The following is a 137,853-nucleotide window of genomic DNA, read 5'->3' as shown; positions in this document are numbered from 1 at the left end:
TGGCAATTGGGGTATTTTTAGCTGTGTATACCTACCACTGGGGGTATTTCTGGGAAATGTATGGCTGGCAATTGGGGTATTTCTGTGCAGTGTATGGCTGGCTCCCAAAGTTCAAGTCACAGCCTCATTTTCTGAGCTACAAATAGTGCCCAGCATATTTCTTCCGGAAAGTCTACTTGAGCCACTGTGTGGGAGTCACCATTTTTATTTATCTGAAATTGCAGACAGCTTTTTCTTTCAAAGTCCTGGCCAAAACCCCCACCTTCTGACCTTCAGTGAGGTTTCTCTATATAGTCAATTCACAATCATCTAATATATATAAGCTTAGCGGCGTATGTTAGTCTGTGTGTGGAAAAAAACAAACAAACTGCAGCGCCACCTGCTGGGCGGAGTTATACACTGACCTACTAAATTCTTAGCATTATCTAATATATAAAAATAAAAGCCTAGCGGCGTGTGTTAGTGTGTGTGTGTGGAAAAAACTGTTTTCTCAGAAAGGGCTCATCCAATTGACCTGAAATTTGGTATACTGACATTATTTGACAAAAAAATTAAAATAGTGAAGTCAGTTAACTTCCATCATCCCACCTTCCCCCCGTGGGAGGGGTAGTAAAGGCTAAATTTACGAGTTGAGGGCTCAAACTCATTTTCGTGAGGTAATTTTACTTCATGAACACACATTAAAAAGGGTGCTTGCGTCGGGAAGTAACGCTCTTCCCCTGAGGAGGCCTGGGCTAGGCCCAAATGCATGACAAAAACTTTTTTAAGACCTTAAGTAGCTTAATTTGACTAGAATGCATGAGTATCATGCACGGGTTAACTTGTTATATTATATAATGCAATCCAGGTTGTGTAAGTAATCAGCTAGATTGGCTATGTAAATCTAGAACTACACTGTATGTCTGTAGAATTACACATGATGTATGTCTGCAGTGCAATTACTTCACATACTTGCTGCATGGTAGAAATCACAGGCATGCAACAAGTGAACTAATTTTAGTACAGCTTTCTCACAGCAATGAGAAAACAAGCATTGGGAGTGCAGATAAGCACCATTGTATAAAATCAAGCACCTAGCCAGCCAGTCTCCATTTGCAAACATTTGTGATATAAAATGGATCGTTCTGAAGAGCTCACTGGCTTCAAGCTGGTACTGTGATAGGATGCCACCTTTGCGAAAAGACAGTTCGTGAAATTCCATCCCTGCTGGATATTTCACAGTCAGCTCTAAGTGATATTATTAGAAAGTGGAAGCGTTTAGAAACAACAGCAACTCAGCTACGAAGCGGAAGACCACATAAAATCACAGAGCGGGGTCAACGACTGCTAAAGCACATGGTACGTAAAAGATACCAATGCTCTGCTGATTTCATAGCTAAAGAGTTCCAAACTTCCACTGGCATTAATGTAAGCACAAAAACTGTGTGGCGGGAGCTTGATGGACATCACATCACCAAGACCAATAGCAAGTGTCGGATGGAGTGGTGTAAAGCACACCAACACTGGACTGTGGAGCAGTGGAAACGTGTTATGTGGAGTGACGAATCACGCTTCTCTGTTTGGCAGTCAGATGGGCAAGTCTGTGTTTGGCAGATGCTGGGAGAACGTTACCTGCCTGACTGCAGTATGCCAACTCTGGAGTTTGGTGGAGGGGAGATAATGTTATTGGTCTGTTTTTCAGGGTTTTAGGCCCCTTATCTCCAGTGAAGAGCAATCTTAATGCTTCAGCATACCAAGTCATTTTGGACAATGCTATGCTTCCAACTTTGTGGCAACAGTGTGGGGAAGGCCCTTTTCTATTCCAATATGACTGTGCCCCAGTGCACAAAGCAAGGGCTACAAAGACATGGTTTGATGATTTTGGTGTGGAAGAACTTGCATGGTTTGCAGAGCCCTGACCTCAACCCCATGGAACACTTTTGGGATGAACTGGAATTGAGATTGCGAGGCAGGACTTCTTGAACAACATCAGTGTCTAACCTCATAAATGCTCTAACAGAATGAATTGGCACATATTCCCATCGAAACACTCCAACATCTTGTGGAAAGCCTTCCAAGAACAATGGAAGCTGTTATCGCTGCAAAAGGGGGACCAACTCCATATTAAAGTATATGTATTTGAATACAATGTCATTACAGTTCCTGTTGGTGTAATGTCAAGTGTCCGAATACTTTTGTCCATATAATGTATATAGCACTCATGGTGGAGAACAAAAGAAAGATTTTATTATTGCACAGGTAACCCATCTGTTACACTCAATCAATGTAGGTCCTGGTGTACTCAAGAAGCATACATTCATGGCCAAAAGTTTTGAGAATGACAAGTATTGGTTTACACATACTATGCTGCTTCAATGTTTTTGGACCTTTTTGTCAGATGTTGCTATAGTATACTGAAATAAAATTACAAGCATTTCGTAAGTGTCAAAGGCTTTTATTGACAATTACATTAAGTTTATGTGAGTCAATATTTGCAGTGTTGACCCTTCTTTTTGAAGACCTCTGCATTTCACCACATACTGACTGATGGCCGCCGATTCTTGCCAAACAATGCTTGGAGTTTGCCAGAATTTGTTGGTTTTTGTTTGTCCACCCGCCTCTTGAGGATTGTCCACAAGTTCTCGATGGGAGTTTCCTGGCCATGGACCCAAAATTTCGATGTTTTGATCCCCAAGCCACTTCGTTATCACTTTTGACTTATGGCAAGGTGCTCTATCATGCTGGAAAAGGCATGGTTAGTCACCAAACTGTTCTTGGATGATTGGGAGAAATAGCTCTTGGAGAACGTTTTGGTACCATTCTTTATTCATGGCTGTGTTCTCAGGCAAAATTGTGAATGAGCCCACTCATTTGGCTGAGAAGCAACCCCACACATGAATGGTCTCATGATGCTTTACTGTTGGCATGACACAGGACTGATGGTAGCGCTCATCTTTCCTTCTCTGGACAAGCATTTTTTCCAGATGTCCCAAACAATCTAAAAGGGGATTCATCAGAGAAAATGACTTTACCCCAGTCCTCTCCCCTGTACCTGTTGCAGAATATCAGTCTGTACCTGATGTTTTTTCTGGAGTGAAGTTTTTCGTGCTGGCTTTCTTGACACCAGACTATCCTTCAAAAGTCTTTGCATCACTGTGCATGCAGATGCACTCACAGCTGCCTGCTGCCATTCTTGAGCAAGCTCTGCACTGGTGGTGCCCCGATCCCACAGCTGAATCAACTTTAGGAGATGGTCCTGGCGCTAGCTGGATGTTCTTGGGTGCCCTGAATCCTTCTTCACTATTGAACCTCTCTCCTTGAAGTTCTTAATGACCCGATAAATGGTTGATTTAGGTGCAATCTTACTAGCAGCAATATCCTTGCCTGTGAAGCCCTTTTTGTGCAAAGCAATGATGACTGCACATTTCCTTGCAGATAACCATGGTTAACAGAGGAAGAACAATTATTTCAAGCACCACCTCTTCCTTTTAAAGCTTCCAGTCTGTTATTCGAACATGACCGAGTGATCTCCAGCCTTGTCCTCGTCAACACTCACCTGTGTAAATGAGATAATCACTGACTTGATGTCAGCTGGTCCCTTTGTGGCAGGGCTGAAATGCAGTGGAAATATTGTTTTTGGGATAAAGTTCATTGTAAAGAGGGACTTTGAAATTAATTGCAATTCATCTGATCACTCTTCAGGACATTCTGGAGTATATGCAAATTGCCATCATAAAAGGTGAGGCAGCAGACTTTGTGAAAAATAATATTTGTGTCATTCTCAAACCTTTTGGCCACGACTGTACTGCTAGTTTCTGGTATAGTCTTTTCCATTGGAAAGGTTAGGCAAACAGTTCTCTTTTAACAGGATTGACCTTAAAAATAATTGAATGAATTTACATGCAAAGCAATGCTCTTAACTAAAAGAAAGTGGACATTGTGTATTAAGCAAAACTTCTCCTTTATTAGTGGCTCAGCAGGCTGTAAGATTCATTGAAATGAGTTCTCCACAGGTAATTACAAGTTCCTGCATCATGCAGAATGGGAAATACAAAAATTGCACAGCACCATATATCAACAGCATGATGTCTTCTGCCAGTTTAATCTATTGTGCCACATGAATGGAATATCATCTGGAGAGCTCTAGAACAGCTCTTTGGCTACACCACAGGAACAAGCGTAAAGATCAGCACTGGAATAATCCTGTATGTTTCTTAACTTAAAATAAACTACAATCATGGATGTCTATTAGTGATTCAGATGAAAATCATATTAGCATCTTATGTACTAATCCTAAAAGGCACAACTTTTACTGGCAATTCTCTTTGTTTAAAGGTACACTATAATTGAAAAAACAATGGGCTTCATTTAGATTGCAGCAAACACAAATGTGCCCCTTGACTTATGTATTTTGAGATGCAAGGGGTGCAGTTGACTTTTGCATGCAGGGAATATACGGCCTGCTCTTAAAAGCAGAACGCAAGTACTGGGCAGCGTTATTTTAATATTGCCCTCACCCCACCACAATGCAACATGGTCTTGCCAAGGTGCAGAATCGCACATTATAACTGGATTTACTCATAATTCAAAATTTGGCTCAATGGTTTTTGTGTTGCTTCTTAAAATCGATAGTAGATGGTAGAAATACTGACGGAAATATGACAGACACGAAAATGTCGACAGGCAAAATAGAGTCATGTAAATTTCACTGTCACGAATAAAATACCAATATTGTGATTGCCGACGGTCACAATTCCGGCATTAAAACAACAATGTGAGTAGGTCCGGAGGATATACAGGGTGATTCAAAAGTACAGTACACCCTTTTATTTCAAAAACTCTACAGGAATTGGGCCGATTGGCCGATTTCAATATGGCGCCCATGTTTGGTACATACCGTAAAAGATAGACCACGTCACCAATACCTTACTGGAGTATTCAGGTTTCCCAATTTCCTGTGGAGTTTTTGAAATAAAAGGGTGTACTGCGACTTTTGAATCACCCTGTACATCCTCTGGACCCGCCAGCAGTAAAGATAACAATAAATAGTTGTTTTTTGTTTTAAAAAGCTTGATCCCCCCCTCGTCATATTAATCCTAGTGCCGGTCAAAGGAAAATCAGGGGGACAAACAGCATAGGTTCCTCCTGATTGTCATCTAACCAGCCCTCGGCTTAGCCAGCTGGAGCTGGTGGTGCCATAGCAGGGGAACCCGCTGCACAGGGTCCCCATGCCATGATGCCAACCAGCCCCAGGCTGGTCAGCACGGAGCTGTTTTCCCTAGGGAGTTGGGGTCCGCAAAAAAAAAAAAAAAGTAGACCCCCTCTCCTACGGTTCAGGGGGACAAACAGCGTGGGGACCCTCCTATTTTCCTCCAAATAGCCCTAGGTGTAGGGGTGCGAAGAAAAATGATCGTCAATTTCTACTATAATTGCCGGCAATGTGCGTGCAATTGAATCCCCCCCCTCCTTAGTTTTGGAAAGCACAGGAATCATTACTAGTAATGTAGTAAGAGCCTTCTTATAAACCGTACATATTGAGGAAAACATTAATAATGAGGTACATTTGCTTAAGTCTAAACCTAGATGTATAAACCTGGGAAATATTAGCTAACTATTTGCATTTAGTTGACATTGGGAATGGAATCTTTAATGTGTTTCAAAGCATTTCTCTTGTCACCTCTAAACTACTTGCGACACATCATGCCTGGTACAGTAAGAACTGTGTGTCTAGACACACCCCCCTACATCTATTTAAAATACCTCTTTCAATAATAATAAAAAAATATTTTTTGCTACACATTAAAATACCTCTTAGGATACAGGTACCAAAGTTTTAAAACCAATTTGGTGAGAAAAGTAAGAACATTTCCAATGAACTAGTAACAGAAAATGAGCAGGTATTTGTGGCTGTCTTGAAACCGCTATTTATCAGTATGTTTCACTGTCACTAATAATTTACTGCACATTACTATGTAGAGATTGTAGATTTTTTTAAACCTAACCATCAGTAGTCACTAATGTGAATTAAAAATAAAAATAAATAAATCACTAACTGCAGCGGTTTTTCTCCTGTGAGGAAGGAAACCACAGAATATAATAATAATAAATGCGATTGACAGTTTCTCTGTAAATGGATTTAATTTACTATGACTGGATGGAAATGAAAGTACATTTAATGTATCACCTGCACACAGTGGAAGAAGTCATCTTGTAATATATCTGACATCGTTGAGAATTCAGCCTATCAATTCCACAGAACCAGTGACATCACTGAGAATTCAGCCTATCATTTCCTCAGAAACCAGTGACATCACTGAGAATTCAGCCTATCAATTCCACAGAACCAGTGACATCACTGAGGATACAGCCTATCATTTCCTCAGAAACCAGTGACATCATTGAGGATACAGCCTATCATTTCCTCAGAAACCAGTGACATCACTGAGGTACAGAACTAATAGGCTGCGTTTATCATGAATAATGGTTCAGACCACAAAATAGCTGTGTAGGTGACAGGTGCTGTTTAAAAAGAATGCTATGCTTTTAGTGCAAATAATGTTTATTACAAACATTTCCTCATGTGAATATGTACATGGTAAAATAAGATATGGTTATAATTTATAAACACAATTTGTAAAAAAATATCATTATAGATACTTGAGAACTCTTCAGTGAGTTGCAGGTTACCTAAGCTACCAAAACACCTATAAACAGATGCAACTCAAAAATCTGTGCAATTGTTTTTGCAAGACATTATCTTCACCTAATACGGAAGAGAGTTACAAATCTTGCTCAATATCGCTTAAAGCCCTGGTAAGACGTTTTATCTTTTCCTCCGTGGCTTTTTTGCTGTTAGCCGTTTCTTGCAAGAGTTGTCGCATCTCCTCTTCTACTTGGTAAACCTGTAATGTAAAGAGAGATAGAAATGAGGTTGTTGCCTTTCTATGCACTTTACTACACATAGGGGCAGATTCAATTTGGTGCAAGGTGCCGCAATGTATCTCCGGAACAGTCAGTGGAGACACATTACCTCAATGTTTTTACTTAAATCCCCGCTCATTGTCCCTCACGTCCCATACAGATAAGAGGAGAAAATGAGCAAAAATTCCTTACCGTATTGGCCGGCAATCATCCTCATCTATTTATATAGCGCCAATAATTCCGCAGCGCTGTACAGAGAACTCACTCACATCAGTCCCTGCCCCATTGGAGCTTACAGTCTAAATTCCCGAACATATATACACACACTAGGGTCAAGTTTCATAAAAGTCAATTAACCTACTAGTATGTTTTTGGTGTGTGGGAGGAAACCGAAGCACCAGGAGGAAACCCACGGGGAGAACATACAAACTTCACACTAATAAGGCCTTGTTCGGGAATCAAACTCATGACCCCAATGTGCACAGCCAGACATTGAGTTGGTGGCCAGAGCAATTAAATCTTCCCCTTCGTGGGTTCTTTGGTTGGTTTATTATGTGCAAAAATATGTACATATCTTTGGCCAAATATTTTGTTGTGCCTGGTCCACTGAAGTGATTGCTCTAAGTTGAAAATCAGGCCGCTGACCCCCAATCATGGCATGTGGGAGATTATAAGCTGACTTGGATGTCCCTTTGACCTTGCAATCTGGTTGTTTGGGCAGATACATGAATGGCCTTTTATATGCAATCTGACACAGCAAGTGCAGCACAAAAACATAGCTATAGACACCATCACTAACAACCAATATATACAACTTTACTTGGGACAAGACAGTAGCACTGACAATCATGCAATCCTTCTGCTTTAAGTGTGGTAAGTGTAATATGCTTTGACCAACTTTAATAAATGTGTGCATCTTTCCAATACTCTTAAAATTGTCGCCTTCATGTGCATGCAGTGAGGCAAGAATGTTGTCTCCGGTGATACCAATCCAAGGCAGGCGGACAGTAAGTTCTCTCTTTCCCTTCAAGCCTGGACCCCAGTCTGCTTTGCCAACCAGCACTCCCCAGTGCCAAAAATAGGTGAGGACAGTGTGACTTCAACCACCTGCAGTCACTGCATACGTGTTGGCCGTCAGCAGATTAGGTACATAAGGGGGGGGATTCTTGCTTTCTTTTAGGATACCTCTACTCTCTCTTCCAGTCATCCCTCTGCTTCCTCCTGCAGTCAAGGACTGCAGAAGGAAGCACATGCGATTAGTGTCCCACTGCACTTTTATTGTGGTTTTCTTTATCTACACACCAACCCCCCACATGCCTTGTTCAGCATCTTGTCTTCAAGGACCCTTGTTTATTATCTAAAATTTCAAGGACTTGCTGTCTTCTTGGGAAAGAGGAGACTGAAGGTTTGTCGCTGTAACTTGATGGTACATACAATTAAATATAAAAATACCCAAACTCCTATACATTCATTGTTTTATTTATGTTTTTAAATATTAATTATGCATTAAAATGTCCAGTAATATGTAACTTTTACCTTACAGAGGTTAACGTCTTTCCACTTAAAGATTCAGTGAATTGTACTTTTGTCTAACAGTGCCACATTTTGCATACAAGTTTATAAACAAACTTTATGGCTAAGGGCACATTGACTGGTACCAGAGGCAGGCTAGGCTGGGGGACGGACGGACATATGAGCCTGTCCCATAGTGGGCTATGTTGGGCTGGATAACTGGGCCACCTGCATTTTTTTTCATTGAAAACAGGCTGTTGAGTCGAGTCTTGTCACCCGGGCTAAAATTTGCCAGCCCTCCCCTGACTGGTACACCACTGCTGTCCTGGGGATGAGCACGGTGTTCTCCCATAAATGAAGTTAAGAGATAAGTAATCAGAGTATAAAGGCAAATTTGAGCTCTGTTTTATACGTCCATGTTCAGCAAAACAATGTAATTTCCTATTCATTAAGAAAGCAAATGTACAGTGAGCGAACACAATTCACGTTTCCAGGACACAGATAAGTAAACACTTACTTTTTCATTGGCTGCTTCTATTTCCTTTTGCTTCTCCGTTGCCACCTTAATGATCTCAGCCTGGTGAGCAGCAAGAATAGATTCCAACTGTCTTCTAAATGCGTCATCCACAGAATGAAGTTTTTCCATTATAACTCTGAGAAGCGAGACATTTGCAGAAATGAAAGGTTAATTGTCTCCACTCACATTCCAAGCCCCCAGAAAGTCAAGTTGGATCTGGTTTCTGTATTGTTTAGTATATTAACCTACACTATTCCCAATAAAGGAAATATATTTTTTATTAAATGTATGTATGAATACAAAGCTTGTGGGTATCAACTTCACAGTCACTTACTGATTAATTACTACCTTGTCACTACCTGACTTTCCTCCCATTCTTTTTCTTTCACATGGCCCTTCCACAATCCCAGTCCACTCTCACATCCACGCCCTGCCCTCCCCTCTATTCTCCCTCCTCTCCCAGTCTTTCACCATGCCTCCTCGCTCCAGTCCTATACCCATCCTCAACCCTTTCCCCGACCCAACCTCAACCCTCCCTCACACTCTAGCAACCCTGCTAATCTCATCCATCTCTCCCCTCCCTCCCCTTTCCTGTGCCCTTTGGAACTCCAGATCCGTCCATAATAACCTGCCCGCTGTCCATGATCTCTTCATCTCCAAATCTCTTAACCTCCCTGCCATCACCGAAACTTGGCTCTCTTCCACTGATTCCACTTCTCCCTCAGCTCTCTCCCATGGGGCCTCTCCTTCACCCACGCCACCAGACCGGATGAACGTCCAGGAGGTGGAGTGGGCATCCTCCTTTCCCCTAACTGTACTTTTCGGGTCATTCCCATTGTGCCGTCCTTCCCTCTCTTTTCCTTTGACGTCCAGTCTAATCAGTCTCTTCTCCTCCATCCACCTCCGGGTATCAGTAATTTACTGCCCCCCTGGCCCCACTTCCAAACCTGGTTTTCCCTCTACCCTTCCCTCCATCAAACTTCTCATCCTTTCTTCCTCCTTTGGCCACACTCAATGGAACTCTTGCTGCCTGCCTTCCTTCATTTCACATTTATCATCTCGTCCTACAGCTCTGCCCTCTCCCTCACTAAACAATCCTTCTTTAAGTCCCTCTTTTCATCTCAGTCCTCCAATCCTTGCCACTTTTAATCTCTCCTCTCTCCCCCCTCCTCCTATCACACTCTCCCTCTCTGCTGCCGACTTTGCCTCCTTTATCTCCTCCAAAATAAGGCCATCAGGCTCGACATCATTTTCCTGCCACCCTCATCACTCCACCATCCTCCAACAACCTCAATAGAAACAATAGTAAATGGTTATGGTTCTAGCAGCAGAGAATACCGGAGTAAAGGATGTGAAATTATACTTTAATTCACACATAAACCATAGCTATATATAGTTCTGGCCAGAACAAACCTAAATACAGTAAATGCATATATAGAACAGTTCAAAATACATAAATGAACACTACTGCCCTATATACCAACAGGCTCACTTCATGTATCAGTTGCTGTTCAGTTTGATGGATAAGTTCCTAATGTTGTACAGTAAATTGCTTGCAAGTAATAACCATAGTAGTTACGAATTAAAGTATCATTTCACATCCTTTACTCCGGTATTCTCTGCTGCTAGAATCTCACCCCCATCTACCTGCCATCTGGATCCCATCCCCTCTCACCTCCTTCGCTCCCTCTCCCCACTGCCTGCTCCGACTTCGCACACCTTTTCAACTTGTCACTCTTCTCTGGTATCGTCTCCTCCTCCTTTAAACAAGCCCTTATTTCTCCCATTCTCAAAAAACCCAATCTTTACCCCACCTCACTAACCAACTACTCCCATCTTACTTCTCCTCTATGCCTCTAAACTACCTGAGCAGCTTGTCTGCAACTGCCTCACCAGACACCCCAGGACAACTCCCTCCTTGACCCTCTCCAATCCGGCTTCCGCCCCCTCCACTCAACTAACACCGCCCTGGACAAAGTTACTAATGATCTTCTCTTGGCTAAATCCAGGGGTCACTTCTCCCTGTTCATCCTCCTTGATCTGTCTGTGGGCCTTTGACACCATGGACCACCCCCTCATGCTGCAGACCCTTCCTTCTCTATGGCTCTGTCCTCACATGGTTTACTTCATACCTCGCCAACCACTCCATCTCTGTATCCACCTCTGGCTTATTCCTCCTCCCCTGCCCTCCCTGTAGGTGTCCCCTTCTCTTTTCACTGTACACTACCTCTCTGGGTGATCTCATCACTTCCTTTGGTCTCCAATATGACGTTTATGCCAATGACATTCAACCATACATCTCTTCCCTTGATCTTCCCACCAAATTCTCTTGTGTATCTGACTGTCTTTCCGTCATCTCCTCTTGGGTGTTCTCATGTTTTCTCAAAATTAATATTTCCAAAACTGAACGCATCGTCTTCCCTCCTTCTAGATCTTCATCCCACATTGACCTCCCCATCACTGTTAACAACATCACCATCTCATCTGTTCCCCAATTCCACTGACTTGGTGTCAATCTCTACTCCTCCCTTTCTTTTGCCCCCACATTCAATCTCTTGCCTAATCCTGACGCTTCCAATTACACAACATCGCTGCATCCGGCGCTTCTTATCCCAGGACGCCACCAAAACTATTATCTATGCACTCATCATTTCCAGTCTTGAATACTGTAACCTCACTGGTATCCCCTGCTCTCACCTTGCCTCCCATTGTTCTATACTCAATGCGGCTGTGAGACTTCTCTTCTTTTCACACTGCTCTTCTTCTCACACTGCTCTTCTTCGGCCTCCCCTCTATTTGGCCTTACACTGGTTCCCTTTCCCCTTCAGAATCCTCTTCAAACTCCTCACCCTCACCTATAAGGCCTTCTCCCACTCCACTGCCCCATACATCTCCATTCACACTCCATCCCATTCCCTGTGATCGGCCAATGACCGTCGCCTCACTTCCTCTCTGATCACCTCATCCCACTCCAGAATTCAAGATTTCTCCGGGGCTACCCCCTTTACTGGAATGACATTCCACCTTCTATCCGACTGTCCCTTTATCTGTGCACCTTCAAACGGGCACTTAACACTCATCTGTTCCTCAAAGCCTACCAGCCATCCACCTACCCATCTCTCCACCTCTCTCTTACCCCATCTCCTTACTAGCGCCACTTGCACTTGATACTCTCCACTGACTACCCATTGTGCCTCCTGTCTGTTTGCCCTCCCTTAAGAATGTAAGCTCTTACGAGCAGGGCCCTCTTCCCTCCTGTCTCTATACCTATTCTTCTGCTCCATCTTCTCTATACTAGCTATGCTTGGAGCATTTAGAGTCTTTGTATTTGTTTATTGTTCTGTACTGTTTCACCCTGTATGGTCTACTGCTTGTACTTGTACAGCTCTGCAGAAATCTTGTGGCGCCTTAAAACTAAAAGATAATAATAATAATAATGTTTTGTGAAGCATTTCATTCCCTTCTACTCATGTCTGTATATCTTGCAATATTGTTGCAGAGTTTAAGTTCTATAGAACAGTCCTTAATTTACGTACATATTTTGATCATTAGTTCTTATTATAAGTTTAATTAATGGCTTATATTGGCACAGTGGTTAGCATCGCTGCCTCATAGTGCTTCCGAACACAGTTTGGAGTATGGGAGGAAACCCAATCAATCAAATACTGGGAGAACATGCAAAGACATACTGGCAGGTTAACTAGCTGCTGATGAAGTGTTAGAGATTGTGTGTGAGAGTGACCCCACTGGGGCAGGGACTCATGTGAATGATTAAATATTCTCTGTATAATACAGTGTAATATGTATGCACTATATAAATAACTGTAAATAAATAATATGCTTTTATTTATATATGTATAATTGAATATAACTAATTCTGAAGGCATCAAGCAGTTCCATTTTGCTGCACTTGTTGAGTGGCAATCATATGTGTGAGACAGCTATTATCCATGAAAAGGGTTACTAAGCATTAAGATTTAAAAAAAAAAAAAAAGATATGATTCAAATTCCTTATAACCAAAATAGTTTTCCACTCACTTCTGGGTTTGAAGGCTTTTGTCTTTCTCATCAATCAGCTTCTTCTCCTTGGCATCAAAATTCTCTTTCATCTGCCTGACTTGTGTTTCAAGCTGGTTTAGTAATTCCGCTTTATCCCGCCACTTCGTATTCATTGCACTATGAATAGAACAAGCAAATGCCTGATATGAGCCCAGATTCAACATCAAACAGCAAAAAGCTACATTTAGTAAAACCTCTGCACTAGAGGCTGCTTAATTACTTGTAAGCTTTCTTCACATCTTCCAACTCAGTGTCTCTCTCTTCTAGCTGTAGCTTGATTTCCTCCTTCCTCTCTGTCTGCCTTTCCAACTTCTCTTTTAGTTCCTGCAGTTGTATCCCTCTTTCATCGTTCTGTTCTCTAACTGCCTTCTCAAGCTCCAGATTTTCTGCACGCAGTTTTCTGATGCGTTCATCTCTGTCCTGCAGTCCCTGACAACACAAAGTGTAAAGACATTAGCAGTCCATGCTTAACTTAATCAGCTTATCAATCCTTTCCTATTATTGTGGGCTAGCAATGAGTTACAGAAAGGAGTATTAATGGTTATCTGTCTATTCCTGAATTTACCTGTATCCCTTCCCTACTACTGATCCTAGTGGGGGGAGGAGGCAGATTTAGCAAGTAATAAAAGGAGTTTCAAAATATTAAGTGCAACCTTTATTTCTATCACATGACACATTTGCAAAATAAGTTCAGGACCTCTAAAAATTGAACATAAAAGAACAAGTAAAGCCATCTTGGGGCATTTCTACATCAGAACGTGTGCATTACTGAAATACATAATGTTAATGACATAACTGATGTGCCGATATCTCATATTTAGCCAGATATGTGCAGAGATGAGAGCAGACATTAAAAACTGCTTAAAGGACAGTGCTTCTAATTTACCATGTATCAATCTTAGGTATTGGTAACCAGAGCCTGTGTGATTTGCTAACCTCCAAAGTAACAAAATAGTCTGTAGATTAGTTGATTCATACACATGGGCTGCCCAGGATATCACAGCAAGCAAAAGGTACATGCTATGCATTTGTATGATTTGTCTGATCTGAACGATATGTTTAGTGTTTGTGATAGAGGATGGATGAACTATCTGCTTTATAACACATCTGCAATTGAGACTTGGGGATAGATTTACTAAAGTATGAAAACGTGGAGATGTTGCCTATAGCAACCAATCAGATTCTAGCTGTCATTTTGTAGAAAGTACTAAATAAATGAAAGCTAAAATCTGATTAGTTGCTATAGGCAACATCTTCACTTTTTCAAACCCGCAGTTTAGCAAATATACTCCTTGGGGTAAGATTGATATAATCTACTTCAGTACATGGACATTTCAATTCTTTGGGTTTAGTTGACCTGTAAACTAGCAAAATAGAAAGGTAATATATCCTGACAGTTTCCTAAAACAAATATCATTAAAATATGTATGTAGTTAAAGGAATTTAACAATCTTCATAAATCCAATCTCTTCCAAACAGCAGCACTTTGGTTGAGGTCAATCCCTTGGTACACAGCGGCTCTATCTGAAAGCCTTATAGCCGCCTTGTGAGATGTTACTTATTATCACTGAAGGCCGTACCAAAGTACTATTATTGGGAATGGTGGGAATTTACTAAACTTATTAAATAAAGTGGAAAAAAACCCCCTTTAGGATGCCACTTACAAAATACAAAATCATTAGAGATTCATAAGTGCTTGAGAAATACTACGTACTTCTTTCAATTTCCTGATGGTTTCAGTCTGATCATCGACCATTTTAGTTTTAATTCTTAGTGCATCGTTGTCTCGTTCATTTTGCTTTTTCAACGTTTCGATCTCTGTGGAAAGTACTTCAATTTTGGCATCAAGCCTTCCTCTGTCCTGGGCTAGAGAGATGCCTACAAAATATGACATTACTTATGTGAGATATTTTTGCTTAAAAAGAGTGATCTAATATTCATAATACTACAGCCAGGGCCTCACTGTGTTACAGGTTTCTAGAGAAATGAAAGCTGTATATTCTCATGGTACAGCCCACAAGATGGCTGCTTTGATAGTACATAATTGACACTTTAAATGTGGGGATTGGCTGTTTAATCAAGGAGTTCATATTTTCTCATATTGCAGAGTTTTCCCCCACAATTATTATAAATAATCAATTTTCCTAATGTAAGGTGTGAGGTGTCCAATATATATTTTTTTTTGTCAATTAGCATTTTCCCAACCGATTTTTATTATAAACGCACTCCTCTCTATTGTCCTGGAATTGTGCAGCTGCAATTCACTTTGTTTGCATATCTCTGAAGGTGTTTTAAAGGTTATGACACACAACGATGGTCAGTCATCAAATTACTGTAATATATACAGAGACCTCAAAGCAAAAATCTGCCGTCTGAATGCAAAAAGAAAACCTAGGTTGTGGGGGGGTAGGACAGGTGTAGTCGATTTTAATAAATACATTTATATTACATATTTAGGTTTAAGTGAAGTCTAAGTGGATCTATGTATCAAGCCAAATATGTAGTAGAGAGCAGATCATTGACACTGTTTCCTCCACAACTGTCACCTTGCACTTCCATCTGTCAGGGGCCTGTCTGAATGAAGTGTCGGGCGGATGTTGGGGGGGGGGGGGGAGTTGTGCAATCATAGAGTTGATATTAATCATCATTATGGTGAAGCCTGTTGCTGCCCCTTCTCTCCCCACTGCCCTAAAATCCTTAATCACCTCTGAGGTGTCAGCTCTCCGTTTTCTGCACTGTGCTACATTATAATGAATACATTCATATTACACATTTCACTACTCTGTGCCAACAACGGAACACTGGGGCTCTTGTATTATTATTATTAATTTTTATTTATAGGGCGCCACTAGGTGTCCGTAGCGCCGTACAGAGACAAACAAAGCTACAATACAAGGTGAGAAAGCACAGTACAGTAAACAATAAGCACAATAACTCGGTGAGCTCAAAGCACAGCTAGAGGGGCGGTGGAGGGGAGAGGGGAAGGTCCTGCATACGGCTGTGCCCGAGAGGGAGGGCCCGGATGACAGGGAAACCCCTAGAGGGGAGAGGAAGGAGTGAGGGGGGGGGGGGGGGGGAAAGAGGGTCCTCGAGGAGGAGGGCTAGGTAGCTGGAGAGCCGAGTTAAGAGTGGTGAGGACAGGAGGAGAGATGACCCTGCTCAGAGGAGCGTACAATCTAAGGGGTGGGGTAGACAGACAGAGAGACAAGGGGGAGAGAGGGAGAGATAAGGATAAGGGAAGGGGAATGAAGGGGAAGAGGTAGAAAAAAAGGTAGGAAATTAAGTGGGAGACTGGAAGGCTTTAAGAAAAAGGTGGGTTATATCAGAACAAAGAGTCCTAAATGTAATTTGAATCCTTCCCCTTAAATGCCGTTGCTTCCTACAATGCACTTGCGATTTGAACCAGTTTGTGTGAATATATGTGAACTCCTTGAACCAATTAGAAACTTGCATAGAAAAGTAAAGAAAGGGATATGAAATAAACTTAAGACAATATAAAAAGAATGCTTCTAGTGCGATGTTTTCACATATCTGTTTAGTTTTTATACGACGGTTCCACTTTAATCACCATACAAAGCAAAGTGACCAATAGCATTGTAGTGCCAGGTTTATCCAGAAGCCAATTACTGATCTATATCATAATTAGAGAGATAATATACCCCGGTTATTAAAAAAAAAAAAATGATTATCTTCACTTACAGAAAACCCCCCCAGTAACCATACAGTGAGCTACTTTATATGGGTCTGCAAACATGTGGAATATTTGAGAATTCGTGAATTGAAACAAATCAAGGGACAAAGCACCGAGCCTTCCACTTTGGAATAGTTCAAAAATCTGTGAAACAGATCAAACCAATGTAATCATCTCACCTTGCTGAGTTAACTCTTGTCCCCAGATTTTCCTCTCGGCTCTTAATCCATCTATCAGTGACTCCTGGGCAGTGAGCTGTGAAATAAGTTTGGATTTTTCTTGCTTCAGAAGTTCAATTTTAACAGTTTTACGTTTTTCTTCTTCGCCCACCATTTCCAGGTTTCGTATTTTGTTCTACAGACAGAGCAAACATAGTATTACAAATTGTTCAAAGTAAAACAGCAAGAATGGCGAGTTATTTTATTGGTGCTGTATAAATAAAGTATACACCAATTTTGTTTTATGTGTGGAGTGTGTGTGTGTGTGTGTGTGTGTTCTCCCCGTGTTTGTGTGGGTTTTCTCTGGGTGCTCCAATATACTGGTTGGAAATTGACCCTAGTCTGTGTGTGTGTGTGTGTGTGTGTGTGAATTTAGACTGTAAGCTCCAATGGGGCAGGGACTGATGTGAGTTAGTTCTCTGTTCAGCGCTGCGGAATTAGTGGCGCTATGTAAAAAAATAAATGATGATGATTTCAAAACTACTGTCAAATGATGGGGTCCTTCTATTACTGCAGTTTCCGAGCAGGATACACTTGTGCTGCCACAAAAAGGAAGAGGGTGGAGCAGTGGCGGATCCAGGGGGGAAGGGGGGGCGATTGGGGCAATCGCCCCCCCTAGCAGACACTTGCTGCACATTATGTGCAGGTCCGTCCAGCCGTGACAGGCAGGGACAGTGTGCTGCCCGGCTGCTCTGATTGTGTTTAAAACACAATCAGAGCAGCTGGGCAGCACACTGTCCCTGCCTGACACGGCTGGACGGACCTGCACATACTGTGCAGCCTAAGATGTTAGAAAGGGGGCAGGGCCTAAATCGCCCCGGGTACAACAGTTTTCTAGATCCGCCCCTGGGGTGGAGGCATCTACAAGATTACTAGTGTAACTGGCACACACCCAGTTATCCAATACAGAACTACAGCTACTGCAAAATTCTCAGGCAGCTCTCTCCTGAGGCAGGGAATTAAGAAATGGCCCCCACATATTCCCTAACAAGAGGGAGGCTCACATAAAAACCTTATTTCCCAAATATTAAGCGATTCTTTGATCAGTTAACATTTCATACAAATGTAAATAAACATTTTGATCATCAATTTACCCAGAAACCTAAACCTACTTTTAGATGACTTGTAGTGTCTTGTTTTCCTTTGGTGAGGTCTGCTATCCTTGACTTTTGTTCCTTCACCATGGTAGTGAGCTCTTGAATTAAACTTGCCGACTGCTTTTCTTTCAGTCGGCTGCGAGAGAGGGCTTCCTTATGCTCTGCTAGCTCTGCTGTGACATTATCAAAGCCATCTTTAACCTGTTACGATGAAAATGCGATTACAAACACCCCTTTACACAATGGGGGGCATGAAACCAGCTGAGCCTGCATAGAAAAGGCAGTGTGGCACCTAATTAGATATTTGCTTTTATTTTTTTAAGCTGTATTAGAAAAATAACATTCAGAAATTGATTGGTTGCTATGGGCAACACTTACTACAGTGTTCCCTGTAGAACAGCTTTCATAAAGATGTCCATAACATTACCAAACTGCTATGTTGTTGTGAAACAGAACTACAACAACAGCAACCTTTCATATTGTGTTTCATAACAAACTGGTAAGACTAAAAAGGGAGTAAGCGTATAAGCTGAAGATGGCTTAGTGGGCAGCACGGTGGCTTAGTGGTTAGCACTTCTGCCTCACAGTGCTGTGGTCATAAGTTCCCGACGATGGTCTTATCTGTGTGGAGTTTGAATGTTATCCCTGTGTTTGGGTGGGTTTCTCCGGGGTGACCTGGTTTCCTCCCACACTCCAAAATCACATTGGTAGGTAAATTGGCTGCTGACAAAAAAAAAAATGTGTGTGTGTGTGTGTGTGATAAATAAATGATGTTGAGCCAAGTATCTGTAAACCACTTTCCTAAGCCACAGGTAGTAGATACTTAAAAAAAGTCTTCATGTATCAGAGAGCAGTGCTTTTATAATATTATATTGTGCAGCTACTTGTTTTATATGGTTTCTAATTATCATTAAAGAACCACAATTAATACCATAGTACCTCTTTAAATATTTCAATATCAATAAAAACTGCAAAATGCCCCAGAGAATTTCTATCCGGTGAAAGTGATTTTCACTGCCACTGCTTAGCTGCATTTAAGATCTATACATACATTTATGTGAATAATGCTTCTGAGTAGTTGACATAATGTCTACGTTAATGAAAAAGCAGAACGGTTATTACCATAGACAGACGCTGGCGTGAATTACACTTGCTATGTGATCGAATACACAAATCAGTTTCACGTTCCACTATTCTGCCTCAGGAATCCGCAGCATTCATGCCAAGTCCTGCTCCTTACACTGATACTGAAATGCTTCATAGCCTTCACTCATACAGACAACTGTAATCTATTTCTAGCAGGATGCCATCTCTTGCACTCACGTGTCCCTGAAATAATTTAACTAAGTTATTGTGTTCTCTGCAATTATAATTAAGTGTACTTAAATTTATCTGGATGACTGTAGCAGAAATGCGCAACTGTATTAATAATAAACAACAATAATAATAATAAAAATAATAATAAGCCTCCAGCATCGGGAATGGGTTAACCAATCTTTTCATGTTGCAGTACACTGACCGCCTTAGAGTAATGGCTTGCACTGTAAGTAAATGAGACACGCACTTTACATTTTCTAGGCGTTATTATGTTGGGTGGGGTACGAGAACGCAGATAAGAAAATCCCGACAAGAAACCCCAACAGGCCAATTGCGAAGGCTCTCACTGCTGACATACTGCAAAGACAGACTGCTTGAAAAAGTGACAACAAACAATTGCAAGAGAAGAACATCCTGGAACATGACGTACATCTGTGTGCCGGGATGTTCTTCTTTTGCAATTGTTGGCTGTCACTTTTTCAAGCAGTCTGTCTTTGCAGTATGTCGACATTGAGAGCCTTCGCAATTAGCATGTCCGGGTAAGTCTTGTCAGTATTTTCTTATTCACTGTAATGACTACCACCGAATATGTTAGCTGTCGGTGGCTATAAAATGTAGACGTACCTACTCTTGTGTATTCTGCGTCCACATGAAAATGGTAAAGTCACTTCAAATTCCAGATTTTCACTTCAGGACCACTGAGAATTATTTATGTCCTTTGCAGTGACACGTGGGTTCTGCTTTGCATGGCTTCCTATTAGTCTACCAGATCTTGCCTTGATGTCAACAGCTCCCTTAAATTTCCATTACCTCATGATGTTTCTGACAGTGGAAATGTCAAGATGGAAGTGTTTAGATATCTTTTTATAGTTTTCCTCTACTTTCTAACAGTCCATTATCTTTTATATTCAATCCTCAATCAGCTGCTTACAGGAGCTCCTGGTTGTTCAGAGTTGGGTCTGAGTACTTATTCAACTCTGAAATGGTTTGTGCCTGGTTTAATTTAAGGCCTAACAAAGTTAATCAAGTAGTAATGAACAACTAGAACTTTTTCACATGCTACATTCGCCATTTTACTTTTTTGCTCTGGTAAATTCAGCAAATAAACAGTAATATTACATTAAAATGTGTAGAAATATTCCATTTAATTTTGTACCCCGCAGAAGTGGTGTTAAAATAGTTTCACCTAAGAAGATTCAGTGAAGAATGCAATTTGCCCAAATGTTTGCATTGTAACTTGTGCTCTAGCAAACCAAACATGGCACCAGGAAGTCTAGTGTACATAGTACAGGTGGTATTTCAGGGATAGGGGTCATGTAAGGAAAACCAAATGAATGCAAAAAAATGAATACAGCCCTGAATAACAAACATAGATGAGTTATCCTAAATTTGCCGATACCATTAAAGCTCATCTTCCTAGTGAGTAAAATAAGATCCAATAAACAGGTAGCACAACCTCCACAAAGAGAGAGACTCCATTCAGAGTGATGTGGTCATCACCGTTATGTCCAGCTGCGCACATTACCGCCTATTATGTTAAGGAACCTCCGCTCATTTACCAACACACCACTATGGTGTACAAGGAAAATGAGTGAACATTTCAGGCCGGACATCGGCTCGGACTGTCTCCGATGACTGAACCGGAGGCACATCACACCAAGTTGGATCTTCCCGCAAATGATACCCATAATGGTAACAATCCAGTTATACTCCCCAAATGTCCAGACACAACAGTAAGTGGGGAACGACATTCTTCCTGGTCAGCAACTGATTCCACCTTCCACCTGGTCAGATTTTCTATTCTGATTATGTGAGGCGCCACAAAAGCTTTGGCCAGTTTAATTAAATCACCCGGATAAAACAACTATATAAACACTTCTTTCATATTCACCACATAGCAGTACCTCTTTAAACCTCCCTGCTTCGATAATGAGAGCAGCACGAAACTCATCTTCCAGATCGACATACTGTTGCGTCACTGCATTTATTTTCTCTTGGAATTCTTTTATCTGCTGATTATGGTGACGCTCTTCCTTGGTCACTTCCTTAGCCACAGCTTCTTGGAATTCAGGCCCATTTAACGACACTCTTGTATCAAGTTCCTTTCTAACAATGATAAAGACACATTTTCACATTGTTGCAATTACCGTTCAGTAAGACGTAGTGTAGTGATGGGCAGGATGGTGCACTTCACGGGCTGCATGGGTGGCCCTCTAACCTTCGAAAAGGCCACACATTCAATAATAAGTTAGAGCAATTACATTTAATCAAAGAAAGAGACATCTAACTATAATAATGTATCAGCAGGCATTTTAAATGTTACAAGCTATAATAATCTAATCTGACAATAAAAAGGAAGGAGCTGGGGGAATGTTCGGAGGGGCGCCTGTTGCACATCACTGATCTAGTGTATCCAAGACTTTGTAATCTTTAAAAACAGAGACAGCTGTGGAGGATTTTTAATGAGAATGTAAAGGGAAGGAAAAGGCAACACCTGACTGCAAATCTTAAACCATGGTCAATCCTTGCCCAGAATCATGCCTGTACCAATTGTTTAAAGATGCACTACCACGTAGGTGGTGGCGCAGGGATTATAGCACCAGAGGTCGGGGGACTGCAGCTGTATTTCCTCGGTTCCCAGGTCAGCCTCATAGTCCAGATGAAAACCGGGACTGCATGATGTTATGGAGGGGAGTGTGAGGACCGATGAGAAGCCTCAGTCATGGACATAGAGGATTGGTTATTCCACTCACACTCCCGTTCTGCAGCCATCTTAAAGTGATGGCAAAAATGTTCACCACTAGGTGACAGCGCTGCTTTAATAGCAAACTTATCCCTTACCTGAACTTGTTAGAGCAGCCCTTTGAAAGTATTTAGCTCTGCAAGAGGCACTTCTTCCATTTGAATGAATGGGCTGTAGTTAGAACTGGCATCATGGTGCAGTACAGATCATGAACAAAAGACTATTCTATTTGTACAAGTGAAAAAAAAGGAGTTCACACGCGCTATCATAAATAACTGGGTGACAAACAGCACTTAACAACTGTATTGCAAATTTGCTGAGGACAAGCCCTGTTCCTCCTTAGCGTTTAAGTGTCTCAGAGCTGTATATACCAACATAATATAGATCATATCTGCATAAGTGTCTGCAAGGATTAGCACAACTGTTAGGCCTCAATGATAGTTTGTGATTAACCTTATACACCACGTTATTTTGTACATGGTGCAGCTCTCTCTGAATTCACTACTGCTCTGCCGAATGTGGTCACAAAAGTGTAACACTAACCAATACTAATTCTATTTGAATATTAACCAAAACAGGTTAAGTTACAAAAGTAAATAGTATGATGAATGTCATGACATGATGTAAGCCACTGCAACCAACCAAATGTCAGCTTTCTTTAGTCTGACTAAACTAGGAAATCTAATTGGTTGCTATGGGTTACAGTACATCATTGCTCTTTGCACAATGGTATCAAAAAGCCCCTTTGTCTCTTTCGGAGCCAAAGAAGAACATGAAGGCATTACCATAGAAAGTCATCTAAATCTCATTTATAAAAAGGATCAAATATAGAATCAGTAACTGTAATACAATTATTAAGCCCTGTCCAAAGCGTTCACTTACTTATGGATATGAGCACCAATTTTGAAGCTACATGCAGACAAAAATCTTGTTTTTACATATCCACCACAGTACTTCTGTCTTCAAAAACAAATGAACACGACAATATCACAAGCCCCGGGAAGGTTATGGCAGTTCACATACTGTCTTTGAACAAGATTTCCACAGCAGGAGATGGCCCCGATGAGAGCAGATGTGACTTAGAAACCTGGAAACACACGCACATGATATACAAGTACCTGTGTGCCTGCTCCCTGGAAGTAAGCAGTTCATGGAGCTGTTGGACTTTGTCTTTGTGCTGACGTACAGATGCCCGAAGCAAATCGATTTCTCTTTGGGAAGCAGATGCTTTGCGGTCAGCCTCCTGCATGTGTTTCATCTGTGCTCAACAGAAATACCATTATTTTTATTAAGACAATGCTTTAAAAAAAAACAAAAAAGGAACAAACACACTGCCACGTCATTAACAGCAAATGGACATGACTGCACTTCCTAAACTTGTGTACTGTACTTTTAAAGGGGCACCAATCACCTGTAAGGAGTGCAATTTTTGCTGAGCGGGTATTCAGAAGATCATGGTCTGCCCATTCACCATGCTCTGAGTAGGAGGCCAATCAATTCATGTTGGTTCCCCTCACTAATAGCTGCCTCCATTGTGCGTAGGCAGTGGGTGAAGTATACAGGGAGTGCACTATGAACAAGGCTACAAAAATAAAAAAAAATTATATAAATTTTCTCGCTGTCTGTACAGGTCCACTGTGGCTCTTTGTGAGCTGCCCTATTCACTCAAATAGCCTATTGCTTCTTGTACAGCACAGTGAAAGTACAAGCTTTTGAGATGGAGAGATAAAAGCTAAAGTGAGGACTGCAGACTCCAGCACTAAAACAATAAAAATCTAGATTTTTTGCTAAATGTACTGTATGTCACAAAATATATGTAAAAAATGCAGCCTATGTTTAAACAATTTATTTTCTTGACGCCATCTGTTTATGTCATTCCCAATAGCTGCAAAATTGATTTTTTTTTTTGCTATGATAACTGTATAAAACTGATTAACAGATTATGATATGGTTAATACTTTTCAAAGAAAAATAAATAAGACTTTATGAAGATAAATTTAAATGTAATGCACTATACCTACCCAACACAATTACAAACCATACAAACAAAACATATATCAACTAAGCTCAAATGGCTCACCCCCTTATTAATTTATATTCTTCTAATATATTGCGCATTTTAGCATTCATTAGGTCTTAACGTAATTGTGAGAGTGACAGGACAATGTGACTCTATAATGAGTACCTGTAAAATAAAAGTTCATTTGCGAACAGAAAAAATAAAATTTTATACTTACGTTAATCCTTTTTTTTTTTTTAAACATTGGTTTATCAAGTACAGTCAGGAGTGAGGGGACTTAAAATCTCAGCATTTGATCCCTAGCTCTTCCCCTTCCTATGCTCCTCTGTAAACCTTATGGATTATGGATGTAATCCATCTCACAATAGATATTTTAGATGCTGGTTAACCTTTCTTATAGGCCTCATACAGGACCAGAAGACTTTCTGTTTTCGAATATCACGAGTCCTTTGAATATAAAGTGAAATCTAGACACCATTGACTGAAAGGAAAGCCTGATCCAAAGGACCACCCTATCATCATGGAAAATAAGAAGAGGAGACTTGCAGGACAAAGCTGCCGGCTCTGAAACTCTTCTCGCAGTTAAAAAAAAAAAACATGACTAAAAAGGAATTTTAAGTCTATTTAATTCAAGGGTTCAAATGGTGAATGCTGCAAAGCATCAAACATCAAATTTAGATCCCATGGTGCCAGAGGAAAACATAAGGAAGATGTATATGTAGTAAACCCTGAAAAAATGTCTTAACATCTGGCAATAAAGCCAATGTTCTTTGAAAAAAGATAGAAAGGGCAGATACCTGAACCTTCAGGGATCCAGGGCTCAACCCAGCATCCAGTCCATCCTGTAAGAACATAAGGAACCTGGGCTCTTGAAAATAAGAAGTGGAAAACCTTTTCCTCTCACACCAGGCAATATAATGCCTCCACACCCTGTGGTCATTTTTGGCTGAAACCCTTTGCTCTCAGAATCAAGGCTTTAGCAGCCACAACATTAAAGCTAGATGCTGCAACCTTGGTGCAGAAACTGCCCTATACTTAACAAGACTTGTCTGAGAGGCAGACACCATGAATGACCCGCTGACATGGTGAGGACGTTTGTGTACCAGGATGTCCGTGGCTGGTCTGGAGCCACCAGAAATCTATTATTGTTAACATTAATACTTCTGCACTATTCTCACTCCTGGGAGAGTAGTGTGTCAGGTTGTGAACATGGTACGAACAAGACACACAACAATCACATACATTCTGTACTCAACCTCAGAACAGACAACAATTCATCTGTTCAAATCAGACCTACTCCAGGATCCCCACCCTCTCATCATGGTACCTGGCATCCCAATTCTCATCTCACCCCTCTTCACCACCCTCCAACAGCCTTGTGAAAATCTTCAATCCGCTTCCTGCTCAACTCCATTTGCAGGAGAACTGGCTGTGGATTTGCCCATCTCAGATTGATCTGGCATATGTGGATCAGAGGCCTCAGGAAATACATGATAAAAATGAAGCAAGGGACATGCACCAACTATTACACCTCTCTGTGACATTAGACCAAAGCGGTAGTCTGAATTAAAACTGGAAGCCCAGAAATTGTCACTCTGCCCAGAACCCCACATCACAAAGTAATCACCATACTAATTTACTCTTTCAACATCTGATAACATGGGAAGTGGATTAAAGGCCTTCTGGAGATGCGTGATTAGTAATGAATGAACCCTGTCTGCACGGGACACTAGGACAGAGCTGCAGTCTACGCCAACAGTGCCACTTTGGGTGCAGAACAACCTGCAGCCAGATTGTGGCTTAGGACTATCTACAATAAGCTCTGGCCCAGGTACCACAAAGTTTGGGCCATCATGATATGTGTGTGTGCCACATGGCAGGTGGTCCGTGCAATGGGGTCTATGGGTCTCTGCCATTAAGCCAGTGGAAAAGGGACATTGAACTGTGTGCAGTGAAGTCTTTAGGAATTGCCAAGTGATGTGTGAAATGGGGTCTGTGCTAACTGCCCTGCAGCCTGCGCACTGATGTCTCTGTGCCAAGTGACATTGGGTCTGTGTAATAAACTCTGTGCGAATTGTCAGGGGATTGGCATAATGAGTGTATCAGGTAACACAGAGCAGATGCAATGTCCTCTGTGGCAACTGCCAGGTGTCCTGTGCAATGGGGTCTGTGCCAGTTGCCATTGGATCTGTGCCAACTGCTATGGGTACGTGCAAATGGGTCTGAGCAAAGTACATGATGTAACTGTAGCTCTTTTATAAAAGCCAACTTGAATTTTAGGTTTCGCAAACCAGTGAAAATATCATGTTGTCATGTATTACATAGTATATCCTATACCTCCAATGCTTCTCGCTGTATCCTGTGTGTCTCTAGTTTGGACAGCTCGTCTTCCATTTTTTTAAAAGTTCGTTCATAATCGTCTTCTTTACTAGCAGATTTGTTTATCTCATTTGTAAGCCTCTTATTTTCTTCTTTCACTTGGTGTAAAAGTGCTTGTAGTGTACTCTTTTCATTTTTTTCTTTCAAAAATAATTCTTTAATCCTAGAAAAAAAAAGCAGAATCAGAATAAAAGTTCTGGTTACCGTTCGTGCTTCAGACTCATAAAGCCTCCGAAACCCCATTTATCATTTTCCCGTAAGACTTCTCTAATAACTAAGAGAATATGCACAGATAAGAGGCTTCACAGAAGACTGGAGCACTGGCACTTACTGTGTTACATTACATGAGAGGCTCTTATACCTGTTGTTGTTTGTAAAACTCCCTTTCATGTCCTCCCCCTTAGTCACAGCTTAATGCATATAGATGCTGGCAGAAAGCTGTACTGTGTAGGAGGGGAAGAAGTGGTGACAAGTAATATAGATGTCTGGCAGTATAGTTTACAGCTTACATAACCATACTATGCCTGTTGAATCTCTCTCTCTCTCATATATATAATATATATATACTGTATATATATATATATATATATATATATATATATATATATATATATATATATATATATATTATATTTTAAGGGGATCATACTAACATTTTAAGGTCCAAACAAGCTTGAAATCTAAGACAACTCATTTTGATATTTTAATTTACTTAATTTACTACAAAAAAATACTTAGTTTTCTTGTGTTACTTAAGTAGCACAAACACATCTAAATCACTGATAAAAAGACAAAGACAATCTGCTTTTTCTGGAAGTTACAAACAGAAAATACCTTCATATTGGCAGCATATACAGCATTTAGCTGCTTTAGACTACAGTGACTTGTAATAGTTTGGTGTGTGGAGCATCACAGACCAATATAGTAGACTGAGAATGAATGAAACCTCTTCGGATTTTAAAAGTTTCAGTAGACTGGTGACCACTTATTGGTGGTCATCAACCAACTACACTTAAGGGGGTATTATAGGATCTGGGTGTTTGGGCCAAATTGGAAACTGATCCATTGGTCAGCGAGCATGCCAAATGGTTGGATAACGTGTGTGCCAACTTTATTTTGCAACATATATCTAAATAAACAAAAAAGAAGAAGTAGTACAGTAAAACTGTCCATGACTACTGATGTCCACGCACACACAAAGATTATATTTGAGAAGCCACCATGTAAAATGGATCAATTATTACATTAATTACTCAATCTAAAGCAAATTATAATTAAAAAATATGATTAGACCAGTTAGATCATTTATAGGGCAAATTCAATTCCCTGCGTTGTTCTAAAGAACAACGCGAGCTGCGCACTATTACCGTTACTATGGTAATAGCTGTACATTATTACCGTTACTATGGTAATAGCTGTACATTATTACCGTTACTACGGTAATTTCAACGCTGATTTTTGCTCTAAATATCTGCGTTAGTAACGGTAATTATGCGTGCCTCGCGTTCTGAAGAACAACACAGGGAATTGCATCTGACCCTAAGTGTGTGTAATAATCCCTGCCAGTAGTTCGCTGCCCCCTACTGGACTGGAAGTCCAATAGACGTGAGAAACATTAAGATTTTCTTACCTGTCAGTAGTAAACACAGCCATACTGTTAATGTCTTTCTCTTCTTTTGCCTGGCATTGTAATTCTTTAATACTTTCTGTTAACTTCATCACAAGTTGTTCAGATTTCCACCTCCGCTCTCGCTCCTGATCCAATTCTGAAACAAGTGCCTGCAGAATCAACACAGGTATATAATAGATTATAGAGATAGATAGATAGATAGAGAGATAGAAATAAATAAAACTTTGAGCTCTTGGTACAATTTGCTGCATAAAATGTATGATGATGTATCTTACCCTGTATGTTGATTCCTCTACTGAATTGGATACAGACGCCTCAATTTTCCCTCTCTGAGTTCTTGGAGTTGCAGTCAGTTTGGCTCGAACCCATTCCGCACTGTCTGTGTCTACTCTCTCTGAAGAGACACTACTCGGACTCTCTGCTTTCCTCAGAGGGCTGGGACTTTTCTGCTTTCTTGCTGTATTTTGCTTTGGCACACTATAAAATAATAGTGGAAAAAGGAAACACACCTGAACGTGCTTTACTAGAACCATATAAATTTTTCTATAAAGGATAACAAGCCAAAATGGTTTTAGATATGAATCATGAAAGCAAAATATACTATTCAGTCTAAGGCCACGTACACACAGGCGGCGGCGCCTCGCGCACACACACAGGCGGCGGGGGCCTCACGCACCCACGCAGGCGGCGGGGGCCTCACGCACCCACGCAGGCGGCGGGGGCCTCACGCACCCACGCAGGCGGCGGGGGCCTCACGCACACACGCAGGCGGCGGGCGCCTCACGCACACACGCAGGCGGCGGGCGCCTCACGCACACACGCAGGCGGCGGGCGCCTCACGCACACAGGCCCTTTCTCTGTGCCTGTGGTATGTTCTGTCTGCATTCATCAGTCAACCAGCACTGCAGATAGGGTTCATTGCATTCTATGAGAAAAGGGACAACAGAACTGGAAGGACATAGATGCAGGCTGTCCATGTCCGTCCAGAATTGACTCTCAATGCTTTGTGGTTGGATGTAATTTTCTAATATGGTTCAATGGCAGTAGCTGACTATTTTAAGGTTTTATATTGACTGGTTCTTGTATTGTGTTTCCACCTTCTGCTATATCTCCATGTTTCACCACTGAAATACCATCCATCAAGAACTACTTTATTATTGGTGGCTGATAATGCTGCTGCCTTCTAATAACAACACACACTTTTCAGTCCAGCTGCTGCAATTGTTACTGTAACATCTGGACGGAATCAGGTGTTCCCCAAACCTCTTATATTGAAAGCTTATTTGCACAGGGCCATGTTACCTTTTGTTTCATCTCAGTGTATGTAATTTACTTAAATCATGATCCCCTCCCTGTACAAGCGCAGGGAAAGTGACTGCTCACTGCTGAACAGATCGGTTTTACATGCTTTTTTTATATAGCTCAAAGCGTTACCAAAGAACAAAAACTAAATTACAGACAGAAAGCATGAATGCTATATGCAACATATTATTACACATTACTAGAGCAAAAAAGATACACAGAAAAGTGACTATCCAAAAGGAACACAACTGTAAATTCATAAGTAATGCTTTACCCTATACAGCTTTAAGTGGGCCTGATTATTATGGTTTTCACCAGTTACAGGATCACTTGTATGGGCGTTTGTTATTCTTTTGAAATTATCAATCAACAAAACAGATAAAGGATAAATCTGGACGCATTTTATACAGATTGGTTGCTATAGGTTACACTATGTGTTTTACATCAACTATTTTATTACATAAACCCAAACATTATCAAATGACATACCTCCCAAAATGGAATCGGGACAACATAAACCCTGTCTGACCTGCCCAAACCCTCGCCCAGAAACACCCGCTTTGGAAGATATTATATTAACCAATAACAACGAGGTAATAGAGCATGTTGGCTAACCTGTGACACTCCAGGAGTTGTGAAACTACAAGCCCCAGCATCCTTTGCCAGTAGATAAGTAGCTGATAGCTGGCAAAGCATGCTGGCACTTGTAGTTTCACAACACATGGAGTGTCACAGGTTAGCCATCACTGTAATAGAGCAACTGGGATACCTGTTTACAGTTCTAGCCTTTGCTGGTTGAGGTTTCTGTATCTGGCTGTTCTTACGACAACTAGAGATTTTGCTCTTTTTAGTTAAAGTGGTCTTTACATTTTCTTTCCCACTGTCGCAGTCACTCTCTGTTGTCAGGTCCGTGTCTCTCTTTGGTTTCAAGATTTTTTCTGGCCTACCTGTTCTGGGATTAGAAGCCTATAAATGAAAAAAAAAAATAAAAAAAAAAATACATGAACAATTTTCAGTTTTTACACATTACAATCATGGGTCCTATATATAATAATATATTGTACTCTCAAACCTTCATGAGAAGTTCTGATATCTGGTCCTCTAATTTTTTAATCCTCATTTCACGGAGCGTGTTGTTTGTGTCTTGATGATTGGTAAACTGTTGCTCTGATGATGAAGAGAGAACATCTACACAACTAGTCTGGGAACCCGAACCAAGGGTAACAGGTTGTTTTCGATACTGAGATAAAACCTGATCAATTCGAGGTGTTACGCCAGGGACACTTGTAGAATCCTGATAATACAAAATACAAAGATATAAGGCACATGCTAGACAAAAACATTGAAATTATTCACACATTCATTCAAGTTCAATGATTGTACACTGACGATGAGGAAATAGGTGTACTTTGCTTCAGGCAGCAATTAAAGAGAGACGGCAAAACATTGCTTTGTGAGAACCACGTTGTAACGCTTACCTTGAATTAGTGACTTTGTATAGTGAAAAGCAGCTGTTCTATACAAACACTATCTGGCATTGTGAGCTGCTATGTGTATGGCAGAGAGTCAAAAGGTCACCACCCCTGAAGCCAACAGTGGATGTATGAAGATTGATGTAAAGTTCCACTGCAGGCAGCTAAGGGATTGATGTAACCTTTTAAAAAACAATTTGCGCATCTCACGTTCTTACACTTGATCTCAGTCCGGGCCTGATCATCCAATAGCTTGACTAGGCTGCAGCTTAGGGTGCAAGACATTTGAGGGTGGGCAAAAGTTTTGGCAACTGAAACTGAAAGTAATTTTCAAATATAAGAGAATATTTGTTCTCCAAAGTGAAAATAAACCAGGAAAGAAAAATGTAATAAGGTTTTAATCCTGATGTATTTCCACGGTGAAGGCTGAAGATAATGAGCCATCCTTGAGCGAGCACTTGAGGATATGCAAGCAGGAGAAACAAGGATGGTGACTGGCGCAGGTATGACAGCCCCCTCCACCTTCAACCTCAGTAGCATTATTCTGCTATACGGTTATGATTTAATGAAGGAAATGAGTGACAAAGATTGTAGTGACCTTTTTAAAAAGCCAAGTGGAGAGGAGTAACAAACATTCATGGGGGGCTTGCAGGAAGCCAGATTTTAAATTAAGGATGAGTTTGTTTCTTACCTACAGAGTAGGCGCGCTACGGGTGTAGTAGCCTACGGCTCTCTGAATCATTTATCAGCCTCTCATTTCAGTTTACTTAATAAAAAAACGTCAAAGTACAAACATGGTCAATGACTGTCAACTCAACCCATATGAATTCAGTCCATATGAAGTGTATCCTTCAAAGGGTATGAGCAGCGGTATCTCCACTTGTCTGAGATATAGGGTGTAAGAAGTACAGACATTTCAAAAAAAATTATGAAAATCACCTTAAAAATGGCTGGGGGGGGGGGGTACATAAGGAAGATAATACCCATGGTTGAGCACCTCTATCTTAATCATGTTTTGTACTTTGCTGGAAATAAATCTGAAGTTATTATCTGATATTTCCTGCACGTCAGGCGAATCTGAAAGTACAGCAGGACTGAGCTAGCCCAGTGGAGACCCTGATTTATATCCCAATGTCAGCTTCTAGTCTCCTGGGATCTGGGGCACCAACATGAATTGGAATTATTTCTGTCAACAGATCTAAATAAAATATTACATAATTAAAGCATAGAAAGCTAATACAAAGTCGGTTAATGGTGGAGAAATTCTTACCTTTAATTCTTTGCTCCCACTGTTAAGGTCACAAGAAATCAAATATTCCAGGAAGTCCAGATTGGGGAGATCTATTGAATCTATATCAAATCCAAGAACAGGTTCACCTGACCTATTTACACCATCAAGGACTTTCAACTGCGGCAAGTTTCCAAGAACCAGATCTCTGTATCCTAAAGGCAAAATAATAGGCTCCTTAATGGACTATGAAGACTTCTACATTAAGTGTAGAGGAATTAAAGATCGAACAGTGTGTTAAAAGCGTGGATTACAGAATAGGTAGCATTCTACAGTAAGGGCTCTTGCTGTGCCCAAAACCTAAACACAATAACCACACGGGTAGGTTGTGGTGTCTAGATTTAGGACACTGCAGAAGACAAAGAAAAAAAAATGATGAAAAGAACTTTTCTTATAAGGCCATAGAACTCCTCTGTAACATGTAATGATCCTATCATTTACAGCAGGGAGTACATTGTCCTATATTATCAATAAAACGTGATATATTTCCTTTTTTAAATGAAACGTGTGTATTTTGAGATAACATTCCTCTCCTGTATATTATTACAGATATTAAAAAGTCACCTTGAAGTTCCATGACCAATTCTTGGAACTCCTTTGTGACTTCTAATATATGTGATAATGTACATCCTACTGTAAATTCTAAATATATATTTATTCACACAGTTCTGAAAGATGAGTGGCAGATTACCACAAAGGATCCAACATAATCTTAATTAGTTTGTACACAAAAGCATTGTGCAATAATATGTGATGTTATGCATATAAAACTGAAGTCTGTACAACTTACACTTAAGGAACAAAAAAGTGAAAATATGTTTCATTCACCTTTGTTCAACATTTGGGCAATAAAATAGATTACTATATTAATATAGGTGTTTTGGCCTAGACATAGGTAGTCATTTCAATGCAAGTGCCAATTACCTGCGGTGTTACAAACAGGGTTGCCTTTCTCATCCTGCTTTAATGTAAGGTGAACTAAAGAGTGCAATCCCATCATGCCGTGCAGTACTTGGTCTATGCTATTAATGCAGTTGCTATGGAGATAAAGATGGCTGAGTTTGTGATTCCATCCATGTAGTGGAAATAATCCTGGAACACAAGGACAAGATGACACATACAAATCAGTGCCTACAAAGCAAATCACTTTTTCTAAACACATACATTTCTTATTCAACTGAATATAAAGGAGAAGTATGGTCTTTTTCCCACTGTTTCCTCTCACTCCAAAAACTTTTCATTAATTGTACTCATAGGGGGGAATTCAATTGGCTGCATTACTGTAAAAAGTAATGCGGGCTGTGCACTATTACTGTTATTACGGTAATAGTTCGCTTAAATACCTTTATTACGGTAGTGTCAACGACGGCTTTTTGCTTGCAGCTCAGAAAGCCGGGTTAAATTTACCGTATTAACAGCAATAGGTTTAGTGCGGCGATACTCTGAGGGGAATTGATTTCTCCCCATAGGCTGCAGAGCAATTTGTGTAGCTGATAAAACACTGCCAGTTGTTGGTGGACTGTATCTACTGGTTGGTTCAGCAGCTGTATCAGCTCAGAAACAGCTACATAGCTACAGCCACTCTCTGCAGTTCAGTGGTGATGTATAAATACAGCTTGAATCACTGCTGGGGTACTAGAAAGCTGTGTGTGGCCACTTGTACATGCAGCCTATGGAGCGGAGACATGATGTAGGGCTGGTTCTGAACAGGGGCGGATGTAGAATTTTTTTTTACCCTGGGCAATCAGAGCAGCCGGGCAGCACACTGCCCTAACCTGTTTCTGCCAAACGGACCTGCACAAAGTGTGCAGCCGTCGGCAGCAAGCCCCTGCTGGGGGGTGGGGGGGGGGCGATCGCCTGGATCCGCCACTGGTTCTGAATGTATTCAAGTTCAAATATTGGACAAAGTGTACCTACCAACAACAACAAATCAATCTGTGGAAAGGGTTCCTCCTCCCCTTGTTATAGTACTGAGAGTTGCTGAGTAGATGTGGGTATGGTCATCAAACAAAACTCATCCCTCACACCACTATCCTGGGGTCACTTCTTACGTATAAATGTACCTTCTGCACGTAGGATTCATACTTACCTACTAAAGGTAAAATGTAATAAACCCTGTGTTGCAATGGCCCTAAACAACCCACAGTCACACATCACTCACAGAAGACATCTATGTACCAAAACTAACAGGAGAACCAGAAATTATATATCACTAGTGTAGTCTATTACCTGACATCTACAGGTTACTATACTGTACCAAGAAAAAGAGTCTGTAAGGCATGAAAACATTTACCTTTCTACCCATCAGACTTTATGAACAAACAGAAACCTGTAGCAGAACATCTTAAAATGATTGTCCATAAGTGAACAACCTCTTCTCAGTAAAATATGCTCCCTTGTGCAGAAAACAAGCCAATTCCATTGGGAACACCCCTGTTACCTGAATCATACCCTCAGCTTCAAATAATGTAGGGATCCCCCATTTGCTGTACAGTGAGGGCATATTATATTAAGGAGCTGTCAACCTCTTTCACATGAACAATGATCCTATGATCCTAATCCAAACGTCCTTAAATGCTGTAACTGATGTAAGAACACAATAATTGATGCATACACTTTTATCTCAAGATGTCTCTGATTTGAAAGGGTAAAACTCTCATACCCCAACGTGGTAAACAATCTGAAAACACAAAGTAGTTCTGAAAGGTGTACAATGTGATAATATCATGAAGAGGATACGGTCACAAACCATTACACAAACAGTCATGATGAAGCATTCGATTGCATTACGATGTCTCCGTTTAAATGTCTTGTCATTAATAAAACCTCTTCACTGGCAATTCACAATCTAACAAAGGAAATGAGGAAACAGAGGTTACACATCCACTTACCGTTAAGGTCATGTATGCGATTATAAGATAAATTCAGTTTCTTGAGATCTAATAACTTCTGCAGACCTGAGCAAAACAAATCATAATAAAAATGTTTAATAACAGGAGACAGTTAACGATATGAAAATTAAAGCATACTACAAAAGGAGGAAAATTAGAATTATAAAGCGTAGGCAAAATATTGCAGTTTGATAAGTATATTCTTATTGTAAGATGACTTGGTACGTGTCAGAATTGTTGCTTCTTTCATCCGGTTAATATGAACATTAAGAGTCACAATTATGGACAAAAGTTATACATACAACTAAAATAATGTCAAATTTAGGTTTCTGCATTGCGCAATACTTAGTCTATAATTAAATACCACCAATTGTTGTGAAGCTTTCAAGTTCATTACGATCATGTGCAAGCACTGACAAATTCCGGGCGCTATGTCCTTTTATCACCCAAAAAGGTCTATTCTGGTGTATGATATATTTACATTTGATGGGCAACTGAGTGCAAATTATTGTTTTTGGCTATCAGCTATTTATTTGCAGAAGGAGGCTAAAAGAGGCTTGTCTGCACTCTGCTTTAGGCCTGGTGTTTATTACTTGCGTTTAAGTAGAATTTTTAACGCCTATAACCGTTATGTGACACTAATGGGTTTGACATACATTTCTACGAGCGTAATAAACAGTGTATAGTAAACTGGGCTCTGTGTTGTTATAATACGAGACAATGATATCTGGTATTTCAGACGTTTGAAAGATACTCAAACCGTCCTCCTCATCGCCTCACCAACAGCTGTTATTATTGCAGCTGATGTGTTAATAGGATTGGGTAGCTGAGTCTAATATATATATATATATATATATATATATATATATATATATATATATATATATATATATATATATATATATATATATATATATATATATATATCTCTACTATATAAAAGCCTAGTGGCGTGTGTCTGTGTGTGGGGAAAAAAAAACAAAAAAAACAAGCTGCAGCGCCACCTGCTGGGCGGAGTTATACACTGACCTACTAAATTGTTAGCATTATCTAACATATAAAAGTAAAAGCCTAGCGGCGTGTGTTAGTGTGTGTGTGTGTGTGTGTGTGTGGAAAAAACTATTTTCTCAGAAAGGGCTCATCCAATTGACCCGAAATTTGGTATACTGACATTATTTGACAAAAAAATTAAAATAGTGAAGTCAGTTAACTTCCATCATCCGGGTTAACTTGTGATACATATAGCCATCCAGGCAGGTGCTATTAACACAACAGTGGCAATTGCTGCTGTATAAATATACATACAGATGTGTTCGTTGGCAAATACATTGCAGTGTGCAAGGAACATATGTGGATTCTAGATTACTAGACTCTTATCATCAGCTTGTAGAATGTTATGCTCTAGATCAGGGATATACAACCCGATAAACTTCAGGGGCCACATGGTGCGGTCATCTAACCTTCAAAAGGGCCGCACATTACCCTTAATCTCAGTAATAAGATAAAACAATACATTTAATCAAACAAAAATATACCTACCTGTAATACCATATCCGCAGGCATGTGAAACAAGTGTTACAAGCTACAACAAACATCTGACAATTTAGCAGGAAGTAGCGGGGGGCTGCTGGTGAAGGTGGTATGCAGCCCTAAAAGCACCCGTTACCGTTCTACACCTTCCATAAAGCCATTATTGGAAACAAGTGTTTGATTATGTGCCTGTGAGAGCCAACATGTACAGTATACAGTATGTTCTATTGTACTGTAAAATATCCCTGCCAACAGCAAACTCCTTGAATTCAAAGGAATATGTCCAGGTATAATTATATGTGGTTTCCATCAGCAATATTATAGCTTTTAGGGGTTTTCTTCTCAAAAGGGATTAAAGAAAAATGGTTTTAAAAATCTAAAATACAAAAAAGTGACACTTTTTGTATCACAAAATTCTCAGCGATACAATCCAAGGTCTTCAGGATGGGTTATAATTTCTAAGGCAAAATGACAGTAAAAACATCACTTTCAAGAATCTTTCATTTGTTGGAAAAGGTTGTGAACATTTAGTGCTATAAGAAACTACACTGTATATTTAACTTCAATTGTTGCTTTTTATGCTGTTTTTTTCCTTTAGAGAGTTTAAAGATAAATTTCTGAAAATATAGATGTAACCTTTTACACAATACTTGTAGTCTGGTGGTCATGAAGTAAAAGAGAAAATAAATCATTGTAAATGCTCCAAAATCCCAGTGTATCTAGCTTTGGGGGCCTATAAACTCAACTTTAAGCTTTCAAGAAAATGGCCTACAGTTTCATTCATTGCATCTATCTGCATTTCATACATACAAAATAAAAACAGATAAAAGATATATATATAAAAAAAAAAAAAAAAACGACATGAAGAGAAGTTAGATCAGACAAAATAAAATATAATAAAATCAATAATACTGTAAAAACTATTTTACATGGAAAATACATAAGCAGGAATCAAACATAAGACCAGTTTGTCTAAAGTCCGAGCACCTAATTATTAGACCAAAGAGATCTTCTCTTAAGAAAGAATCACAAATATATGGGAGTATAAGCATCCCTCGGAAATAATTAAACATAGAAATGATGATCACTACTTAGTGATGTCATATTAATGATTTAGACTTAGGGGTATATTTACTAAATTGTAGGTTTGAAAAAGTGGAGATGTTGCCTATAGCAACCAATCAGATTCTAGCTGTCATTTTGTAGAATGTACTAAATAAATAACTAGAATCTGATTGGTTGCTATAGGCAACATCTCCACTTTTTCAAACCTACAGTTTAGTAAAAATACCCCTTGGTCTATTAAAGTGACTACAATTAAACTTAAGACCACATATACCTCATAATAAATATGTTTCTATCATCTAAAAAATGCAATGAAATATGCATTATACTTAAACATGATTCAACCCCTTCCTCACCTTCTGCCTGCAAATAATTATACTGTTAATGGAAAGCAGCCACAGAAGTGGATATAGAACTGTCAGTGCTGAACGGAACATGACCATTAAGTTCAAGCAAACATGGGTCATGTTCAATCAGGATCCATATTCACTAAGTATATACTAAGTTGGAGTTTCATTGTTAAGCCCAGTACCAGTGCTGACAGCTGTCACTCTTCTGCCAGCTGTCAAAACAAAGCAGGAGTCCAGTACTGGAGGTAGACCACTGTCCAAAGGTCAACACTCAAATTATAAACTTAATAACACAAACCTTCTATCCTTGTGAGTTTGTTACAAGACAGATTCAAGCTCTGAAGACATATCAAGGAGTCTAGTCCTTCAATCCTGGTTATAAGGTTGGATGATAAGTCCAAATGCTGTAAATTGTGAAGGTATGTAAGCCCTTCAATCCTGGAGATTTGATTACAATGCAAATTGATGGAAAGGAGGTACGAGTTCAAAGTAATATCCAGCAAGCTACAAAAACAAAAAATATTAAGATCAGAAAGTGCAGATCTGAAGTCTACTAAATCAAGTGTGCAAAATGCAAATACTGTACCAGGTAAACAGCATAGCAGGACCAAGTTATACATAGTCTAAGTGTACAGACAATTCTGTACATCTCAAGGTTTGTCATGGGGACCAAATATCAATGTGTGTAGCCGCCTTTCGTTATGAATGGATTACAAGCATTTCTGAAATATCTTCCTAAGCAAACGGCTACAGATATTTTTAAAAATAAAATGATGTGTACTGCACAGAATCATTGTTTTAGTTTACAGAAATGTTTATTTATTTTCAAACCCTGCAGATTTACAATGTTATAGAGCTTACCTTGTGACCTGTTTATCCATCAAACTCAGTTCCTTGCCATTAGGATCCCCACCTGCCATGTTATATTCAGACTGATGAGCAGCCCCTGGATCTGGTACAAGCATACACTGTTAGCACACATTTTACAACAACCACAACAAGTGTCACATAGTAGCATCAGGAAATCATTCAGTGACAGCAGTGGGCAGCATGACAGGACAGGGTAATGATGCATGATGTGTTATATGCAGGGAGTAGGACGTCATGTCAGTGTATTTGGTTATAATACAGAGGGAGTCAGCTCTCTGGCCATTGTGGAACTACAAATCCCAGCATACCCCGACAGGATACATCTGGGACTGGCAGAGAGAGGCCCGGGGTGTATAAGCCATAGTGTGATGAGATAACACAGACCTGTGCCGGTGTGTCAGCCGCTGCAGGGCGGGCTTATCCCGCTGTATAACGGCTGTACACAGTGTATCCGGAAGCTGCTCGGTGACATGGTAACAACACCCCGCCCACTACACCCGGCCACTCCCCCTGTCCCCTGCCCCCACTACACCCGGCCACTCCCCCTGTCCCCTGCCTGACAGCCAATCAGCGAGCTGTAGTGTCAGACACGGGCGGCAGCGCGCGGCTCATTGTAGTCTCTGGTCTGACTGTGTAACCCCTGATGGAGACTGGTGGTCGCCTGACGTGTTAGTGGGTGTGTGACAGTTGTGTGTTATATTAGGTATTACTGTACCTACCATCCTGACTGCTGCTCACAGCTCATGATATTCTTTATCTGCTTTTGACATTTGTTTTTTTTTAGAACTGCAATAATTTGGGCTAAATTTAGTGTCAGTGTTAAGCATACTTGCCAACTCTCCCGGAATGTCCGGGAGACTTCTGCATTTTGGGGGAGTCTCCCGGACTCCCGGAGGAGTATGGCAAAATCCCGCATTTACAGAAATAGGGCCACTATACCGCGATTCTCCGGGAAAATGACGCGATTTCGGATCCCCGCCCCCCGCACGCCCACCTCCTCCACTGAATCTCCCGGAAAGCAATGGGAGAAAGTCGGCAAGTATGGTGTTAAGCCATCTTTCCATTGTACCGCTGTTGGAAAATCTTACAGCACACTGCATTGCAGAGAGCCAAAGCAACATTGAATTCTCTTCTGCCTTTTGTTTCAATATGTAATTTAAATAAAAAAATGGTTATTTATAGGGGCATATTCAATTGTTGGCGTTACTGGCCAAAGTAACGCTGCGCGCGCACTATTACAGTCATTGCGGAAAACTGTTGGTGTTGCGGCGAGCCAATTGGGACTCGCGCTGCTGCTGAGTGACGTCGGCATGCCGGTGGCTATATACGCCGGTATCTTCAAGTCGTTAACCGGCGGAGAAGGAAGAGAACGTTGTGGGACGTCCAGCGGCAGAAACATTGGTGGAAGTGGCAGGGAGCCCTTGTAAGGGCTGGGAGCTACTCTGCCACAAAGGTACCAGGAAGCAGAGTGCCGAACCAGAGAAGTGGCGCCATCGGCTGGAGGATCTGGAACACCCGAAGACAACGCAGTAAGAGAGGAAGCCGGCAGGGAGCCCTTGTAAGGACTAAGCACCCCTGCCATGAAGGCACCGAGAAGCAGAGCTCTGAACCGGAGAAGAGGCACCGTCGGCTGGAGGGTCTGGAAGACCCGAAGACTGCGAGGCAAGCAGAGTTTTCTGCGCGGAGCAGGTGAGGATAAAAATACTCGGTCAGGTCGGGCATAAGGCCCGGTGGCACGTTCTGGGCACTAGGCCCCTGTTGTGCTAAGTGGGCATAAGACCCTGGGCAGTTAGGCGCTAGGTAGGTTTTGTTATCGGGCACAAGGCCCTTAGGCTAGTCTGGGCTTTAGGCCACAGTGAGGAAGGGCAGCAGGCCCTGGGGTTTATCTGGGCGCAAGGACCACAGCTAGAGTTAGCAGGGCGCAAGGCCCTTAAATGTAGAGAGGCGCAGGCCTCTAAGTGAGTGGGTCTTTGAGTAGTGAAGGGGACATTTGGTCCCTTGATAGTTGAGTGGTTAAGTTACTGAGAGTGGCTTACAAAGCCCCTCTATCCGTCAGGAAGGGCACCTAAAGTCCTGAGCGCCAGGACAAGGCGGGCTTCACAGCTGGTGCTCGGACCGCGGGTGGAGGCCTGTGGAGCGACAGAGTTCCAGTGGACCTGGATAGCCGAGGACTTGTGAGTGGGAGGATTCCATTTGAGGAGAAGAAAGGTACGGTGGTCCCTCATGATTTGGTGAATACCTGGGGTGTTGGGGAAGGGATTGTTCTGTTTGGCTTGGTCTCCCTTGTTTTACAGGCATTGGTCATCAGACAAGGTCTTCAGAAGACCCCTGCAAGTGGGAATCCCTGAAGCCACAGGGATAGAGGGAGTCGACGTCGTAGACCCACTTCCGTAAGTATAGCCCGACGAGGGCTGTTCCTGTGGTGCACTCACCTTGTGGAGCTGCCCCTCCCGTATTTTCCCCTTTCCCTTACAGTAAAACAAGTGCCCGCCACAAGAGAAAAGGGTCCCTTTTCCACTGCTGCGTTTTGGGCACCCTGACACCCCACCCCCCTCCCCACCGCACCTCACACCTGTTATCAAGCTAAAGTGTGCAGTCACCTGAAGTAATTGCAACACAGCTATTAGAAACTGCATATATTGCCTAATGTCTCAACAGGTGGGAGTTGGCATGAAGACTTCCAATTCATAATGCGGTATGGTTGTGTTAGGACTAGGAACGGACAAGGGGGGCATTGGCCCCCCGGGCTGGTCCATAGTGGCCTACCTTGGGCTGAGCCACCTGCATTTTTTTATTTAAAATATTCCTAATATGCTGCTGAGTAAAGTCTCGCTGCCCCCCCCCCTCCCCTTCCCCCCTTTTCGCTAAAACTTCCCAGCTCTCCCCTATCTGGGTTAGTTTAGGCTAAACTCCACCTGTCAAATATAAAAAAATGCTGCTGTCAAATGTGGATTGATGTAAATATTTTGTGGAACAGTGTAGAAAAGTATACTGCTCTCTACTTGTCCGTATATTATATGAATCACCTGCATATATCAATAATTTCTTGTGTTGACTCCTGTGATATTAGTTGTCATTCTATTATACCAGTCACACTATAGGGTTATAAAACCCTACACTTGTCCCTGTCAACAGAATATAACATAGTGATTAGCATTTAATGTCCATTGTAGCCATTAAATCGCTGCTTTCAACTGAAAAGCACAGAGCACAAAAATGCAGAGGAGGAAGTACACAAATACACACACACACATATATATATATATATATATATATATATTATATATATATATATATATCTAATATATAAATGCTTAGTGGCGTCTGTGTGTGGAAAAAAAAAACCAAGTTGCAGCGCCACCTGCTGGGCAGAGTTATACACTGACCTACTAAATTCTTAGTGTGTGTGGGGGAAAAAATTCAAAAAGGGCTGAAATTTGGTAGGGCTCAAACTCATTTTCGTGAGGTAATTTTACCTCATGAACACACATGTGTAGAGGCGTGCGTTAGTGTGTGTGTGTGTGGAAAAAACTATTTTCTCAGAAAGGGCTCATCCAATTGACCTGAAATTTGGTATACTGACATTATTTGACAAAAAAATTAGAATAGTCAAGTCAGTTAACTTCCATCATCCCCCCTTCCCCCCGTGGGAGGTGTAGTGAAGGCTAAATTTACGAGTTGAGGGGCCAAACTCATTTTCGTGAGGTAATTTTACCTCATGAACACACATTAAAAAGGGCGCTTGCGTCGGGAAGTAACGCTCTTCCCCTGAGGAGGCCTGGGCTAGGCCCAAATGCATGACAAGAACCTTTTTAAGACCTTAAGTATCTTGATTTGACTAGAATGCATGAGTATCATGCACAGGTTAACTTGTATATGTATATATATATATATATATTACACATAGATAAAATGCAGAGGAGGTAGTACACAAATACATATATACATACGTTACACATACATAAAATGCATATTCATGGTAGTATCTACTTTAATGTATGAGAGCCGGAAATTATAATATGCCTGGAGCACATTCTGTATAATACCTAGAAGCAAAGGATCATTATTTCAAATTTTCATAGAGCAGCAGAACACTTTCCATCTGATTTATGAATGACAATTAGTTACTTTGTTAAAAATTAAACAAATGATCTCTCCCCACATTTTCATATTAAGTTATGAATGTGTTTTGTGAAATTTATGATAACAGGTGTAAATAAGAATATGTTGGCATATTAATCACTGGATTTTAGCATATTTATCTGTATGGTTATTCTTGCACTCTACACATATAGCATTGGAGAAAATATATCATTATCAATACACTATAAAAAATATCTCTCCACACAGTAAGCTACTGCATGTTCATATGTACTCTTACCATTGTTTTAATGGTTAGTAAAGAACTTAACTTGAACATACTTTGTAGATTATGTAGAAGAGGGTAAACTGTACAGTCCTGCCTTCCATGGATGTCAGACTGGCTTTGTTGGTTTTAGAATGTGCTCACTGTACACTATCATATTTGTTTTGTAGGTACATTATGTCCCATATACCATAGACAGGACAAATATAAAGCAACAGCTTGTTAGCAATCAAGGGTTACCATCATATAAATATTTCCGATCTCAATATATACAGCACAGTATTACACTCGTAGGACCTGATTCATTACTGATCTTATCTGCTGTTTTTTGAGGATCTTAAGAAAATCTTCTCTGAGCATGCCCAGAGAAGGGAGATAAGAAAATCTTAAATTACACAGTGGATTTTCCTTCTTGATTTAAGATGAAAATCCTTATTAACTGCACTTAAAAAGTTCTCTGACCACTTAAGAAAAAAGGGGTGGGAATGGAAGGGGAATGGGCGGAGATCCGCACGAAGTTAAGAAGAGTAGGCATTATTTGTACTGACTTAAGAAGAGTAGGCGTTACCTCAGTATCTGTTGGATAGTTAAGAAGAAAAGCTGAGAGTTTTATCTTAACTTTTTGTTTAAACTTAAGGAAGCTCAGGGTCATGTTTAAATCCAAAGCAGCTAGAGCAGCAGCGCTGAATAACAACACTAAACTGTTCAAAAAGCATCGTTAGTTTAAAACACTCACAACTAAATATGCAAAACATACATTTTATGCATTGTGCACTTTTTTTTAAAAGCAACCTTTTTTTTTATTACAACCACAGTTGTATTACATTGCAATGTAAAGTGACTGATGTGTCAACAGTTAGTTGCTGATATTTATAAAAACGGCTAACAATACGCTACTAATAATATGAAGACAACGGCTTAATTTGTTCGGATAAATCGTGTGAACTTAAACCAAGTATATTCTTGCATAAGGGACGCATAGTAAATCCACACAAACATGGGAAGGATATATAAACTCCAGAGAGATAAGGGCATTGGTGAGGATTCAAACTCAGGTCTTCACTGTTGAAAGGTGGATTGTCTAACTACTGCGCCAACGTGCAAGCAGAAACAATATGTGAATGATATAGAGTAGAACGAAAAGCAGAGCATGAACTCTCATAACAGTCTTTTTTTTCTTTCAAAATTTTTATTAATGTCAATAATTATACATTGAAATATTATAGCCCTAAATCCTTGGTACATGCAGTTTATTTGGATATGAAAACTCATTCATGTATAATATAATAATAATAATTGGTCTTAAAATTGTACTGGTATAATAGAGAGTATTTACCAAATATCACACACGAAACTCACAAGAAGCAAAATATCATAACAACAGGCAGAACAAATAAATGCCTATAACTTTTGACTAATGTATTTGAAAACATCATAATGTGACAGACACCTTAACACAATGGACATATCAGGATGTAGACTTGGCACCAAAATGAGACACTGTTCTCTGACATGAAGATAGGATAACTTATGCAATATTAGCTAGTCTGAACTTATATATTGCACACATACAGTATGTGCCTACTAACAACCAATGTTTATTAATTAAAATATCCTGACAAAACTGGTAGAGGAGACTCGCACCATACATTCTATATCTTGGCACATTTCTTTTAACGTTTAAGATGAGCCTCTCGTATGTTAAAGCCATATTTATCATATATTTCCATACTAGAATAGGAGAGGCCTATAGCATCTCTCGTATGCTGTCTGTTACGATTCAGATACCTGTATTAATCCTGATTAGCACAGGCAGACCAGAGGCGCGGAGTCTAACGGATTCCCCGGTGTACACCAAGAACCGCCGCACGGCGGGATGGGCTTAGCTCCCAGGAATACGCAGGTCGCGGCCCTCAGGATTGCCCCAGAATGTAACACTAGATCTGAATACTTGAGAAAGTCACTAGAGAACAGCAGAACCGGAAGGATGCAGTGAAGGTATCAGAGTCTTCAGACATGGTACTGGTACACGGAGATCAGAGTAGTCAGACACGACAGGAACTGGTACACTGGAATCGGGTCAAGGCTTAACAGACTCGCCGGAAACTGGTACACTGGAATCAAGGCAAGAGTAGTCAGACACGGAGATCAGGTAGCGAGGTACACAAGGAAGTTCCACAGACCTGGTCAGACAGGCGATTACTGGTACACGGTTCAGGCAGTGAAGTACACAAGGATGTTCCACAGACTTGGTCAGACAGACGATACTGGTACACGGTTCAGGCAGTGAAGTACACAAGGATGTTCCACAGACTTGGTCAGACAGACGATACTGGTACACGGTTCAGGCAGTGAAGTACACAAGGATGTTCCACAGACTTGGTCAGACAGACGATACTGGTACACGGTTCAGGCAGTGAAGTACACAAGGATGTTCCACAGACTTGGTCAGACAGACGATACTGGTACACGGTTCAGGCAGTGAAGTACACAAGAAAGTTCCACAGACTTGGTCAGACAGGCGATACTGGTACACAGTGATCCGAGGGAATAGGTAGCGGCTGAGGAGAACTGGAAGTCAGAAGCACAGCAAACGAGTTGCACTGACACTGAGCAAGTGTCAGTGCAGGTTTAAATAGGAAGCAGGTCGAAACTCCTGCACCCGGAGACCCGATTATGTGATCGCATCGAGAGCCGATCACAGCACCACAGATGCTGGAACGAGTGACAGGTAAGTATCCAATCAGTGTGATTGGAGCCTGGCTGCAGAGAAGTGCCGAGAGAGGCACAGGGAGATCATATGGAGGCATAAACAGTGAGTTTTATTACACTGTCATTTTGGCCCTGCCCTCACGATACTGCAGTTGCGTTATTGCATTCTGAGGACGGGGACAAAATGTTGCGATGCGCTGTACGCAATGCACTTGTCCTTTAATATTTGCAGTAAATGCTTTATCCTCACTTTACATTAAGTAAAGTACAATGTAACCAACTTTCTCAGAGTTATTAAATCTGTTGGAATGTATCCACTGGAGAGATAATTCTCTATCTTGTCAGTACAATACTTGGAGTGTTTCCCATTGTAGATGTAGTTTAGTAGTCTTCCAGCATCCAGTTACAGGTACAATATGCTGGACATTATGTTACAAAACTGCTCTGTGTTATTTTCTTTGGTATTTGGAATCCATAGACTGAAATAATAAGCCATAATTTTAGCCTTGAGAGACAGAGTAGCTGCTGCTTAAGTAGATTTACGAGCCCCAGTGGGCCAAATCATGACAAATAAATACAGTTTGGTGAATCACATAAGAAATATGATCCCTCTGGCATTTATTAAATATACTGGAAAGTGATGCTCTTGCTACGCCAGGAATAAGGATTGCTACAAGGCTGCCTCTGTTACCTTGTTTATAACGGTTTTATTGTTAATTATTAAAATTCAGCTTTACTACTTACAGTGCAAAATAAGGGTGGATTATATTAAAACTATTATCAGAATCCAAACTTTCACTGGAAGAAAATGGCATAAAGTTTGTACCTCCGTGGGTCATTTTTCAAGATTTTGATATACATCAGTTCTAGCCTCATTCCGATGAGTAAGTTATTTTTAGGTTTAGAATTATTCTAGTACCTCACTTGACCTACATTGCTTATACTTTCTACAGTAATGGAGCTGCCAGAAAAAGTGTTCTTCAGATGTGAGACCAAAGACTGCCTCCTGCTCCAGCATTATTTCGGGAAAAACTCTATCATATTTTCCAAATGGACTGGGTAGAAGCCTCTATGACAAAAGAAAAGCACACTCAGGTGTGGGAAACTTTTATAGATACGTTGTCAGATCCGGTATAACATCCTCATTGCTTCAAAGACCCGATTTGGTTTCAGACCAGAATGTGTATTAACGACCTACCAATTATTTTCTCCTGACATTATTCTATGTTCATCATTACTGGGGTGGCTCCCAGATGGGATATATGCCTATTGTTTTTTCATACACTGTGTGAACTAGCTTAAATAATCCATACTTCTTCACAAGTCTGGTCTAGTGCTGTCCAATGAGGCTCCATCTCTGTTTTATACTGTTTATAAGGCGTTTTATTGTAAACCTGTAAGTCATCTTTGCATTCTGAGCGCATTCCGTGTTCACTATTATAGGCACGTATTTAGGATTTGCTCTTGCCTGAATTCAGGTGCAGCGCTGCTTTGTTCAGCCCTACTGCACAAGACGCTACAGGTATGTATGTAATTGTTAGCGCCTGCAGTAACCTGCGGGTCCAGTGGCATTACAGCCGCCAGACCCGCAACCTCTATACAGTATAAAAATAAAGTTGTTTTTTTTTAAAAAAAAAAAGCGTGTGATTTCCCACCCCTTCTAATGATATTAACCCTTAGTGCTGCCAACGTAGTGCTGGGAGTCGCAAAATCGGGGGGGGAAGGAGTGTGAGGTCCCCCCCAATTTTATGAAAACCAGCACTAGGCAAGCCAGCCAGGGCTGGTGGAACTATAGCAGGGGTTCATCCTCCATAGAGGATCATAGTTATTGTCCTTCTGTGTATGGGTTTTTTTTATTTTGCCAAGCTGGATCCTGTGGATCATTAGAGCTTCACGAAAGAAGAAAAGAATGTTTTTCAAGTACCCATGGAATACTTAAAAAGTGGGAGGCACATATAGAAACCGTTGCAATTCCTACACTGGTCACCTGATTTGGATGTAAATTCCCTCAAATTAAAGCTGAAAGTCTGCAGTTGAAGCACATCTTGTTAGTTTCATTTCAAATCCATTGTGGTGGTGTATAGAGCCCAAAATATGAGAATTGTGTCGATGTCCCAATATTTATGGACCTGACTGTATATATATACATAAATATATTTAAATACGTATCTAACTATCTATATATATATATATATATATATATATATATATATATATATATATAACCCTTTTCTGATAGTAGGATTGCTATACAACCAACCAAATAATACACACGTGACTATTGCTTTGCAAACTTCAATAGTCAATTCATTAAGACCTCATAAATTGCTTTTACAATTTTATAATTAATTTTGTGAATCTGAGGCACTTTCAACTCTGTCTGTTTTACTTATAGAAAAACCTAGACAAATTGAATATGGAATTAACACACTAGGTAAACGTATGGAGATTGTCTTAGAACCAATTAGAAGGATAGTTAATTGTGAAACCAACTTTTTCAACAGAATAATAAATGCTTCATTATGCTACAATGTAATTCTAGGTTATGTAACACTGCATCTATAGAAATAAATTGGCTTCCCATCAATTTAGTTTTACCACATAAAAGAACACTCGTTGGAAATATGTTGGGTCCTTTTAAATCGTGACACTTGCAATGTTTCGACAATGTATAAAAAACACGGAACAATCATTTTATGCCTTTCTGTTTTGGAACATCACGAATGAGGTTGAATTTTATTGTATTATGTATATATTGAAAATCTCCATTCCAAAAATGACACTATTGGCATGGAGGTCATCTGTGTGTTTCCATTGTGAACATCGGAAAAATGATGCTGATGACAATGAATCCCATTGGTCAATTGAACTATTTAAACATGCTGCATATTTAACGAAATATCCCCTGATGAAGTCAGCAATGACGAAATGCGTAGGGTGACACATGGCCAAACTCTAACAACGCATTGCGTCACGGAATTCCCTTGGTGGTGCACGGAAGTAAGAGGCTTAGCGATCACGATCAGTCTGTCAACCCATACATTATATTGACAATATTCTCATTTAATAAATAGGCCCATTTTCACCCATCCAGCCCTGACATTAAATTAACATTCACATTTAATAAATATGGTCCCACCTCAGCTTGTCACTAAATTAATAGGCCGCAATGCCCCCAACTCAGCCCCACATTTAATAGCCACTCAGTATTAAATAATAGTCCTGTCACCTCACTTTAAATTAGTAGGCACTAAATGAATATCCTCTACCATCACAACATCAAAAAATAGCCCCTACTCTCACCAGAAGTTTATATTAGAAGCCCCACCTTCACCCACTTATAAATTAATAACCCTCTTCCCACATTAAATTAAGAGAACCCACAACCTTCTGCTGTCCTGTGGTGCTCAGTGTAGGACTCCTGTGTCTGCTCCCTGATGTTAACAAATACATGTGTACAAAACTGCCTGCGACAATCTGCTGCCTCTGGCCTCAGATGTGGAGGAAGGAGGAAACAACCTATTAGGGAGGAGAGGAGGGACGAGGCAGCCATTGGGGAGAAGGGAAGAAACAGCCAACAAGAAGGAGGGAGGAGGCAGCCGATAGGGAGGAAAGGAGACAGCCAACAAGGAGGATGGAGGAGGCAGCCATTAGGGAGAAGGGAAGAAACAGCCAACAAGGAGGAGGGAGAGCAAGTAGCTGATAGGAACAAGAGGAGACAGCCAGCAATGAGGAGGGGGAGGCAGCCATTGGGGAGAAGGGAAGAAGTAGCCAACAAGGAGGAGGGAGGAGGCAGCCAACAGGTAGGAGAGGTGACAGCCAACAAGGAGGAGGGAGGATGTAGCCATTGGGGAGAAGGGAAGAAGCAGCCAACAAGGAGGAAGGAGGAGGCAGCCGAGAGGGAGGAGAGGAGACAGCCCACAAGGAGGAGGCAGCCATTTGAGGAAAGGAAAGAAGCAGCCAACAAAGAGGAGAGAGGAGGCAGCCATTGGGGAGAAGGGAAGAAGTAGCCAACAAGGAGGAGGCAGCCGAGAGGGAGGAGAGGAGACAGGCAACACGGAAGAGGGAGGAGGCAGCCATTGGGGAGAAGGGAAGAAGTAGCCAACAAGGAGGAGATAGAAGGCAGCCGAGAGGGAGGAGAGGAGACAGCCAACACGGAAGAGGGAGGAGGCAGCCATTGGGGAGAAGGGAAGAAGTAGCCAACAAGGAGGAGGGAGGAGGCAGCCGAGAGGGAGGAGAGGAGACAGCCAACACGGAAGAGGGAGGAGGCAGCCATTGGGGAGAAGGGAAGAAGTAGCCAACAAGGAGGAGGGAGGAGGCAGCCGAGAGGGAGGAGAGGAGACAGCCAACACGGAAGAGGGAGGAGGCAGCCATTGGGGAGAAGGGAAGAAGTAGCCAACAAGGAGGAGGAAGGAGGCAGCCGAGAGGGAGGAGAGGAGACAGCCAACACGGAAGAGGGAGGAGGCAGCCATTGGGGAGAAGGGAAGAAGTAGCCAACAAGGAGGAGGGAGGAGGCAGCCGAGAGGGAGGAGAGGAGACAGCCAACACGGAAGAGGGAGGAGGCAGCCATTGGGGAGAAGGGAAGAAATAGCCAACAAGGAGGAGGGAGGAGGCAGCCGAGAGGGAGGAGAGGAGACAGCCAACACGGAAGAGGGAGGAGGCAGCCATTGGGGAGAAGGGAAGAAGCAGCCAACAAGGAGGAGGGAGGAGGCAGCCGAGAGGGAGGAGAGGAGACAGCCAACACGGAAGAGGGAGGAGGCAGCCATTGGGGAGAAGGGAAGAAGTAGCCAACAAGGAGGAGGGAGGAGGCAGCCGAGAGGGAGGAGAGGAGACAGCCAACACGGAAGAGGGAGGAGGCAGCCATTGGGGAGAAGGGAAGAACCTGCCAACAATGAGGAGGCAGGTTACAGCCAAGTAAATTTGGGGAGGGGTCGAGCAACCACCATACCTGGACTAGATTTCTCTGTACCATGTGGTAGAGCTGGGGCAGTCAGGGAGTTGGGGTTGGCCTGTCACTGGCAGCAGTAAGTAAAATATTGATACTGAAAAAAGCTCCATAAGCTAAACAGCAACAAATATATGTAACAAATATTTTAGGCATTGATCTTTATGGGCCCATTTCAGTGTGGAGTCCAGGAGCTGCAGCTCCATCAGGCCTATTATTAATCCGGCCCTGTTTCTGGTATGGTTTAGGTTCCTTATGCAAAGTACCTGAAGATGTATTTGCTTTATACAGAGGTTCTATTACTTGCTATTTAAACAAGGTTCTATTATTTTAAAATATTTTTTCTGTGAAAAGTGATGTTTAACTATTAAAAGGTCCATTTTGTCCCTAGTATATATTTTCTGTTTCCTGTTCAATTTTTATTCAATTTGCATTCTATTTCTTCTGTCATAATTTGGTTCCCTACTAGTTCTACACCGTTAATCACTGTTTGAAGTGAATGTAATTTCTTCATCTAGTTTGACTAAATTGCTCCTACTTTCTTTTATAATTAATTTCTTAAGAGTCTAAGGGCCAGATTTACTAAGCTGCGGGTTTGAAAAAGTGGGGATGTTGCCTATAGCAACCAATCAGATTCTAGCTTTCATTTATTTAGTACCTTCTGCAAAATGACAGCTAGAATCTGATTGGTTGCTATAGGCAACAACCCCACTTTTTCAAACCAGCAGCTTAGTAAATCTAGCCCTAAGATGTTGAACCATTTGTTTTTAAATTAGTCTGAATATTCCATTTTGGTTGTAGCTGGTAATGATGCTGGAGCTGTCCTCTCACATGCAAATCTTTAGTGCAAATTGTAACCTCGTGTCTTCTTTTCCAGGAAGTTTTTCCCTCCAGAACAAAATTATGATATAGATAACAGGGAATGATGTAATCTTGAGAAATGGAGGCATTTACTTGAGGACTCCACTGTCCTGATAAGGATCATGACAGACCACAAAAAGTGGCCAAGAGAATTAACCAGAGGCGGAACTAGCGAGCTGTGGGCCCCGATGTAGGGAGGCAGGGAGAAGGGGACTGGGGCCCCCGACCCTCTGCGTCATAGGCCCTGGTGCATTGCCCCTGCCGCACCAGTGGTAGTTCTTCCACTGGACTTAACCCTAAACAAGCCTGCTGGACGTTCTTTTTTGCCAGGTTTATCTTTTCTTCCATTCAGGTGGAAAAATATAAAAGCAGATGTTATCTTAAAACATTTTTCTATGTCAGAATCTTTTTCCATTACTTACTGAACTCTCTTTGTGGCTTTTTATTCTTCTGGACTAATAGACCCAAAGTTCTCCACGTGCTCTTGAAAGGAAAATGTTTGTTCAACCAGACCTTTATTCCAAAATACAGCAGTTGGCCCAAATTCACAGTATACCTTAGACCTTATTCAGGTAACTTTATAGTTTAAAATTTAAACAACAATCTAATGAACTTTGTAACTTTTTACCAAAATACCTCATTACTTGCCCTGTAGTCTTTTACAGCCCTTGCCGTACCTACCAAATCATGATCACACATCGCTATGGATTTGTTTCAATTCAGAGAACCTGTATCAATCCTGATTAGGACTGGCAGACCAGAGGCGCGGAATCTAACGGATACTCCGGTGTTCACCAAGAACTGCCGCAAGGCTGGATGGACTTCGCTGATAGATGTGTCAATCAACAAAAAAGATTAAAAGTTTGGCTGACTGAGACTTTTCCTTCTTTCACTTGAGTTGATCTGATGCTAAAACTGCCAAACTTGAATGACGGAGATTAGCTATCCCTCTCTATAAATACAAGAGAGGACGAACAGCATGATTTAGTCTATTTGCGAAACATACGTTGAAGAGTGTGACGTCATAAGTGATGTCATTAGGGAGCGATCCTGGATATTCCTGGTCTAGAGAATTTTTCTCTGACCGATTCACAAATGTAATAGTAGCAATAATGGAAATATGAGACAAGAGCCCAAATGATATAATATTGAATTTAGGATAGAGACTTGGATGTCCTTAGTGGGTAATGAATTTACAGCTTTTAGTTGGCGATGCTAATTGAGTGATTTGTTTAGGGAATCTCAGAGGTAGTAATAAACAGCAATAACAATAGTTATAGAGATAAAATAAATCATAATGTTTTAGGGCTTGGTTATGTTCTGGTATCATGATTTATCATACAAAGCACTTAGTAATACCCTGCTACATTTAGGTGTCTAATCATATTAATTTGAACACTATTAGTGTGGTCATACAACTGGGAAAAGACAATACACTGGTGGGAATGTAGTATGCATGAAAATGAATGAATTTGACATACTTTTGTAATAATAGAACATTAGACAAAGATACTTTGTTTCAGTGATATTTTTCTAATAATACAGTAGAATATTGAAATGAATGACATTTTTCTGATATTAGAACACTGGAGCAAAAAATGGCAAGTATACCAGGATATAAAACACATGGGGGTAAATGTATTATGGTCTGGTTTTTTCAACTTTTTCAAACCTGCCTTTACAAGCCAGCGCCGCTTTAAATTTTAGCTGTCAACTCGCCGATTTCCGGCGAGTTGAAAAAAACGGACCATAATACATTTACCCCATGGTCTGCTGAAATGAGGAAATAGAGAACAAATATTCACCATTATTACACTTTATTTTGCTTTGCCCGAGCAGAATTGTGGCATAGGTAAACCGAGGGGGGATTTCCTAGTGCCTGGAAACCCCCTCCAAGCCTGGGGCACTGTATAATTGAGGTGGCTGGACCCTGCCCCCACTGCATACGGGTCTGTTTGAAAAGGGATTGCTGTGTACACCTAACAGTAGTGCACGCACCATTGCCCATGTATATTACGGGGGTAGAAAGAGTTGGAGAGCAGCCAAGCACTCTTTAAAATTATAGCCACACCCCCATACATGCTGGTCACGCCCACTGGCGGCGTGGTGTGGAAACCCCCCCTCTGCAAATCCTACGTTTGCCCCTGTGTGTGGTAATGATAAAGTAAATGAAGCAATTGCTGTTCCTCATTGGCGTGTGCGACATTTTCTGTGGACAAATACATGTATTAAGGAAATGACGTTTAAATGGTACTAGTTACTTATGGAATGGAACATAAACAAATATAAAAAAAAATGAATGTACATCTTAAATTGACATCTAACTAGATTGGAATCAATATAAAATTAAATAAAAGATAATACTTTGAGGCTCTGAATTGAGGTCACCTGAATTAGAGATAAAACTATACTGGATTAAAATCAAATATATTGATGACTTGTAGTATTTCTCTAATTTCACTGTTTTTCATTTCTTCATTCCTGACTCATAGGAATAGATTTCAAATATGTCACAAGACTACATATATCTGTTTTGATACTGGTAAGACTCTGTACATTTTAAATGTAATACATACATTTTTGAACTTTAATCTGTAAATAAAGTGGAATCTGAGTGTCTCCATCGAGAAAATTCTTTTGATGCCAAACTAAACTAAACTAAATAAACCCAGACCTGTTAAGTCACATGACCTACCTTGACCTACATGGCTTGGGACCAATATTCAGTGATTGGAGCTCATCAGTGAGCTTCAATAGCGGAAGTGAAACTTTAACACCGATTGCTTGCACAATGCTATGATCATAAGTTCTTTTGAACGCTAGCCATTCAGATCAGTAGAAAGTTCAACCTTTAGTTTGGGAGGAAAGTGCTAAAGTAAGTTGGTCTTCCAGCTAGTGTGACACCGCTTTCTAGAGAGTAGCAGTGGCTGAATGGGGATTATGAGTACACCTGGGGCTGTAGAGAGGTATATGGGGCTATGTGGAGAGTAAACATAAATTAAGTTGTAGATTTTCATGAAAATTGAAGTTCATGGTGGTACAGAACATTTTGCAGTGTAATGTGAAGTTCCAGGGAATCTGTGGAATGGCATCTTACATTAAGGGCCTGATTTAGAGTTAATCATAAAATTGTGACTTTTGCATACATGAAAATATGCGTCCATGCAAATATGTTTCTGTGGCAGTATATTGAGTTGAATGTATATTAAGTACAAAAAGGGCATCTGCCATCACTGTTAACAGATGTATCCGTATGCATTTTCAGCGCACATGCACAATAGTTAAATGGGTATTTTATACAAAAACAGACGTACAGCCAAATCTACATGTGACCCTTTATGTTTTGGTCTATGCCCATTTGCCCTTCAATAAGTGGAATTGGGGCGTGCACCTTTGTATGGCCACTTAGGCACAAAATATTGGGCAGTGTATCTGCATTTTTCTCGATTTGCAAAGGACAGATTCACAAACTTTAAATTATGCAATGAATGCAGGTAAGCTGGTTAGACCTCTACACTCAATTGAAGGGCTCTTTTATTCAGCTAAGAAGGACTTGACTATATGCCTTCCCCGCCTCTCAGAAATGATAAAAGGTGACATTTTCCTTGAAAAGCGTAGCAGGAAAGTTGTGCATCACTAATATGATGTTAGGCTTCTTCTACAAATGAAAATAGCTGGTGAACATTAATGATTGACATATTTGTTTGAGACAGTGGTACGATTTGTGACAAAATGTCTATTATCAAGTGCAAACCATTTCAGTAGCATCATCAATTGCTTCTGTCTCCATAGATGAAAAAATATTGCCTTGAGCAGCGGAGGATTGTTTGATTAATTTAAAAGTGACAACTCATTCTCTCTGATTGATCTGTTATTTTATAAGCTTATACTGAAAGTATTTACTAGTGATAGAAGAAAAATGGATGGAGAGACAGATACTATCTGTAATGTAACTGCATATATTGTTTTATTGAGTCTGGAGTCATAGAGCCTAAGACTTTCTTCAATCAAAGTCATTTTGGTATCTTAAAGTCACTGCCACAACAGTGTTCAATAATGGGCACGAGTATGTTATCAAGACACCCTTCAGACTATTTGCAAATGGAGTGTTATTGCAAGAAGACATATTTACAGCCAAAGAGCATTATGTAATGTCTTGGAAATGTTTGTGTTATGCAGGGATTGTTCACAATGTATCAGCTACTCTAAAGATCAGTATAAATAAAGATATATATTATATATAATATATTTAAGTAAGTGCATTAGATTTGGTATAGAAGACAATTTTGATTTTCTATGCTTTACAAATAAACAGGGATGATGATGATGATGATTTTGAACATGAGCATCATATCTATAATATAAAAGCCTAGTGGCGTGTGTCTGTGTGTGGGAAAAAAAAAACAAGCTGCAGCGCCACCTGCTGGGCGGAGTTATACACTGACCTACTAAATTCTTAGCATTATCTAATATATAAAAGAAAAACTATTTTCTCAGAAAGGGCTCATCTAATTGACCTAAAATTTGGTATACTGACATTATTTGACAAAAAAAATAGAATAGTGAAGTCAGTTAACTCACCTGTAGTTACAATTATCATGTATGGATCAGCTAAAGTTCTTTTCCACGTCTGCCCTGTCTGAACTTCAGCTGTATCAGTGATTTCTCTGCTATTACCCTGAGTTACCAATTGCAAGCCATCTATCATCCTCATTGACTATTTGAGCTGTTGGTATCATGATTCTCTTGTTGTTACCCTGAGTTACTAAATTACAAACCAGCTAGTTCTATTATCTTCATTGAACTATTTGAACTGTTGCTGTATCAATGATGTTCCTGTTGTTACCCTGGGTTACCAAATATAAACCAGTTATTTTTTAAACCATTCTCATTGATTGTTTGAACTGTTGCTGTACCAGTGCCGATACCTTGGATTATCAAAACCTGTAGTTTCAAGATCCACCATTTCTCTGTCACTCATTTGGGAGACCGCGACCTGCGGGATAGAGGCAGCAAAGCCCATACCTCCTTGCGGGGGTCACTGGTGAAAACCCCCTACCCGTTAGACTCCGCGCTCCTGAATGAGTACCATTCATTGACAGAGAACAGGGATCCACTAAATATTCTACAGATTCGTGACACACCTCCTGGCCCTCAGTATTCCTCTTACCTCCTCCCACTACTCTCCAGTTAATTGTCGCTCAGTGCAGGAGCAAGCACGTGATTGACAGTGTGAGAGGAGTAGGGACAGAGTGGGAGTCCTATAAACCATATTGAGAAACAACAGGCTGTTCATAGAACATACTCAGCAGATCCCCCCACAATGACTATAAGAAGGAAACCTTGTTGTCTGGATGTATTACATAATCATAGAGCAGCAGCAATTATTTTATTTTTTCTATCTCGTTTTCAGGTCTCTCTGGATAACAAGTTTCAGAGTAAAAGGTCCCAAAACTGTACACAGAAAGTTCAATGTCCCATGTTCAAAGCAATAGCCATCGGAAGACAGGGACAAATATCAGGTAATGCAGCCACTGTTGACTTGTTTGTCTCTGACAGAAATTGAATTAAAAAATATAATTTTATAGACTGAACATCATCAACAATTGCTTTCTGCTTTACTAATGAAATCTCATTGCGCTGAATAGTGGCTTTTTATATTGAATTAAATGTGCAACTTGATTGCATAGTTGTGTCATTTTAATTGAGCTGTCGGCTTTCATTTTTCTGTGATATTAATAGTCACTTTTGGTCGCTGATAGCACAGGCTTTTAATTTCCCCAGGTGATTGTAAATATAGACACAGAGCACTTTGATGCCATTCAGTTTACTCGTGCTCCATGAAAAGTGAGAATTCAAATGACAAAACACATAAGCAATAAATGAGAATAAAGATTTTACATTCATCAAAATTAACACACACACACACACACACACACACACACACACACACACACACACACACACACACACACACACACACACACACACCAGTGACAATGGCTCATGTTTTCCTGTAAGCCTTCTGTTTAGTTTGGTTTGAACTTAATATCCCAATTAAATTATATGCCAGTCAAATAATGTAATAGTCACATATAAGAAATGCAATTCTGAATGCAAGATCTCTTTCTCTCTCTCTCGCTCTCTCTCTCCTTCTTTCCCCCTTCCTCTCTCTCTTTCCCTCTCCCTCCCCAACTCCCTCTCCTCCTTTCCCCCTACACTCTCTCTCTCCCTCTCCCTCCCCCACTCCCTCTCCTCCTTTCCCCCTTCCTCTCCCTCTCCCTCCCCCACTCCCTCTCCTCCTTTCCCCCTTCCCCTCTCTCTCTCCCTCTCCCTCTCCCACTCCCTCTCCTCCTTTCCCCCTTCTCTCTCTCTCTCTCCCTCCCCCACTCCCTCTCCCTTACCTCCCTTCCATCCCCCTCTCCCTTATTCTCTCCTTCTCCTCCTCTACCTCACCCCCTCCCCCTCTCTCTCTCACCCCCCTCTTTCTCCCTCTCCCTCCCCCTCTACTCCTCTGCTCCCCTCCCTTCCCCTCTCCCTACCTCTCCCCCCTCTCCCTCCTCTTCCCCCTCCCTTCCCCTCTTCCACTCCCTCCTCCTCCCTTCCCCTCTCCCTCCCTCTCCTCCTCCCCCTCCCTTCCCCTCTCCCTCCTCCTCCCCCTCTCTTCCCCTCTCCATCCTCCTCCCCTTCCCCTCCCCCTCTCTCTCTCCCTCTACTCCTCTCCATCACCCCCTCTCCCTCCTCCTACCTTCCCCTCTCCCTCTTTCTCCCCCTCCCTTTCCCTCTCCCTCTCCCTTCCCCTCTCCCTCCCCCTCTCCCATGCCTCCACTTTTCTTATTGCCTTCATTGTAAAACTATCAAATTCCATTCACTTACATTCCCATTACATTTTCCATACTGCCACTTCCAAATATCCACTTTGACCACTGTATCTAGCTCTATACCTATGGGAACAATTGTTTTTAAAATTACTTATCCTTCCCCACATTACTTTTATCATTACATTTGTTTCTCAGTGCTCTTCACAATAACTGAAGGAGAGAAGCACTTATCGTGTCTGTGTGAATGACATTATAACTGAGAAACAGACATTTTTTTTCCACATTTCCTGGCTTTCGGAAGTTTCTGAATAATGAGGTTCAGAATACAATATCCCATAACTGTATAGCTATATACTAAAGTACACCTGGAAAAATGCAAAGTGTGTTGGTTGATTCACACATAGGCATACTGCCAACTCTGATCTTGTGCACTCGGGACAATGCTGGAGGGAGTGTGTCTATACAGTGCTTGGTGATGTCCGCTGTGCTTAGCATTCCAAGACTGCTTACCCTAACAAAGGCCAATGAGGTCGCACCCACCAGTGGCAGGTGCACGTGGCATCGCTCTGTAGTGCAAAGTGGTGGTGAGCAGGACATACCTTTATACAGTCTCGGCAGTCAGGACATAAGTAGAAACAGAACTGTCTGGTCTGGAGCAGGACGGTTGGGAGGTATGACATGGTATGGCTTAGCGCTTTGACTAGTATTCAATCATCAGGACATGTAGGAGTTTAGCTATCTGTAAGGTAGTGTGGAGGTAATAATTTACTTTTTAACAGAGCTGCAGAACAATATCAGGTTAACACTAAATAATGTAATTTACCTTCATGGATCATATCTGAAATTGACAATTTTTGGGTTTAGTGGTCCTTAACATGTCTTCTGTTGTTTTTCTCATCTCAAACATACTGGATGATATCATCTTTTAAACCAATGTGTTATTAATATTTAATATCTTTAAGGCCGGTGACACATATGTGAAAGGAAAATGGCTAAAAGCAAAAATGTGTTCTAGACACATTCTATTGACACGTTTTCCATGTGCTGCACCTTTAACAATAACGATCTATTGTACTGGTAGCGCGAGATACTGCATAAGAAATAGGCCACGCTATGTTCTAAAATCTTAAAGTGCATTGTTGGGAATGACACTTATTTGACCTATTTTTACGCGATTTGCATGTGTTTATTAATGTGTGCAAATGTGCAATGAAGCAGGTGTTATTGACCCCCCTATAGTTATTTTATTAGGGAAATAGATATGTTTAATTTACATGCATCAAATAAATGTAAGTATAAATTTAAACCTGTTACATTGCTGTTGAGTGGCAGACTGATTTATCTGAAATAAATGTGCTCAATAGCTCACACAATCCATTGAATTTATGTCAGCTTTACAGCAATTCCATTGTTTACCTAAGAGTGAAACCCAGTGGTGTGTATAGCATTTACATCCAACTTATAAGGCCCTGCTGCCTTTGACTCACAAAATTGCTTCATCTATATACAAAACTCCAGGCTAAAATCATTAAAGTCACAGAATGACTTGTATATTATTACTCTGGAATGAGTGCTTTGGGGTGCTGTCTAGATAGACTGATGATGGATGCTTTGGACTCACATTGATCTATACACTCTGAAGTGAGAAAACAACTTACAGCTTAATTAAAAATCACTATTGTTAAAAAAGGATATGAAAGGAAAAAAAATGCTGTTTGTGTGTGTGTGTGTTAGTGTGTTAAATATCATATATGTCCGGGATTGTCATTATTTGCTATTTCAGCAAACTAAAGGAACTGGAAAGCATCTAGAAAGGTACAATATTTTCAATTCCAACTAGCACACTTAGGCAAATCTGGTCATTGGGCAATTAAGTTGCTATGCCCGTATGCCCACATGTGATAAAACTAAATGCACTGATTTGGGCATGTGGCATGGCTGGATCAGAGGGTCCTATGCTTTGGGGCTGGCTGATAATTACAAACACATGCTGATACAGTCATGGACTGATTAGTCAATTTGATCAAAGCAACCACATTTTAAGTAGCCAAAACAATAATTTTGGGCACACACATAGCAAAGTAGGGTCAATGTGGTAGAAAATCAATCAATCTGCAGGAGTGGTGGAGATCAATGTTCCCTGTATAGTGCCCCCACTGCCCCCACACCACGATCTCCTAAAACTATAGGCACTAAGTTCTCATTGGTCCGTATGGCCACAATAGTGGCCCTTTTTACTTTTGTTTTCTAGACCATTCAAGACTAATGAGTGCTTGCTCATAACCCTGAATAACATCAGTACATCCAGAGATTAATGTCTTTAAGAGGACCTACTAACCAATACATTTCTGGGGTGGGATAGTCTGTGCAATTTATAACTGCAAATAGGGATTAATCTGTGCAACATTTGGCTGGCAGCTGATTGGTATTTGTGCAAGAATTGGCTGTTTGTTGAGGGGATATCTGTGCAACACACGGCTAACAGTTGGAGAATCTGTGCAACACGTGGCTAAGAGTTGGAGTATCTGTGCAACACGCGGCTAACAGTTGGAGTATCTGTGCCACACGCGGCTAAGAGTTGGAGAATCTGTGCAACACGCGGCTAACAGTTGGAGTATCTGTGCCACACGCGGCTAACAGTTGGAGTATCTGTGCCACACACGGCTAACAGTTGGAGAATCTGTGCAACACGTGGCTAAGAGTTGGAGAATCTGTGCAACACGCGGCTAACAGTTGGAGAATCTGTGCAACACGCGGCTAACAGTTGGAGTATCTGTGCCACACACGGCTAACAGTTGGAGAATCTGTGCAACACGTGGCTAAGAGTTGGAGAATCTGTGCAACACGCGGCTAACAGTTGGAGTATCTGTGCCACACACGGCTAACAGTTGGAGAATCTGTGCAACACGTGGCTAAGAGTTGGAGAATCTGTGCAACACGCGGCTAACAGTTGGAGTATCTGTGCCACACACGGCTAACAGTTGGAGTATCTGTGCCACACGCAGCAAACAGTTGGAGAATCTGTGCAACACGTGGCTAAGAGTTGGAGAATCTGTGCAACACGTGGCTAACAGTTGGAGAATCTGTGCAACACGTGGCTAACAGTTGGAGAAACTACAACACGTGGCTAACAGTTGGAGTATCTGTGCAACACGTGGCTAACAGTTGGAGAAACTGCAACACGTGGCTAACAGTTGGAGAAACTGCAACACGTGGCTAACAGTTGGAGAAACTGCAACACGTGGCTAACAGTTGGAGTATCTGTGCCACACGCGGAAAACAGTTGGAGAATCTGTGCAACACGTGGCTAACAGTTGGAGAAACTGCAACACGTGGCTAACAGTTGGAGTATCTGTGCAACACGTGGCTAACAGTTGGGAGAATCTGTGCAACACATGTGGCTAACAGTTGGAGAATCTGTGCCACACGCGGCTAACAGTTGGAGTATCTGTGCCACACGCGACTAACAGTTGCAGTATATGTGCAACAGACGGCTGGCAGTTGGGGTATCTGTGCAAAACGCAGTTGACAGTTGGAGTATCTGTGCCACACGCGGCTGGCAGTTGAGGGGTAAGTGTGAATATGTGTGGGGGGTGATCACAGATTTATGAAATAGTAGATGGTGTAGCAGTACAGTGAAAAAGGAGGCACATGTTGTACTGTGCAAAGTAAGCTCACTCTCACTTACAGTCCAGTGTTCAGTATAACAGCCTTATACACACCACTGTTCCCTCCATGTGCCTTATGTTCTCTACAGTACTATGCCACTCAATACAGCCCGATGACCAGCATAAGACCCACTTGTTCACTGCGTAAAGCCTCATGCCCAGATTAACAACCTCTACTACAGTCTCCTGCATATTACAGCCTTCTTTAGCACAACAGCCCCCTACCCACTTTTACAGCTTGTTAAATTAAATTAAATTAAATTAGGGGATAGCCAAATCTCCTGTTCCAGCAAAAGTGTCAAGTGCATTATCTACAGGATATATTTCAGCAGGTTATGCTACCCAAGCCAAGAGGTGGTTATGCTAGCGGTTAGACGATCTCAAAAAGCGAACAGCTCAACCTACAGTGATATACAAGGACAATCAAGGGTGTTTCAAGTTTGAAAATAGTGAGGAGATCACTGCTAGAACCAAGCATATTGATATCAGACATAACTTATGTGAGCCAATGGAACATGATGTGATTGTGTTTGTATACTTTGAGACTTACTAGATGATAATTGATGCTTTGACCAAGCCACTACAGAAACCCAAGATTGAAGAACTCAGAACTAAAGCAGGACTTACATAAGTAGTTGTCAAGTTGGCTTTAGAATACTGTTTTTGTAATACTGTTTATATGTTTATTGTGACAATCACTGTACTGTATCTATTTTTCTTACGTAGTTAGATGCAGGGAATCTAGAATCTTGTAGTTGACTGAGAAGTATGCAATGATTGCAATCTCGTTTGAGAGCACTTTTCCTGTGTTTAAGAGAGTGTATTTGACTTTCTTTGGTTTCATCAATAATGTTTGATTTTTAGATTATGTAAATTTCAACTCCCAACAAGGCAATTTAATGGTTTAATCAAAGTTGATGTTTTTCAAATTCACCTTGAATAATGATAGATCATGTTGCACTGAAATAAATTGTAATAAACATGTACAAAACTGCTAGGTCCTGATGCCGATTTGGACCCATGTTGGACGTAATTTGTGCTAAAGAAGCTGCTCGGAAAAATATCAAGTCTACATCCATATGCTGCATCACCTGTATCTCAAACTACGCCAGTTCTAGACCTGCAGCATATGTGTCAGGTTTAAGTCAGGCATACAGACATATATGCATATAGACAACCTGGTCATAAGCACAAGAAAAGAAAATATGCCCACAACATCCTATAAAATATGCATGATCAACACAGAAAGCACCAATCAGCTTCAGAGGTGAACCTGCAATTAGCCATTAACATCACTGGTGAAATATGCATCTGCCCTCTAGCAGGCACAAAAGATACGGCATTCAAAACCTAGGGATAGAAATAACATTAGTCTTTTTATAGTGTACATTGAGCCATACATGTAAGTGTATGAATACATTGGCAAGATGATATGATAATATTGGTAGTAAATACACACATGTATTGGACCAGCTAGACATATGCCAACAATGGCAGTTGGAATCAGGAAGTCATACACCATGTAAGCGTATTTATCAAACAGAAATACAACTGCATGATTCCGCAGTAGAATGTTATTTCACCCAATACAGATTACCATTAAATAGGAACTTTATCAATACGCTCACCCATCATGTTTGAGGTGGTGTCTGATTTGTATATTTCTCTCAGGAATATGTGGGAAACATAAATAGGGGTTATGCAAAATGTTACATTTGATACTAGTAATTTACTATGTTGTGACTTAACAGTACCATACAGAGGGAAATAGATATATTGGAAAATTATAAGATAATAACAGGGAGTTGCACAATTTTATTGTCACTTTCTCGGTAAGGCTTTACGAGAGCAGATAATACGATATTGAAGAATATTGTTGATGGAAGCAATTTTCTCCCTATAATCACAACCCGCATTAATCTATTAAAGATTGAAATAGTCACAGTCGGTTCCTGCAATGGTTTTAACCACATATACTATTTCTTCTTCACATTCTCTATCTATGTATTATTAAAATTTCACTTTTTTATGGAGTCGCTGCTCATTTAAAGAATTTAATAAAATATATTGATTTTTCGTTACCTTTTTTTCTCTCCCTCTTTTTTAAAAAATAAATAAAATAAAATAAATAAATCTAAATTATATATATATATATATATATATATATATATATATATATATATATTAGTTGTCATGGTAGCACCTACAGAATTTAATATTGCTGGTTGTATTTAAGAGAAAGGGGGGTTGAAGATAGGGGTGGGGTATAACAGAAATATAAAACATTAATAAATGTTACAACTACCCCCCCTCCCTTCCCTCCCAAAACACCTAAAAGCTTGTGCTTGCAGCTGGTGGATACCCAAAAGCCGCTGGCACAGGATAAGTGTGGGCAGTTTCATTGCCGGAATTTTGACTACCACCGGATAGGGCATATATGCAGTAAAGTAGTCTGTGAAATTTATTCTTTACAAAAGATACGGTCCTGACAGGCCTATGTGCGTCTCCATGCTGGTCAACCTCAACTGCATTTGTGTGAACATGCCCATACTGTACTCTATCTCCATTAATCTGCCCCTTCCCTCTGAGGTTCCACCTCTCCAGACATAAAAAGCTGCAAGTGTTAGATGTGGGCAACTCTGCATGCACACATATGTGTGCGCTCTGTGGGCATGCACAGTGCAAATTTATACATTTACGCTACGCAAATGGGCATACATCCAACTCAACATCAGGCTCTAAATATTTTTGTTGCAAGATATGAAAAATAATGTTTATAGCATTTTGTGATGGTTGGCTATATTGATTTTGACTTGAGGTGGTATAATACTGAACATTATTTCAGTATTATGTATTATTCATAATAATAATAATAATAATAATTAATTAATTATTAGTATATGAATGCAGAAAATATATGGAGTAAATATTTGGGTCGGTCACACAGTTTGAGTATTCTGTATATAATTGACCATCCCCTTCTCATCCAAACCCTGAGCTCCTTTAACCTAAAGGGCATTGACCTATCCTGATTCTCACCCTACCTCTACAGTTGTCATTCAATGCCAACTTTGCAGTTCTATTTGCATTGAGCGTGCCCTGATGTCACTACTGCCCCTTTCTGCTCTCTTTGCTTTCTTCTATTCTTTTTTTTGTGCTCATGCCCAGATTTCTGGTGGTGCTCTTGGTATTTGAGCTATGTTCATATCTTCTTAAGTATGCAGAACCGTATTCTAAGAAGTGAATATATGTTTTCCTATTTTATCTTATTCTGGGAGGGGGGGCTCCAGTTAAGTACATTTTGTGAATTTTAAATATTTATTGCTAAAGTATCCCTTTATTATATCACTAGTTATCAATGAGTGGATGTAGCTGTTAACATTTTAAAAATAATTAGAAGCTTAGCAGCTCTTCCAACACACCCATGAGGTGGCTGCCCAATGTTGTTTTTGTTTTTATATTAAATGTCATCCAATTCTATCCAGTGGAAGGCTTAGAACAGGCTCCTCGGGTCAAAGCTCTGCCCAGCGTACATCAACTGGAGGTCTGACCGGGACCTCAACCCCCTAGTATATCTTCTGGGCCCCAATGTTACCAGTCTGTGAAATCCCACCAGCGGGAGGTCCGACTAGGACCCCAACCCCCTTAAAATCTGGTCAGGATCCAACTAGGCCACCTTGCGTTGGTTTCATTCCAATCGGTGCAGGGGTGTCAAAGATATTTGCCTACAAACAAACAAACAAACTTCTTATATATATATATATATATATATATATATATATATATATATATATACATACATATATATATACATATATATATATATATATATAGATTGTAGGAAATTGTTGTAAATTGTAGGATATTTCAATAGGGAATTCAATTGACCCTGGTATTTATTTTTTGCAATGTTAAAATATTAAAATTGTCCGCGTGGGTTTTGACCCGCGGACGTGACCATTTTTAGGTTCACCAGCATAAAAAATCGTGCTATTCAATTAACGCCCCTGCGCGTTAACCATTGGTGCTTGTGAATTTTTAGGGGAGTGGAGGGGAGTGTTGAACGTGGTCATCTATAATAAAAAAAAAATGCATTGACATTTCACAACCTTATATTTTATAATATCTACATACAGTACTTTTTTTTAATACTTTTTTTACTATACAATTATCTATATCATGACAGAACACATTAGTGCATACATATTAGTACAAACATACATATATAAAAATATATGTATATTAGTTAGTGATTATTGTGTTTATTAATTTTATTTATTATTTTTTTACATGCTTTTTGTAAAAAAAAAATCACCTTTTCCATGTTATACATTACTGAGAAACATATTTTTCTTTTTTTACATTACTTGATTTCAATAGTTTTCCTATGTTTTGAATTTTTTGCAAAGCCACGAGAGGTGGGAGATAAAACTGCCTATTTGACAGTTTACCGCGCTGCATTAAAAAAGAATTGAATAGCTTTTAACTCTTCTCCCTCCCTCCCTATACTTTTTTTTTTCTATTTTCCTATTTACTTGTCTGTGATGGTACCGTTTCGGCTAACAAAATGATGCATCAAAAATAGATTTGAATAACGGGTAAAGTTAACGCGCTCCAGAATGAGTGAAAACCGTGTTAAAATCATTAACCGCGGTGTTAAAAAAACAACCGTTGAGAATTGAATTCCCCCCTAAATGTTCTATGCATGTGTATGATTGTGATTTGTTACCTGCATCTATAATGGATAGTATAACTTTTATTTTCGTTTTTAATTTCGGGAATTGTGACAATGGAATCTCCTAATAAAATGTCCTTGCTTGACCCCGAATAAAAACAAATTGATACAGATTGAGAGAAGTATCATCATCATCATCATTTATTTATATAGCGCCACTAATTCCGCAGCGCTGTACAGAGAACTCATTCACATCAGTCCCTGCCCCATTGGAGCTTACAGTCTAAATTCCCTACTATAGACACACACTCACACACAGACAGAGAGGGAGAGACTAGGGTCAATTTGATTTCAGCCAATTAACCTACCAGTATGTTTTTGGAGTGTGGGAGGAAACTGGAGCACCCGGAGGAAACCCACGCAAACACAGGGAGAACATACAAACTCCACACAGATAAGGCCATGGTTGGGAATCAAACTCATGACCCCAGTGCTGTGAGGCAGATGTGCTAACCACTAGGCCACTGTGCTGCCCCAAGTATGTTTTCATTAAAAAATGTCTGCCCACTATATAATCTCGTCTAACCATATTTAGGCTCTATATTTACCAAAGTTAGTAAAATTGTACCACTAGGATATTAGAATGCCATACACACAGCAGCTGTATACACTGCTTATCTGAACTATACACTGATCTGCCACAACATTAAAACACTGGTTAGTAAAGTGAATACCATTCATTATCTGGATACAATGGCTCCTGACAAGGGGTGGGGAATATTAGGCACATGAAACAGCAAATGAACAGTCAGTGCTTGAAGTTGATGTGTGGGAAGCAGGAAAAATGGGCAAGTGTAAGGATCTGAGCGACTTTGACAAAGGCTAAATTGTGATGGCTAGATGACTGACTCAGAGCAGCTCCAAAACAGCAGGTCTTGTGGGGTGTTTCCGGTATGCAGTGGTTAGTACCTACCAAAAGTGGTCCAAGGAAGGACAATCGGTGAACCAGCAATGCGGTCATGGTCGTTCAAGACTCATTGAGGTGCGTGGGGAGCGAAGGCTAAACCATCAGGAATAGTGCTGTGCAAAGCCACCTGTATAAATAATATATATTTGAAAGGTTATGTTTGCTCCTAGCGGCGGCACGGGAAGGGGGGTGGTGGTGGCAGAGCTGGCCAAGCAATAATCTTTCACAGAAGATTGCTAATTTCTTAAAACGCCTCTGGTCACTGATATTTATGTGGCTGTGTAACGTGCCTTGGTGAAGTGCTAATAGTGCTGGATCCCTCCAGTGGGGGGGGGGGGGGTGCAGCTGTGCTGGTGTTGGGCTGGAGCCATGGCCATCTTAACAACATTATGGGCCCCCTGAACTTACCTTTCAATCGCCTAAGTCCGATCCCCTTCTCTTCTTCTTTCTTTAGTCCTCCGTGCTGCGCTCCTCCGTGCTGTGCTCGCAGTGAATGTCGGGCGTGATGATCATCCCACCTGACATTCAATGCAAGCACAGCACGGAAGAGGGGTCCGGGGAGGGAGCCAGATCGTCACCTGACCTGAACGGTCAGGTGACCGCAAAAAGTAATCGTGCCCAGTCGGAAAGACGGCCCTGGCTGGAGCCCTAAAGTTAGACAGGTAAAAAGAGAAGCAGTGTGCAAGACCGTGAGCACATGGACTATTTGGAGAAGTGAGGGAGGGGGCTAGAGGAACTGATAAAGAAGTGGCAATAAAAAATTTAAATGCATGATAAGAAATGCTATGAGTCTTCCAAACAAAACTAGAATTAATGGAAGAAGAAAATTATATTATAGAGGTTATAACTGAAACTTGGTTGTGTGAGAGAGACACCTGAGCACTGTATTTAGACTGATTAATCCTGTTTAGGAAAGATAGAAAAGAGGAGGAGTTTGTGTATATGTAGAAAGTAGTTAAAGGTCTGCCCAGGAGGAGGATATCTGTAAGGGGATGACAATGCAGAGTTCTTATGAGTAGATATACATGGAGAAACGGACACCACAGGGACACCAGTAACTGGGGTTTATTATAAGCCACCTACCATAAATGGTTTGCTGAAATTCAATTGTTATTACAAATTAAATGGCAGCAAGGAAAAATGAAGTCCTCCCCATGAGTAATCTTAATCATCCAACTATAAATCGGGACAATTAAACTAGCAGTTTTACAATAGAAACAAATTTGTATCTTTTTAAAAAAAAAAAAAAAATTCAATTATATTTTGCAAGTGATAGAAGTGGTGAAAAAAATTAACTAGTGTTAAAGGCAATAGACCTTTTGCCACCTATAAAATCCCTTGTAATTCAGGTATATAGTGTGCACTGGAGAATTGATCTGAGACACACACAGTTGTCTCGAATTATCAGTTCTGTTTTACTGAAACTGGTATACTAATATTTATACAGAAAACAAAGCATACCCTCTTGTGGTTACATAGGGGTCTATTTACCAAACATTTATCCTGTGTTAAACTCCCGAAAACAACAGTTTTCGGGGGTTTGCTGTGAAATCACTATGTACACATTAACATATCTGAAAACTTTTGCGCTGTCCCTGAGAAGTTTTTTAATACATAGCCGTTACTTTTCAATCCTTATCAAGGAGATAAGGATTGAAAAGTATCAAGTCAAAAAAACGAAGGGTTATAAATAGACCCCATAGTATAATAATTAACACAATCCTTTACATTGTAGTTATGACCTTCAAACAATTGTACTAAGACATCTGTAAATCATTCTTACTTAGAGCAGGACAGACAGCTTATCTTGCTTATCTTTACTGAAAATTAGTTATATCTAAGTTTTTGAAGCAAAATCACTCATCCTTAAAACAGAAGTCGTTAATCTAATTGGAATTCCTTTAGCTATGAAGGTCTGTAGTTAATCATTTTTAACTAGTTGGCTTCTACATTAACTATTTCTATGAAAGCTATATATTGCTTAATTAAAAAGATCATAATTTCTTTTACACTAGATATGGAGCTCTGCTTGACTTTATACTTCTATATGGACACATTCTAGTTCTGCCCCAGCTCTTCCTCCCGGCACATCTTCCGGCAGACAACCATGGAATGTGACCTAGCAGATGTATATATGCAGCCAAGAGTGGAAATGCACCACTCATTCTTCCATATTTGTCTCAGCATATAGACCCCAAAGTTCATAATTCGTCTTTATTTCTATGCATTAACATAAACTGGTGTTCAGATTATACTGAGTACGTCCACACCAAAATTAGTGTAAAGTCTTATTTAGTTCCTATTTTATTTTTCTTCATATAATTACTTCCTACTTCCTTCAAGAAGCACTCTACGGGCCTGAGTCATTAAGGAGAGCAAAGCTTAAAAAAGGAGTAACTTTGCACCTGGGGAAAACCATGTTGCATTGGAGAGGGAGGTAAATTTAAAATGTTCATAGTTGGGGTAGGGCATGTCCTAGATCAACTTAAAATTTCAGTGTAAAAATAAAGGTATCAAATATTTGTGTGCTACATGAAAAAAAAACAGCCAGTATTTTACTTATGTGCAAAATAATAAACTAATTTGCACCCCTTGCATTGTAACATGGTTTTTCCAGGAGCAAACTTACTCTTTTTTTTTTGCTTTGCTCTCCTTAATGACTCAGGCCCTACAAGTCAAGCAAATACTAAAGCTTTTAAATTATTACAATCAAATGAATTTAAATGAAAATATGAAAATCAGCAGCACTTCACACCTAATCCCAATAACTATGATGAAAAGAGCAAAGTACAAAGAGTCAGTTAGTGTTACGGGGTTTGAAATTCACTCTTCTGGCAAAAACATTGATTTAACATTCCAAAATAAACAAGTTTGAAACAGTTATATAAAGGGAAAAAAAAGAATCTGAGCAGTCCAATGTAAGTTACAATGGACGCACAGCTGAATTCAGCAGAGGAGAGAGTCATTCTGAAAAGGACCATTGGATATTTCAGTGGAGTTAGCTTCATCATCAATGTCATCCTGGGCTCTGGGATTTTTATCTCTCCTGGAGCTGTTCTTCTCTGTTCACAGCTAAATGTCGGGGTGGCTCTGGTAATATGGGCTGCATGTGGCATAATATCGATGGCTGGAGCGCTGTGTTATGCAGAACTGGGAACTACTTTTCCATCATCTGGAGGGGAATATTTTTACATCAAAAAGGGTTTAGGCCCCATCCCTGCATTTATTTTCTTATGGACCTTCATTGTGTTCCTTAGACCTGCCGCAACAACCGTACAATCCCTAATGTTTGCTGAATACGTTATCCAACCGTTTTTCCCAGGGTGCCCTTCTCCGGGAGCAATCAAAAAGGCCACAGCTATTGGTGTTATTTTGACTGTAGGGATTATCAACTGCTTAAGCACAAAATGGATCATTTTAGTGCAAAACATTTTTACAGTGCTCAAAATGCTTGCCCTCAGTGCCATTGTTGTAAGTGGAATTGTTCATTTGGCCATGGGCAACACATTTAACTTTCACAGGGCTTTTGAGGGAAACGTTCCTAATGTGTCACAGATCGGAGAAGCATTTTACCAGGGCATGTTTGCTTTTGGTGGATGGAATGTTCTAAATTACGTCATAGGTATGTGTTTGCTGTATAATGTAAATGTTTACTGACATGTTGGCCAATTCATGTATAAATCAATGTTAATTGAGGATACAGTTAAAGACAAACCATACACATTTAGGGCTTCATTCATTAAGGAGCGTAACTTGCGTATAATGCGCCCAATTACTCTGCGTATGCCCAGGACTCGACCGTATGCCTTAGAACGCAACAATGTTCAATATGTCTTCAAGCACAAAGGACACTCTGCAGAATGCAATTTCAGGGGAGAAAAAGGGAAGGAAACGGGCAGATGCATTAATGTACAGTAAGGGCGCACGAAACGGCATCCGATTCAAGCTCTGAGCATCTCTAAGGTACGTGATTTGGTGCAGGTGTGTTTTAAAACAAATGCACATTGTGCTCGTTTTGCATTTGGTAATGAATCAGTCCCCTACTGTTCTGTGAGGTTGTTATGTACATATGAAGTGCAAACCGTCTGTTGTGCAGTGTAGAAACCAGATTTGGCCCTGCCATGAGCCACGATCTTCCCAAGTACGCCTAGGTTTGCGCTGTGGCACATGGGTTTACAGAGCCGGATGGTGTAGTTTGTGGAGGAACAGAAATTTGCATTGGCAGAGGGAGACGTGGCAAAGTATGGTGTTGGCAGACCAGTGGGGTTCAATTTATGGACAGTAGAGAAATGAGATTTCCTTTTGCAGAGTGAGTGTATTGAAATTAGATAAAGAGATAGGTGCATTTTTAGGGGTGTTCCATGCTGTAATTTAGATTTGCATCACCTCAGAGCTGGTGTTCTTCAGGTTTCATCCTATACATTTAATGTTACCCGTTCTGTGCTTCCATGTTGCATATTGGTGGAAAAGCGCATGTAATAAAGACAGTTCCTACATCTCTCACTTACATGAATATGAATGAGGCTAAACTGAATATTATTTTAGGAAGATAAAGATAAAGGGCCTGATTCATTAAGGATCTTAACTGAAGAAACTTCTTATTTCAGTCTCCTGGACAAAACCATGTTACAATGCAAGGGGTGCAAATTCGTTTTCTGTTTTGCACATAAGTTAAATACTGACTGTTTTTTCGTGTAGCACAGAAATATCAACTTTAAATTTCAGTGTACAAATAAGCTCTCAAGTATTTGTGTGCTACATGAAAAAACAGTCAGTATTTAACGTATGTGCAAAACAGAATACTAATTTGCACCCCTTGCATTGTAACATTGTTTTGTCCAGGAGACTTAAATAATAAGTTTCTTCAGTTAAGATCCTTAATGAATCAGGCCCAAAGTAAATAAAGAGGAGGTTGGTTTTTTAATGTGCTAACTACACTTTTGCACACTGCGCATCTGGCGGTTTTTCACCTCCTTGCACATCAGTGCTCACTTCTAGCTTGTGGAGATGTCTCTTGAGAATGGAGAGCAGATGTCACGGCCAGTGCTATACTAAGCAAACCTAGAGGTTCATCTAGGGTGCCAGGATAATAAGGGAGAACATAATGTAACTCATTCAGAGTTTTTATTTTCCCTGCGCGGCTCTCACAGTAAGTGCCGGCTAAAGACAAGGAGGGGTACGAGCACCTGAATGGGGGGTGGAAGGGAGTGGAGTCACCCAAGGTGATTTGCAACGCTCTCCGTAACTGATGTCCTGTATGTGTACCCATTCTTTGCTTATAATAAAATGCAAATGTTTAATTTTGCTGCTGGGAACAGGGCCAAAACGACACAATTCCACGCAAAGTGAAAATGCCCTGCTCTCCTGGGAGTTTGGGAGACATACCCGGAATTCAGGAGTTTCTCGGACATGCTGGGAGAGTGGGCAAGTATGCTTATATCTTTGTAATGCAAACATCTGATTGGTTGCTATGGTGTTAGATTTGCAACATTTGAGCAATGTTAACAAATAGCAATCACTGTCTTAATGTTTATTATACTGTGCTTGAATTGTCACCCATGACATGCCAATGTAAAGATTGGATGGTTTTGCTGACAAATGATAGCACTATATGAAAATAAATATACTTAAATCCAAATACACAAAAGTATTGCAGGATCATCATATACTAATACTTTAGGTTTCATCAGTGCACACTGTAGTAGGTGTAAATGTGAAAGAGAAGGAACCATACTCATTTATAAGCCATTGTTACACTGTGTTACACGGTTTGTACTTTATGGCTCTTCATCTCTTGTTTGAATATTCCTTGCACTCAGTGATCTCAGTTTCGCTGTAAATAGAACATCTAGTCATGAACCGAGTTATTACTCAGTACTCAGGTCCTTACTGATGTTAATCATTCTAAAAGTGCCATTATGCCTGTCTTATCTTTTGCTAATTAGTGCTACACTATGTAACATATATTGCCTTTCAGCACTATTTACATGCAAATGAAATAACTGAAATAACCATTTCACTCACAGAGACAGGTTAATAATGTGGCATGCCGGTAATGTGTTAAATGATTGACAGACCATTTAAAGGGACTCGTCATGGGAAACCTGACATGAAATGTGAGTGCAGCGCAGCAGATACCAAATATCATATGTAACCCCTTGGCACTGTGTGTAGTGTTGAGGTGCACAGTTTGGGCCGTGCACCTCCTTCTAAGCCCTGGCTAGCTCCTGGCGTGGATGTAGATGACCAGAGCGTCCCTGGACATGCAGGTTATCTTTTTAGAGTGTCTGTGAAGATGTTGGGACACGGGTCATGTAACTGGGTAGTGCAGTGCAATCAGATGTCTCAATAATTTGGGCGCCAGAACATCTCTAGATTGCAAAATAAACTCTTTATTTACACTCCTTCTTCACTCCAGCACATTCCTAAACTGTTGCAGTGATAAAGTAAATATGTACAGTTCCTTTATACATCTCCTGTCTCCTCCTGCACAGTTCTTAATGACTACATCAACAGAATATTAATGGGGCAATCACATTTAAAATGGTGACTTTTTAGCTCTCATTCTTCTGTCATATTCTTCTGTCACAGCAGTGTTCACTCACCGCACCTCTGTGCGGTGGAAATATCTCTCTCCCCTCCTCTAAGGGGGAATATCTCTCACCCCTCATCTGCAAAGGTATTATCTCTCACCCCACCTCTGTGGGAGTAATATCTCTCGCCCCTCCTCTGCGGGGGTAATATCTTTCACCCAACCTCTGTGGGGGTAAAATCGCTCCCATCCTCTGTGGGGGTTATATCTCTCACTCCTCCTCATCGGGGGTATTATCTCCCACACCTCCTCTGCGGGGATAATATTTTTCACCCCTTCTCTGCGGGGGTATTATCACTTTACATGTTTCTCTCTCATCCCCCTCTGTATGCTGCCTCTTCTTTCTATCATCCTGCCACATTCTGAGGTAATTTATCCCTCAAATCTGCCCCATGTCACTGGTATTCCTACTGTGATGTTGTACTCTGACCCCTCGTGGCAGCAGGACCAGCTCCCCAAATTACAAAGAAGTTCCCAGGTCCTCCTGCCCTTTGTCCTGGTTCCCTGGCTGACACTATCTCCCCGCAGGTTCTGATTTCCTCATACCAGCCTTAAGTTGCTAAGCAAACATTACTGGTGTGTATCCTCTAGTGTCTGGCCACCCATTTAGTCACTGGGAGGTGTGAATAACAATGCCAAAGTGGTTGTTACATGAATTTAGAAATAAAATGAACCCTATAGTTTCAAGGCATTGTGAGTAAATGATGTTCCTCTCATTCTGCCGGTGAATGCATTATTATTATTATTAATAATTATTATTTTTGCCTTGGGCATTATGCCTGATGCCGAAGGATACTGAGCAGTTCTGCAGGAGTGATACACTTTCTCCAAGCCTCTCACAGCTACTTGCACAATACTTCACATCATGGCTTCCTTAGCACTGGGTAAACAGCACAGTAGGAGATGGCTGGCACAGGGAAAGGCATATGATTGAGGTTTTGGTAGCTTAGAGGGCATCTAAATGTGCCAATCGCTTTCTGGGTTTAGACTGAGTTGACCCTGAGGGATGTTAGAAACAGCCATTGGAGGGGACTTTCCCAGACATTCCAGAAAAGTAATCAAGTATGATTTAAAATGATATGTTTTAGCTAGACTAACACATTACTCTGTCATCTACCAAAGAACAAACTGGCTTCATAAAATAAATAGATAATAATTATGAGTAAAAATGCACAGTACATCAGCTCAGACAGTGCCCTAATATATACCAGTAATGCCCCGCACATTATGTTAGTCCAGACAGTGCCCATACATATATACAGTAGGTGTGTGACCCATACTTTTTGGTGTAGAAATAAATCTCATATAGGCAGGATTGGGGGTCAGGGAGGCATGTGGATCTACTGCAGCAGCCTTCACACACATCAGCTGTAATGTACACATACTCCAACTAGCTGCTGCCATATAGATAGGGGTTGTGTGCTATAGTGTGCACTCTAGAGATGCTCAGGCTTGGTTCCCCGAGAACCGAACACCCCCAAAATTAGCAGATCCGAGCCGGCTCAGTACTTTCGCACACCCTCATCTGCATCACCACTGGGTGTCTTGGGAAAGCTAAGTTTTTTCCTAGCAGCAATTTCCAGAGAAACTGAAGGAGGAGACGTCACTGTGTCATTTACCACTTGAGCTGTCAGCTTGCTGACCAGGAGCTCATTGCATCTCTTGAGATCTGGGTCAGTTGGAAAGAAAGAAAAGACATAGCTCTTAAACCTAGGATCAGGCAGAGTTGCCAAAACGTAATGATCCAATTTCAAGATGTTGATAACTTTTGGCCTGGCGAAGTGAATTATGTACTTAATCTAAAAGTCCATCATAATTAGCGGAATTGCTTTGTGTCAGTTCCTCCTTCAATTTCTCTAGCTGCTTTTCAATAAGTCTAATTAATATAACTTCACTCCCTGTCTCCTAAACTAATCATGTCAAACAAAAGAATGTCTGGGAAAGGGGGTGACTAATTGTTTGTGCCATTAGCATGCTGGTTTATGCATGAAGTAAATAAATGTAAACATTGTCTCATAAAAAACAAAGTTCAAATTACGTCCTTGAATCAAGCAATTGTGCCTCTGCCTTGCCCCACCTTAGATAGTATTATTTTCTTACATACATTAACTTGCAAGTATCCTAACCCAGACATCTCTGCTTAACAATTGCTATCTAGACATATCTGAGTGCAATATAATTCCACTAACTATACTTTAGTTCACACTTCATAGTTTTCTTATGTTACTTATTTTAATGTTTGTAGCATTAAAAAGACACACAATGTTAACTTAAGGAAAATAAAATTAATGAGTTCATCATTTAAAATTTCACTATCTTTCTTTTGAATTTATGAATTCATATTTACCAGTCCCAGGGCTGATGCCTCAGAGCGTCCTGGTCTTCCTCTGTTAATATAAAATCCTTGGAGGTCCACAGGGTTGTTCAGAGTCCTTGCAAGACTGAAAAACTATGTATAATAAACTTCCTTCCCCCTCTCCTTTAACTACCTGCACCTTGTCCTGCCTCCTCTCGCCCCCTTCTTTCCCTGAGTGGCTACCTGCACTCCTCAGGTGTAACAAAATAAGACGGACTTTGTTGTCTGCCTCCCCCTTTCTTAATGCCACTTGAATTGGGCCGTCTAGCGACCATCCTCCCTTATACCTTGTTCGGCGCCATTGCTGCGCCTGCGAATCCTTTTAGGAAGAGATGACTTCAAAACCCTTAAATATCACAGGACTGCTACTCTGAACTCTTGCAGTATTTTGGAATGTAACCTCCCTACCTAATGCAGTTCTAGCAGATTCCTTTAAGCAATTAGGAGAGATACAATGGGGGATGGGGGCGTGAGGCGCTAACATGTCCCAGCCCTCAATTGAACCCAATGTAGTAACTGGTTAGTGGAAATCTATGGCTGGACAGACAGCTTGGCAGATCTCTATTAGCCAACTCAACATGTTTAGAAAATAGGTTCTTGGGGCATAATTGCTATTTGTTTCCTGAACTCATAAAGGAAAATATAGCAAAGATATTTCCTATTTAATAGGGTATATTACTATTTGATTTGCATAAATCCTATTACTATGAAGACAATGATAGCTAGGTGTTACGGCCTTTTAATTATCAACATTGAAGCTAACAGCATTGTTGTTATTTTCCTCTAATAGAAACACACAATTAATTAGTCTTTGACAGTTTAGAATTGTAATTGAGATTATGTTCAGATACATCCACATGGAGCTAGTCTAATGTTTATCTCTTACTTCTAATTGCCTCTAATCACATTCATTTGTAGTTATTTGTCAATATTTTATAAAATGTGACACAACTATAATTTTGAGTGTCATAATAAGTATAATAATAACGTACTAATTGATAGTTAAAGTCAGTAGGGAAGTAATCTATGCATGGTAGGATTTAAAAAAGGACAACCCCAAACACAATATCATTTGAAACTTGCAACATGTATCTAATTTAATATGCCAGTCCATATAATTCTTGATTAAGAACACTAAATGCTAAAATGCTATTGGAATAATATGGAATTTTTACTGAGCCCTACTGTTAATCTATTTTAAAAGGCCAGTATCAGGCTAACAGAGCACTGGAATTGTTCACAGTTTGTATGTGACCCTTAGGGGTATATTTACTAAATAGCGGGTTTGAAAAAGTGGAGATGTTGCCTATAGCAACCAATCAGATTCTAGCTGTCATTTTGTAGCATGTACTAAATAAATGATAGCTAGAATCTGATTGGTTGCTATAGACAACATGTCCACTTTCTCAGACTCACACTTTAGTAAATATACCCCTTAATAACTAAAAACAAATATCAGTCCTGTAACCTTTCTCCTCCCTCATTTGAATTTCAGACTTTGAACATTTACCTTTAGTTTCCAACTGTGCCTATCTTTCATGTGTAGCCCCAGGCATGAGATTTGACACTGGAGATTTGTCTCAGGCTGTTGCCCTTATTTTCTGTTATCATTTTGTTGTTGTCTTAATTATGTGGATTTGTGGTAGTGTCTCCTGTATACTGATTTTAAATCTCCTTTCCTGCATACTGAGAAGTTATGTCTGCCTGTACCTTGTATCAAGCACCTAATACATTGTGTCCCTGGATTTTTTTAAAATATTGGCAACTACAGGTAAAGCACGTTGTGCTTATTCATATTGGTACAAGCTAATGATAATGTCACAGTCCCAGTATATTGGGAAATTGTTACATAACTCTATCTCCCACCAATGATGTAATAAGAAGGTAATGGGGTCAATGTCCTACAGTGCCATAGGGGTTGCAGTAATTTATATAGCGCCACTAATTCCGCAGCGCTGTACAGAAAACTCACTCACATCAGTCCCTGCCCCATTGGAGCTTACAGTCTAAATTCCCTAACATACAGAGAGAGAGAGAGATTAGGGTAAATTTTGATAGCAGCCAATTAATCTACCAGTAAACCCACGCAAACACGCGGAGAACATACAAACTCCACACAGATAAGACCATGGTTGGGAACTCATGACCCAAGCGCTGTGAGGCAGAAGTGCTAACCACTAAGCCACCGTGCTGCCCACATTTTTAAGGTGCACCAAAATAACTTTTGCATTTCTTGCAAGCAAATGTTACAGATTGAGCTGATTTGTGGAACAAATGAAAATAAATATTTTGTTTACAAAATATTTTTTATTATATTTATATTGTATTGAGAGTTTTTCAACACATTTTTCGAGGGAAAGGGGCACAGAAAAAAGAAAAGGGAGGGTCAACATTCCAGGCAAAAAAAAAAGGTAAAAACAATACACTTCTTTTTAAATGCTGACAAATTTATTTTCACAAAAATTTTACACACACTTTAGCTGATTTTTCAAAGTAGTTGGATACCAAATTTGTGTACTTAAATAAGATATGGGATGTAGTTATATTGGGAAAAGTGTGGGGTGAGTTCATTTATGTTTTTTTCCCCTTTAAAAAAAAAAAGTTATAAAAAACTACCCCCACACAGGCACCCAAGTGTGGAACTAAGTAAACCAAAACCAAGAGTCTCCTAGGGGTATATTTACTAAACTGCAGGTTTGAAAAAGTGGATATGTTGCCTATAGCAACCAATCACACATTCATTTATTTAGTGTGTTTAACAGAATGACAGCAATAATCTGATTGGTTGCTATAGGCAACATCTCCACTTTTTCAAACCCGTAGTTTAGAAAATATACCCCCTAGACTTTTCTTAACAAGCCACCAATCAGAAATGAAGGATATTTTCCACATGCCTCTTATTGGCTGACTAGTATAACCATTCATGAAAGTAATCAGCATACTACAGTCTTCATTCATAAAATTAGCCATCTGACTCTAAAGCTAAATGTATGAATGAAGCTGGGATTATTAGTTCTTACTTATAAAGCACCATTATATTATCCAGGATATTACAGAGAATATTTAATCATTGACAAAAGTCCATGCCCCATTGGAGCTTACATTCTCTATTTTCCATGACACAAATACATTAGGGCAGGGTTTCCCAAACCCAGTCCTCAGGGCTCCCCAACAGTGCAGGTTTTCCGGATCACATGTGACATAATTAGGACCACCTGTGGATCTGTTACAATGTGTCAGTCAGTAATGAATACACCTGTGCTCCAGCAAGGAGATATGGAAAACCTGCACTGTTGGGGAGCCATGAGGACTGGGTTTGGGAAACCCGGCATTAGGGTTTATTTTGCCAGTAGACAATTAAACTACCAGTATGTTTTGAGTTGTGGGAGGAATCAGGAGCATCGGGAGGAAATCCACACTAACCGATGGGGGGAAACATACAAACTCCACACAGATAGGGCTATGGTTACAAATGAACCAATGGCCCCATGTGAATGGTTGTAAAGGTGAGATAAGCAGACGCATAAATATGTATTTTTTTGTTGGGTTGGAGGGAAGTCAGTACTTTGTTACGTTGGAATTAAAAAAACAATCTGTCTCTTGTGTGAAACAGCTCTGCGCATGGTCAGAAATAGACCAGGGGGTAAATGTATCAATGTCCGGATTCTTCAACTCCGGCGAGATCGGCGTCTTCAGCGCTTAAATTTAAAGCGGCGCTGCCTTCTAAAGGGAAACTTCCCTTTACAAGGCAGCGCCGCTTTAAATTTAAGCGCTGAAGACGCCGATCTCGCCGGAGTTGAAGAATCCGGACATTGATACATTTACCCCCTTATGTCAATTAACGCGATTTCATGCAATTCATGTCTGAACGCAAATGAAACTTATGACTGTTTACAACTTTTTACACCTCTGTCCACAAGGCCCCTTCATTACTTCACTCTCCTCTAGTTAACACTATTGTCCTTTTTAAATTCAATAGTTTTAACAGCCTCACCCTATCGCCAGAAACTAAAAGGACACATCTTACAATCATCTTTACTATCTTTCTTCCTCCCTGCTGCTATTGGCTGGTGATATATCACCTAATCCTGGTCCCCCACACTGCTCCCACACACATATATCTGAACGCTGCAGAAATCTAGCAAACCTCAAATGCATCACCTGTCTCCCCTCTCTTCCAAAGTCCTTTAAATGTGACCTTTGGAATGCAGGCTCTGTTTGTAACAAACTTACCTCCATACTCAATCTCTTCCTCTTATACAACCTCAACTGTATGGCAGTAACAGAAACATGGCTCACACAATCAGACACTGCCTCACCCACACCCCCAGTCCTGGAGGCAGACAAGGGGGGGGGGGCTACTTCGCTCCCCACAGTGCACATTCACAGTTCTACCAAATGTCCCATCACTCACAATTACAACTTTTGTTGAAGTTCATGCTGTTAGGATTTTTAACCCATTTTCTATGCGTGTTGCTGTGATCTATTGCCCCCTGACCCCACCAACAATTTCTCTGCATGGCTCCCTCACTACTTATCTTCTGACATCTCCACCATCATCATGGGTGATTTCAACATCCCTATTGCTAATCCACGTTCCAATGCTGCTTCAACACTACTCTCTCTAACCTCCTCACTTGACCTCTCCCAGTGGATTGAATCCGTTACTCACCAGGACGGCCACTGTCTTGATCTTGTTTACTTTAGAATATGCTCAGTTTCTAATTTCCTTAACGCTCCTTTCCCCCTCTCGGATCATCACCTTATTAGATACTCGCTTACTAACAATTCTTTAACCTTCCTACTGTCTAACTCTTCCAAGCCTCCTCATACCGCAGAAAACAGAAATAACAATGGAATCCCACCCAACAATAGAAGCTTCCTGCCTGACATTTCTATTTCTGTTAACAACATGACCATATTCCCACCCCGCAAGCTCACTGCCTAGGTGTAATCCTTGACTCGCAACTATCCTTTGTCCTCACATCTGGCCTGATTCATTAAGGATCTTAAATAAAGAGGTATCTTATTTCAGTCTTCTGGACAAAGCCATGTTACAATGCAAGGGGTGCAAACTAGTTTTCTGTTTTGCACATAAGTTAAATATTGACTGTTTTCTCATGTCGCACACAAATACTTGATAGCTTATTTGTACACTGAAATTTAAAGTTGATAGTTGTGTGCTACATGAAAAAACAGTCAGTATTTAACTTATGGGCAAAACAGAAAGCATCATTCATTACCCAGACTCCCACAGCCCAGGGGCCCTTGCTCTTTATCACATGTTAATCTCTAGAAGTGGAGCTCCACACTACACTTTTTCCTAACCGATTTATTTATTAAATCATGGAATTGAGGAAATATTTTTTACTGTTGCACTGAATTTACTATAAATAACATTTCAGATATAAACCATGGAGGTAAAATACACTGATCAAACTTACCCTGACATTCCACTGACGTTCTGTTAAAGACTAAAGTATTGCCTACCCACTCCATAATAAACAGATCGTCTGCCTAAAATTTTCAGTGTCATAAAGGGATCTCATATAGGTCAAAAGGTTGAATCTGCAAGCATTTGCGTTACTCTGACATCATGGGTCCACCTGAACACGCAGTGAATTTCTGCACAGCAGGTCTGTAAAGCTGTCATTCAAACTCTGCCTGATTAAGCTAGGTACACACTGCAGGGTTTTTGTCCAATAATCGGCTCAACCAGCCGACATACGACCGCTCGTTTGAAAGTCGGGTCAGTGTGTGCAGTGACACGATGGTCGAAAGTCTGCCCAAATAGACGATTGTCGCCTCATTTGGTTGGTCGTACTGTTGGGTTTCTTTACCTATGTTAGCAGAATAACCACCTGTAATTGAATAAGTCAGTCAGCAGTTAGTCAAATATCTATAGTGACGATCGATCGAAGCACAGGATAAGGGACCACACAAGTGTCTGGTTTCCAAACTCAAACTATTTTTACTGCAGAAATAACTCATATAATTATACATAACAGTTTTTAGGGGTATAGAAGCTTAACAACCAATTAGAAGTTTTAGGGGTATAGAAGCGTAGCAACCAATTAGAAAACAGTAAATTATGAAAACAACAAGCTGATGATACATTATGCGTATTGTGCAATTTGTAAGTTTTAAACAAATCTTTCTTATGTTTTTAACTTCTCAGGCATTCTGCCACCAGTCTTAATGTTACTTTTCATAGAACATTCAGCTGTCCATCCTTGGCTTGTCCATATTCTCTGAGAACATCTTTTGCACCATTTTTTCAAAGCTTCAATCTTTTTCTTTTCTCACTCTGAGTACAATATCTACTAATTTCTTTTAAAACTATAACATAATGATTACTTATATGGATATGTCATTTTCATTTTGTATACTCTCACAGTCCCCACTTTTAATCATTATTTTACAAAAATCCTTCCTAACAGGAATCAAGCAAACAGACTAGGGTGATGATTCTAAAGGCTATGTCCCTACGAGGTGATGCTTGTCATCTTTCCAGGCAGAGGGTAATAACCGTTGACACACATCCATCACTGTAGTCTATTCACGACCTTCTTAGGGGAAAGTAGAGTACAATTGTTTCAACAAACACATTTCTCTTTAAGATTGACTTCCATCCCAGGTAGGGAAAGTGTTGTGATCAGAGTTCTGTCCTTTCTGGATATCTGTTATTCCTTTAAGGGTTTACAATTCTTTGTTAGATTGAAGCATTATTGCAAAAGCATTCTTTCCTCATGTCTTTTCTGCAATCTCTGTATATCTCTCCTGAAGGTACATGACATGTATGCATTCCATCCTATCAACATGGTTAATATTACAATGATATTAACTAGTGGATGTACTAACAGGTTAATTATATTAGTCATTGAGGGGGATGATCCCGTGAACACATCCCACCAATGTTTTTAAACTATTGTATTTAAACATTTTGTCTACCTGTGACATTTTATCCTTATAGAATATTAACAACTTCCTTTCCCACTGCAGATGTGTTATGTTAAACATCCTGAAAATGGGTAGGTCAGCCTGTAAGCTTGCAGTGGCGCACGCAGGGGGGGTTTTTGAGTCTCCAGAAACCCCCCCCCCGCTCTAACTAAGTGGCCACCATAGCGGCACTGTCCTATACAGCAGCCACGGCGCTGTCAAAGAAGTGTCCGTGGCGGTGCTGTATTGTATACAGCACCTGACCCGAAATGGAGCTGCTGCGCATTTTCGGGTCAGGGGCCCCCCTGTCAATCCTGCGTGCGCCCCTGAGCTTGTATTATTACTTCATCATATTTAATCAAGCAGATCATTTGCGGGGCTACCTCTATTAATGTGTCATACTCTTGGGTGTAATGCCAGTACGCAAACACTGGTGTTATGCTGCAATAAACATGGTTCAAATACTGCAGTTTGTTGAGGGTACACAGGTCCCATGTCTGTATTATGACAGAGATCTAAATTATCTGTCTTATTCTTTCCATCTATGTAATGCCCCTTAAACTCTGGTGTCCACTGATTGCCATCCTGTAGGATCATAGGCATAACTATAAACTTACATACTTGCGTTTCTGTTTTTTACCAGAATTGTTTTGTTATATAGCTGTAAAAATTCCTTATTCCATTGTATATTCTTCATCAAGGGATTGAAAACTATGGGCATCCAGTCAGCCTGCATATGGACTATTTTACTGACATCTGCTCCTGTTTTCACATTTTTCCCTATGTCTGAGAGATCAGTAATATTCCACTTACACATGGTTAAGTTTCTTTTTCTGAGTTCTTGATGTACATAACCCTCTCTCGTACAATTTTCCACATCATTTTGTAATAACCCTGGAGTGGCTGCCATAGCTTTAGTCACATAACTCATGAAAAGGATATATTTGATCATGATGCAACGTCTAGTGTGAGCAGCGTCTTCTTGCAGTGTGATGTGTGCACCCAGGAGCAGGGCCGCCATCAGGGGGGTACAGGGGGTACCCTTGTACCGGGCCCACACAGGGGGCCAGCTATCTTCAGCCTGGCTGTCACTGTGACAGCCTGGCTGAAGACAGCATCTAAGACGCCGGGACTGAAGGACAGTGGGCAGAGCCGTGACTGTACCTTCAACCTTAACTTCCGCAGTGGAACGCATGTGCGTTCCACGAACAGGAGGTTCGGCTTTTGGAACGCATTTGTATTGTGTGTGTAAAAAGTGAATATATATATATATATATATATATATATATATATATATAAAATATAGTTTATGTAAAAAAAAAAGTGATTGTATATATATATATATAAATATATATATATATATATATATATATATATTAGGGCCCTCCTTAACTTACCTTTCTGACCCCCTTCATGGAAGAGAGGAACAGGGAGGGAGCCGGATCGTGACCACAAAAGGTAAGGTTTTTTTTTCACTTTTTTTCTACAGGATTTTTTTTTTCATTGCCCTGGGCCCCCTTTCCACCTGGGCCCCCAGGCACCTGCCCATCATGCCCAGTCGGAAAGATGGCCCTGGTTCATCGGGGGGGGTCATCGGGGGGCCCTGTCTGCTTCATTGTACTGGGCCCCACGAATTCTGATGACGGCCCTGCCCAGGAGTCTCGGTTCTGGAAGCGAAGCAAGGGCTAAAACATGCAAGTGATTTCAATGGTTAGTTAAAGATTGCATATACCCAGTCAAATCTCCATGTTTATGTTGTAATTGCTGTGGATAATAACAGCCTGTCTTAGGTATTGCACCAAACAGAATCTTATACGGAGATAACTTACTGATTTTACTTGGTACAGTTCTTACACTAAACAAAGCTATAGGTAAACATGCTGGCCACGGTTTCTTGATTTTTGCCATTATTTTCTGTAATTTTCAATTTCAGAGTACCATTAAGGCGCTCCACACATCCTGAACTTTGGGGTCTGTAAGGGGTGTGATGGGCAGATATGATTCCCATGTCTTTTAACAGTTCCTCGAATCCTTGCCCCATAAAGTGTGTCCCTCTATCACTGTCAATGACCTCTTGTACCCCATATCTGCAGATTACCTCACTCCTAATTTTCTTGGCTACTGCTTTAGCATTTGCTTTCCTATACAGCTATGCCTCCAGCCAGTGACTAAAGAAGTCGACACAGACTAGCACATTCACAAAGCCCGAGCATTTGAGTCTATCTGTATCCTCTTATAGGGATACTGTGTCTGGGCTGTGCTTTTACATGGAGTTGGGACAGACTTACCCTGGTTATTCTGTGCACAGATTAGGCATCCTGCCACTAACGCCTGTGCTGCTTGGGCAAACCCTGCTGCTATCCATAACCTGTTAGTGAGTACAACCATAGCATCTTTCCCCAGATGCACTTTACCATGTGCTTTATTGGCCATAATGGGATAAAGTGCTTTTGGCAGACACAAATGCTGACCTTTACACCACTTTCCTTGCACTTATAGTGCTCCATGTTTTGCCCAAGTCTTTTTCTCATTCTCTGTTGCTTATCTCTGCATAAGTTGGAGTGTGGTATGGTCAACCTTGGGGTCAGCAGTCACCATGTATATAGACTCCCCTTGGGGTACTGGGGCTATGGTGGCTTCTCGTGCGGCCTGGTCTACCAGTCTATTTTCCTTAGCTTCGGGGGAAGTGTCTCTGTCTATGCCTTCACCTTCAATCACTGACAATTTGGAGGCATCTGAAATGCAGTGAACAGTGCTCTGGTATGTTCAGCATGTTGACTGGTTTGCTTGCTGAACCCATAAAGTCCCTACTTTTCTATATAGGGCCATAATCATACGCACTTACAAACGCATAACTTGAATCAGTATAAATATTTACTCTTTGTCCTTTTGCATATATGCATGCAAGTGTCAGGGTCTTTAATTCAGCTTCTTGCTCTGACGGGACTCGATAGAGTCTGTTGAATCACTATTTCTGTGTGTGGGGTTACAGCACACCCTGTATAAGAAACACCATCTATGTGGTAGCGTTAGATGTCTGCATTTGGTAGCGGTGTATCTTTAATGTCAGATAAATCCAAACATCCTTGTCTCATTAGTTCTACACAATCATATTCAGAAAAATTTTGTGTTTACATTTTCTCTTCCTGTTCAATCTGGGATTTCCCCAAATCCCTAGGGAAACCCCGATATATACAGGTACTTCTCCCATCTCTTGAAATTTGCTGCAATAAGGCAACAGGATTCAACATTATGCACCGCTTAAGTGTAACGTTACAGGGAGTTAGCAGTGCTACTTCATATTTGGTAAGTCTGGCTGCTGAGAAGTGTTTTGTTTGTGCTTGATTTAAAATTTCTGTTACCGCATGTGGCACCATTAAGGTTACTGGGTGCCCTAGCACAATATCTGTACTTTTTCCAAACACTATGGCCGCTGCAGCCACTGCTTTTAACAGAAGTAGGTGCTGCTCGTATGACTGGGTCTAATTGTGCAGAGTAGTATGCAAGTGACCTTAGCTTGCGACCATGTCTCTGTGTCAGTACTCCTTGTGCATGTGCACTGACTTCATAACAAAATAATGTGAAAGGCTTGTCATAATCTGGCAAAGTCAATACTGGCGCTGAAGTTACTTCAGATTAAAATTGATTAAACATTTGGTTCTGCTCAGATGAGAGTATAAATGGCTTGCTATCATCCAGAAATGCTATTGCAGGACCGCAAATAATAGCTCATAAAGTCTTAAAGTTTTTTTAATTTATGTACAAACATTGAATTCCCATCAATGCATAGCCACACCCATCATATAAAGAGGTATTTACAGTATATAATGATTATAGCACAGTAAATAAGGACAGTGAATGTCTTTACAACACTGATTGACTCCAAACTATTATGAGGATAAAAATAAAAACCTTTTGTTATCTACCATAATTTGACATTACATTGCATTACTTTCTTTCAAACCATCTTATATAAAATTTGGTTTGAAAATAAAAAACAAAACAAAAAAAACAAAAACAAAAACCAAACCCAAACACTATTTCATATTCAACTATATTAGTCCATTTCTCCTTTTCTCTTTAAAAACACACTCAGCAGAGTCTACGTTATTTAAATTCTTCATTAGTTTATACTGTTGTGGCTGTAGACCAAAACATATTGCAAACTTCTATTCATTGGAAGTTAGATCAATGCAATCTGGATTGCCTAAAGGGTCTTTGTAGCTGGAGAGCTTCTGTGAAGAAAAAATACTTTTGCATAGAGATTAACATTTATTCACTAGGAATTACAGTAATTATCATGCTCGTCAGTATCAGTACACCGTTATCAGGTAACCAGTAAACATTTTTGTGCAGTGAACAGCTGCTAATAAGGCACTTGTTTAAAAGTTTCTCTCTGTAGCTTAACTGTGATGCCATGCGTTCCATGCCATGAAAAAAAAAATGATTTCCTTAAAGGGGCAGTCCCTAATCTCACAAACAGGGAATGTCAAAGTGACGTGACCTGGGCATTCAAAGCCACTCCTTTGTCATCATCGTCTAGTACAGCCTCCTTGAATGACTCCATTGAAATCCAGGAAGAAACATTCCTCACCAACAGCCCTCGGAAAACTTTCTAAGCATTCAGCCATTTTAAAAGCAATACTGCTCCTCTCATAAATCAGAGTACTCTCGTTAGACACCACACATTGTATCTGCAAATCACTCAACATTTTCTCAACAAAATCCCCAGTCACCAAATATTCACATATATTTCCAGATTCTGTGCTTTCCATGTTGAAAGTACAAATATGCTCATTTAAGCAAGTCTCACTCAGACGGCATTTTATCTCGTAACGTTTCTTAAAAGGCATATCAAACCCTCCTTATTTCTGAGACCATTCATCAGTGCCATTTTTCACACAGATTAAAACCGCTTGCAATATCTGCATATAAAAGCTCACTCCCACAATTCACAACTTCATTAAAGAGAAAGCTATTTTTCTCAACTTCAGGAACAAAATTATTTTGTTCAAATACAGAAATGGCTTGTTGGACCTCAGCCAGTTTTCTTCTGACACAATCTACATTATATTTACAAATGTACAACTTTTTAAACCTTAAAACATGTATCTTTTAAAAACGGACAAGACAGACAAACATTGTGATTTAAACTAAATCACACCTCTCCCTTACAGAGCGCTATAAGACAGAGAACAAACAGTGTGAACTTATAACGGATCTCCCTCACACGCAGTAAGACGGAAGACAAAACTCACATACAGAGAAAGAAAAATTAGCTGATATCTTCCACCCTACTGCTGTGGAACTACAAGTCCCAGCATTAGACTAAATACAAGTTAGCTTCAACATGTTATCCCTCAGCACTCCGGACATATTTTATCAGATTTACATACATTGTCAGATAACAAAATACAGAATCTTTCTTCAAAATTTCTTTCACACTGCACGGATAGGGGAGAAAATACACAGTGCACTCGGCAAGTGTTATGTGTCAGTTATTTCACAATAGAAGGGATTGTCCATTGTGCTGTATATCTTCATAAGGATAAGCTTCAGTAACGAGTATGTGGATTCCAAGGAAAAGGTCCTTGGTTTCTGCCCTTACACTGCACTGTCAGTAGTACTGAGAGTTCCACACATATCAATTCCTTCTTTGGCTATCCCCACCTTGTTGTTAGTCATAAACCTTCGCCATTGTTCTGGATCTAAAGTACCGTCAGGGGAAAATCCTGCCCTTTTGACTATTTCTGGGAGACCCACCTGTGACTTCTTCCCTTCCCTACAGCCTAATATGCATTTGGAGTAAATCCCTTTCCCTTGCTAACCTGTGCACCCATCTGAAGATAGCTAGTCGTTATATACCTTTGGGTCGCTAAATACTGCACGCATCTTTTTAGCCCGTAATACTGTAGTTACCAGAAGGAAAGTAAACCTCTATTCAATAAGGGTTATGGCTTTGTATAAACAATCCCAACAGCTGTTAACCCCGCTGCACAGTACTTACAGACAAAACAAATGAACATCAACGCTAGGACAACAACACCAATAATTATGAGAACCTTGGCATTTGGAACCATTGTCTTATTCTATGAGGACCAATTGTTGAGACTTTAATATCACCTCCTGTATATCCATTACAGTACCATACCATGCAAGAGGTATACCAATTACAACCCCAATTTTCCTTCAATGGTTCACATACTTTCACATTCATAGACAATTAGACTAAAACAAATAAAACATTACATTAAACATGTACTTTCTCTAATGAAATATCAAGAGCTGACTTATCAATTAGGTTCATAGGAGTGCAAGAACCATAAGTGCTAAGTACGAAGTAAACGAAGTGTAAAGCACACTCAATGTTTACTTACCGTACGCATTTGTGTAGTCAGCAGTTACAGTCCGTTCCAGAGGGTCTTATTTTTCTGGCAATCGATGTGCACTCCCGGGTTTCGGCACCAAGAAATGTTGGGGTTATTTACCTATGTTAGCAGAATAACCATCTGTAATTGAAAAAGTCAGTCAGCAGTTAGTCAAATATCTATAGTGACGATCGATCGGAGCACAGAATAAGAGACCACACAAGTGTCTGGTTTCCAAACTGAAACTACTTTTACTGCAGAAATAACTCATATAATTATACATAACAGTTTTTAGGGGTATAGAAGCTTAACAACCAATTAGAAAACAGTAAATTATGAAAACAACAAGCTAATGATACATTATGCGTATTGTGCAATTTGTAAGTTTTAAACAAATCTTTCTTATGCTTTTAGCTTCTCAGGCATTCTGCCACCAGTCTCAATGTTACTTTTCATAGAACATTCACTGTCCATCCTTGGCTTGTCCATATTCTCTGAGAACATCTTTTGCAAAATTTTTTCAAAGCTGATTACAATATCTACTAATTTCTTTTAAAACGATAACATAATGATTACTTATATGGATATGTCATTTTTATTTTGTATACTCTCACAGTACCGTTCAAGATTTTCGTTCCAATCTCCTTTCCATTGTGTAGTGTTTATAAACTTCCGACCGATCCACGACAATCCTCCGATACTTCCTCAACCTGGGGGGCGTGTGTATGTAAATTTGGGATGCCTGTACCAGTCCCACATGGTGTGGTATCTGCACATCACAGACTTGTGTTTTGTATAGATGTGTATTACACCTGTCTGGCTGCAGACCATTATACTTGTATAAAGCTTGTGTGTTACCCTTTATAAACTATTAAACTTATAAAGTCATGTTAACCTTTATTAACTAATATTTGTAAAATACCCATAATAAACCTCACAGTGTTCATGCAACAGTTTTATTGCAGATATATTACAAATAAGTACAACAATTTTTATTGCAGAATTTGACAAGTGAAAAAAATAGTATTACACTTTAAAGGTGCTACTGGTTTGTGGCAGAACAGTTCCAAACAGCATACACATTTCAACAAAATTTTTCTCAAGGTTTTTAATTTTTTTCTTGATGTCGCTTGGGTTTCTATTCCCTTTGATTTCTTTACCTACGAAACAAGGAAATAAAAAATGTTTACCATTAAACTTCTATATCTGTAAGTTATATCCAACACCAGAAATACTCTCATTTGCTCACCTTGCACACTGCTCGAGATCAGATTATGTTGTGGTCCCTGTGGTGCAATAATAGCGGCTTAACCTCCATATATTCTGGAAAACAGGCGCCATTTTGGGTAATTATAACAGTACAGGTATGTGACCAAAGCATTTAGTTGTCTCTACATGTTCACTGAAATACCTTTGTTTATAACTTCTTTCATATCTAGAGATTCAACAACAATTTTTCTTGTTTGATACCAGGTGTTAGATTAGTGGTATCAGTGGTATCTAACAGGCCTTCTCACCGTTAATTGTTCGTTCTGACAAAAAAAATCTATGTTACAAATTAGGCATTTAGATTGCTTTGTGTGAAACTTGATTGAAATAAAGTCCTTCAAACAGGTACACTACATGTGCTACTCACCTTTTTTAATGTCGTAGTCGTACTGGTCCAGCACTTTTACCATCATCTCCACCTCTCTTGGGCTCATTGGCTTTGCTCTTTGCTCTTCTTGAGTATCTCCATCCCCCACCTTAACTTTTTCAACATTTTTTGGCCCTTCCAGCACCATCTCTGACTCTGTCTCCGTCTCCATAGCTGCAACCCCCACTGACACCTTCTCCTCACCCGCAACCCCCACTGACACCTTATCCTCACCCGCAACCCCCACTGACACCTTATCCTCACCCGCAACCCCCACTGACACCTTCTCCTCACCCGCAACCCCCACTGACACCTTCTCCTCACCCGCAACCCCCACTGACACCTTCTCCTCACCCGCAACCCCCACTGACACCTTCTCCTCACCCGCAATCCTAACTGACACCTTCTCCTCACTCGCCATCTTTTCACGCTCCCCGGCGCCAGACAGGCTCCTGTGATTTTATACACTCAGACATGGGCGTTCGTTTCTGCTGTGGATAATGCCCGCAGAGAATGGAGCATTCCATTACATACAAAGGGATTTTATTATTAGGGAATAATTATTGCATTGCACTTAACCAGTTAAATGTTTTTCCTAAATTTTATGTATGGTAATAAACTTCTATTTTATAGGAAAGAATGAAGAGACAGTGTTGCCTTCTCTTTTTATGTGGCTTTGGGTGTGAAAGCTCTGCCCCTTTATGCTCTTGTCTTTGGTATATCGTTACATGCCCCGCAAATGATGCTTCAGTGTGTACGAAATTAAAATTATTGCTCACGACAACATGGCTGTAAAAAGTCGCTAACGGGACGGCCGCTCTTCCCTTTATCATCTAAGGCAAGGCTAGTGTGTATGCAGTCCATGGACCGAGCGATCGGACCATCGATCGGATGTAAAATTGATCGGCATAAAAAGTTGGTGGAAAATTCTGTAGTGTGTACCCAGCTTTATACATAGAGCACCTCCCATCTCACAGGGCAACTTGCTGAAGAGGATATAAAGAGAGCACGGCGGACATAATATGATCAGTGTAAGCACTCCAGCTACTTTGTGTAAAATCTGTAGTGCAGTAATACACAGCCTTGGCTATATGTTAATGTCAAATAGTGTCTTCAGTGGTTCTTCAATTGTAAAATCTAAACCTGACTTTAAAGTTGGCATAGGCTCTGTTAAAATGTAACTAGACTAGGGACACTTCCTTACACATTTACCTCTAATTAGTTTACTTTGGTTGCCAGGAAGAACAAATAACAAGCACATTTTCCTGAGTTCATTAACATATAATATAGTTTAATATGTAATACATTTCTATTATTGCACTCTTTAACTTAGGCTACTGTAAACCGTTTCTGCTCTGTCACTTCTGTCCACATTAGCAGGACTAAAGGTGACATGCTGAAACCAGAGCCTTCTTCGCAAGACGGAAACATGAATGAAACGGATGGAAGGGTTTATTTAAAAAGACGTCTGGGCTTTTTTGATTGTATATGCTTTCTTGTAGGTAGTATTATAGGTGCTGGGATATTTGTCTCTCCTAAAGGTGTTTTGGAATATTCTCAACTCAACGTTGGTGTTTCCTTATGTATATGGGCAGCATGCGGGGTGGCATGTATGATGTGTGCCCTCTGCTATGCAGAGCTGGGCTCAGCTCTGCCCTTTGCTGGTGGTGAATATTACCATGTAAGACGAGGATTGGGATCGCTACCAGCTTTTATCACCATCTGGACTTTAACGTTGTTCATAAGACCTGCGTCCAATGCCGCACGAGCCCTGACCTTTGCGGAGTATGTCAGCCGCCCGTTTTACTCCGGGTGCCCCCCACCTGAGCTACTTAAGAAAATATTAGCCATCGCAATTCTCTGGGTTCTGGGTGTCATCAATTCCAAAAGTGTCAAGATGGCCACTTGGGTTCAGGTCATATTCACAATACTTAAGATGATGTCCTTGACCCTTATTATTGTGTACGGTCTTATTGAGCTTGGAAGTAATACAGAGGCTTCCAAACCCTTTCAGGACGCATTTATTTCAGCAGTGCCCAATGCAGCTCAGACTGCAGAGGCTTTTTTTCAAGGCCTGTATGCGTATGGAGGCTGGAACTTCCTCAACTACATGGCTGGTATGTATTTCTCATGGCAGATATCTACTGTCATGCAGTTTAAATATTTTTTATTTGCATGTGAAAGTTTTTTTTTTCTATTCAATAACATAGACATTGATTTTACTAGAAATGTTTAATACAGCACATAACTAACTGTGTAAATAACCTTATTTAGCTATATATTTGTATTTACCTGTGTTGAAAGCCATATGGGATACTTATTCCATGGCAGTGATGGGCAACCCCAGCTTACAAGCGGGCCGCGTAGAGGAAGGAGAGAGAGCACAGTGCCCCTCCCCCTCCTCTGGGCATGTGCAGAGGGGGTCACGTGAGGCGGAAGTTGGTTTCCCCTGCTTATTAAGCAGAGAACAAGATTGGGAGCAGCTGGCTGGGGGCCGCAAGTGTAGGCTCGACGGGCCGCCTGTTACCCTCTGCTGGTCTATAGGAAACCTCTTTGACATTGTGCCTCTTGAGTCTAAATTAAGATTAGCACCTTCCTGTCTATGTTGATAAGTGTTGACTTGGGGTTAAGCTCTACTCACTGATTAGTTGAAGCCCTACCATAGTTGCCAAAATATTAAAACAAATCCCAGGAACATTTTGATGCAGGGGAGGTACATCTAAGCACATCATGTACAGTACATTCTAGGTAGGAACACTATTAAAAAAAAATAAAAAAGAAAAAAAAAAACCCAAAATCCCTTCAGGGGCATAACTGCACCTGTTCAATAAATATTAAGTTATAACACCCAGAGAATAAGAATACATAGTTAGAATTGCATCCAATATGCAAACAGAAATGGAGTGAAAGATTAAAAAACAGGGACATTTTCAGGGACAAAAAAATCCTGTAAAAAAGGCAGCAAAAGAAAAAATAATATAAGCGACGAAGAGCTAGATTTACTAAGAATTGTGTTTGGCAGCGGTTTGAATCCGCTACCCATCGCTGGCGGTTTAGTGGTTAAAACTGCCGCATTTACTATAGGGCGGCTTGAGGCTTCAATTTAAAATGACTGGCGATGTAAGGCGGATTGAAAACCGCCATCAAAACCGCCAACAAAACTGCCATTCAAAAGACAGGACAGGACAGTTTTAATACCTGCTTCAGAATGGCTTGATAGCTTAAACATGCTGTTTGAACTATTTTGCTATTCAGAACATAAGAGAAAGCACCACTGACGTTTAAATTATGTTGGCAATCATTATTTATTGATTAAGGGGAAAATGAATGAAATATTAACTTATGAGGGAATAAAATATTTTTATTACATCAAGGGGATGAAATTATTTAATTATTATATTATTTGGACAATATGTAAGGACAAATTGTGCAACATAAATGATTATATTCACCACTAACAATCAGTTAATAATATTATATATTCACATTTTCTACATAATATAATAGTGTCCCTTTAAATAAAAATTATAAAAAAAAAATTCTCTCTTAAATTAATATTAAATTTATTTTGTTCCTTTATCAATAAATAATGTTTTTGCTAATAATTAAAATATCAATGGTGCTTTCTCTCATGTTCTGAATGGCAAAATAGATCAGACAGCATACAGCTTGAGCAATCTCGCCATTCACAACCACCTCTTTTATTTTGCCCATTTGGATGGCTGTTTTGTGGCGGTTTTGAAATCCCCAGCTTAGTAAATCCAGCTGTTTGTATGTTCATCATTGTTAAAATCGGGATGGCGGTTTGTAAAGTGGAGGTTTTGAAAAATGTCATTTGTGGCCATTTTGACAGCGGTTTGGAATATAGTAAATCCGGCAGTTTTAAACTAGCCTAAAAACGTCCCTTTAGTAAATCTAGCCGTAAGGGTTTTATTTATCAAACCTTCTTAAAAGAAAAAGTGGATTCTAGCTATCATTCTAGCAACCAATCAGATTCTAGCTATCATTTTGTAGAATGCACTAGATAAATATAAACTAGGATCTGATAGGTTGCTGTGGGCTACAACTCCCCTTTTCCTTTTTCAATTTTAATAGAAATAAATATAGGATTTTGCAATAAATATTAAAACATAAATTGAAATACAAATTCCGTATTCATAGGAATGCAGTTTAGCAATGCAATCCATTAGAAACTTGTGAAAACACAGAGGAATGAGGCACACAGTGCCTCAGACCTCAAGTCATGTAACTATTTCCTAATTAATTATTTTTCATTCTCATGAATATACAGATCCCATATTGATGGTGATGTCACTCGTTTCCAGTGAATTTATTGCTTGTATTCTTATGAATATTGATTCAGCCCAATTAATGGCTGCATCTACTGTGCAATATTCTATACAAACCTAAATGATTTGTTGGTTCTATAACCACAGCCTTATAAAGACACAACCAGAATTAACATACATACAATAAATACTTTAATCATGGGGACACTATCATGGAGGAAATCATATAAGGGTACGTGATGATCATAAATATCTAAGATATATAAAAGTAGACAGCACAATTTAAATGATGAATCTGTGGCATGGGCCTGTGGTTTTAATTTAATGAAAAGTGACAAGTAAATGTAGTTTCATCTATTCAGAAGAAAGCAATTGCAGATTGTGTGACAGTGGTTTATTACTAATCTTTTTTTTACCACCCTGACCTATGACTCAGCAAACAGGTCAAGCATGAATGCCCTTTATAATAGTTACTATTTAAATCTTGGGCACATATGTACCAAGAAGAACGTATAGGTTTTTTTTTTTTATAACAGACAGAAATTTCTTGCATGTACGCCCGCATTCAAGTGGATCTCAAGAAACGTTTCCATCTGAATACAGGTGTAACTAAGCTCTGGCTATATGGCAATTGCCGTATGCAGACAGACAATACGCACAATGCATATGTGCAATATAAAGTCCCATCGGAATGCACAGAGAAAAATAAATAAATACATTAGCACCTGTTAATACTACAAACATTAATACAAATACATGTATTTTATTTTTTTATCATTTTTTTAAAAAAAATGAAATGCATATATTAGGATGTTCTTCATGCCTACTGTACATAAGATGCATTTTACTGTTTGTCTTAAATGCAATCACATATTCTGGCATTGCATATGTGATAGTCATCACTATCAGTCGGCACTTACAGCTGCCTGTAGCTGGTGCAAGTGACAGGGGTTAAAATCATGTACCTGAGAGATGCCCAGAGCTTAAGTTGGACAAATGTGTGCGCGCTTGACCTTGGGACGCCCTTGCTGTGCCTATACGACATGCAACGGGACTTACGTTCCTTAATGAATCAGGCCCATAGTCTGCTAATATGTTGTCTGTGCCGCTTTAAGGGTCTTTTTACTAAGCTGAGCCAAAAATATATAAAAAACAGCTGTTCCCCCAGAGACCGGCCATCACAGCTCTTCTTTTAATATATCAAGAGATTTTTCCTGCCTTACCCTGTTCAACGGTAGTTACTGCATAGACTTCTATAGGGACTGCGATGTGACCTAATTTAACAAGCGATGAAAAGCCTGCCTTTGAAAACTGACGCCATCTCAAGATGGTGTTAGCTTAACTTTCTAATAGAATCAATAAGACTCCATAGCCGCTGGAGAAGCCGCTCCTCATCCATCACTGATTGATCTCTGGGCACCTGCACAACCGTAGCCACACAGGAGTCAGATCCTCCATTCGCTGGTAGCTTTAGGCTGCCGGTGAAGGAATTGTTAACATGGGAGGGGGGGGGTGCTTTGCCTGGCTCCGGCAATGAGCTCTGCCGTGGTAAATACAGCAGTAATGCAAGAAGATACTTGCTGCCGCCCACCAATGACAAATGTACTCCTTGCTACTTTAATTCTTTATTATTCATAAGCTAAAATAGGGGACATTTGCGGAAATAAAAATAACATATGGGTATTAAAATTTCCCCCCTCCAGTAGAGGTCTAAATAAATAAATTATATCTATACCGTAATTATAGCTTCTGGAAGGGATAACTAATTAAGCGGCAATGTCGGGTTAAGTGTTTAAACACTTAACCTGCGGGGCCCCGACATTGCCACTTTAAATTTGGATTAATAAAAGCCGTGATGACAGTAAAATGCAGTATCGGACAGTTCTTTATTCAAATCACTTGCGGAAGCACAGTGGCATAGTGGTTAGCACTTCTGCCTTGCAGCACTGGGGTCATGTGTTCAATTCCCGACCATGGCCTTATCTGTGTGGAGTTTGTATGTTCTCCCTGTGTTTGCGTGGGTTTCCTCCGAGTGCTCTGGTTTTCTCCCACACTCCAAAAACATACTGGTAGGTTAATTGGCTGCTAACAAGTTGACTCTAGTCTGTGCCTGTCTGTGTGTGTCTTTCTCTCTCTCTGTGTATTTATGTTAGGGAATTTAGACTGTAAGCCCCAATGGGGCAGGGACTGATGTGAATGAGTTCTCTGTACAGCGCTGCGGAATTAGTGGCGCTATATAAATAAATGGTGATGATGATGATGATGACTTGCAGTCAGCATACTTCTCCATCGGTTATCTGCACAGTCGGTTTAAAGGTAAGTCTATTAATATTTACATAATTTTTTAACACTTTCATTTTTTATTTGTAGGTCAAGTGGGTGTCGTAATTGTGGTAATCGCATTAACAATTACCACCGCTATACACTTCCTTTCATTATTATATTGAGTACAGATAGAGTAATGTGAATTTGCGATTCATTATTAACACTGTTAATCACATCTCTATGCTATTGTGGTGTGTAAGTATACACACTGGTTACACCTGATGTACATCTGGTGTAAATGCTACTAGTATACTTTCTGTATGTATTTCCCTACATGCATTCAGAACGCAAAAGCGTCCACTTCTAAACCAGCCCCTTAGAGTCTTTGGCATCCTGCCAAACTTGTTGTTGACTTCAGCAAAATATTCTTCAAATTTCTCCATTACTTCATTCTTCCTGTGAAGCAGGTAGACTATTATATGTCTTACATGATCATCAATGAATGGGAGAAAATATATCTTCCTTCCTGGGGTCTCAAAGCTCATTGGTCCACACATGTCCATGTGTATCAAATCCAAACGCTGTTTGGCTCTGCTACTGCTGGATTACGGATAATATTTCACACAATTAGTGCATTTCATCATTTGACTGCCCTGATCAATTTTGATACCATTAGCTGCTCTTTAGCTAGGCTTCTTATTGCTTTGGGATTACAATTCTCTAGACATCAAATATGCCAAATATGGATGCAGGTCATATATATCGATCCTGGTTGGTGTTGACAGATTCTTTGCACCTCGGCTTGTACAACTTAGCAGTATTTTTTTCCTTTTGCAAAAGTGTGATGATTTAACTGTCAATCTTAAATGTTACAGCAGCGCCTTGCTTTGTACTGTACACTATTTGCTGGTATCTTTTCCTGAGTGTAGATGAGACTGGGCAATGAAGGTAACCTTCCTCTAACCCGAGGTCATACATTTTTCAGCCCTGTAGCTCCATATTACTTTGGTAAAAAGTGAGAGTAAAAGCTTTTAGCTCTTTGCCATATGACTCATGTCTTTGATGACGCACTGACACTGGTGATAAAATCAGCTTTAAAAGTTTGTAATCCTGTTATATTGCATTTTTGGCGTGTCAGTGATTATTTTCCATTCTCTGCTGATTCATTCTAACTTTCCAATTTCAACAGTCCTCTTTAGGTAACCAGGTTTCATGCATAGAAGCAATCATATGTTTCACATTGCTGACTATTGTTCTTTCTCCCCTCGTGTGTCTTTAATGCTGATTCTGGGGGCATAATCATTGCTAATTAGTGCTCATTGCCTGGTCAGGCATCAAGTGCGATCACAAGTGTTCCCAGTGGTCTGGGATACCACGTAGGTGCTCTATAATTTATAAGCTACTCCTTATATAAGCCTTGTTACATTTGCGCCCATTGCAAGACCTCTCAAACAATGTGCCTGTGCATAAGCAAAAGAATGTGGCCAAATCATGTAAATGACAGTTGTGGTGGGCATATCCAAATTCAGTACTGTAGGGTCATGTACAGGCGCGGGCTGGCAGGTTTCGGCCGGGGGGCGCACAGGCGGCCGCATCACGTGACACGCGATGCGGCCGCGTCATAATGCCGCGGCCGCATACTATTGAAAAAAGAATTTCATCCACGGGGGGAAATGGGGGGAGGCGGCCGGCCCGAACAGCCGTTAGACTGAGCGGCCCGGGTGCCCGCTGCCCCCCTGCCCCCCGGTCCAGTCCGCCCCTGATCATGTACACATAAGTGAAGCATTTCCCCTAGAGAGGAAACCTAGTTAAACTTGGCCACATCTCCAAATATGTCCTTAGGGCTCTCTTTGTGGGTCATTAAAGCCTGGTGTAAAGATATATGCTGCTGTTGATGACACCAACATCATGTATTTTTACTGTTTCTTAAAAAAGAAATCAATAAATAATAAAAAAGTGTCCTGTTGTTAGGACTCAGGCAATTGACTAACTGCAAGGAGCAATGTTTGGGGCATATAAGGCAGTGGAACAGGTGCAGCTGATGATCAGGGAAGAGATGGAAATGTCCAATGGCAAAACATCAGCACCTCTGGTAGCATAGAGGTACTGCAGGTCAGATACAAATTAGGATCAGAGCTCTTACCTAAAACATCAGCACCTCTGGTAGCATAGAGGTACTGCAGGTCAGATACAAATTAGGATCAGAGCTCTTACCTAAAACAGCAGCACCTCTGATTGCATAGAGGTACTGCAGGTCTGATACAAATTAGGATCAGAATTCTAACACCCATCCCACAGTGTATAGCCAATGCAAAAGCCTGGGCTGGTTACTGTTAAAGCAAGGGACAAAAAGCTTGGGTTTCCCCAGCAAAAGTGTTAACAATTACCATGCTTTATGCCAGGCTGGGCTAGTCACACTATAACAGAATAACTGTCCTCATTTGCCTCTCTGTCTTTTTCGATACAGATGACCACTCATTTCCCAAAAATACATTCAGGAAATAGGCAAAATCATGGATGGAGTTTACTCATGTAGATCATCCCCATAAAAATTTTAAAATATAAAAAAAATCCAGTGCAATAGGTTATTTAAAATCAATATCACAGATTTTATTATACACTAGAAATTCTAAAAAAAAACATATAAAATCCAAATAAGCAAAAGTAATGTGCAGGTATTCCTTCCAGATAGACAGATAGATGCCAATAGTGAGCATTATTCCTTGAATGCATCTTTGGGAAACAATAAAAAATTAGGTTATATGAAAATCTCAAGACTTTTTCTAGTATGTGTATTACCCGGAGGGGTGATTCACTGTGGAAGGTGACTCACAGGTCTACATGCTATGATGTTCTTACCACAAGCTTAAGTTTATTCACAAGAGGGGACTGTATGAATAACCTGGATCACTAAAAAATCACTTTAGATTATAAATTTGAACATTTATTTGTCCATACAATGTTGAACTATATTTGTCATTTTGTTTTTTTTTATGTTTGGATCATATGGTTGAAAACTCGCCAGAGAACACTCTATCAACAAATTGAATATAAGCATATTTTTATTGTATTCTCTTCCATGTTCACCACAGGTCTATGAGAGATAGATAGCGCTCTAATATTTCTTATATCATGTTTGTAGACATCCTTATCAACCTACAATACATCTTACTTGCCATCTCTCCCGGAATGTCCGGGAGACTCCTGCTTTTTGGGTGAGTCTCACGGACTCCCGGTAGATTATGGCAATCTCCTGAATCTGGTCCAAAATGCCGCGATTCTCCGGGATTCGCGTCATTTGGCCCCACCCCCGGTGTAAAATGACACATTTGCGTCATTATGTCACAGAGTGCAGATCCAAAATGATGCAATTTTTGGCGCCCCGCCCCCTCACGCCCACCTCCCCCGGCAGGCTCCCGGAAGCCAAATTCAGAAAGTTGGTAAGTATGCAATACATGCAGCCTTTATCTTGTGACATGTTCAACTCTGTCTTCTTACAAAAGCCTAAAATCTTCCAGTGTATCAAGAAATATAATTGGGTGAAGGAGGAGATGTTATATATTTACAGGTCTGCATGAGCTTCATTTGCATAAACATGCCTGTGTCCTTGTGATGACTGACCTAAATTCATTAACCTTTACACTGGCTGTCTTATTGTCTGGAAAAAAAACAAATTACATTTGTTAAAATGTGTTATTATCACTGGAATCAAGATAATAAACAGCTAAGTGTATTCTATGAGTAGCTTAATGCATGCCTGCTTGGAACTTAATCATATATACAACCAACCCTGCACAATAAGCAAATGCATCATTAGTATATCATAAATTGCCTGTTATGAAAAAAGGGAGAACTAAGCAACCATGTCAAAAACAAGAACTGCGTAGTGTCAGGAGATGACAATTGCTTATATGAAAAGAACTTTAAGCTTTTATGATAGTGTTTGCCTTCTTATCTGCAGCATTGTGGGTTCTGGAATATTTGTTACTCCGGCTGTAGTACTTGAATACTCTAGGACTGTGGATCCCAAACTTTTTCAGTTCAAGGCACCCTTAGGGTCTCCATAATTTTTTCAAAGCACCCCTAATCCAAAATAATTACCAAGTAGTCCCTCGCCTTGCTTACCAGTGGCCCTGGCCGAGGCACCCCTGTGAGATTGCCGAGGCACCCCAGGGAGCCTAGGCACACAGTTTGGAAACCACTGCTCTAGGATGAATGTCTGTGGCACTATGCATATTTGGCAGGGCTGCCATCAGAAACTGTACGGCCCAATACAAATGAAAGAGGCAGGTCTTCCTGCCCTCCTCGAATCCCATCTCCTGGGGTCTTTTAAAACCCCCTCCCTGGGCCTCTATCAGTGACTATGAGCTTCCGCATCAAAGCAATGTGAAACCCAAGGTGGCGGGGAAAACATGTCAAGGCGGGCCCCAAGTCTGTCCAGGCCCCTTACAGTTGTACCCCCCGTAATCCCCTGATGGCGGTCCTGCTTCCTCTGTTATGCAGAACCAGGCACAGCCTATTCTGGTGGTGAATACTACCATGTCTAGCAAGGACTTGGATCTTTACATCTTTTATCTCTATCTGGAGTTTGGTGTTGTATATTGACCTAGCATCTAATGCTGCAAGAGCCATGATTATTGCAGAATACCTTAGACAACCATTTTACACTTGATACCCTACACCAGTGGTTCCAAAACTTTTTCAGTTTGCTGCACCCTTAGATTCTTCATCATTTTTTCAAGGCACCCCTCCAAAATAATTACCGAGCAGTCCTGTTTTATAAGTAGTTGGGTCAAAATAATGTAATAAGTATTTAGGTCAGGACAGAATTACTACTACTACTACTACTAATAATAATAATACACATAAATCCAAGGGAAAAGAATATTTTTATATATTATATTCAATTATATTTCTGTCAAAGAATAATTTACAGCTAATACTAAGCGGAATAAGATCAAAGTAAAACAACAAGTACAAAAATCATCATACTGTGCCCCCTTCATCCACACACTCTGTGCCCTCCTTCATCCACACTCTGTGCCCTCCTTCATCCACACTCTGTGCCCTCCTTCATCCACACACTCTGTGCCCTCCTTCATTCACAGTCTGTGCCCCATTATCCACACTCTGTGCCCCCTTCATCCACACACTTTATGCCCTCCTTCATCCACACACTATGTGCCCTCATTTATCCACAAACTCTGTGCCTTCCTTCATCCACACACTCTGTGCCCTCCTTCATCCACTGTGCCCCCTTCATTCACTCTGGCCCTCTTCATCCTCACTCTGCCTCTCTTCATCCTCACTTTTGCCCTCTTCATCCACACACTGCCCCTCCTTCATTCTTTTGCCCCTCCATTGCTGTTTCTTATCACCATTTCCCCTCCCCTTTCTTTACTTATCATACTTGGTCTTCTTTCTTCTATTTCTTCTGTCTTCTCTTCTGTCTTCTTACCAATCCGGCGGCGCCCGGAACCCAGCATCCTCCTCTCTCCCGCTGCTTCTCATTAAATATCTCGGATGTGATGACTTCACGCCCGACATTCAGTGAGAAGGAGGAAGGAGAATGCTGGGTCCCAGGTGACGCCGGATTGATAAGTTTTTCTTTCTTTTTTTTCTGGCCACGCACCCCTGTGACAGCTTCACGGCACCCCTGGGAGCCGCGGTGCACACTTTGGGAACTGCCCTACACTGAATTTGCTCAGCAACATTTTGCACTTGCAATTATTTAGGCTTTGTGCCTCATAAATAGAGATGGTCACTGACCCCCGTGTTTTGGTTTTGGTTTTGGATCTGGATTACCTTCGTGTTTTGGTTTTGGCAAAACCGCCCTCGCGTGTTTTGGTTTTGTTTGGTTTTGTTTTGCAATTTGTTCAAAAATACATTTGTTTGGTCTAAAATAACATAATTTAGTGATCCACCTGTTTCTTGGATAAGTGAGTAAATCCTACAGCTAATAAATGTCAACGAGCACTGCCCCCCCCCCCCCCCCCCCGGGATGTGTGCTTTTATCAGACACACACCAATCCAGGGTGCCAGACAACGCACTAAAAAGATTGATCGAAATTCATAACAAAAAAGGCAGTTTGGTGTCTAACTGTATATTACACCCGACACTTATAGTTCAATAGAAAAAAAAAGCAGCCTGCAAAGACTGTACAATAGATTGAAATGCCCAAAGCAGCTTTTGTGTTTGGCTGTAGTGTACACCCAAACCTTCTTAGAGCAAATTATGAAAAATACAGTTTAATCCCTGGTAGGCCATCCTTAATTCTAACACTTGCCTGCAAATTATACAGACAAGCCTGCTTGTCTTCCTCTTCATCTTTGCATATTGGGAATGTAGCCATCGTCTTTCGGTGTATATTACACCCTCCACTTGTAGTTTAATAGAAAAAAAGCCAGCCTGTATAGACTGTACAATAAAATAGAAATGGACAAAGGCAGTTTGGTTTCTGTCTGTATAGGACTCCCTCCACTTGTAGCTAAATAGAAAAAAACCCAGCCTGCATAGGTTGTACAATAAATTAGAAATGGACAATATGGGAATATTTGAGCCAATCACTTGTAGTGCAAATTCAGAAATATATAGTGCTGCTAGATAATACTTTGAGCACCAGAAAATGGCTTTTTTAGAACTGGGGAATATCTGACACCCAAAAAACTTGTAGTGCAAATTTAGAAATATATACTGCTGGTATATAGTATTTTGAATATCAGGAAATTACTTTTTTTAGAACTGGGGAATATCTGACACCCCACAAAAACTTGTAGTGCAAATTCAGAATAATATTAACCCCCCAGTCACTTCATTAACCTCCTCTCAGTCACTTCATTAACCCCCTCTCAGTCACTTAATTAACCCCCCAGTCAAATCATTAACCCCCCTCCCAGTCACTTCATTAACCCCCCAGTCACTTAATTAACCCCCCCTAGCTACTTCCTTAACTCCCCTCCCCCAAACCATCAACAGTTTCCAGTTAATCTCCCTCCTCCTCCCCCTTATATTTAACAAATAGAACTTACCTTGAAGTCTTCTGCTCCTCTTCTCTCCGACACATCTGTCTTTTTGAAAGGCAGCTCACAGCACATCCCATGCTGTCAGCTGCCCTATCAGTGCAGCAAATGTGGTCATATAATCATCTCACATGATCACACTAAGATTAGCACCGCAGCTGCACTGACAGGGCAGTTAACAGCATTGGATTTGCTGTTAGATGCCTACTGCAGTGTAATTAGCTACATTGACAGCCGGGACCGCCCCCTTGAGACCAGGGGCTGCCGATCATTGAGGAGGCAGCGCTGACAGTTTAGGTAGGACATTTTTTTTTTTTAAAATCCTTGTTAATTGTGTCAGCGCTGCGCCACATAGGGACCCAGCGTCCCAGGCTGCAGTCTGATCAGCCTAATGGTTGATCAGGCCCTGGGTGCACAATTTCTTGGTTTGTATGATGAAATTGCAGCTTCCATTCATGTCGATTAAATACAAGGATGAATCCAAACAAGGGTCTCTTGGACTGAATGAAAACTTTTAATCTTATATTCGTTAATGATAAAAGAAACGTCTCTAGGTGACCGTACTGCAGGATAAATATAACTTTGCAAATGAAACAGAATGCTGGCAATTCACTCTACTCTGATAATAATTTTCTGGTCTCCCATGAGATCAACTTGCTTTGAAACGCTGCATATTGTAGCACATTATACTTTTTTCCAAACTTTTATAATCAGTTATTTCCATAATTTATCATTTATTAAGACAATGTTCCAGTATGGGGTTTGATGTATTTAAATAGTAAACTCTGTAAGGCACTTATTTACAGATGGGAAATTCCCTAATGATATTGTAAATGAGACTCGTTACTTTTAAGAGCGTTTTATGGCAGAGTAAAATATGCTGCAGTTTAATTGCACAACCGAAACACAGACTGTTTACCCCCTAGGTGGAAAAGGAATTAGATTTCCAGCTGAGCGGCTTCTTACTAAATGTACATATGTTCATCTATAACATTGTATACATGCCAATAATTGCTTAGTATAATGGCACAGCTCAATGTAAAGCTATAATTAGATGCAATCAGCACCACTAAAATTTTCTTGGATTTAGATACATCGGCTCAGCGATGTTGAAGCCTTTTAGCACATAGACCGGTGCTTGATTCGGATTTTCTTATATTTGAACTAAATGTAATTTTACTTTGCTGAGGAAGACCTGTTTTTGGAAGGAGATGTGTGAACAGTATCTTCTTCTTTGCCACATTTATACTTGTATTATGGTAATTTAAGAGACAACCTTTTATAAAGGAATAAACCCACATGGCAAAGGTGATGGAATTTTAAATGTGTAGAACATCATTGAAGTGTTAATGGAAATTTATATAATAAAGCAATTTTGTGATGTTATTAATGAAAAATTGAAATGGTCTTATTCAGACATTATTATCCTTTATTTATAAGGTGCCAAGATTGGTCTGCAGAACCATACAGAGTGAAAACAACAAGACAGTTCATGGTATTACAGTACTGTACACAAATAGCGCTACAACTCTCGACACAGCTACTGATAGTCTAGATGGGTAATGAAGTACAAGCGGTATATTCAGGGCAAGCCGAAACCGTGCCTATTAGCGTGGGCCTAACTAACGGGATCAGAGCCACTTAAAGAAGTGTGAAGATAATGGGGCGAAGTAGTGCGAGGAGTCAAAAATGACACCCAGGCAGCGGACTTGGGGAACAGAGGAGATAGTGATGTTGTCGACACTGATGGAGAAGTTGGGAGAGAAGGAGACTCTTGAGGGAGACAATGAAGGAAGACAATGAGTTCAGTTTTGGCCATGTTAAGTTTAAGAAAGCATAAGGATATCCAGGAGGAGAGGCAACTGGACACCCGAGAGAGGAGGGAAAGGAGATGTAGTGTTGGATGTTGTTGGCGTAGAGGTAATACTGGAGGCTGACGTACCTGATGAGTTCATCCAGGGAAGAGGTGTATAGAGAAAAGTGCAGAGGGCCAAGGACAGAATCCTGAGGGACTCCTACAGGAAGGATGGGGGGAGAATGGTGGTTGGTGAGGTAGGAGGTGAACCACGAAAGGGTGGTATCAGAAAGGCCAATGGTATTAAGAGTGTGCAGTACAGAGGGTGATCCATGGTGTCAAAGGCCACAGAGATGTTCAGGAGAATAAACAGGGAAATGTGGCCCTGAAATTGGCTGAGAGAAGATCATTGGTGACTTTAGTCAAGGTGGTATCTGTGGAGTGGAGGGGTTGAAAGCTAGATTAAGAGGATCAAGGAGGTAGTTGTCAGAGAAGTAGCTGGTGAGATGGCTGCAATGGCAAAGGTGGGCAGAAGAGGTGAGGGCAGCAGAGTCAAGAGCGGTGGTGAGGGTGTGGTGGTAGTGGGAGGCCACCAATTTGGGGAAAGCCAGGGTGGATAGAGGGGAGAAGAGATTTTCAAATGAGGAGGGGGAAAGAGTAGGATCAAGGGTATGAAGCTTACATCTAGTAAGGGCTGATTTGAGGCAAGGGAATGGTTTCAGGAGATAAGGAAAGAGTGAAGAAGAGGAGATGGCATTTAGAGGGTGGGAAGGGCGAAGAAGTCAAAAAGAGCACATTGATGGGAGAAAACAAGGTCAAGGGAGTGACTGAGATAGTGGGTGGGGGGTGAGGTTCATTGTGAGAGGCCAAAGAAAGAAGAAAGGCGAGAAATTGGATAGATGTCGGGTGAGTGGCGTTGTCAATGGGGATCTTCAAGTCACCTAGGATGACAAAGGGAAGGTCAAAGGAGAGACAGTGGGAGAACCAGGGGACAAAATTATCAAGACATAGGGACCAGGGGGAGGTAGAATAACGAGACATGGAGAAGGATGGGGTGGAAAAGTGGATCTCTAAAAAGAATGAAAGGGATGGCTCAGGGTAGATTATATGGAAGGTACAATTGAAGAATAAGAATATGCCCACCCTCCCACCTGGACAGCCATCAGGTCTGACAGAGTGGTGCTAGAGAGGCCCCCATAGGAGAGAGCAGCAAGGGAAGCTGTGTCAGTGGAAGGATTCTTTAATGGCAGAAAGGTTAAGAGGGATGGAGATGAAGAGGTCATGGATAGTGGGCAGTTACGTGTGGATCTGACATTCCAGAGAGCACAGAGAGAGAGGGAAGTGGGGAGATATGGATGAGATTGGCAGGGTTGGATTATCTGGGACGGAGATATGGGAAGGGGGTGAGGATGGGTATTGGAAGGGAGTGAGGAGACATTGGGCAAGACTAGGGGAGTAGAGGGTGGAAGGAAAGAAGGGGAAAAGATGGAGGCAAATGAGTGGGTGAAAGGTTTAGGGGTGCTAGGAGAGTGAGCAGGGGGAGAGAAGAAAGGCAGAAGGAGAGACTGTAAGATGAATGGATTAGATTGGTAGTAGATGCGGGATTAAAGTATCAAAGCAGGGCAAGCATGGTTCAAGAATAGCAAATAGCCAATAACTTGACAACACATGCGAGAGATAAACTACTATACAGACAGGAATGTACAGATAATGACCAGGAGATCAGCAGTTTCAAAAGCTTGCAACTAAATTATTTTCAGTTATCCTATAAAGGGTATAATAATAAATACTTTTTTTCCACTTCCATATAGTATTTTGTTATTCTATCTGTAAGTGAACCTCACATCTCATAATGGTAGTGCTTTTTACACCAGGGATTTTTATGATTGATGATGATGATGATGTATATGTTTTGTTAATGTTTACTGTTTCTAGTGTTTTTAAAAGTACAGAGCTTTTAATGAGTGCTGAAAATGCTCTGTGTACTAGGGTCTGCTGAAATATAATGTATTTCAAATGGAGTGTGTATATATAGAGCCCTTTGGGCACTTGTACAAAACACGGCTGTCAATAATTTAAAAACCATTAGTGCTATAAAATCACCCATAAGACATCCTCACCATGTTTAGTCACATAAATAAATTATTTTAATTTGGGACAATTAAGGGCCTGCTTCGTGTTCGGACATAGTAAGTGCCGACTCATAGTGATGACTGGTACAACATAAAAGTATACATATTCATGCCTCTAGCTAGCACAGAACATGTGTATGCAAGTAAGCGAGACCATAAAAACAAAGGCATTGTATGTACAGTACACATAAAGAACATTTAAATTTAATGTATAAAAAAAATTATAAGAATTTTTTTAAGCCAATCATATTTTTCTTAATGATTATTCTGTTTAGAGTTCTACATTTATTTTATAATGTACATTTTTTTGTATGCGTTCTGATGTGACCTTATATTGCACAGATCCGCTTAGATTTGAATACCGTCGAAACTATGCAAAAGTTCATAGGTGTATTGTGCACAAGTGCTTCTGAAAGTACAATACACCGTTAAGCATAAATCAGTCATACTTCATAGTACAGTACAAGACATATGGTACAAGATATGATATCCTAAGTATCACTTTAACAGGGCAACAGTTTTAGCAAGCAGTGCATATGAGTGGGACGTAAGTGAAGGTGTTAAAAGGGGGAGGTGTAATCATAGGCTCAAAGCGTTATTGAAAAACAGACACATAGAGGAGGGAGGTGAAGAAGGAGAAGGATCTATTCCACTTCTAGTTCCAATTTGAATCAGGCCCTGAATGTGACATCACACTAAGGTGTGCAGATATTAGGAGCAATCAGTGTCCTCTATCATCATCATCATCATCTAGTTATATAGCCCCACTATCTCCGCAGCACTGTACAAAGAACTCACTTACATCAGTCCCTGCCCAATTGAAGCTTAGAGTCTAATTTCCCTAACACACACACAGACAGACTAGGGTCAATTTGATAAGAGCCAATTAACCTACTAGTATGTTTTCAGAGTGTGGGAGGAAACCAGAGCACCTGGAGGAAACCCACCCAAACACGGGGAGAACATACAAACTCCACACAGTTAAGGCCATGGTCGGGAATTGAACTCATGACTCTATTAGACTGTGAATTACTTAATAAAAATGATGACAAACATAATAATGGTCCTGATTCATCAAGGCACTCGTACTGGGCCTGCTTCACTAAGGAAAGCAAGAAGTACATTTTCTCCTGGACAAAACCATGTTATAATGCAAGGGGTATTATTTTGCACATAGGATAAATACTGACTGTTTTTTTATATAGAACACAAATACCTGATAGCTATATTTTTACACCGAAATATAAGGTTGATCTAGGACATGCCCTACCCAGGGCCGGTGCTAGGGTCCTCGGCACCCTAGGCACAATTTCAAAATCGGCCCCCTTCCCAGGCACAATTTTAAAATCCGCCCCCCCCCCACTTCTTTCCTTACCTTAACTTGGCTCCATAAAGCTGCTCCTCTCTGCCGGGTCCCGTCCCTCACTGTCACTGTCGGGCCGTGATGCTGATGTCACGCCCGACAGTCAGTGAGTGGAGGGGAGGAGACGGAGCGCCCCATCAGCTGTTGGAGGGGAGGGGCGGCGGTGGTGATCCATAGCCCCTCCCCTCTCCCCGTGGATCTATCTGAAGCTGTGCGGCGGCCGTGGAAGGTATGCTCAGCGGTCGCCGCACAGTTTTAAAGTACAATAATAAAAGCATTTTAATTCTGTGGCGCCCATTAGAGCCCGGCGCCTTAGGCAACTGCCTGACCTTGCCTAATGGGAGCGCCGGGTCTGGCCCTACCCCAACTATAAGTCTGTCCTCACATTTTAAAATTAGCTCCCTTCCAATGCAACATGGTTTTGCCAAGGTGCAAAGTTACTCATTTTTTTTACTATACTTTGCTTAATGAATCAGACCCACTGAGCGCAACTTAGGTTAGTTTCAAAATGCACGTAAAACGGCTCTGCGTTCTCCTGAATTCAATAAGGAACTGATCTGAAGATATGTGCGCTGATGAATTCGGGTTTAGGTCTGCTCTGCTCCACTTCGCAAGACACTGAAGGATACGTCCAATACCTCCATGGATTATAAATTTGCCAAAGAACGCACAGAAAAAAAATATATAGAATTAATATCACCAGTTAATAATATAGGCATTAATGATAAAACAAGAAATATATTTCTTAGGATGCTCTTAATGTCTACTGAACATAAAATACATTTTTACAGTTACTAACATGTTCTAGCATGCATAGGAGACTGTCATCACTAGTGATCAGGACTTAGACTAGCTCTGTAGCAGGAGCAAGAGATATGGTAGAAAAACAAGTAACTTTGTGATGCCGAGAGCTGGATTCGGAAATAGCTGTGTGCGCTTGAGTTTGGCACGCCCCTACTGTACAGTGACTACGAACAAACACCCCTTTCCCTCCCCGAAAACTTAGGCTTAGGCTCTGTGTTTGAAAATCCCGGTTCTGGGCATGAGCAGAGTGATTTTGCGTATGATACACGCAAATTCAGCTGATACGTGTCTTGATGATTCAGGCCCAATGTGGGGGAAGTTATTTATGCACCCTGTTTCACTCATCATTATAATTTGCTGCTACATACTTTAGCAACAAGCATTGCCCTCTACTTACTCTTGGATTACTTTTAAATGCAAAATAATGGGTGAAGTTTGACATTTTGCTTTTTTTCTCTGTTATTAAACATTTTCTGCAAAACAAATCTGGCTGCAATGACATTCCTGCAAGTTCCCTGCTTACTGTAAAGGAAAAAATGGTCCTCTAATGATTACATGTTTACCTCAGATGTCTTCAGCTATGATAAGCTTGTGAGAATGTACAAAGTCAAATACCGGTATATTTTGGAATATTATTAGTCGTATTTTCATATAGAGAAACTTGTATTTTAGCTTTACTATAGACACAATTTCAAGAAAGTTACGTTCTTGCAATGAGTTAATAGCTGTCCGACTAGTTGGAAAAAAAAACATTCAAAGGACATTTATTATGGGGGAAATGTCAGCAGCAATCAGCATCCTCTACTAGACTGCAAACTTTAAAAAACAAAATGAACAAAACATGTTATCAAATGACGTTTGATAAATAAAATAAATGACATGTCTGAGTTTCAGGACTCACATTTTGCATAATTATTTTTAAAAAAAAGCAGAGGCTTGACTAAAAACCAAGGGCCTAAATCATTAAGGATCTTAACTTAAGAAACTTCTTATTTCAGTCTCCTGGACAAAACCATGTTACAATGCAAGGGGTGCAAATTAGTATTCTGTTTTGCACATAACTTAAATAATGACTGTTTTTTCATGTAGCACACAAATATCAATTTTAAATTTCAGTGTACAAATAAGCTATCAAGTATTTGTGTGCTACATGAAAAAACAGTCAGTATTTAACTTATGTGCACAACAGAATACTAATTTGCACTCCTTGCATTGTAATATGGTTTTGTCCAGAAGACTGAAATAAGAAGTTTCTTAAGTTAAGATCCTTAATGAATCAGGCCCCAAATGTCTATTTTAGAGCATCATAATTCAGACACTAGAATAAAACAGCAGACGCGCAGAGTATACATCCGACCCCTAGTCAATTTATCCAGCTATTGCTACTCCAATACAGCACCTTGTATGGAAATTGGCAAGACTAAGCAGCACACAATAGTTTAAGGTTTCAGAGGGAATGTCTTTGTTCATTCTTCTTTTAAAAATATCAGCAACAGCAATAAGAACATTAATATAAAGCTTTAGTGTTTATATCGTTTTTTTCTGTCCATCCTTATATGATAAATAAGTCACCTCTATATTTGTCTATGCCGAGGGTTGCACTATATCTTTATTGAATATTTTTATGTTCCTATTTTTCAGAGGAGATAAAGAACCCAAGCAAGAATATCCCTCGCAGTATAATAACAGCCATTTCTGCAGTGATTGTCTTCTATTTGCTGGTGAACATCTCATACCTCACCGTTCTGACACCCAAGGAGATTGTATCTTCAGGTACTGTGATTTCTATTTTGTTAATGAAACCGGAAAGAACTTTCACAGTGCTAAGTCATTTGTCAGATATGTGCCAGGAAGTTTAGAGGTCTGGATTCTGCAATTCTGTTCTCCAGTTAAGTTCATTCAGTTTCCTTTAGAAGCCCTCAGACGTAGTATAGTGTAAACTATAATTAAGATCTTGTCAGTGTAAAGGCAGATTAATTAGCATCAGAGCACTGGGACCATGAGTTTAATTCTGACCAAGGCACCATCTGTGTTGATTTTGTATGTTCTTCCCTCTATAACATACTGGTAGGTTAACAGGCTGCTGACAAACTGGTACTCAAAATTTCTGAAATCCCCCTTAAGGGGTGCACACTTACGAGGATTATCTTGGATCATAAGCCTGTAGTATGGAATGTATAGTGTTTCATTGAACTTCTCCTTCTTATTGCACTAGGTGGTCTCCTATCCAGAAAACAACCCAGCCAAACTCTGCTTAGCTTCCAAGATCTAACAAGATTGTATACAGTACCTATGTGGTCTCCCATCCAGAAAACAACCCAGCCAAACTCTACTTAGCCTTCAAGATCTGACGGGGCTGCGTACACAATCTTGTTAGATCTTAGAAGCTAAGCAGAGTTTGGCTGGGTTGCTTTCTGGATGGGAGACCATCGAGACACTATGGGCGGTTTAAGATTTTTGTATATTGTATTTTATAAATTATGTTTTTTATTTGCCAATATGTACAAGCTGTGGATATATACTGTGATACACATAGGAATGTGACCAGGTGATCTGAATGAGTATTCTATAAGAGCCACACATAATAATGCCCGGTATAAGTTAAATGACAGTATGTATTTTGACATGAATATGACATATATTATACCAACTAAGACATGTAGCAACAAGAGGTAAATAGATATTATTTTGGTATTACTAAGAAGGCTGTGTTTGCCGTATTCTGTATATGGCTGAAGGGTCCTAGCAGATTTGGTATAGGTTTGAAATAGATTTGCTATGGGTAAACGTACCAGTTTTGAACAAACAAAGGATCTATACTTCAGTTGGTGATTCACAAGAGAGAGTGTATTTAGACAGAAAATGTTATAAAACCTTATGAATATTACAGAGTGATCTCTAGATCACGGAGGAACAGTTCAGAGGTGTAGTATAGGTTTTATATATATTTCCTATTGTTTCAATTATTTAAGAAGTTAGAACAGAGAACATAATCAGATATGAGCGCTCCTGGACAGGTGCGCATGATCCAATTAGTTAGTGATTGGTTAACTTTAGTTTAAATAGGAGGAAATGGTAAGAGCCCTGTTAGCCTTGGTAAAGAGTTTAATGATTGATACGCGTTGGCCGTTGGGGTACACACTCAGTCCGGTACAGCTCTTTTCCTGGGGTGGGCGTCAGTGGTGAAAGCCGGCTCTTCACTTATTGTTTATACGCTGTATACCATCTGCCTTATGGTAAGAGTCCAACTTGGACAGGATGTCAATTTTGCTTTCACTTCATACCCATTATTAAAGTTATTTTATCGTTTACCAATAATCATTGTCTGTTTTTATTTGTGTGGTTCCAACTCACAAAGTGATTTATTAGCAAAAGAATAACAATTAAATAAATAAGTACAGCTGGTACCTACTCCGCGCCCTGCTGGATCCAGCTTACAGTCATTCAATTCTAAAGTCTGTGGTCAAAGAGACTGGTTCCAGAGAGCAATATATATGCATTTGGTGTTACAGTAAATACAATATAGATGACTTGCCATGTTTCCATAGGTTCAGGCTCCAGGACAGTCCAGTATAGTGTAGTTCATAGGTCAGTTCAAACAACACCCTCCAAGGGTGGGGGTCAGCTCTCCAACAGCTGCATATTAATCTTCCCACCGAAAGCTGGTTCAAATTGGTCTATTTAAATTACACACACAATACAATTCTGATCATTTATTCCCTATAATCCATAACTTGCATACGCAAGGAGCGATATCTTAGCCGATAGAACCGGACATCTGCGAAAAAATAGGGAATTAAAATGATACCAAACAATGTGTGTTTCCTGTAACCTGAACCTTAGATCTCAATAAAGTGTATATAACATTATAATATTTAGCGATAAACTCAATAACATCTGTTCATAAACAACTGTGGGTTGGAACTATTATAAAAAAAGAACTATATGCAAGTGAATGTGTAAGTGTAAGTAACTGTGTGCGCTATTTATCATGCGATTACGTCATAACACGTGGCGTACTAATTGCAATCGCACAGTTAAACAATATTAATCAGTATAGTTTCTTTCATCCAATTATTTGACTTCGACAACATGTAACAGTTTCTATAGATACAGTTGCAGCTGATCTGTTGTAGATTCCCCGGGTGATGTTGCGTCACTGTGCATTGATCCAGTTTATCGCTTATCTTTAATGGAGTAGACTCTTCCAATTGCTGGAGCATCACTTTCAAATTACTGTCTCCCATACTGATGGAGGAATCATAGTGTGCACTAGTGTCTGGAATAAGTTTACCTCCTGTGGACTTCAAAGGCATCCAGCTAATTTCTGGCAATGAGCAGAGTCAACGACTATGGAGATGCTGTCTATCCCCATTCAACCAAAATACATTTATTTTATGATTCAGATTTTAGTTTTTAAGACCACAGCATCTTTTCTACTGATGTATAATTCTTGTGTTCATTTCTGGATTAGATGTGATGAAAAATGAATACTAAATAAAATGTAATTTGCCAAATTTAACATTAAAATTTGAATGGCGTTATTGAATTTTATAGCAGAAATCCCACATAGAAGGTTTTTTTTGTTTAAATACCAAGTTCAGTACATAATAAGCATACATCATTATTCTTAGCTGTCATCTTACAAATCATTATCTTGCTTTCAAAATATTTCTGGAGGGAATAAGTATGACCAGGGCTGCCATAATGGGGGTACGGTGGAACTAGTGTATGGGACCCGGGCTCACTAGAGGGCCCGGGCCCACACTGCAGACCACTAATATTATTTAGCATTTTTACTTTTTTTTTTCTATGCCTGATGGTCCAGTGGGATTGTGGTGCAGTCCGTGCATAGGCAGCCACATCGCATACTACTCACTGCGGGGACATCATTCATTCATAGAATACTGTACTACAGCTGTAGTAGAATATTTTCTCTGCCATATATACTTTTTAGGATGATTGGAAAGTTTGGAACCTGCCCTTGGTTACAGAGAATCAATTTATCACAAGTTCTAGGCACTTATATTTAGTCATGCTTCCCAACAGTCCTTATTTATGCCAGACTGTCCCCATTTTTGTGATCATTTGGGTGTAGTTGGTAAAATCTGGCCTTTTTTTGGGTGGATCGTGGGAGGGTCTTTATTGTGTCCTGATTTTGATTTTTGGGGAATTCGCATACAGCATGGTCTACAGAAAAAGACAACAAATATATCATACTTGCCAACTCTCCCGGATTGTCCGGGAGACTCCCGCATTTTGCGAGAGTCTCCCGGACGAGTGTGGCAATCTCCCTGATAGGAAGGGGGAAAAATCTAGTTTAAACGCCGCGATTCACCCGGAATCGCGGCGTTTAGCCCCGCCCCCACTGTAAAATGACGCGATTTGCGTCATTCTGTCACGGGGGCGGGGCCAAAATGACGCGATTTCGCAGCCCCGCCCCCTGCACGCCCACGTCCCAGCCGGCATCTCCCGGAAAAAGAAAAAAAAATGTTGGCAAGTATGAAATATATGTAACTATGTATTAAAATATGTCCCAACATATTTCAGATCTACAGTAGTAGTCACAACTTGCACATTTATAGCTATACTTTTCAGAGATATTAAGTACCCATTGTGTTCGTAAGATGTGGCTGTCTACCAATAGATACTCAAAAAATAAGCTCCTCCCACTTGTATTTCATTACTCTGGTTGCAGTAGTTTTTTGTCAAACATTGTTTGTTTCCTTCATGACTAGTCCTAGTATTTATTTATCTGGCTGATGCTGTCGATAAATTCAATCCTCCCACTCCTCCCTTCCTCCAGGCTGCAAACACAAAGCTCCTGGTCCCATGTAGGGCGGCATTCAGTAAGGATTCAGATCGGACCTCCTTCTTTTCAGACAGTACTAAACCCAATCACGGGAGGTTGTGAAAGTAATTTCCCCACAGGGGGATGTACACGTATCTTAGTGTTATTTTGCCACAAACCAACAAAAAGCCAGCAATGTACACATTCATGGTTTCCCTTTACTTGGGATGATTAGCTGATTAAACTTTGTGGAAAATATCGGGATTGTATTATCTGTGTGAAAGAAACTATGGGAAGAATCATGAGAAAATGTGCATTAAAATTTTCCACATTTTTGCCCATTTTGCCGTACATAATCCCCACAGATTAAAATATTTTTATTCCATAATGCTACTAAAACATCTCTACCTGTACCGAAATAAAAAAATGGATCAAATCTGCTTGTATAGAAACTGCTAGACCACTAAAACGAGAGAATTAGTCCGGTGACGAAGGAGCATAATTTTTATCGTCATGAAGGAATTAACGTTAATGCAAAATAAATACAGTTACCTACAAGGATTATTTCATATGACTAGTTTCTAAAAAAAAAAATATGCGGAGAGTAGTTAGCATTGGTGTCTCAGTGCTGGACCCATAGGTTTAATTCCAACCAGGGCACTATCTGTGTGGAGTTTATATCTTGTCTGCGTGTTGATGTGGGTTTCCTCCAGGGGCTTTGGTTTCTTCTCACAGTCCAAAAGTATACTGGTTAGCTGATTGGCTTATGACAGAAATGGAATCTTGTGTGTGTGTGTTTGCATGTGGAATTTTGAATGTAAGCTTTAGTGGGGCAGGGACAGAAGTGAATGATTTCCTTTGAAAAACACTACGTAATATAGTATTATTAGAGATAATAATAATAATAATAATAATAACAACAAGCTACAGCTTTACGTACTAACAGTGGTGTTGTTTTCATAATGTAATTTTCTTTTGACAATGCACGATATACAGAATGTGCTTTTGGTATATTATCAGTAAAATATAATTTACGTTACATGCGTATGACAATTTCTGAAATCATGTCTTTGCAGCTGCGGTGTCGGTTACCTGGGCGGATAGAACGATTCCATCTGTGGCCTGGATAATTCCCGTTTCAGTTGCTGTCTCAATATTTGGCTCTCTCAATGGCGGGATGTTTATGTTGGGGCGATTAAACTACGCTGGAAGCAAAGTGGGACATTTACCAGCCATTATATCGATGCTTCATGTACATCACTTGACTCCATCCCCGGCCATGATCATCTCCACCATTATTGCATCTATTTTTGTGTTTCCTTCCGACCTTATTTCATTAACAAATTACTTTAGCTTTGCGTCCTGGCTGTTAGTTGGCCTTACCTGTGTTAGTCTGATTGTGCTGCGCTACAGAGAGCCCGATCTTGATCGTCCATACAAGGTAAGAAACAAAACCCAATAACTATTATACATTTAGTAATATATGAGATAAGGAACCCCATACTGTGTGTTATAAGGGCTTTACAACTCACAGGAGGCTGAGTGCACCGAGTATATAAATGTTAAATATAGAAATAACTTGGCAAACAAAAGCTATGTGACAGATCTAAGAATATGAAACCCAGACATATCTGCTTTGTACTCTGTCTCAGAAGTCGTTATTTCTCAAATCTATTATATCTCCATGTATGTCTATATATGTTGTAGCCTTATAGCCTAGGAAAAAAAACTGATCTGTTAAGCATTGTACAGCTATATCCAAGAAGAATAGAAAAGAGGTATATATAAAAGATAGATCACAAAGTCTTTCCAATGCATGTAAAAAAAGAACGCTGCAAAGATTCTGAATAACAAGTTGAATGTATGAACTATAATGTTCTATAGAGGTGTAGTTCACACCAAAATCACATCAGTTTAGGGACAGCCTCACACCACTACTGCTCTTTGCTATATCTAAATCTCCTTATCAGGCTTTCTGCTTTCCTCTATTAAAATCATGTAAAATTATGTTTTTTAATATGTGAGTTTTCCCATAATACTTGTAAATTATGTTTAATACATTAGTGCTTTTTTAGTATTTGGTAGTTTTTTAAACCTTCTGCCAGGAACATGCAAATTAGTCATTGCTTTTGCTTTCCTTAAGAAAATGTAATAATACTCACAATTTAGCATAATCTACTTTTTAAATGTTTGTACGCAAAGATGCTATATTCCAAGGGGTATATTTACTAAACTGCGGGTTTGAAAAAGTGGAGATGTTGCCGTTAGCAACCAATCAGATTCTAGCTGTCATTTTGTAGACTGTACTAAATAAATGATAACTAGAATCTGATTGGTTGCTATAGGCAACATCTCCACTTTTTCAAACCCGCAGTTTAGCAAATATACCTCATCTGGAGACCCCTGCTGTGCTCTTCTACATTGGCGCGCTACCCAAAGTTTGCTAAAAGGCCCGGTGGTTGAAAGATGTGATAGTCACATTATGTCTGACATTGGCATGAGATATTGGCATCATTTAGAACTATAGCAATGAATCATGGACATCACCAACAGAGCGAAAATTTTCATGGTGGGGCAAAACGCCAAGGACTACATTAGGGTCTGGAGCCCCTTTTTCACGCATTCGGAATCCTATTTTTTTTTGTAACAGTGACAGTAGATATACAAAGACTCACAATCCTATGTTAATTTTTGTCAATGTTTTAGGGGTTGGCCAATTTTCATTATACATTCTTCTATAAAAATGTATTTATACATTATTAAATAAATATTATTAATAATAATAACTACCAATTAGTACAATAGCTGTTAGAAATATAGAGAAATTCAATTGTTAAAAATTTAGATTTTTCATAGTAATCAACCTAGTTTTTATTCAGATTTCAAATAAGCCTAATCTCATTTGATTGGGAGTATTTTTAAATCTATAGTCACTGCCTCACTGGTTATGGTATGTGCTATAAATTTAAATTGCTATATCTCATGTTTGTTACTGGACGCATCACACGAAATTCAGGGTAGTAAAGTGAATAGTTGTTCATCATCAATACAGGTTATTTATTAAAAGTTTATGAACAGAACACTTAGGGCTAGATTTACTAAAGGCCGGTTTGCTCAAACCCCCGCTTTTCGGCTAGTTTTCCGGCGGTTTTGAAACCGCCGGATTTACTAAAGCCCAAACCGCCGTCAAGACGGACAGAAATGACATTTTTCAAAACCACCACTTTAGAAACCGCCATCCCGATTTTAACAATGATGAACATACAGACAGCCGGATTTACTAAGCTGGGGATTTCAAAACCGCCACAAAACAGCCACCCAAACGACCAAAATGAAATAGGTGGTTGCAATAGGCGAGATTGATCAAACTGCTGCTGTTTGAGCTATTTTGCCATTCAGAACATAAGAGAAAGCACCATTGATATTTTAATAATTTGGAAAATCAATATTTATTGCTAAAGGGACAAAATAAATGTAATATTAATTTATGAGAGAATTTATTTTTATTTTTTTTGTTTTAAAGGGACACTATTATAGCATTATATTATGTAGAAAATGTGAATATATAATCTTATTAACTGATTGTTAATGGTGGATACAGGGCCGGATTAAGGGAATGGAGGCCCTGGGCTAAGGGCGCCTCCATTCCCCCGTGAGGCCCCCAATGTGAGCCACCCGCCTCCCCCCCCGTACCCCGTGAGGGCCCCCCCCAATCGCTTACCTGTCACTGTAGTCCTCCGTCCCCGGCGCGCTGTAAGCTCCTTACTGAGGAGATCTCGCGAGAGTTCACTTGCGAGATCTCCGCAGTAAGCAGATTACTGAGCGCCGGGGATGGAGGACTACAGTGACAGTGCTCAGCAGCATTGATCGGGCTGGGGGCGCCCCTTAATATAATGAAACAATTTTATTCCCTCATAAGTTAATATTTAATTACTTTTGCCCATTAATCAATAAATAATGATTGCCAACATAATTTAAATGTTAATGGTGCTTTATCTAATGTTCTGAATGGCAAAATAGCTCAAACAGCATGTTTAAGCTATCTAGCCATTCTGAAGCAGGTATTAAAACTGTCCTGTGCTGTCTTTTGGATGGCGGTTTTGATATCGGTTTCATCCAAACCGCTGGCGGTTTAGCTTTTTCAATCCGCCATACATCGCCAGTCATTTTAAATTGAAGCCTCAAACCGCCCTATAGTAAATGCGGCGGTTTGAACCACTAAAACGCCGGGGATGGGTGGCGGTTTCAAACCGCCACCAACACGATTCTTAGTAAATCTAGCCCTTAGAGTTTATTAAATAAACAAATCAATCAATCTGTATTAAATCTATACCTAGGCAATCTATACTAAGGAACATTTGGTAGTTATACTAAGAAAATCTATTATTTAAAAAAGTTTCACAAGTTTAGAATAGATACCATGACTTCACCCCCATTCGCTTTTGTGAGAAGTTCATGGGGGGTGGGGGGGGGGGGGGGGGCAAATCACAGTATATGCCCACCCAACAGAATCATAGAGGGGCAACCGCACCCTCTGCCCCCCTAGTTCCTACACCCCTGTATGTGTGTTTATATATATATATATATATATGGTTGATTCCATCTCCAATGGCCAGTTTTTTGTTTTGTTTGTCCAACCCATCATTCGGTTCCACTTGGTATATTGTCGTTGAATCATAAATATTTTTATATTTTTTTATTCAGTGCATATTTTCAACTTGCACAAGTCAAAGTTTAATGTTATACGATCTTCCACAATATCAGACGTAGTGACTTTGCCAATACACAATTTATATTAAGAATATGCAATATAAATATTTCTATTAATGCTGTATAATTGCAGGAACAAATAGAAGTGAACATTAATAACCTAATGCACCGCATTCATGTCAGTGAGTGATAATATGGGAGATATTCATTGTTATTATCGTGTTTCCCCGAAAATAAGACCAACACTGAAAATAAGCCCTAGCATGATTTTTCATAGGGCTAATAATATAAGCCCAACCCCAAAAATAAGCCCTAGTTCGTCAGCCTCGGGGGCGTGGCCAAGCCTGCACAGCAGGGTGGAGGTGGGGGGTGGGGCGTTCCAACTGTGTCCTCTGGGGATGACACAAATATTGGGTTTCAACCCGTGGCTTGAAAACTACTGTACCCTAATGTTTCCTTAGTGACAGATCCTCTATAAAGGAAATTAGGTTCAGGGAACCACAGGCAAAAATCAAGCTACTCTATTTGAATATATTGAAAAGACAGAACATCATCATGAGAAAGCAGAAGATATAATCAACAGTATGCATTTTTTATATTTAATAAATGTACATAATTAATGTACATGGCTTCATAAAACACCTTCACTGCAAAGAAACGGAAAGACACTGTATTGTTTAGTATGGTAAATTAAACTGAATAGATGTTTTGCTGCTATGATAATCACTATGGTCATTTTCAATTTCAGGTCTTTCTTCCTATTGCCTTTGGAGTCATCGCGGTTTCAGGGTTCCTCGTACTGGCACCTATAGTACAGTCTCCAAAAATTCAATATGTCTATGCCTTGTTATTTATGTTAAGCAGTGTGCTTATCTATTTCCCCTTTGTATATTTCAAGATACAAATCCCGTACTTCGACAAGATCACCTGCTATTTGCAACTGGTGCTTGAGGTTTCGCCAACAGATATATTTGAGGATTCTAAAACTGAATAGATATTTCAGTGACTTTGGACGTAGGATGAATTGCAGTATGACAATATATAGTACCTGACACATGATGGAGAACAGAAATGTTCCACCAACAGCTAACAAATTGTACGATGGGGAAGATAACTTTTCATTACAGCATTTTAAATTTGGTTTTGTGGCTTCAGTTGAATTTTAAAGGTAATCTAAACACCAAAAAATTAAATTCATATGAAGCCCATGTACATGTTAACCAGTTGAGTCCTTAAAGCATGAAATTTAAATGAAAGGGGGTCATTTATAAGTGAAGAAGGCAGAAAGAGGAGGGCCTTAAATTTGTATTATGTTAAAAAAAAAAAAAACCTTTTATCCACAGTTTAGCACCCCAGACGTCACAATTAAAAAATAAGCAAAAGTAGACATGATTAGTGAATAACCCTCACAAAAACAAGATGGCAAACTAGATAAAAGCTGTTGCTGCTAATAAGGAAGTTTATTAAATGATGTAATGGGGGAGGAACTTTCACAAAAATATGGCAGCAACTGTTGAGCAATTTCTAAATGTTTCTCACAGTAATCTAAGATATTCTGAAATAATTTAAGCTAAGCGAATGCAGTTTACATTTCAAAAAATATATAATATATATATATATATATATATATATATATATATATAGTTTTGTTCATCTATTAATATATTAGTTTAAAAGTGAAAAGCACAAGCTGCCATTGCCTCCCAAAATAGCGCATAGAACTTCAACGTTTTTGTATTTTTACGTTGTCCTTCAGAAATATGTGGAGCAGAGCAGTTCAACTATGTCTGCAGCTGTTACAAAAAGCAAAACATGTATCATTTTAGTCTGCTATATAATTGGATTCAAAATGATCATTCTAAAAATAGATATAAAAGAGTCCAAGATTGTTTCGTTTTCTGTACAGTTCAAATTTATAGAAAAAAGGATCATGTACAAAAGGACTCTTTGTGTTATGAGTAGAGAAACTTGTATTGTTGGCTGTGACATCTTTCACCTAAATACAATAGTACTGGAGAGAAGATCAGACAGAAATGTTGGCAATTATTGAAGCAGAATTAAACCTTAAAAAAGTGGTGTGTTGTCTGTGTATTGTACTGGCCAGGGTGGAACAGAGCATAGCTGGACCCCACATTAAAGCTTGGGTAGGGTCCTGGGAACGGCACTGGAGCTGCTCAGAAGACCCTGCTCTGCTTTATAGAGCAGAGAAGAGGCCCCAGGCAGATTTGCACCCTGTACACAACTACAGAACCTCTCTGGGTGTAGGGGTGTGTGGCAGCTATGGGGCCCCCAGGAAGGGTTTTGTTTTTGCTTTCCTTACATGTCAGAGCATGGTTAATCCCAATAATAACAAGAAGTTATTCACTATAGGATGCTGAGGGCTGCGTGAATGTTAACCCATCATCCTAATGCATAGTTGCCAACATTTCACGATTGGCCTCCGGGAGTCTCGGTGTAGAAGCGGGTGTGAGGGGGCGTGGATCTGTGAATCGCGTCATTTCGGCCCCGCCCCTTGTGACGTACTGATGCAAATGCGTCATTTTAGCACGGGGGGTGGGACAAAATGATGCGATTTCCAGAGAATCGCACCATGAAGACTTCATGATGTGGGAGAATTGTCAGCTCTCCTGGGACCTACCTGGAATTTGGGAGTCTCCCGGGCATTCCAGGAGAGTTGGCAAATATGTCCTAATGATATACATGGATAGACATACAAACAAGAAACAAAACACAAAAATAAGGTGCACTAAGGTAATCAGCTAAATACACCTAAATTAATATGGCGGATTCTGTCTTATAATAAAAACATACTTTTAATATTACACAAAATGTGTATTGATTTAAATACTTGACAATATCAAATATATATAATAAGAAAACAAGAATATTTAGTATCAGACAGATAATTAACGCTATATATAAAATGCACTATATATAAAACCCAAATATGGCAGACATATCTCTGAAGGATTAATATGTAGACTCAAATATAACAATCTACAATATGGATAAATAAAGTCTCTGATGCAATGTCTTAGTGCTGATAAAAGCTCAATGAAGTGAGTGGCCAGTTCACTTATTGGTATATATATACATCATCATCATCTATTTATATAGCACCACTGATTCCACAGCGCTGTACAGAGAGCTCATTCACATCAGTCCCTGCCCCAATGGAGCTTACAGTCTAAATGCCCTAACATACACACACAGACAGACAGAGAGAGACTAGGGTCAATTTTGATAGCAGCCAAATAACCTACTAGTATGTATTTGTAGTGTGGGAGGAAACCAGAGCACCCGGAGGAAACCCACGCAAACACGGGGAGAACATACAAACTCCACACAGATAAGGACATGGTCGGGAATTGAACTCATGACCCCAGTGCTGTGACGCAGAAGTGCTAACCACTTAGCCACCGTGCTAACCGTGTTATCCATAAATTAAAATGTATGTCTACAGGAACTTAAGAAACGAACAAAAACAACTTTATAATCTAAGAATGAAAAAAGCTCTAGAGCAATCTCACCGAGATGTGACGTGTTGGCAAATGCTCTCCCTCTTTGCAGTAAACACAGCTGAGTCAAGTTCCACACTGAAGGTCACTCTGTAGCGATATTCAAGTAGGTACAATATGCACCCAAAAACCTGGGACTGGTGATGTTTAGAAGCGGACTGTAAGGGAAGACTATCCTCCTCTGATGTTCACACAGCTAAACCTATAGGTGTGATAGGCTCTCAGCAAGCTATAAAAAAATAATGTTTTTCCAGATAAAGAAGTATTTGCTTGGTGCACAAAAGGAATCCACACTTGTCTGTCCAATATGGGTTAAGCTCTAGGCTGACTCTTTTAAAGATGCATAGAAATAACTCAGTTATGTGGCCAATTCAGCCATCGTTACATGTGGCCAAAGCAGAAAGTTATGGCCATCTGACACCCAAAGGATTGCAAACAAGAAAGAATGATGACTGGCATTGTGAGTGCAATATTAAAAAGTCTGTACCCAAAGACACTAAGATATAACAGAGAGCCTTTGGACATGCAACGACCAGTGTATTGTGTAAACTGCATTTATTGATTGATATTTATTTTGTAATACAAAAGAAAAGGAGAGGCGGCAGGAGAGAAGAAAATGCCACTGTGCACACTGTGACTAGAAGGATAGCCAAAGCTAACAGGATACAATTCACAAAAGAAACCCCTGTATGTTCCCAAAAACATAAAACATTTTCAGCATTTAAGAAATTAAAAAGTAATTTTTCAGGTGAAAATAACCCAGGGTAAAACCATGATAATAGATCTGGTCATTGAAGTGTTAACCACTGAACCCCAAATCCAGAATGTCCAGTGTTAATCTTGACAATATGCTGCATCTCTGTTAATAAGCATGACCTTCCTACTCTAATATCAACACCTGATCTTCTCAAATCTTCAGGACAGTGTCATAATGGGATCTAATATAGGCCAAAAAATGGAGAATGCAGTCATTTCTACTATTGGGACATCACTGGCCTTCTGTCTGTGTATGAATTAACCAATTCACATGGAACCTTTCTACAAAACAAGTCTACCAAACTGTACTCTGGTGGGCATTTACTAAGCACAAAGCATCTTTGGGTCACCTGCGCTCCTCAATTACAGCAATTACACCTAGATATCCATCATGGGGCATAGGTTTACGAAGTAAGAAGGCAAACGTTTTTACAGACAGAGGGAGGAATTGCGCTGGGGGTCCTGGGGGCTGCACCTCATTTTATGATGTCCTGTATCTCGTTACAATATTATTTTAATGAGATAAATGTGTGAATTTTTCTAATTTTTCAGGGGTTTGCCATGTGGAGGGGTGCAAGGAGGATTTGCGGTCAGAGCTGGCGAATTAATGCTCATCCTCTACTTTAGCGGGACCCATTTTGCACTTCCATGTTCTACGAGGATGGAGACGTGCATTTCCAGACATACTCTGAGCCATGTAATAACCTTCACACACACAATATACCCACCTGTAATAAAGACTGTCACCAAGTTATCACAGTCTCATAACCAACATCGTAAACCGAGCAGTATTTAGGAGAAAAACTGGAAAGTGTGACTGAAAGGGTAGGTCAGCGCCAGCCATCGGAAATCAAGGGCCCGGAACAGATGGTAAGAGCCAGACCCCCACCATGGCTCTCTCCCTCCTCACAATTCTCAGTCCTCCCCCTGTTTTATCTACCCCCAAGGACCTCTCTGTTATCCCATGCTTTTCTCTCTTTCTCCGCCCCATGATCCTCTACCTCAAATGTCACCCCCCCCCCAACCCCTACAACACACACACAATTCTCTACTTCCCCCTCCCCTAGCCTGCAGTTCTCTTACATAGACTTTCAGACACACAGGCTAGCAATGACTCCTGTATTTTCACTGCTGAAAAGTTATGGGAAATCCTTGCAATAAAATATCATGATAAATATTTTTTACTGAACTGTTTATGCAGTGTTCCTGGGATGCTGCTTTTATCAGAAGCAGCTTAGGACTCCCATAGAGTGGATACAGAGAGTAGGAGATTTATAAATCTACATCAATAAAAATAAAATGCAGTGCTCCGTTTAAGCATTTTGTACGTGATGCAATGAAAAGAGAAGATGCTCCTCTGGATTTTTTGGGCACAGAGAGATTGAGGCATTTCATCATCATCATCATCACCATTTATTTATATAGCGCCACTGATTCCGCAGCGCTGTACAGAGAACTCACTCACATCAGTCCCTGCCCCATTGGAGCTTTCAGTCTAAATTCCCTAACATACACACACACACAGACAGAGAGAGAGACTAGGGTCAATTTTGATAGCAGCCAATTAACCTACCAGTATGTTTTTTGGAGTGTGGGAGGAAACCGGAGCACCCGGAGGAAACCCACGCAAACACAGGGAGAACATACAAACTCCACACAGATAAGGCCATGGATGGGAATTGAACTCATGACCCCAGTGCTGTGAAGCGAAAGTGCTAACCACTTAGCCACCGTGTTGCCCCAATTTCTTTAATACCGATGTTAGTATCCTGCACAGTAAGAACACACTCACCAAAAACCTAGGCGTTTTGTGGTGCTCACCTTATGATTTTTGTAGGTGACCTCTTCTGTGTGTTGTGTTAGTGATGCTCCTCCCACATAACATGGCAATCTGCTGCAGAGGATGGAAAATAGCATGGTGGATTTATCTAGTTAGCAATCAGCATTACTATTATTTCATGTATAATATTCAACTCTGTAATACACAAATACAATATATATTGTTGTCAAAGAGCGTCGTTGCTTGCAGATGGGTGTTAAACAATTATAGTTAAAAATACATCAGTCTGTAATATGACATTAGTTTGTTCAGACTTTTTCTAGGCATATCAATGAACTGCCTTCAGCTCCCTTATCCAGACTGAGTGCATAGACGGAACGCTGCTGGCTCTACAGGGAAAGCATGAAAGGAAGATTACACTTACCTGCTCAGAGTTCTGTTCTAGGTGTTCCTTTGGGAAGAACCTTATTTATTTTATATAATCTCACACTTCTGGCTCTGGTATCAAACTGTTATTAAACATTTATATGAAATATATCACAAAAAGCAATAAAAAGTATTTGGAGACCCTCTGCCCACAAAAAGTTTCACCTGAAATTGTGCATTAATTCAGGGTAAATGTGTAATAAAAGAAAGGTTTTATACTAAGGTCAATAAATGTTATATTACTATTTCCACATAAAACATGTTCAATGATAATTAATGTTCTGTTTATTTACACCCAACATAAGTAGCAAATATGTGACTGTTGTCCTTGCAATGGTCATACAGGCTGTCAACACTGATATAGTTTTCGCCCTCACAGAACATGCTAAGAATGGTATATAGTTTGGATGGTTGTGGGTGTCACCACAATTGGGTGAAATAGAATCACATGACAGGACATGTCTGTGCTAAGGTTGGAAATGACAGCTATGGAGCCCGAAGTATGATGAAAACATAACTGTTTATTGAGCAAACATAGTATAGAATAGTGCAGGAAAGGTACAAATCAGATTTAGCTGAGAGTGAACAACCGATCTCTGGGTGTGGCTGGAAAAAGGTAAAAAACAGAATACGGCAGGTACAGGTGAACTAGCTGAGGGGGATGAAACCAGGAACAGGGATGACAGCTAGCATCCTGCAACAGTCCAAGGAAACAGGAGTAGTAGCAGCATCAATGACCAACAAAGATGAGCTGTGGGGAAGCAGGCATAAATAGGCAGAGAACAGGTGAATCAATTACCAGAAGCAGAAGGTTAACCCCTGCTAGCGAGGGTAGAGGCAAGGGTACAATAGCAGCACCTCTTGTGAGTCAGAGGAACTGGAAGGATAATTCCGATAATACAATGTCCAAAATAGTCCAGGAAACATGTACTGCCGAGACAAAGCAGCATCCTAAGGCGAAGCTGGAGTACAGACTGAGGAAGATCCTGACATTACCCCCTCCGCTTTTAGGGTGGATTTCAGATGCCTAAATCAGAAGGTATAATCAAAATAGTCAGAACCATAGTTCAGAATTCAGGGTATGACAGAGGAGTCCTCGTTCAAGGGCGGAAAAGGAATAGAAACTATGCCGGAGGAAAGTGGAGGTCCAGCAGAGCCTCATCTCTTCTGTCACCCTCGTTTTTTAAGACACTTCCTCAGAATAGAAGCCTGAACCAATTGGGTGGAACACAACTGTAATTCCTGGACCAGGTTGATAGATGATATTGCCGAATGTACCGATGACCCGCAAGTTGGCACTGCAAGAGATGACACAAACTTTCCGATCACTGCTTCAGTAAAGAGTTGTAAATTCGACAGGATGGGATGATTAGTCTCGATAAAGAGGATTGCCAATTCCAAAGCTTCTCCTCTAAAATTGGATAACAGGAATAGTACCTGCCTTTTTTGGTTGACAAGGTTTGGTGCGGAGGGAAAATATGAAGCACAAAACCCCAGAAGGGCACTAAATTGAGAAAGGTTCCCAACAAAGGTGGTTGACGGCTTGGACTGGGCACCCTTGGCAAGACATGGCTCGGGGGTGTACTTGGAGGTAGGCCCAAACTGGACACCCTCGGCAGGAGATGACCTGGGTTGGGAACCCTTGACAAGAGACAGCCCTGGTTGCCCACCCTTGGCAGGAGACGGCCCGTGAAGAGAACAGCACTTGGACTGGACAGCACTGTGAGAAGACTCGGACCGGACAGCACTGAGTGCCAACTTGGGCTGAACCGTATTAAGTGACAACTCGGGCTGAACCATACAATGTGGCACCTCGGGCTAAACCATACTAAGTGACAACTTGGACTGAACCCTTATTAAGTGGCAACTCGGGCTGAATCACACGCAATGTCTCTGAAGCGAAGTGGAAGGACAGGGTCCTCTCTGGAGCGGACTGTAAGGGCAGTGTCCCTTCTGGAGTGGACCGTAAGGGCAGAGCATCCTGTAGAGTGAACTGTAAGGGCAGCGCCCCCTCTGGAACTGGCAATGTCTCTGGAGAGAAGCCAGAGGCTGTCACCTCAGAACTGGAGACAGAGGCTGGCCTCAGAGCTGGAGACAGAGGCTGGCAGCTCAGAACAGGCTGGTGCCTCGAATCAGGTGGCTGAAACTGACAACTCAGGCAGGCAACTCAGGATAGGCACCTGGAACTGGCACCTCAGGACATGTGGCAGAATCTGGCACCTCAGGGCAGGTAGCAGAAACTGGCACCTTGCAGCAGGCGGCAAAAACTAGCACCTCACACAGGCGGCAAAATCTAGCACCTTGCGACAGGTGGCAGAAACTTGCAGATTAGGCCTCATCCCAGGGAGCAGAACAGATTGAAATGTAGAAATGGGAAGTGATGTGCAAACAAATCTGGAATAAGGAGGGAAGCAAACTGAAGACAGTTCTGTAGTCTGTTGTGGTCAGTGGAGTGGACAATCTTGTAAGAAGTGTACATTACTGGCAAAAGAGAGACATAATTTGTTGAACCTTCTCCGCCACGGCTCCTCTTCGGTCAGATGGAGGTGTGGACCACTTGCGAACTTGGAGTTTGCTACACAGTAGTTCTTGGTTAACTGCAATTTTGTAGTAGCCCTATTAAGAGGTGCCACTTACACTGGTTCAGAAGCAGATAAAGCAATAAACTGAGCCAGCTGAAAGCGTAACAAAATTATATCTGCTTGTAAAGTCTGTAGCAAAGGCAGTTCAGTGATGTGTAGAGCAGACACATTGCAGGAAAAAACAAATGGAAACAATTGGCAGTTTGAGTCCCAGGAACTAATATCTGAAGGAGAAATCTTTCACACGGCTCCAATGCTGTTTTTTGGGCTGGTCATAATGTCACACTTCTGTGCTAAGGCTGCAATGACAGGCATGGAGCCCAGAGTAGGGTGCACAATTAACAGTTTATTGAGCAAACATAGTCCAGAATAGAGCAGGAAAGGTACAAACCAAATTTACCTGAGACTGAACAGCGGATCTCTGTGTGTGGCTGGAAACAGGTAAGAAACAGAGAATACGGTATGTACAGATGAACTGGCTGAATGAGATGAAACCAGGAACAGGGATGACAGCCAGCAGCCTGCAGTAGTCAAAGGAAACAGGAGTAATAACAACAATGACAACAACATCATCAGTAACCAGCAAAGGTGAGCTGTGGGAAGTATCCATAAATAGGCAGAGAACAGGTGCAGCAATTAACAGAAGCAGAAGGTTAACCCTTGCTAGTGAGGGAAGAGACAAGGGTACAATAGCAGCACCTCTGGTGAGTCAGAGGTACTGCAAGGCTAATATAAATAATACAAAGTCCACAACAGTCCAGGAGACAGGAGCTGCCGGGACAAAGCAGCATCCTAAGGTAATGTTGCAGTACAAGCGGAGGCAGATCCTGAAACATCTATATGAAGATGCAAACGTTTGCATCTTTTCAGGTGCTGCCATTGAGAGGCAAATCTGTTTGACTCTTGGAATGGTGTCACATGGGCGCCTTGACAAGGTAATAGACCACTGCTGATGACCTGCCAGGCTACTAACTATCTGGGCAGTCGGATCTTAATTCAATTTGCGCACATCTGATCATTTTTTTTCCTTTTCCCATTGGATTACATCACAACACAGGATGAAGATGTCAGGAAAGTATTTATTAGGGATGCTTCTTTTTCTATTTTATTTTTAAGTTGTCAAAAATTGTTTTTTTTAAAAGCACATTATTATTATTATTATTATTATTATTATTATTGAACTCATTATGGGGACACTACTTATTTTAATTTTGGGAATGGGGGCATTTTTTCTTTGATTATTTGGAATTGGGATGTTTACTGTTAGGAATGGGGACACTACTAAGTTTATTCTTAGGAAACAGGGTTCTCCTTCTTAGGAAAGGGGCACTAATTAATTTATTCTTATTTCCCTGATACGCACTGGCCAGGGGTATCGGGAAGGGTCCAATTGCTTGTTCATACCCCACTAGAGAAATGACCTGATGCTGAGTAGAACTAGACTTTCAAAAAATGTATGGGTAACACCAGGTGCTTTTCATGTTGGCAACACTCCTACAATGTATTACCAGAATTATAGAAATAAATATTAGTTTATCTACTTTCCATATACATGTTTTCCTCATATTGTGGTACATGCAGTAATCAGAAGTTTTGCAGAACAAAAAACCCTCTACCATTGGTAAAGTAAATAAAAAAATGAGCTGTTACAAAAATAAATGACATTGTGGGAGTTGAATTGTAGCTTTCAGAAGACAGTGAAGGATAGGAGAAAACAGCTCTGTAATTATCTATACTGTCATTCTAAACTCATTCTAAGTCTGAACATACTGTGCATTGTTATATCATAGCATATGCATTTTAAATACCTTTCCTCATTTTTAAAATTTGCATAGTTACAAAAGGAAAATAGTTTGGGAACATTTCATTTGTACTTTAAATTTTGTTCAGTTAATGTTTGCGCACTTAAAAGCCTTATTCACTGGTGTCAGAATCATGCTTTTATTAACTTTTTTTAATGGCTATTAAAAAAACTGACTGACCCTATGCCCACAAGCACTTGCTTGGTCAGAAACGTTTGCAACATTGTGTCATCTTTTGAATTCTGCTTGCTCAATTTACATGCATTCACTTCAAGTGAGTGCATTAGTGTGAATAGTGTCCTTCATTGACCTCCCCCATACCACATGTCAAACACAATTGCTTTTTTGAAATGCGACTGATTTCTACAGATAAACAAAACATTTTAGGTTTTGGAATTTTCGAGACAATTTTTTGAGTTATGGATAGAAAGGGTCATTTATATATAGGATAAAATGTGGATACGATTTGCCTATTTGAGGGGGGTTTTCCATTTGACCGGATCCCCCCCTGCAACGATGCCTCGCTACAAACTGGTGAGAGAAAAGGGATAGGCTATTAATTAACTTTTCTGTCACTGAGGCTACTTCCAATAGAGAATCAGTGTAACACTCTCTACTCCACCCACTCTCCCAGAACACGTCTCAGATTTCAGCTTGTCATTCACACAGCTCAGTCATGCTTCACACATGTCAGGTGAATGCAGGAAACTACATTGAGAGTAATCAGCTCACATCAATCTAGTGAATGACAGTGCTGTAAAAAACAAGGTACTCTAACATAGAAGGCAGCCACATGAAAACCACATTCCCAGCTCCTCCCACCTACATGAATTACTAAAGATAATGACCACTCTACTCTACCCCTAACGTATTACCACCTGTGGAAGTCAAATAATTGTATGAAGTAGGCTAAATTGATTACTATTGTTTTACCTTGGAATTGTGATTAGTACGCCACAGTTAATAATGCAATCGCACAGGAAAACAAAACACACACTTACATTTACACTTGCATTTGAAAATAGTACACATTTAATAAAGTTCCAACTCAACATCAGTTTATTAGTAAAACTTTAGGTTATTTATGCATAGATAAATTTACATTACAGGTATTTATGATTCAGGGCCTAAGAAATGTATGGTGCTTGGTCTTATATCATTCTTATTTCACCATTAGAAATCCGGTATTGGCGACTAAGCGATCGCACACTGCGATCACTAGTTATGATTATTATAAGATTGATACTCTATAATACTGTAGGCAGCACATGTTATTATGTTGGTTTAAACTGGATTAGGTCGGTTCCCTCAGGCACTACATGTGCTCAGCTGTTGGAGTGAGCTGTCCCTACCTTTGGAGAGGAATTCTTTGAACTGACCTATAACCAGCATTCTACTGGAACATCATAATCTCTGGGCCAATGAAGAAAGACCTTAGTTTACTTTGTGTACATTGTGACATCAACACTGTTTTTTTGGTAACTCAATCTGTATATAAGCAAGTCCCTGACCAGTATTAAACCTTTTTGACTGCAGACTTCAAGACTAAATCAGTACTTGGGCCCAGGGGCGCATGCGTAATGTATTCGGTTATACTTTCCTGTATTTTGTTATACCTTTTAATGCATCATCATGGTTTGCTGTAATTCTGCTCTCTTTTGCTATTAAATCTCTTTGTGCATTGGAACCTTAATAATCGCATTCAACAATATTTATTGGTAGCGACAAAATGAACATAACACACCACACTACCAACCTGAACACCCTGTGATGAAAGAAGGCTACCAGACAGATCTGTTAAGCAAAGAATGAGCCCTCTTTGCATCCCATCTCTAACCAGCCAATACTAAATACCTTATGTCAAAAATGTATAATCCTATGTGTGCTTTATGTTACAAATACAATGTTTAATTGTTGCCAGGTGGGTTGCATGTCCTCATGACTGATCAGGGGAGAAATAATCAGAGCATGCTCATAAAGTCTTTGCCCATTGGTCCAGTCAAAACTAGTCCTGATTGCTCTGAGTCATCTACCCTCTCTCGCTAGTTGACCACTCTGCTAAAACACTCTTCAGGATTGGTGCAGTATTTCAAGGGCTAAACTGAATTTATGCCAAGGGTGAGATTGGTTTTAGATCTAAAACCATGCCATCTTGTATGTTGAGACAGTTCTTACTAGGAGTTATGGGTCTTGTTGGGCTGGTTTGGAATCTTACTGTAAACTGGGATTTTTGAAGTATCTGCAGATCTTGTGACTTTGTGCACCAGAAAAAAGTGGGAAAATTTCAGACTCTGTTCCTTACTCCACTGGTAGAGGAATGATTATCTGACTCATCAGCGTATCGTCACTCCAAAGGAAATGTTGAATATAGCCCCTTTAATGTAAGGTTGTTTAGTAGATTCTCTCTGCAGTGAACCCCTTGGCTTTTGTTGCTTGTATTATTATTATATAATCCTGGTGTCCACTTACTGTCATGAGTAATCTGAGAAACAAACGAGGCTCCAGTAAGTAGTATTTTAAGGTAAAAAAATATAATTAAGAAAGATGGTGGCCAAAATCTGATAGTTCACAGGAGTTTGGTGTAACTTTTTTATGTTCTGGGTATATGTAATTAGTGGTTGAGTGGTCCATATCTGGGTCCAAATTAGTGTTAAATTCACATGTAATTATGGTCATAGCTCTCGGGGTCTGATCCAGTTTTTGGAAGAAATCAACATAGAAGGTACCCTTCTGTACATTGGGGGCATATACTGGGGCGAAGTTAAATGGTGTCTGGTTAAATTAATCCTCTAGTATAATGCACTCTCCTTGCCGGGGAGGAAACCTGTGGAGTGACATGGTGTGCCTACGAAGTATCTGAGGTGAGTCGTGAATCACGGGAAATGTGATATCAAAATTGAGTGTATCGGAAGAGGATACCAGTGAGGTAGAATCCAACATATTAAATATGTAAACAAATAACCATTGCAACAATATAACAGTGTAATAAATGGAAAGATGTCTCCAGGCCATAGTGCCCTTATCCTGTGAAACTGGAAGAGAGTTTTCAATTCTACCTACGGCTCACAAGATATCTGGCAGAGCCTGTAGAGAACAAAAAAATTAGTTAATCATATAAACAAAAGTCATAGTTACTGTCTAGGGTCTCTCCAACTTAGACCTCATAGTTACTGTTCTGCAAGAAGAATAGCGGTGTTTCATGCTGTTCACCACTCTGGAGCTGGATCCTGGGGTCTTGACTATGACGAAGAGTCGGGTGTTCTTACATTATACCAAAGCATTTGAGGAAGTCATATCCTTGCTCTGGAGTTTTAACTGATGGCTGCATCCATCTTTAGTGATTATTAGTTGAAAGAGTCAAATATGCACAAATTGGGGATTCACTCAGGGTACTTGGGAGTGGAACACCAGCCAATTAGATATAATAACCTGCCTGTGTTGAACCATTGCTGATCCAGTACTCTTCTACCATCTCCAGTGTACTTCATCGTGACAGCTCAGGTTCTCTCATCGCTACCACTCAGAGCTGCTACCACTATTGTAACTCATCAGCTGTTACCACGGGTTACCTCCGCTACTTCAGTCTGCTCTCAGTCTCTGCCTGAGTTGAACTATCGCTGCTCCAGTACCACTACTACCATCTTCAGTGTACTTCATGGTGACAGTTCCAGTTCTCTCATCGCTACCATTCAGAGCTGCTACTACTATTGTAACTCATCAGCTGTTACCATGGGTTACCTCCGCTACTTCAGTCTGCTCTCTGTCATTGCCTGAGTTGAACTATCGCTGCTCCAGTACCACTACTACCATCTTCAGTGTACTTCATCGTGACAGTTCCAGTTCTCTTATCGCTACCACCCAGAGCTGCTACTACTATTGTAACTCATCAGCTGTTACAACGAGTCACCCCTGATGCTGCAGTCTGCTCTCAGTCTCTGGCTGTATTGAACTCCTGCTGTTCCAGTAATGCTATTTACCATCTCAACTGTACTACATCGCGACAGCTTCCATTCTCTCACCGCTATCACTCAGAGCCACTACTACTACTGTGTCTCATCTATTGTTGCTACGAGTTACCTCGGCCACTTCAGTTGCTCTCAGTCTCCTGCTGTATTGAACTATTGCTGCTCCAGTACTATTATATCACATCTCCTGTACTTCATTGTGACAGCCCCAGTTCTCTGACCGCTACCACTGTGGACCGCAACTGCCTCGGTGACTCATCGCCTGATTCCTCAGTTATCTCCACTTCCTCGTGTGGTCTGCACAATTCCAGAGCTATACTCCAGCTGCTCCAGTACCTCTACCTATCACCCTTGTGACAGCCTCTGTTTCTCCTGGTTGCACCACAGGACATCTACTCTCCTTGTGCCTTATCTGTAGCTGCCCGTGTCACCTGGCTCCTCCACACCGTTCTGCTGTACACCCACTCACAGGACCGCGACCTGCAGGTTTGGTGCCGCAAAGTCCATACCTCCTTGCGGGGGTTCTTGGTGAAAACCACCGGCCTGTTAGACTCCGCGCCTGTTGGTGGGCTAAGCAATGTCCAGCTGAGCCTAGGGATCAATTTCACATAAGCCAACCATAACATCCATGAACTTTATTACGGACTTCATTCTTCTAAACCATATACAGTTATATAGGTCATCACCGACCGTTTCTCCAGGGCCGCTTATTTTGACCCTCTCAAACGTCTTCAATCATCTTCTATGTTCGCGTATTTATTTATCAAAGAAGTTTTTCAATTGCATGGTTGTCCTCTTCACATTGTATCTGACCGTGGTACACAATTTGTCTCTAAGTTTTGGAGAGCTTTTTGTGACAAATTGGGAATTAAACTCGATTTTTCATCCGCCTACCATCCTCTATCCAATGGCCTACCCGAGAGAATCAACCAGGAATTCGAGAAATATTTGCGGATGTATGTGTCTGCTAATCAGAGGGACTGGGTCGAATTTCTCCCTTGGGCAGAATTCTCCCATAATAATCACTTTCATGAGGCCATCTCGAACTCTCTGTTCTTCGTGATGTACAGATGCCATCTGAGACTTCCCACGTTATCT

At 40.4% G+C, this 137,853-nt stretch overlaps 2 protein-coding genes across 5 annotated transcripts; one reads left to right on the top strand and one right to left on the bottom strand.

The window, feature by feature from the left end:
- Positions 1-6,520: 6,520 nt before the first annotated feature.
- Positions 6,521-39,334, bottom strand: LRRCC1 (leucine rich repeat and coiled-coil centrosomal protein 1). 3 transcript variants are annotated; one of them, XM_075213734.1, is made up of 20 exons: positions 39,236-39,334; positions 38,843-38,933; positions 38,280-38,485; positions 35,037-35,102; positions 33,070-33,237; positions 32,128-32,300; positions 30,458-30,679; positions 30,155-30,351; positions 28,359-28,560; positions 28,084-28,232; positions 26,412-26,616; positions 23,173-23,312; positions 21,216-21,417; positions 18,010-18,195; positions 16,859-17,033; positions 14,703-14,866; positions 13,209-13,417; positions 12,968-13,105; positions 8,930-9,065; positions 6,521-6,881 (listed from the first exon to the last, which is right to left on the bottom strand). In XM_075213734.1, exons 2-20 carry the CDS (start codon positions 38,899-38,901, stop codon positions 6,759-6,761), a joined length of 3,120 nt encoding a protein of 1,039 aa, XP_075069835.1. In that variant the 5' UTR covers positions 38,902-38,933; positions 39,236-39,334; the 3' UTR covers positions 6,521-6,758. The 3 variants fall into 3 exon arrangements, with proteins under 3 accessions (XP_075069835.1, XP_075069834.1, XP_075069837.1); XM_075213733.1 differs by lacking the exon at positions 39,236-39,334 and having other exon boundaries at positions 38,843-39,215; XM_075213736.1 differs by lacking the exons at positions 35,037-35,102; positions 38,280-38,485; positions 38,843-38,933; positions 39,236-39,334 and adding an exon at positions 34,895-34,913.
- A 31,461-nt stretch (positions 39,335-70,795) lies between these two features.
- Positions 70,796-124,002, top strand: LOC142157864 (b(0,+)-type amino acid transporter 1-like). Of its 2 annotated transcripts, none has more exons than XM_075211392.1 (4): positions 70,796-71,488; positions 113,067-113,198; positions 118,293-118,657; positions 122,675-124,002. In XM_075211392.1, exons 1-4 carry the CDS (start codon positions 70,990-70,992, stop codon positions 122,918-122,920), a joined length of 1,242 nt encoding a protein of 413 aa, XP_075067493.1. In that variant the 5' UTR covers positions 70,796-70,989; the 3' UTR covers positions 122,921-124,002. The 2 variants fall into 2 exon arrangements, with proteins under 2 accessions (XP_075067493.1, XP_075067494.1); XM_075211393.1 differs by lacking the exon at positions 70,796-71,488 and adding an exon at positions 93,373-93,874.
- Positions 124,003-137,853: the final 13,851 nt, after the last annotated feature.

The sequence above is a fragment of the Mixophyes fleayi genome, chromosome 5 (genome assembly GCF_038048845.1).
Source record: "Mixophyes fleayi isolate aMixFle1 chromosome 5, aMixFle1.hap1, whole genome shotgun sequence".
NCBI classification, from domain to species: domain Eukaryota; kingdom Metazoa; phylum Chordata; class Amphibia; order Anura; family Limnodynastidae; genus Mixophyes; species Mixophyes fleayi.
Note: the sequence above shows the minus strand (reverse complement) of the source record. Positions and strands in the feature narration are given on the sequence as shown.

Bases quoted from the DNA above. Each gene is read 5' to 3' on its own strand.
- LOC142157864 (XM_075211393.1), top strand. From the start codon at position 93,373: ATGTGTGCCCTCTGCTATGCAGAGCTGGGCTCAGCTCTGCCCTTTGCT. The intron at 93,875-113,066 runs GTATGTATTTCT...CCTATTTTTCAG, and splicing joins CTTCCTCAACTACATGGCTG to AGGAGATAAAGAACCCAAGC. The intron at 113,199-118,292 runs GTACTGTGATTT...ATGTCTTTGCAG, and splicing joins CAAGGAGATTGTATCTTCAG to CTGCGGTGTCGGTTACCTGG.
- LRRCC1 (XM_075213733.1), bottom strand. From the start codon at position 38,946: ATGCTTGTACCAGATCCAGGGGCTGCTCATCAGTCTGAATATAACATG. The intron at 21,418-23,172 runs GTACTTGTATAT...TATCATTGTTAG, and splicing joins TCCAGGGAGCAGGCACACAG to AAAGGAACTTGATACAAGAG. The intron at 17,034-18,009 runs GTAGGTTTAGGT...CTCTGTCTGTAG, and splicing joins ACACTACAAGTCATCTAAAA to AACAAAATACGAAACCTGGA.